The following is a 136133-nucleotide window of genomic DNA, read 5'->3' on the forward strand; positions in this document are numbered from 1 at the left end:
GGGATTGCTATAGTCAAGGTTGGTTCCTGGGGCTTGCCCGGGCTGGCCTCGCAGAAACCACGGCTGTGGCCTACACTGGGGTGCCCGGGCCACCATCCCCGGCTCCCGCCCCTGACTCCAGCTTCCTGCTAAACACACCTGGAGAGGCAGCAGTGAGGACCCAAATACCTGGGTCCCTGCCACCCACCTGGGAGACCTGGATGGAGTGCCCAGCTCCCAGCTTCAGCCTGGTCCAACCCTCTCTGCCTATTAAATAAGTAAGTAGACAAACTTTTTTTTTTTTTTTGGAAAATGAAGTGCTCCTGTGAGAAGCACCCCCAGAGCTGTGTGAAGCCATCTTTAGAGCAGGCATCGCTCCCAGGGCCTGGCAACCCTGTCTCCTCTGCTTGCAGCCCTCTGTGGCACCAAGAGGTGAGGAGGCTGGTGTGTGGCTCAGCTGCCCCCTGGTGGTCATCCTGGGACACAGCAGGTGCTGGAGCTGTGAGGCGGAGCCCAGCAGGGCAGGGTGTGGGCACCGGAGTGACAAGGGAAGCCTCCTCGACATGGTGCCTAATTTATTTATTTATCTTTTAAAATATTTATTTATTATAAAGGCAGAGTTACAGAGAGGCAGAGAGAGAGAGGTCTTCTATCTGCTGGTTCACTCCCCAGATGGCCACAACAGCTGGAGTTTTGCTGAGGCGGTGCTGATCTGAAGCCAGGAGCCAGGGGCCAGGAGCTTCTTCCAGGTCTCCCACGTGGGTGCAGGAGCCCAAGGACTTGGGCCAACTTCTACTGCTTTCCCAGGCCATAGCAGAGAGCTGGACCGGAAGTGGAGAAGCCAGGACTCGAAACAGAGCCCGTATGGGATGCTGGCACTGTAGCTTTACCTGCTATACCACAGCGCTGGCACCTCCCATGCCTAATTCAAACACCATTAGTAGGGACGGGCTGGCTAAGACTCTTGTGTCCCATATTGGAGTAGGAGGATCCAGTTCCCAGCTCTGACTCCTGACCGCAGCTTCCTGCTAAAGCAGACCCAGTGACAGTTCAAGTCCACGCACGTGGGAGACCTCATGTACTCCCAGCTTTGGGCTTGCTTAGCCCCAGCTGTTGTGTGCATTTGCGGAATGAACCAGCAGATGGGACTCTCTGTCTTTCAGATAGATACATAATTAAAAAAAAAATCACAACTGCTAAGACTAAAGAAAGCGAAGGAGGCGTGAGACAGCGTCCGAGTTCTATGGTGCTCGTCCACGCAGAGTCCAAGTTCTATGGCGCTCGTCCATGTCAGAGCTCGAGTTCTATGGTGCTTATCCGTGTCTACGTCCCATCCATCACTCTGGAACCCACCACCCCACTTGGCACAGAGTTTGGGGTCTGCTGACACTGTGTGAGCTCTCTCCTGTCACTCCGGTCTTGGTTAAGGCTGCCTGAAGCTACGGGCACCATTGCCGCTGCTGACCAGCGCCTGGCAGGAAGGGGCACTGCCTAACGTATGGTGTGTGTTGCGGGGACCCTTGATCAGCTCAGAGCCATGCGCTCCTCTTCCTGTTTTTTTTTTTTTCATTCCAAATGGATATTTAATGTTTTTAATGCTTTCTCTGTATCTAATGAGATGATCATAAGGTTTCATCATTTAATTTATTGCTCCAATATCTACTAGGAAAAACCATCGCAAAGCACAGTGGCTGAAAACCACAATAACACTTATTTGCAAATCCATCTGCAAGTGGAGTGGGAGCGGGTGGGGAGAGCAGAGCTCTGCTGCTCGGCTCAGAGCCAGGGCGCAGGGACGCCCGGAAGTCTCGCTCCTCATCCGCTCACTCACACGCGAGAGGGTTACCGCTGCTGGCTGGGAGCGGGGACATCTGTCGGCCTCCCCATGTGGTGGTGGCTTCCTCACAGCATGCCGGCTGAGTTCCCATGGGCAAGGGTCCCGAGAGAATCAGGCAGGAGCCGCTGATGGCCTCGCCCTTTTACCACATTCCACTCACCAGTTCATATACGGGGCTACTGAGGTTTGTCCTGGAAAACAGACTCTATTGCTTTTTAAAATATTGATTTAATTTATTTATTTGAAAGGCAGGGAGAGAGACAGAGGGAGAGAGAGAGAGAAAGTTTCTATCCACCGATTCATTCCCCAACTGGCTGCAATGGCCAGAGCTGAGCCAGGACAAAGCCAGGAGCTAGGAGCTCCATCCAGGTCTCCCATGTGGGTGAGAGGCCCAAGTACTTGGACCATCATCTGCTGCCTTCCCAGATGCGTTAGCAAGAATCTGGATCAGATGTGGAGCAGCTGAGACTCACACCAGCGCTCCTCTATAGGATGCCGGCACTGCAAGCAGCAGCTTAACCTGCTGCACCACACCGGCCTTTTTTTTTTTTTTATTGCTTTTGCAAGTCATATTGCATTTCTTTAAAATTTTATCTTGGAGATGGCGCTGTGGTGTAGTGGGCTAAGCTGTCCCTGCAGTGCCGGCATCCCATATGGACGCTGGTTCGAGTCCCAGCTGCTCCTCTTCTGATCCAGCTCTCGGCTATGGCCTGGGAAAGCAGTAGAAGATGGCCCAAGTGCTTGGGTCCCTGCACCCATGGGGGAGGCCTGGAAGAAGCTCCTGGCTCCTGGCTTTGGATTGGTGCAGCTCTGGCTGTTGCGGCCAACTGGGGAGTGAACCAGCTGATGGAAGACCTCTCTTTCTCTCTCTCTCTCTCTGACTTTCAAATAAATAAATAAACCTTAAAAAAAAAAAAAAAGAAAATCAACACCAGGAAAGAAAGATTTTCAGCAAATTCTGCTTCCTTGTGCCTGTGACCCACACCCTGTGGTAAGAGATCCAGAAAGGGGGGCCGGTGCTGGGGCTAAGCCACTGCCTGCGATGCTGCGATGAGCACTGGTTCCAGTCCCGGCTGCTCCACTTCCGATCCAGCTCCCTGCTAATGTGTCTGGGAAGGCAGTGGATGATGGCCCAGTGCTTGGGCCCCTGCACCCATGGGGGAGGCCTGGATTGAGCTCCAGGCTCCTGGCTTTGGCCTGGCCCAGTCCTGGCCATAGTGGCCATCTGGGGAGTGAACCAGCAGATGGAAGATTCTCTTTCTTCCCCTCTCTGTAACTGTGCCTTTCAAATAAATAAACCTTAAAAAAACAAAAACCCAGAATGACTTCCTGGGAGCGGACAAGAGAAATGACCTGGGGAGGAAATACAGAGAGTGGCTCCGGAAGTCCCCCCACCCCACCTACGGCTGGAGCTTGCATGCCTCCCCCCTCCCCCACAGCCTCTGCCAAGTGACGTCACACTGGGAGCTTGAGACTCCGGGGAGCTCCACCCTTCAGAGCCAGCACAGCCAGGCAGCAGCCACAGCTAACAGCAGCAGGGCTGGCAGGGGCTGGATCCAAGTGCAGAGCCGGGAGAAAGCGAACATGAGTCCCTCTCCTTTGTCAAGTTTATTTTATTAAAATATACAGGACTGAAGATTGGTGGGTGCTGAGAACAGGGACCACCCTGCAGGCCGTGCCCCGCCATGCAGGCATGCGGCCAGTCCGCGCCCTGGGCAGGAGGCAGACCTCTCCTGGTGGACTGAGGGGCGGGGCGTGGTGGTAACCCTCTCCCGTGGCCTGGGCCCCTTGGGAGTATGTGGTGACACCAGATGGGAGGGCCAGGCTGGGGCAGGGGTGGGGGGCAGAGAGGAGATCCCTGAGCCAGGGAAAGCCGAAACCCTCCTGGAAGGAGAGAGAGGGGGGACCCCCATAAGACTGGAGATGGGGTTCAGCCAACCTGCGTGAGGGCTCCGGGGGGCCCCACAGCCTCTGTCATCCCACCTTGCCTCCCGAGGCCCTGCCCACCCTGGGGCCAGCCTCCCAGGGGCGCCCAGGGCCGGGCCTGCGCAGAGACGGGGCAGCAGCGGATGGAATGTGTGTGTGGGAATGTTCCTCGCAGGGGCCCAGGCTGCTGGGCACAGGGCTCTTCCCGGAGCTGTCTCCTGGAGGGATCTCTGGACCTGCTGCCCAGCCGGGGCCCTGCAGCCCTGTCTGCTGGCTCTGGCTTTGGGCATCGGCGGCCTCCATCCCCCCAGGGCAGAGCCCAGCTGAGCAGAGCCCCCCGGTTTGTGCTTTTGAATGTTGGGGAACAGGCCGGGCTAGAGCTGGGCATTGAACCCCCGTGGCTCTGAGGCACACAGTGGACCTCCGAGCGTCCTCCCCAGGGCCTCCCGTGATGGGGCTGCGGGGCTCCCGGTCCCGGGCCACCAGGAGGGCCTTGCTCTGGAAAGCAGAGCGGCCCTGGCTCTCCTCGTGGGCCGTGGCCGGAGCTGCCGTGGCGCTTGTGCTTTTAGTCCTGGGTGGGTGCCCACGCAGCTACAGGATGGGGCTCGGCCACGCTGCTGGGCCAAGGGAGGCCGATGGGGCTGCAGGCCAACAGGGAGAGGGAGGCGCTGGCCCGGGCCCCCCTCGCACTCGCCCCGGGGTTCCTAGGCTGCCAGTCCCTGAGCCGTGTTACCTCCTCCTAAGAGGACCTTAGGGAGAACAGTGTGGTGCTGGAGGCGGGAGGGTGGCCCCAGCCCCTGCCAGGATTGGGGCGGGAGAAGACGTCTGCCCACTGGAGGTGGCCGAGAGCCCCCTCCGATGCAACACTGAAAGACCCAATCGCCCCGCTGCAGAGGGCGCCCCCTCCCCCAGTAGCCTGGGATGCAGCGAGAACGCAGCCCAGGGCTCCCGCAACGCCCAAGCTCTTGGGTAGAGCACAGAAGGTTCTGCCCCATCTCCACTTCTTCCCTGGCCGGAGTCCTCCCAACCCCAGCTGGCCCTGCCGGCTCCTGCACTTAGGGGCCCTGGGAGTACAGGCTGGGGACAGGCCAGAGCAGCCTGGTGCTTGGCCCCTGCGTGGGACAGGAGGGGAGGAGTGAGGGGGCGCACCAGGAAGGGCCCACTCCCAAGGGGTGCTTGAGCTACTTCCTGCTAGCATCCAGCGCTAGGCCAGCAGCCTGCCACTCTGCCCTGCACAGCCCGGTGGTACCCTGGCCCTGCCAACCCCGGGGGTGGGGGGTGGGGCAGCCAGGGCGGTGCGGCTTTTGTCTTCTGGGCCTGGCTCCCAGCCAGACTCAGCCCTCCCCAGCCTCAGGTCCCCTCTGCCAGCCTGCAGCAACAGGGTGGTGTGTGTGTGTTTGTGTGTGTGTGTGTATGTATGTGTAGCAAACCGCTCACTTTTTGCAAATCTATTAGAAAAAGTTTCTCTTGGAGGCTGCTCCGGGCAGGACGGAGGCTCCGCTTAGGGCTAAGTGGCAGTGGCCACCAGGGTCCTCCCGAGCCCTAGATGACATTCTCGAACAGCTGCATGGAGCTCATAATGTTCTCATCCTGCGTGGAGAGAGGGGAGGAGAGGCCCCGTCAGACGCAGGCTGGACAGGGACGGCGAGTGGCACCCCCCACCCAGGCCCCAGATGGAGGAGCTGAGAGGAGGCCGGCAGCAGTGTTAGGGGCTCTAGGGACCTTCCCCCCAGCATGTCCTTGTCCTATCACCCCCTGTGGCCCCACATCTGTCCCAACCACACCCCTGCCCCCAGAGTCCCCACTGCCACCTACCTTTTGACAGGTCTCCAGAAACTCATCCATGGTCACCACTCCATCGTGATTCCGGTCCATTTTCTGCAACCCAAGCCACGCCCAAGGTGAGACTGCCCGCCAGGGACACCCCTGACTCCAGCCTGAGGACACGGCAGTGGGTGGGTGAGCGTCCCCCACCCTGGATGCAGGCTGCACAGAGTGGCCTCCGCAGCCCCCACCCCCGCCCCACAGCTGACCTGTCCAGCATGGCCCAGGCCAGTCCCACTCCCCACTGCCGTGACGATCCACTCGTGTTCACACCTCCCAGAGTCTGTCCCCATGACCACCTGGCCCCTGGCCTCCCTGACAGGCAGCTAGGGCAGACAGAGCAACTGAGGCACAGGGTGGCCACAGGTCTGGAGGGGCCCCGGCGAGCAGGAGCTGCAGCCTTCAGTACCTTCACCTGCTGTGGGCACAAGGGTGACCCCAAAGCTGCCGCCCACGCACAGCTGCCCTGGTGGGGCTGGGAAAGCTCCAGGCCAGTGCCCGGAGGGGGAGGGCTGCCAGCTGTCCAGACCTGCTGACAAGCCCGTAACTGCTCCGAGAGGAGGTGCAGCAGAGTGGGTGGGGCCTGATTTTTTAAAAATTTTGTTTGAAAGGCAGACACACACACACACACACACACACACACACACACACACACCTTCTGTCTATTGGTTTATTCCCCAAATGCCTGCAACAGCCAGGGCTGGGCCAGGAGTCCTGAACTCAGCCCAGGCAGGGACCCAACTCTGTGAGCATTCACTGCTGCCTCCCAGGGCTCGCGTTAACAGGAAGTTGGGGCTGGAAGCAAGGCTGGCCCTCCGACGTGGGACGCAGGCGGCCCAGGCAGCATGCTAACTGTTGCACCAAATGGCCACGCCGGGCCCAGGTTCTAGTTTGCTCCTCCTGGGAGCCTGAGCTAGCCCTCTTCCTGGGGTGTGGCGAGGCTCAGAGAGCGAGGAGGTGGCTTACCCAGGGCCGCTGCAGGAGCAGGAGCCTCTCTGCTCTGCCTGGCTCCTGGCTCCAGCGCAGGGCTGGGACTCACTCACCTGGAAGAAGCGCTCCACGTGTTCCCGAGGTGCATCTTCCCGCAGCACGGGGTAGGTGTGGCGGCCCATCATGTCGTAGATGGACTTCATGATGGCCAGCATCTCCTGGGAGAGCAGGCAGTGTGAGCCCCGCACCCCTGCATGGTCATCTGGGGGTTACACCAAAGGGTGGGGGGGGGCTCCTCTGGGTGGTGGTGAGCGCCACAGCAGCTGGGGTGGGGGCCAGCTCATTCCTTCTCTGGTCCACCCAGCGCGAGCTTGGGCCCCTCCGAGAAAGAAGCTGGGGATAAATTTTTTTTTTTTAAATGTGCTAATCCTCAAAATTGGAAGCCATGGCTACTAGTTCAGATGCACACAGAAAGTGTGGACCAAACAGAACCTGCGTGCGGGCCTCCTTATCCTCAGAGGTGACACTGCCGGCTTGGGGTGGCAGGGGCTGAGGCCAGCGTCCTCTCCACTGTGTCTTCCCCAGGCCCCTTCTAGAAAGAGCCGGGTGGCCACGTGTGGTGAGGGCACACACAAAGCCATGCCCTCAGCACAGAGGAAGCCCCAGTGGCTGCTGTGCCCCAGGGTGGGCAGCCAGGAGAGCCAGGTGGGAGCAGGGCGGGAAGGGGCAGAGGGGCGCAGGCCCTCCCAGCTGCCCGCTACCTCTTTGGTGATGTAGCCGTCTTTGTTGATGTCGTAGAGGTTGAAGGCCCACTTGAGCTTCTCGTGGACTGTCCCCCGCAGCAGGATGGAGAGCCCGACCACAAAGTCCTGGGGAGGACAGGGAGGGTGAGGAGGTGGCAGTGGCCCGCCCAGCTGCCTGGGGGGGCTTCCAAGGAAAAGTAGCCCTGTAACTGCAGATGGAGGCCACTCAGGCCCCCACGACACAAGGGTGCACCTGCTGTGTGTTCGTGTGCTTGTATGTGGGTGGGTGCTCGCGTGTGTGTGTGTGTGTGTGTGTGTGTGTGTGGCGGAAACAGTTTGGTAGCTGATACTGATCTCAGATACATGGTGTCTTGGACATGGGCTGGGAGAGAAGACCCGGGGGTTGCTCTTTAAGAAGGGGGCTCTGTTTTGAGCTTACCAGGAATCTGCACATCAAAGATGCTTACAGACGTCCAGCTTAAAAGTTTTTTAAAAATTTCCTTCTTTTCTTTTTAAAATTTTTATTTAGTTACTTGAAGGCAGAGTTATAGAGAGAGAAGAGGGAGAGAGAGAGAGAGAGCGACGTCTTCCACCTGCTGGTTCACTTTCCCAAATGGCTGCAACAGCCAGGGCTGGACCAGGCTGAAGCCAGAAGCCAGGAGCTCCATCTGGGTCTCTCACAAGGGTGGCCGAGGCCCGATGACCTGAGTCATCCTCCATTGCCTTCCCAGGTGCACGCACCGTCAGCAAGCTGGATTGGAAGTGGAGCAGCTGGGACTTGAACAAGCGCTCCAACATGAGATGCCGGCGTCACAAACATTGGCTTCACCCCCAGCGCCACAATACCGGCCCCTTAAAAAGTTTTGAACCAACGGAGCTCGGCTCTTGAGCCATGACACCCTGGGGTGCTGCCATCACCTATGGGTGTGACAGATACTGCACATAGCTAATGTGACCAGGCATGACCGTCCACATGATTTCCTTGTGCAAACTTCAGCTGTTGGCTGTAACAGCAGGTGGAAGCAAATCTTTCTCCCCCACCTTCTGGACGGTCTAAAGTTTAAGTCTTCCCTGCTCCTGAGGTCCTCTTGGCCTACTCCGAAAGAAAGGTGGCAGGAAAGGGCTGTGGGTGGAGGCTGACTGACTGTAGGGGGACAGGGCCAGGCACCAGGCTAAGTCCCCACTCAGAGACAGCCATGTGCTGCCGAGCGACATTTCCGACAATCAAATACTGCAAATACCACAGCAGTCTATACAGTTATAAAGGAGCTGGAAAAGTCCTACTGCCCAGTGACTCTGTAGCTGCTGTAACATTGTAGCGTGATGCACTACTATGTGCTGTGGTGACACTGGTGCAAGGCACCCTCCTGGCATTTGGGACAGTGGTTAAGACGCCACTTGAGACACCCACATGCCATCACAGAGTGCCTGGGTTCAAGGCTTGGTCCCTCTTCCTATTCTAGCCACCTCTAAATGCATGCACTGAGAGGCAGCAGGTGACAGCCCAGGTATTTGGGTCCCTGCCACCCATGCAGAAGACTGAGAGTCCCAAAGCTCCTGGCTTTGGCCTTGGCCTAACCCTGGCTGTTATGGGCATTTGGAAAGTGAATCAGCAAATGGAAGATCTATGTCTGCCTTTCCAAAATAAAGTGTAGCACGTACAATAACGTGCAGTACATAACACTTGATACCGGTAAGAAACGTGCATGGTTCTGGTTTGTGGGTTTGCTGCTCTTTTCTTTTCGTCACGATTTTAGGGAGGCCAGCGGCAGCCTCAGACGTCGCCTGCTTGTAGCATCTCTTGGTTGCATCCAGAGGCCGCATCAAGTGTCTGACCTGCACTACCCAGGCTCGCGCAGGGGCCCTCCCTGGGGTTCCCACCACGACGAAACTGCCTCGGAGCACACCCCTGCCACTTGGGGGGTGCATGGCTGTATTAGGTCTTCTGGATCTGCAGAAATTTGTACTGTGAGAAAGATGGAAAACAGAGAAGAGAAATCTGGAAGAAACCAAAATTATTCAAGGAGGAAAACTTTGACAAAAATGATTAAACGATTCAATTCAGAGATTACAAATGTTGCCTCTCTGAAAGAAGAGGATCCTAATTGAAAAATAAAAATTAAGAAAGAGCTCCTAGGGATTAAAAATAAGAACATAGAGACTGGGGCTGTGGCACACCAGGTAAAGCTGCCACCTGCAACACCACCATCCCATATGGATACCAGTTCGAGTCCCAACTGCTCCACTTCCAATCCAGCTGCCTGCTAATGCAAGTGGGAAAAGCAGCAGAAGATGGCCTAAGTCCGTGGGAGACGGGAAAAAGCTCTTGGCTTCTGGCTTTGGCCTGGGCCAGCCCTGGCTGTTGCAGCCATCTGTGGAGTGAACCAGTGGATGGAAGCCTTCCCTCTCTCTGTGTCTTTCCCTCTCTGTGTGTACCCTTTTAAAAAAATGGTTGCTGGATCCAGGTTGGAGACCTGGTATACTTATGGCCCCATGGGTGGTCTCTAGGTGCCAGGGGCATCGTCCTCAAGGTGGTTTGCATAAGCAGAGTGTGTTTCCTGCTTCTCTCTCTTTCTTGGTTCTCCGTGTGATCTGCCGATCTCATCAGACACCAGACTCATTGGGCTACCCGATCTTGGACTGTGAACCTCCAAAACTTTAAACTGAAATAAACCTTCTTCCAGGTAGCTTCTTTCAGATATTTTAGTGAAAGTAAGGACAATCTCGGGAGAATGAGTTGAATCTTCCAGAAAGAGAAAGGAAAGGGTAGAAAAGAACGGGAAGATAGTAGTGAAAAGAGGAGAGTGAGAGGTCCACTCCAGAGAGGCCATCGCCGGACATCAGGAGTTCCGGGGAGAGCTGGAGCAAAGGGAGGAACGTGTGTCAAAGAAATCGTGAACGGAGACCACTGGCACAATGCAACTTAGCCTGCAGAGGGGGTCCTGGGGGAACTTCAGAGGGCTGGTGCTCAGAGGATCCTGCAAGTGTCCAGAGAGAAAAGTAAAGCAAGATAGGGGGGAAAAAAAAAAGCAAGTCCTACACACAAGACCCTAACTGCAGACAGGGCTCCACGCCAGTGCGGGCAGGCAGCTGATGGAACGGCACCACCACGGTCCGGAAGGAGATCAACTCCACATGGGCCTTCTCATCCATGCCCCACACAAGTGAGGACAGAAAAGACACTTCCAGACACCCAAGGCTCAAAAGGTTCCTCCCACATACTCCTCCCCAGGAAGCTGCTGGAGGCCACCCCTGCAGAGAGAGAGAAAAGGAGAAAAAGGCAGATGATTCTAGAACTTGGAGACACCACCCAGGAGAGAGGGAAGAGGGCAAGGAGGGTCCTGGGACCTGCTGGAGGATGGAGCAGGGGAGGCCAGGCAGGAGGTGCGGACCACTGGTGGGAAGGCCTGGGTTTGAATAAATGCTGAGGGCACAGAAAACCAGGCAAGTGGAAGGTCAGGGCCATGGTTTACTGCAGGGAAAAGGAAAGTGTGTGCAGGAGCAGAAAACAAATCAGTTTATTGCAAGGCTCAACTAGGGATAACGTTCACATCATCAGAGCAAAGCAAGTCCCTATCCAATCCAGTTCCTGAACAGACGTCTCTGCTTACACAGTCCGCCCGCTGAAAATGCATGTGATCCACCTCATCCACCCAGCATTGACCTGAGCAGTCCAGTGCACGCAGGGCACGGGCTGTGTCCCCTCCTGATCCCACGGCTGACTCAGGGCTGCAGCTGCGTCTGCCCACATCGCGAGAGGAACCAGCCGCACAGTGCTAGCCTGGGTTAAGGTCAAACTCAAAACTCGAAGCACAGTTTCTACTGACTGTGTGTTGCTTTTGCACCATCATAAAGTCGAACATCCATTAGTTGGAAGCACTGGGGGTCAGAGATGGCCACAGCCTACTGCGAGGCCAGGGAAGGGGACAGGTGTGTTGGGGAGAGGCCCCAGCCCTCCTCATTCACAGCAGAGGGCCAGTACCCCAAGTCTAAGACCAGGCAGCCAGGAGGAGCTGACGCGGAGCTGCACATGGGTGCAGGGGCCCAGCAGACAGGGACCCAAACCCCGGCAGCGGGCTGAACCTGGACAAGTGACCCACTGCTGTTTTTCCAAAGCACACCCTGTAAAACCATTGGATCCTTGAAGCAATGTGTGAGGAAGTGCAGGAAGGAAAATCTAGACTTTCTTTTTTAATAAAGGAGGAATAATGTCGCATTTCCTGTAAGCCCAAATTTGGGGACTGACAATCACTGGAGTCTGGGTATGGCTGACACAGCAGTGAAGACCCAAGGTGGTCCCCGCATGCAGCTCTTTCCCTCTTCCCTGTGGTGGGAGAGGCGTCCCCAGCAGGAGGCTGAAGCGTGGAGTCCTGCTCTGGGCCCACAGGTGTGGGGTGGACCAAGGGTGTCCCCACCCCGACCTGTCTTCACAGATGGCCTCTTCAGCTGACACAGGCCTGGCAGGTGGCTGGATTCTGCCATGTGCAGGCCTTCATGTTCAGCTCCGGAGCCTGCTGCTAGCACCCAAGAAATATCGCCAGTGTCCCTTAGTGTGTGTGCTGGGGGTGGGCGGAGAGATGGAGTGCCAACGCTAGGAGACAGTAGATGGGACTGTCCACTGTGAGGCCCCTGACCAGTCCTCGTTTGTAAAGGGAACACACAGAAGACCCATGTCCAAGTGCATGCTTGTTCCAAACTTCCGTGTCACACAGCATGGCTTCCTCTGCGCCCATTACCGGCCCTAACTCCTTGCTTTTGACTCCAAGGTGCAGGAAGCCCTACATACCTCCAGCCCCCCTGCTCTGTGGCTGTCCCTGTGACAGTGCTTGGGGAGGGTCTGGGGTGGCCTTAGTGGCACAGCAGACTCCACTTTCTAGGCTGAGACCCCCCGAAGGTGCACTTGAACGGTGCCCAGCAGGTGGAGTGGGAACTGAGGGTGTTGAGTCGTGAGGTTACAGGTTGGTCCTCTGGTAGCTGCACTTGGCCAACAGCACATGGGGGAGGGGGAAGTAGAGGGGGAGGGCAGGCAGTGGCGAGGTGGCCACACCCTCCAGACATGTGCCCTGCTGTCACTTTCCAAAAGAGCACCTTGACCGGTGTCACTTCCAACCCAGGCTGCCTGATTCTATCCTGGGTATTGAAAAGGCACCCACAGTCTACAGGCTCCTTCAGAAGGCGCTGTGACCACTCGGAAGATGAATGAGCTGATGCGCTGTGTCAAGGTGCATCTGGGTGTGGCTTCGCCCTGTCCAGAGCCGGGGAAGCCGACACCAGGCTCCCTCCCATGGGCGGATCTCAGAGGAGCCACGAGGACAGGGGCAGGAGCCAGATCCTGGCACGCGACTGGTGTGGGAACGTAGCTGGCTAGGGGAAGAGCCGAGGTCTGACAGCTGCCTGATGGTTCCGGCCAAACCGCTGTTGACAGCTCCTCAATGACCCGGGACCGGTGGGGACCAGCAGGGACCAGTGATTGACAGCCCCAGGCTGTCCACGTTTTGACAGTCACAGCCGACCCACTGCAGGACAGCAGTGGCTGGCCCATGTAACAGCCTGCCCTGGCCCGTGACAAATCTTCTGTGTACCATCCAAACTTTCTTCCGTTTCTGCACACAACCCAAGCCTCCCTGTCTATGCCCCACGGAGGCCTACCTCCCACGCACCAGCAAGCCCCCAACCCTTTCCCAGTAGTGGAAACCGTAAGTTCCACAGTATTGTCAATGTGTAACTGTTGCTAACTGGAAATACCCATTGTGGCTGCAGGATGTGTGCTTCCAGGACTTTCAGGTCATCAAAATATCATTATAATAAAATTACCATAGGGGCATGCCCACTCCCATCATGCACCTTAACACCATGGCACTTCCAATATTTCCTAAAGAGGGCATGGAAATGGGCGGTGCTTGAGTCTGCCCTAAACCCCGCCCTATTTGAATATTCAATGAGCTCCACCCCAGACACCCCCTCTCCCCATGCCTCTGGAGGGTATAAAGGGAAGAGGGAAGGTCTGGCCTTTTCCTTTGTCAGGTTGTTTTTTTTTTTTTTTTTTTTTTTTTTTTTTTAAGAGGGGAGGGCTTTTCACTGCTGCAAGTTTTCCCTTGGAGAAGGTTTTCTCTTGGTTTGGCGCCTTTTCCCACTTTTTTGTTTGGCTTGGTTCTCAAGCGTGTGCTTCAGTTTGCTGCAGATAAATCCTGCTCTCCCGGGCATCTTTGTGCCTCTGTGTTCGAATTCTTCCACGTGTGGAGGGAGGATCCCGCCAGGAGCCTGGCCGGGAGCCCCCCAGCCCACAGTGGGATGCAGCGCTGCTGAGGTTGGTCTGTTCTGGAGGGCTTTTTTCTCTTTTGCGGGGAGAGGAGACAGTTATAATTGGTGGGTGTCTTATGGCTCAGACTACAGAAATAAGTGGGGTCATGGTCAGGATCCACAGGCCAACTTGACCTCGACGGTTCTGAGGCCTGGCAATGAGGAGGGTGGAGCCCCAGATCCTGTAGCCACTCCCCCATCCCCAGGGATCCTTTCTGAGCCCTGGGATTCCAGCCCATGGTGCATCAAGGATGGGGCTTTGGAGATCTGTGCCCCGCCCCCGGCTCTGTGTCCAGCTAAAGGCTTCTGCAACGGAGAAGCTCCTGCAGAGAAACACGCCTGGGTGAGACCAGCGGAGCCGGCCTCCTGTGCGGAGTGGCACACGGGAGGCCTGAGGGTGGCAGGGACGAGTGACCTTACAGAGGGCACACCGCACCCCTGCTGTGCTTGGCGGGGTGGGGGGTGGGGTCCCAAGGGCCCGAGTGCTGCAGATTGACCCCGTTTGTAATGACCCTGGGGGAGGTAGTTAGAAGGCGGGGCCTGGCGGGAGTGATGGGGCACCACCCGCGGCAGGGGTTAGCCTAGCTGCCACAGGGCCAGGCTAGGTCCTGTTATAAAGCAAGGCGCACGGCCCCTTCTGCATCGGGCAGTTTCCCTTCCTGTTTCTCTGCCTTGCTGCGCGGGAGCTGGGCAGGGTCCTTTGCAGATGCCAGCTCATGCTGGCTGCGCTTCTCAGAGAGCAGAATTGGGAGCCAGACAAACCTCTTTCCTTTGCAAACAGCCCAGTTTGGGTTACGACAACAGTGCAAAGCAGACTCTGACAGCTGCTAACTCAGCCACAGAGACCCCCACCCCCACCTCACCTGCCACCTTAGACCACAGGAACCCTTGCCCTGAGGAGCTGACGGGAGGATGGGGGGCTGCCGAGCCCTTGGGCTATCTCATTCTGAACAAGAAAAGCCGTCCCACGCAGCCCCGGCCGGACCCCGGAATCTCTTCTCCCAGGTCATCCCCACAAGCCCCAAGAGTGGTTAAGCTGAGGGGCAGAGGGGAGGCCCACGCATTCTGCACGCCCTGGATTTTTCCCAGTGGTCTGGCCCGGGGCATTTCAGATGTTACTGGAAATAGAGAAGACGTGCTTGCACAGCGGTCGGCCCGAGTGAGGTCCAGCGGAGGGGCTGCTGCGGTCGCCTGCCCCGCCAGCCCCATCCTGTGTGTCCCCATGCAGGCGGGCTCGCTCGCTCGCTGTGTAAAAATAACCCTGACCGCGAGAGCGGCGAGTTATTACCCTGTGTGTCGGGGGCTTCCTGAGCCCTGTGCTCCTGCTGCCGCCCGCCCAGCCGCCCGCCAGCCGCCCCTGGGCCCCCGCACACCAAGCTGGGGAGGTTATCGACCAGGCCTGCCTCTCCGCAAGGTTTTCCTCTCCGAAGAGGTTTCAGGTTTTCGCCTGCAGCTATTTTTAGGGGCTTGGGCTCCACAGAGGGGGCCTTTCTCAAATGCTCCTGTGTGGCCAGGGCTGCCAGTGCAGAGCCTGGGCAAGGCGCCCCCGCGCGCGGAGGCTGGGGGCGGGGCCAGAGGGGCAGGCAGCTCACTCCGGACAGTGGGGAGCACCGGGCTTCATGTCCAGTGCCCAGCTGGGATGACCCCCAAGAGCGCGCTCAGGCTGGGGGTTTTCTGGATGCTTCTGGCCTGTTTGCTGGGTGACAAGCAAAAGCTCTGGGAGGTAGCAAAATTCACTTCCCCGGCTCCCCGGGGGGCGAGGGGCAGCCATCACAGCCCACCAGGTCGCGGGGGACACGCTGGACCGTTTCCACCCACGGTCACATCTCAGCTTCCCCACGGCCTTGGAAGGGGAGCCCAGGGCAGAGAGACCACCCACAGGGCACAGGGGAAGGGTCCTTCGGCACCTACCTCAAAGCGGATGGATCCGTTCCCGTCGGCATCGAAGGCGTTGAAGAGGAAGTGTGCGTAGGTGGTGGCGTCTAGGGAGAGCCAGGAGAAGGCTGGGGTGTGCAGGCAGGGGGCCGCCTGCTGCCCCCACCCCAGGCATCCCCACTTCATAGCGGGTTAAAGTCCCCGGGCGGGGGAGCCGGGAGTTGCGGTGGCTGGGCGGTAACAGGGCCCTCTGGTGAAGGGGTTGGGGTCGGGGTGGGGGCTCTGCAGGAGTGGCAAGGGGCCTGCTCGGGACCCCGCTCTCACCTCCCTGAGGGAAGAACTGCGAGTAAATGAGCTTGAAGGTGTCTTCGTCCACCAGGCCCGTGGGACACTCCTGCAGCGGGAAGTCAGCCCCTCAGTGCCTTGGCCACGCCCAGCTCCACGGTCCAGGCTGCGGAAAGCCTGGGTCTGGGTGAGCGAGAGGCAGGCGGGGGTGGCGGGTGGCCTCACGCCAAGCTGCCCCCATACGTTCTTCCCGGTATCAGCATCGGAGACACGGAGTGAGGGTCTTCACAGCACGGACACTGCGCCCCCCACCCACCCACATCCTGCCAGCTCTCCCACGAAACCGGAGCCCCACAAAGGTCCCCGGGGTATCTGCTGTGATGTGGAGACATTTCTAGAAGGTTCTGTGAGCCAGGGACAGGGAGGGCTGGGCGGGGCGGGGAACCCAGGGGCACTCACGTTCTTGAAGCCCCTGTAGAGGGACTGCAGCTCCTTCTTGGTGAATTTGGTCTGCGCCTGCAGCTGGTCCAGCCCCTCGGGCTGGTGGCGCACCGCGGACAGCTCCAGCTCACTGTCGCTGCTGTCTGCAGGACACAGACCCAGGAGGTGAGACCTGAGGCTTTGTCCCCAGCGTGGCGCTGAGTGGGGGTGCAGAGACCCTCTCTGCATGACCAGCCATGTGCACAGGCTGGGCACTGCACACACTAAAGGCTAGGACCAAGGGGCGCGTTCACGGCCACTCTGCTGCCTTGCTGTCCACTAACAGAGGCCTCCCTTGACTGCCCGCCCCCCGTTGCCACAAGGGGAAAGGGGCCGTTCTTGTCCTAGAGAGACACAGAACAAGAGCAAACCGGAGGGAAAAAGACAGCAAGACCCAATTGGTATACCACTGCCTCCATGCAGCCCTCCCTGACTTCTAGGGTAAGAAGAATGTCCCTCTTGGCCCCTTGCTGCCCAACAAGATACGGCTCAGTTACATCGGGTGCTGGGGTTGGATACGCGTTTGGGTAGCAGTGCAGACCCGCAGGGTTGGAAGGGCAGGGACCAAACTTTCTCTTTAAAAACAACACAGCAAAATGTGAGCTACTCCAGCTCCCTCTGGGAGGAGGTGGGGTGTCAGATGACCCTTGCCTTCCTATTCATGATTTTTAAAACATATTCCCCACCTCTCCTGTAGAGTGTCTGGTGCATCCTTCAGGAGCCAGGGCAGGCCACCTGGCTGGCCGAATGCCCGCGTAATCAGAACCGCAGCCTCCCACTGACAGACAGGGAGTGTCCAGGCCCCACCCCACCCGCACGGCCACGCCCACCTCCCCTTGATTGCACTCGGGGACGCTTGCTGCCCGTGCCTCTCCCCAGCACAGCTCGGCTGGTCCTGTACCCACGGGGCCTCCAGGGTGCCGGGTACAAGCGCTGGGCGGATCCCCTCCACACTCGGCCTGTGGGCACGGCACACGGCGTCCCCACTGCGCACTCTCGCTAACAAGACGGTCTGCAGGCTGCCCAGCGGCTGGGCCGCTGCCTTGGTCCGTGCGTCTCCCGGTGTCCCGGACGACGCTGTCATACCTTCCTGCCTTTTTCGCTTCCAGCACCTCCTCCGCCATGTTCAACCTCCGCGGCTTTCAGCGTCGCGGCGAAGGCAGAAGCCACGGAGGGAAGTTCACCCCACACCTGCCCTCCCACGGGCACGCAGCCCGGACATTTGCTTTCCCTCCTTCTCTGTGCCTGTCCCTGGTTGCTGGCAACCTCTCCGCGTGGGAGGTGGCCCCAGCCCCCTCACCTATTCAAGCACGTGGCTCTAGCAATTCTCGTTGGTTTTTCCCTCCCTTCCGGAACATTCCCATCCGCCCGTTCTCAGCCGGTGACGCCCCTCCAGGTACGCATGCCATGTTTTCCCTCTGACAGCAGCAGTGGTTTTGGCGGGGTCGGGGGGAGCACTGGGGACATCTCAGGGGTGCAAGGCATGGAGTTGCACAGCAGGGACAAGCATGCGGTGGGTCAGACGGGCGCACACAGCAGTGTGGGCAGATGTCACAAAGCAGGTGCTTCCTTCAATTATAAGGTAGACTTCAGACTGGAGAGAAGGCTTAACTATATGCTATTTAGGCCGGCGCCGTGGCATAGTGGGCAAAGCTGCTGCCTGTAGTGCTGTCATCCCATATGGGTGCCAGTTCCAGTCCGGGCTGCTCTCTTCTGATTCTGCTCCCTGCTGATGTGCCTAAAAGATAGTGTCAATGGGGCCAGCACGGTGGCGTTGCGGGTAAAGCCGCTGGCTGCAGTGCTGGCATCCCATATGGGCACTGGTTTGAGTCCCGGCTGCTCCACTTCCTATCTAGCCAGCTCTCTGCTGTGGCCTGGGAAAGCAGTAGAAGATGGCCCAAGTGCTTGGGCCCCTGCCCCCATGTGGGAGACCTGGATGGAGTTCCAGGCTCCTGGCTGCAACCTGGCCCAGCCCTGGTCATTGTGGCCATTTAGAGAGTGAACCAGTAGATTTCTTTCTCTTTCTATGTCTCTCCCCCTCTATCTGTCCCTCTTTCAAAGAAATAAAGATCTTTTTAAAAATGGTACAATTAAAGGGAAAAACAGAAAAATCACTTTTACCTTTTCAAATAAATGGTACAAGTGAAAACAAAAGATTTGGCAAATGCTGTGAATTAATTTGATCCAATTAATATTTATATAGCACTATATAGTAACTGTAGAATATACATTCTTTTCTTTTTTTAATTAATTTATTTGGAAGGCAGAGTTACAGAGAGAGAGAGAGAAGGAAAGACAGAGAAATCTTCCATCCACTGGTTCACTCCCCAAATGGTTGCAACAGCCAGGGCTGGACAGATCTGAAGCCAGGAGCCAGGAGCCTCTTCTGGGTCTCCCATGTGGGTACAGGGGCCCAAGGACTTGGGCCATCTTCTACTGCTTTCCCAGGCCACAGCAGAGAGCTGATGGGACATGGAGTAGGTAGTACTTGAACGGCCGTCCATATGGGATGCTGGCATTGTAGTTGACAGCTTAACCCGCTGTGCTCCAAGCATACACTTCTTTCCAACAGCACATCCCGTGATTACCAAGATTTCCCAGACACGGGAACTTAAAATAGACTGACCATAACGGTACTAAAATTCAAAACATGATATCCAGAAAATCTCGGATACTATCGCTTCTCGTCCTTTTGGCTAAGATCAAGTGTAGAAAATCTCAAATACTTGCGAATTAGACAATATACTTCTAATCAACCCGCTGGCCAGAGAAATTTCGAGGTGAAATTTGAACTATTTTGAACTGACTGATGATGAAAACACAACACATCAACATTTGCTGGATGCAGGTAAAACTATGGAGAGAGGGAAATTTATAGCTTTGAATTTCTTTATTAGAAAAGAAGATCAGTATGAAACTAATGAGGAAAGCTTCTAGATCTAGGCTTCTCAGAATCTAGGAAAAGCAGGGCAAATTAAACTCGAAGGAACTAGAAGAAAGGACATAAAATAAGAGAAGAAACCAATGAGAAAGAAAAAAAAAACTAAACAGAAACACCAATGGGGTCATTAAGAAACTCTAGTAGCAAATGACAGGCTAGAAACCTATCTTGAGTATGTGTATCTAGCAACAGACTCACTTCCAGAACTGATAGTGAACTTCCACAACTCAATAATAAGACTAATAATTTTTTAAACAGGCAAAATACCAGGATTTTTCACAAAGAAGATATATAAATGGTCAATAAGCATAAGAAATAAGCACAATTAATCATCAAAGACATGCCTAGTGGAGTCCGGTTCTGTGGCATAGTGGGCAAAACCTACACCTGCAGTAAAGGCATCCCATATAGCGCCAGTTCGAGTCCTGGCTGCTCCACGTCCGATCCAGCTCTCTGCTATGGCCTGGGAAAGCAGTGGAAGATGGCTCAGGTGCTTGGGCCCCTGCACCCATGGGGAGACTCGGAAGAAGCTCCTGGCTCCTGGCTTCGCAACAGCCAAGCTCCAGCTGTTGCAACCACTTGGGGAGTGAACCAGCGGATGGAAGACCTCTCTCTCTGTCTCTCTCTGTCTCTCCCTCTCTCTGTCTGTAACTCTACCTCTCAAATAAATAAATAAATAAATCTTTTTTAAAAAAGACATGCAAGTGATCCAATGCAACGTGAAAAATACCCAATCATCTATCGTTTCAAAAAGACCTACGATATCAAATGTTGGTGAGGATGTGGAGCAACAGAGATTGTTATATATTACTGGTGGACACGTGAACTAGTCACGCTGCTTGGCAGTTCCTTACAGAGTGAAAACGTAAATCAACCCCGTGACTTATATGCCCAGAATAAATGGAGAGTTATGTCCACAGAATGACTTGTCTAAGAGTATGCATGTAGACTTTACTCATAATATTCCCAGGCTGGAAACCACCCAATCCAACACAAGCATACACCTGCTGAGCACTTACACAGTGAAGTGCTACCCTCTGTTAAAAGAAGAACGAACTCCTGGATATTTAACCACACAGACGCATTTCAAATACATGCCAATCAAAAATGCCAGATATACACACGGGTTTATACTAGATGATTCTACTTATGCAGCGTTCTGAACAGGCAGCACTAATGCATTGTGATAGAAAGCAGGACCCAGGAGGTGGTGGCTATGAGGGTTGTACAGTTGTCAGAGCTCACTGACCCAAATGCTGAACATCTGTGCGTTTCGTTGTATGTGAGTTATACCCCAGTAAACAAAAGGAAAGCACACGGACTAGTCTTCTGCTGTCAGTCATGGCGTGGGACGTCTCATCCCACTTGAAACAACTTGAAGGGAACTTGGGAGGCAAGTGCTTTCAGGCTTTGAGCCACGTCACACGGCCACAGCCATGGAGGACAAGGAGACGGAGCTGGGCTCCACATTCAGCCTAGAGACACTTTCCAGACCAAGGGCACAGCAAGGGGGCACGCTGGCCTGGGAGCGGCAGTCTTCCTGCTGAGCTGGCAAGGCAGACGTCATGGTGTGAGGCGGCTGGGGCAGGTGGAAGTTTCAAAGCAGGGTCCTGGAGAGGAAGTAGCTGCACAGAACATTGGCCCCAGAAGTCTTTGGGGGTTTTCCTTGGGGCTACGGCCAAGGTCTGCACTACCTACGCTCAGCGTGAGACTCCATGAGGTCCAGAGGAGCACAGCTGATAGCAGACATGGGGCCGACATGGAGACAGACACCCAGAATTCATGCGGGGATGGGGACAGTCAGAGCCCTGGCTCAGCCCAAACAGAGCATCTGCAGAGTCTAGTGGAAACCCAGACAGGCCACACTTCAGGAGGAAGGACCATGCCCTCAAGTGCACACACGCTTTAGACCTCAGGACAAACCCAAACCAAAGCTGCCCTAACAGAATCCAGAATAAATGCCAACGAAGATAAGGGACTATGCTGGTAATTTAACTTCCTGCCAAACCACCCCCCAACAGTGTTTAGACTGATAAAACCCAGATACAATATATCACTCACAGTGTCCAACACATAATAAAAAATTAAAAGACATGAGAAGAATCAGGAAAACGTGATCATAACAAAGAGATGGTAATCAGTAGAATAATTACAGTCTCATTACTAGAATTCTTATAAAAGAACTTGAAAACAACTATTGCCAGGAATTAAAGGAAAGAAAAGTGTAACCTCTGGGTATCCTAGTAGAAAAAACAAAACTATTTCTCAAAGAGCCAAGTGAAACTTGAAGGAATCAATGCCTAAAACTAAAAACTTACTTCATGAGCTGAGGAGAGGTCTTGACCTACAGAATAGGCCCAGGAACATAAAGGGTTACACACACACACACACACACATACATATAATTATATATAAAGTGAAAATATCAGAAAGTAGAGGAAAAGGAAATGATGGCAAAATATTTGAAGAAATCGCGATTAAAATTTCCCCCCAATTTGTTTAAAAACATCAATTTTCAGATCCAAGAAACTCATTGAACCGCAGGAAGAATAAATAGGGGCCGACGCTGAGGTGTAGCAGGTGAGGCCGCCATCTGCAGTGCCGCCATTCCATACGGGCACTGGTTTGAGTCCCAGCTGCTCTACCTCTGATCCAGGTCTCTGCTGTGGCCTGGGAAAGCAGTAGAAGATGGCCCAAGTGCTTGGGCCCCTGCACCCACATGGGAGACCCTGGTTCCTGGCTTCAACCCACCCAGCTCTGGCCGTTGCGGCTATGTGGGGAGTGAACCAGCAGATGGAAGACCTCTCTCTCTGTCCGTAACCCTACTTCTCAAATAAATAAATACTTTTTAAAAAGTAAATACTTTGCACAAGTCTTTGTGTATAAATTCAATGCCTCTGACAAAATGAACCAGTTTCTCAAAAATCACAAACTACTAAGATGAAAAAGAGAATCCTACTAGTCCCAACCAATATTCCTCAGGAACACAGGTGCAAAATTTCTCAACAAAATACTAGCGGATGGGATCCCTCAATGTATAAAAAGAATTGTACAGGGCCAGCACTGCAGCACAGTGAGTGAAGCCACTACCTGCATCCCATATGGGCACCGGTTCAAGACCCGGCTGCTCCACTTCCAATCCAGTTCTCTGCTAATGTGCCTGGGAAGGCAGCAGAAGATGGCCCAAGTGCTTGGACCCCTGCACCCATGTGGGACACCCAGGGGAAGCTCTGGGCTCCTGGCTTCAGCCTGGCCCAGCCCTGGCTGTTGTGGCCATCCTGGGTAGTGGGCCAGCGAATGAAGGATCTCTCTCTCTCTCTCTCTCTCTCTGTTTCAGTGTGCGTGTATGTGTGTGTCCATCTCTTTCTGTGTAACTCTTCAAATAAATAAATTAGTGTTTAAAAAGTTAAAAAATAAAAAGAATAATACACCAGATCCAGTGGGGTTTCCAGAAATGTGAGACTGATTCAGCATTTGAAAATAAATCAACATAATCTATCATACTACATATCTAAAGAAGAAAAAACACACCATCCTATCAATTGATGCAGAAAAAGCATTTGACAATATTCAGCATCCATTCACTAAAAAAAAAAAAAAAAAAAAAAGTGTCAGTAAACTAGAAATGGAAGAGCACTTCCTCAACTTGCTTAAGTGCATCTATAAAAAAGTCTACAGTTAGCACCAAACTTAGTGGTGAGGAACTGAACGTTTCTCCCTAAGAGTAGGAACAGCAAGAGTAACGGTCATCTCCAGTTCTACTCAACATCACACTGAAAGTCCTAGCTAGTGCAATGAGAGAGAGAAAACAAGAGTGTGAGCACAGATTCATCTATGTGGACATCCCAAGAAATCCACCAAAAAAAAAAAAAAAAAAAGCTGTCTGATAAGTGAGTTTGGCAAGACCACAAGAAACAAGGTCAACACACCAAAGCCAGTCACATCACTATAAACAGCAGAAGTGTGCAGTTAGAGATCAAACCCAGGCAAATGAGTCTCCTGAATTGCAGTGGTGATAAGACCAAAGAATCTCATTCCTGTTTCTAAATCTGCTTTTTAAAAAATATTTATTTATTTATTTGAAAATCAGAATTAGAGAGAGAGAGAGGGAGAGACAGAGATATACATAGAGAGATCTTCCATCCACTGGTTCACTGGGTCAGGACTGGGCCAGGCCGAAGCCAGGAGTCAGGAGCTTCTTCTGGGTCTCCCACGTGGGTGCAGGGCCCAAGGACTTGGGCCATCATTTGCTGCTTTCCAGGCCATTAGCAGAGAGCTGGATTGCAAGTGGAGCAGCCGGGACTTGAACCAGTGCCCTTATGGGATGTCGGCACTGTGGTCAGCAGCTTTACACACACGCCATGCCACAGCACCAGCCCCTGAATCTGTTTTTGAAGTTCAGGTGGAGAAAGAGCCAGGAGGGTGGAGGCTTGCTGTGCTGCCCGGAAGCCGACGGGCAGACAGAACTTTGATCAGTACCTGAGGGCTCCAAGTGCGGACTTTCCCACAAGGCACATGGGAAACATGACCAAAGTAACAGTGTGGAAAATGAAGGAATAAAAGGGGGAATAAACAAAGCAAGAAGGAGGTTTTATTTATTTTTAAAGATTTATTTATTTATCTGAAAGGCTGAGAGATGTTTTCCACCTATTGGTCACTCCCTAAATGGCTGCAACAGCTGGAGCTGGCCCAGGCCAAAGCTAGGAGCCTGAAACTCCACCCAGGTCTCCCATGTGGGTGCAGGAGCCCGAGCACTTGGGCTGTCCTTCGCTGCTTTCCCAGGTGCATTAGCAAGGAGCCGGACTGGAAGTGGAGCAGCCGGGACTTGGACCAGGGCTCCGATACAGGGTGCGGGGATCACAAGCAGTGGCTCAACGCTGGGAGTCCCAGTGCTGACGCCCAGCACAGTGAGTTTGACTCCAAATCACTTAAGGGCATTGTAAGAACAGAATTCACATGCCCATTGCATTTTTGGACACAAGTACAAAGCCCAAAACCAAATGTTAGCTAAAGGATCCAAGGGCATTTTTTCAAAGTATATAATGCTCAAGAGGGTTTTCTCTGGAAGGATAGAAGGACAGAAAGTCATGGGCGTTTCGGTGCAGAAAAGGCATGTGATACGCTCCCACATCTATTCATAAGTGAAGTACAGAAACAAAGAATCGCCTAGCGGCGCCAGCGCACTGGGTTCTAGTCCCGGTTGGGGCGCCGGATTCTGTTCCGGTTGCCCCTCTTCCAGGCCAGCTCTCTGCTGTGGCCCGGGAAGGCAGTGGAGGATGACCCAAGTGCTTGGGCCCTGCACCTGCATGGGAGACCAGGAGGAAGCACCTGGCTCCTGGCTTCAGATCGGCGCAGCTCCGGCCGTAGTGGCCATTTGGGGGCTGAACCAACGTTAGGAAGACCTTTCTCTCTCTCTCTCTCTCTCTCTCTCTCTCTCACTGTTCACTCTGCCTGTCAAAAAAAAAAAAAAAAAAAAAAAAGAATCTCAGCAAATTAGAAATCAGATGCAACTTCTCCGGTTTGATGATGTATGCTTTCAAATCACAGGCCTGTTTACAGGAAAATTTATGGAAAATGTTCGATATAAAGGCAAAAGCTCAGTCACATTTCCTTTAAGATCAAGACAAGACAATCGCCACTAATAGTGTCCTGTCAAAGCTGTAAGGAAATTTAGGAGAAGAAATAAATAATGTAAGAATGGGAAGAGGCCAGCGCTGTGGCACAGTGGGTTAAGCTGCTGCCTGTGATGCCGGTACCCAGTAACAGTCTGCCAGCTCCAGCCCCAGCTGCTCGGCTTCAAATTCCAATCCAGCTCTGCTGTGGCCTGGGAAAGCACCTGGAAGAAGCTCCTGGCTCCTGGCTTTGGATTGGTGCAGCTCCAGCCATTGCAACCATTTGGGGAGTGAACCAGTGGATGGAAAACTGTTCTCTGCCTCTCAAATAAATAAATAAATCTTTTTTAAAAAATACAATAAAAATCAATTACGACTGCTAATGAAGCTAAAAAGTATCTAGTATTAACTCAAACTCCAAGCACCCTATGGAGAAAAGAATCTGAAAAAATGAGGCACTCCACCCTAGAGAAGGCCATGTAATATCATGAAGACGCCGTCTCCTCAAAGTAATCTCTAAGTAAATTCAGGGCAATCTCAATTTAAAAAAAAAATCAAACTGGGAGTTTTTAGAACCTTGGTAAATTTACCCTGACGTATATGAGGGGGTCTTCAAAAAGTTCATGGAAAACATGTATGGAAAAAAACTGTACACAGATTTCTAAACTTCTTCACACCAAAATAAACTTATATTTTAATTCTATTTTTCCATGATATTTTTTGAAGCACCTTTAGACACGTAGGAATAAAAATCCACATAAAAACCTGGACAGAGGGGCCAGTGCCATGGTGCAGGTTAATCCTCTGCCTGCAGCGCCGGCATCCCATGTAGGCACTGGTTCTAGTCCTGGCTGCTCCTCTTCTGATCCAGCTCTCTGCTGTGGCCTGGGAAGGCAGTAGAAGATGGCCCAAGTCCTTAGGCCCCTGCACCCGCGTGGGAGACCAGAAAGAAGATCTTGGCTTCTGGCGTTGGATTGGCGCAGCTCTGACTGTTGCAGCCATTTTGGGGGTGTGAACCAGTAGATGGAAAATCTCTCTCTCTCTCTCTCTCTGTAATTCTGACTTTCAAATAAATAAATAAATCTCTTTTTTTTAATTCATGTGTTCGAGGAGGAGAGAGACAGAGAAAGGTAGAGAAAGCACACATCTGCTGGTTCACTGCCCAGCTGCCTGCAACAGATGGGGCTGGGTCAGGGCTGAATCTGGGAACTGGTTCTACAGTCCAGGTTGCTCACACGAGTGGCAGGGACCCAGTGAATTGAGCCAGGAGCTGGTGCTGTGGCGTAGCGGGTTAAAGCCCTGGCCTGCAGCACCAGCATCTCATATGGGTGCCGGTTCTAGTCCAGGCTGTTCCACTCCCAATCCAACTCTCTGCTATGGCCTGGGAAAGCAGTAGAGGATAGCCCAAGTCCTTGGGCCCCTGCACCATGTGGGAGATCCCAAAGAACCTCCTGGCTCCTGGCTTTGGCTTGGCGCAGCTGCAGCCATTGTGGCCATCTGGGGAGTGAACCCAGCGTATGTAAGACCTCTCTCTCTGTCTCTACCTCTCTCTGTAACTCTTTCAAATAAATAAAATAAATCTTAAAAAGAAAAAAAAAAAAAACACCAATGACTTGAGCCATCACCACTGCCTCCCAGGGTCTCGGTGGCCAGAAGCTGGAGTCAGAAGCCAGAGCCGGACATCAAACCCTGGCACTCCAACATGGTACGTAAGTATCTTTTAAAAAAAGATTCATTTATTTATTTGAAAGTCAGAGTTACAAAGAGCGAGAAGGAGAGGGAGAGAGAGACAGAGAGACAGAGAGAGAGAGAGAAAAGTCTTCTATCCACTGATTCACTCCCCAGATGGTTGCAATGGCCAGAGCTGCACCGATCTGAAGCCAGGAGCCAGGAGCTTCTTCCAGGTCTCCCATGCGGGTGCAGGGGGCCTAGCACCTGGACCATCTTCCACTGCTTTCCCAGGCCATAGCAGAGAGCTGGATCAGAAGTGGAGCAGCCTGGACTAGAACTGGCACCCATATGGGATGCCGGTACTGCAGGCGGCAGCTTTACCCATTACGCCACAACACTGGCCCTACATGAGCTTGTTAACTGCTAAGCTAAACACCTGCTCCCTAAAAATACAAGTCAAGGTGCAAACCGGTACAACCACCGTGGAAACCATTCTCATGTTTCGTACTGATGATGCACAAGTTGTACAAAATTAACACTTTGGAAGTATCACTGGCCCTAGGATCCAGCCACCCTCTCCGAGGCGCACATGCTAAACCCAGGTTCTCAGGAGACTTGTACAAGAGCCGTCACTGGAGCACCCTCTGCAGTAGCAACAGCTTGCATCCATCAAATACCCACTGACAACCGAGCAGACAAATGCACGGTGGGGTATGCACCTGACGAAATGCCACACAGCAGTGAAGATGGGTTCACTGTTAGAACACACAGCTAGATGGATGGGTTTGAGAAACACACTGCTGAACAAAAAAGCCAGTCCTAGGAAGCCAGTATGGCTCCATTTTTTTTTTTTTTTTTTGACAGGAAGAGTGGACGGTGAGAGAGAGAGACAGAGAGAAAGGTCTTCCTTTTGCCATTGGTTCACCCTCCAATGGCCGCCGCAGCCGGCGCGCTGCGGCCGGCACACCGTGCTGATCCGAAGGCAGGAGCCAGGTACTTCTCCTGGTCTCCCATGGGGTGCAGGGCCCAAGTACTTGGGCCATCCTCCACTGCACTCCCTGGTCACAGCAGAGAGCTGGCCTGGAAGAGGGGCAACCGGGACAGAATCCGGCGCCCTGACCGGGACTAGAACCCGGTGTGCCGGCGCCGCAAGGTGGAGGATTAGCCTAGTGAGCCACGGCGCCGGCCTATGGCTCCATTTTTTAATACATTTTATAGCCATAGTAACTTGACAATGTGTTTGTCTAGATAGGTAGGTTCACTGGTGTTCACTATATTATTTTTTATAACTTATGAGATATATAAAATATATATTTGCATTTATTAGCAGCTAATTGAAGTGTTTAAAGAGAAACAGAGAGACAGAAGTGGGAGGGGCTGGATTAAACATTGGATGCTTAGAAAACAGGAAGAGGCATCAGGGCCAAGAGAAATAGCCAAAGGATATGAACAGTCTAGGGAAGAGCAGGCCAACAAGCTAATAAGTGCAGATGGAGGTGTGGGGATCACTCGTGTGAAAAGTGCACATGAGGAGACTGAGAGCAAGTATTCCACCTGTGAGATGTGAAGCCTGGTGCTGAAGCCTTGGCCGGAGAGGTGGGCTCACCTGTCCCCCGAGCTCCACACACACCTGTCCACTTGTCATCTGCCCATGGCTGCCTGGGAAGTGTCCACGAGGACATGTCCAGACTGAGCTGCTGGGCTTCCCTCACTGAGCTGCCCACTCCCCGCCTCCTGCCCTGAGTTGATGGCAACTCCGTCCTGCTGGGTGCTTGGGCCAATGTCCCGGGCAGCTGCCTCCCTCCCCACCGCTCACCTCCACCTCCTTCTCCTACCTCCACTGCCCCATCCAGACCCAAGATACCTCTCCTCGCCAGTCTCTCTGCCTCTGCCTTGGTGCCTGCCAGCCCTTCCCTTCAAGTAGTGCCTGTATGGTTTGAATGAGACTGGGTCTGTAGAGGGTAATTAAGATGAGATGGAGGGGCCGGCATCGTGGCAGTGGGTTAAGCCTCCGCCTGTGATGCAGGCATCCCGTAAGGGCACCGGTTCATGTCCCGGCTGCTCCACTTCTGATACAGCTCCCTGTTAATTTGCCTGGGAAAGCAGTGGAAGATGGTCTGAGTGCTTGAGTCCCTGCACCTACACAGGAGACTCGGATGAAGCTCCTGGCTCCTGGCTTTGGCCTGGCCCAGCCCATGCCCTTGTGGCCACTTGGGGAGTGAACCAACATTACATCAGAGCATCTACAGGAACTTCGACTATTTACTGATGATTGGGATGCAGGCTCTGTAAATTCTGATGTCAACTTGTAGAGGAACGCTCAGGGCAAAACTGTGATGTCATCATGTGGCAATCATCTTGCTGGGCTTGGCTCTCTTCCCACTTCTCCAGGGGCTACTTCTGGGCAATTCTTGCCCTATCAAAACATTCACTGATAACTGAGGGTCAGCCATGATGATTTTTAAAAAAATATTTATTTATTTGGAAGGCAGAGTTATAGAGAGGCAGAGGCAGAGACAGAGAGAAAGGTCTTCTATTCGCTGGTTCACTCCCCAGATGGCCACAACAGCTGTATCTGTGCCCATTCAAAGCCAGGAGCCAGGACCTTCTTCCAGGTCTCCCACATGAGTGCAGAGGCCCAAGGAGTTGGGCCATCTTCTACTGCTTTCTCAGGTCATAGCAGAGAGCTGGATGGGAAGTGGAGCAGCTGGGACTCGAACCAGTGCCCATATGGGATGCCGGTGCTGTAGGCAGTAGCTTTTACCTGCTATACCACAGCACCGGCCTAGCAATGAAGATTTAATCCCTTCTCCAACAAGCATTTTGCTAAAGAAATGAAAGGTTAATATTCTTGATTAAAAAAAAAACTATTTGAGAGACAGAGACAGAAAGAGATCTTCCATCCACTGGCTTCTCCTCTAATGCCCACAACATCTGGGGATGGGCCACACCAAAGTCAGGAGTCCAGAAATCGATCTGGGCCTCCCATGTGAGTGACGGGGACCCAAGTACTTGAGCCATCACCTGCTGCCTCCAAGAGCCCCTATCTGGCATGTTCACATCCCATAATGTAGTGCCTGGTTCGAGTCCTGGCTACTCCACTTTCAACCCAGCTTCCTGCTAATGTGCATCCTGGGAACACATGCAGCAGACCACAGAAAGCTGGAATTGGGAGTGGAGCCAGGAGCTTCTTCTGGGTCTCTCATGTGAGTGCAGGGTCCCAAGGACATGGGCCATCTTCTGTTGCTTTCCCAGGTGTATTAGCAGGGAGCCGGATCAGAAGCAGAGCAAGCTGGGACTCCAACTGTGCCCATATGGGATGCCAGCCTCACAGGCAGCAGCTTTACCTGCTATGCCACAGCTCTAGCCCTTGAAAAAATATTTTAAAGGAAGTCTCCGTGGGATGGGCCTGTGGCACAGCAAGCGAAGCTGCTGCCTGCAGTGCTGGGATCCCCTGTTAGAACGCTGGTTCAAGCCCTGGCTGCTTTGCTTGCGATCCAGCTCCTTACAAATGCACCTGGGAAAGAAGCAGAAGATGTACAAGTACCTGGGCCCCAGCCATCACATGGGAGACTCAAATGGAGCTCCAGGCTCCTGGCTTTGGCCTGGCCCAGTCCCAGCTGTTGTGGTCATTTGGGGAGCGAACCAGTGGATAGAAGACCTTTCTCTTTCTCTCCTCCAAATAACTTAATAAATGCCCCCCCCCCCAAAGTCTCCAGCCTCTGCCAGATGTCCACTGTGGAAGGGGAAGGTGAGAGGAGGGGGCACTGGACAGAAGAATCACCTCCACTAGTCTAGACTTGGGCTATCAGAGCCGAGATGAGAGAAGCAGCAGCCAAAGCCAAGCCCTGGGAGGCCGATGTGGAAAGCACAGCCTGGCACTCAGGCAATGCCAACCCCGCAAACAGAAGCGTAGCCCAGTGCACTCTGCTCTGCCTCCCCTTAGGCGCCCATAGGATGGGAGCTCCTCTTCTGACTTTCGCCAAGTGGTTCTGGCTCCCCCCAGAGCTGCAAAATGAACAGTTGGAAACAACCTGTTTCTCTTATCTCACCGATAAGGAAAGCAAGGCTCAAGGAGGTTAAGGCGCCACAGTGGTCCAGGAAGCTAAGGGCCAGGCCACACTAGAACAGCGAGGAGCATGGGGTCATAAGCCCAGTGGGGTCTGGACATCAGGGGCCAGTGTCTGCCCAGCTGGCACAAGCTTCATGCCCTCTCTGGGCCTCTGAACCCATTTCTGACCATGAAAGCTCTCACAGCCCCACCCATGGGGGACCTGGTGTCCACGCCTCTGTCTCTCTGGGGGTCAGGACTGGCAGACCCGACTCCCTTGTGGTCTGGATGATGGTTCACTCATTTTTTATTTTTTTGACAGGCAAAGTTAGACAGTGAGAGAGACAGAGAGAAAGGTCTTCCTTCCGTTGGTTCACCCCCGAAATGGTCGCCACGGCCAGTGCACTGCGCCAATCCAAAGCCAGGAGCCAGGTGCTTCCTCTTGGTCTCCCATGGGGTGCAGGGCCCAAGCACCTGGGCCATCCTCCACTGCACTCCCGGGCCACAGCAGAGAGCCGGACTGGAAGAGGAGCAACCGGGACTAGAACCTGGAGTGGCAGCGCCGCAGGCGGTGCCAGCGGTTCACTCATTGGGCTTCATTCATCCATTAGAGGGTGCCTCCCATCCCAGCAAGACTTGGATCCCACCCAAGGCAGGGGACACACATTCAAAATCTGCCTGTGATCCTTGGGAGGACCCCAGGCATGGGATAAAGTGCTAGGGTTAGAAGGCAGATGCCTGGGATCAAAGGAAAGAAATCACAGAGGGGCCTGTGCCGTGGTGGGTTAAGCCACTGCTTGCAATGCCAGTATCTCATATGGGAGCACCCGGTCAAGTCCCGGCTACTTCATTTCTTCTTCTTCTTCTTCTTCTTCTTCTTCTTCTTCTTCTTCTTCTTCTTCTTCTTCTTCTTCTTCTTCTTCTTCTTCTTCTTCTTCTTCTTCTTCTTCTTCTTCTTCTTCTTCTTCTTCTTCTTCTTCTTCTTCTTCTTCTTCTTCTTCTTCTTCTTCTTCTTCTTCTTCTTCTTCTTCTTCTTCTTCTTCTTCTTCTTCTTCTTCTTCTTCTTCTTCTTCTTCTTCTTCTTCTTCTTCTTCTTCTTCTTCTTCTTCTTCTTCTTCTTCTTCTTCTTCTTCTTCTTCTTCTTCTTCTTCTTCTTCTTCTTCTTCTTCTTCTTCTTCTTCTTCTTCTTCTTCTTCTTCTTCTTCTTCTTCTTCTTCTTCTTCTTCTTCTTCTTCTTCTTCTTCTTCTTCTTCTTCTTCTTCTTCTTCTTCTTCTTCTTCTTCTTCTTCTTCTTCTTCTTCTTCTTCTTCTTCTTCTTCTTCTTCTTCTTCTTCTTCTTCTTCTTCTTCTTCTTCTTCTTCTTCTTCTTCTTCTTCTTCTTCTTCTTCTTCTTCTTCTTCTTCTTCTTCTTCTTCTTCTTCTTCTTCTTCTTCTTCTTCTTCTTCTTCTTCTTCTTCTTCTTCTTCTTCTTCTTCTTCTTCTTCTTCTTCTTCTTCTTCTTCTTCTTCTTCTTCTTCTTCTTCTTCTTCTTCTTCTTCTTCTTCTTCTTCTTCTTCTTCTTCTTTTGACAGATAGAGTTAGACAGTGAGAGAGAGAGACAGAGAGAAAGGTCTTCCCTCGTTGGTTCACCCCCTAAATGGCTGCTACAGCTGGCGCTGCGCCAGTCGAAGCCAGGAGCCAGGTGCTTCTGCCTGGTCTCCCATGCAGGTGCAGGGGCCCAAGCACCTGGGCCATCCTCCACTGCCCTCCTGGGCCACAGCAGAGAGCTGGACTGGAAGAGGAGCAATCGGGACTAGAACCCAGTGCCCATATGGGATGCTGGTGCCACAGGCGGAGGATTAACCAAGTGAGCCATGGCGCCGCCCCCTGCTCCACTTCTGATCCAGCGCCTTGCTGATGCACCTGGGAAAGCAGCTGAAGATGACCCAAATACCCGGATCCCTGCCACCTGGATGGATTTCCAGGCTCCAGGTTTTGGCTTGGCCCAGTCACAAGCATAGTAGTCATTTGCAATGGGAGTGAACCAGCAGATAGAAGATCTCTCTCATTCTCTGTCATTGGGTCTTGCAAATAAATAAATGAATAAACAAATAAATATGTTTTAAAAATCACAGAGGCTACAACTTGGCAGATGACACTCCCTCTTCATCTGTGGACATGGGGCATCATTCAGGGTCGCGGGCTGCATGCACTCCATGTGCCCCTACTGGACAGACGTGGTCAGCAGGCACCTGCAGGGGGCTGACATCTGCCTGCAGGTCAGGGCCTTGGCAGCCCCCGGCCAGTCTGTAACTGGCGACAGGATGGTGGACCTGGAGGCGGGAGAGGGAGGCTGGTGGTGCCACAGAGAGGCCGGGAGGGGCTGCTAAGTCAAGTGGTGGGTCTGGTCCTCAGGGGACGTGGAGCCTCCGATGCTTAGAAGCCACAGGCGCCGTGCCCACAGCCTCCGGCAGGGACACCCCGACGCTGGGCGCGGAGCCTGCCTCCCCTCAGCCTCCAGGCCGTGGGCTCTGGGGCTCGTCTGAGCTGCTCTTGCTGTCCAACTTGTCAATGCCAGAGGCCCCACCTGGATCCTGGTCTCTTCTCCATCTCCCACTGCCTCGGGGCTCCCCCTAGTCTCACGGGGCTTCACCCCAACAGTTACCAAGAGCTCGCCAATGGCTCTACACAGCTCACCCTGCTCCTGGCAACATCTGGATTTGTTCACAGACACCGTACTCGGCACGACAGTGGCTCCCCACATGGGTCCAACTCTTCATCCCTGGAAGCTGTAGGGTCCCGTGGGGATTACGATTGCGAATGGGCCAGGTGTTGCAGCACAGCGGGTTAAGCCACCACCTAGGACAGCTGGGTACCTAGGTTTGAGGTCCAGCTTTGCTTCCAATTCTGGGTCCCTGCTAATGTTCATCCTGGGAGGCAGAAGGTGATGGCTCAAGTACTTGGGGCCCTGCCACCCACGTTAGGGACCTGGATCAAGTTCCAGGCTGCCAGCTTTGGTCTCGGCAGAACCTGGCCATTGTGGCCATTTGGAGAGTGAGCTAGTGGATAGGGGCTGTCTGTCTGTCTGTCTCTGCCTCTCATTATGCCTGCAGCCTCAGTATCCCACATGGGTGCCAGTTTGAGTCCCAGCTGCTCCACTTCCAGTTCAGCTCCCTGCTAATGTGCCTGGGAAAACAGTAGAAGAGACCTGGGAGACCCAGAAGAAGCTCCTGGCTCCTGGCTTTGGATTGGCTCAGCTCCAGCTATTGTGGCCATTTGGGGAGTGGATCGGTGGATGGAAGACCTCTCTCTCTCTCTCTCTCTCTCTCTCTCTCTGTGTGTGTGTGTGTTGTGTGTCCCTCTCTGTCTGTAACTCTGCCTCTCAAATAAATAAATTGATTTAAGAAAGAGAATAAACTTGTCTTGTCTTAGCTTCATGCATGACATTTGTAGTAATTTGTCACAGCAGCCACAGAAAACGAATGCATCCCCAGCCCAGCAGGTCTGGATGGAACTTCTGACTTCCCCCACAAACCTGTGCCCCCCGACTTCTCAGCTCAGCACCTTCCAGCTGACCGGCTGCCTCCCCTGGGCCCTCACAGTCCACGGCAAAGCCCTCAGTGCCAGCCTTGGAAATACACAAGGGGACGTCAAAAAGCTCACGGGAAAATGGGATGGAAGTTTATTTTGGTGCCTAGAAACACTTTGAAATCCATGCATAGTTCTATTACGAGAGGCATTTTCCATGAACTTTTCAAAGACCCCTTGTTTGTAAGGTCAAAAATTTTTGCACCAAAATAAATTTTTTTCATTTCCTTTCAGAACTAGGTAGAAGGCATAAGTTCCTCGTATGACACACGGCCTGGCGGGGGGTGGGACACAGTTCCCAAAGACTTCACGTATTTTCTGGGCAAACAGAAGAGAGGGCTCCAGGGCTCTGACCAGTCAGTAATGACCAAGAGGAGGCTGTCAACTACCCGGATGTGATCAGCCCATGTGCTTTCTGAAGTACCAGCAGGCAGAACCCACTTCTCCCCTCCCCCGAGTGTCCCCCTCTCCGGGACGGCTGCAGGTGCCTTCAGCAAGACCCCGTGCCTCCTCTGCCGCCTCCCACTCCCCACTACGCACAAGCTGGTGGAGCCCTGTGGAGATCCCGGTCCACCTCACTCCTCTGCTCAGAACCTTCCAGGGGCTCCGGATTCCTCTGCGAGTGACAGCCAATGTCCTCACAGAGGCTGGGCCTAGACAGGGCAGTGGTCTAGGGCTTGTGTGTGTCCCGGTCATGCCTGGAGCTGGTTAACAGCCAGGTGGCTGACCCCATGGCCAGAGTTTCCGACCCTGTAGGTTTGGGGCACAGGCAATCTGCACATTTCTAACAAGCTCCTTTGTGATGCTGACCTGCTGGTCCTCAAAACCCATCCGGGAAACCAGTCCTCAAGGCCTTACAAAGACAGTCTCCCCACAAGCTCCTAGGAGTCGCAGTGTCAGGCCGGCATTGTGGCACAGTCGCTTGTGATGCCAGCATCCCATATCAGGGTGCCAGCTCCAGTCCCAGCTGTTCTGCTTCCGATCCAGCCCCCTGCATGAGGGAGACCAGGATGGAGTTCCTGGCTCCTGGCTTCTGCCAGGCCCAGCCCCTGGCTGTTGCCGCCATTTGGGGAGTGAACCAGTGGATGAAGACTTTTCTGTCTCCCTCCATGTCCTTGCTCTGCCTTTCAAATAAGTAAATAAAAATTAAAAATTAAAAAGAAAAACTCCATGTTTGGATTTTACCCACAGACTCAGGGTTCAAGGTCTGGGGGTGGGTGGGGCACCCTCCAATGACGAGAACATGGCCTGGTGAGGACTCACAGCCCCCACAACCCAGCAGGTGGCCACCTCCCTGGCTGCAGCTCTTCACTCATTCTGCCCAGCCACCCGTAGCCCTGCCCACCGCCCACCCCCACCTCTCAGCTTCTGTACTTGACTGCTCTTACCCTGTCCCATCTGGGTCAGCGGCTCTCACAGGACCTGGCCCCAGGCTCAGCAAGGGCCGGGGCAGGACAGGCGGGAGGCAGCTCCAGTTCTCCCTCCGTGCAAGCAAGCTCCCCTCTCGAACTCCACAAACCCGTCCTGGGCTGCAGGCACACTGCTCCAGACCCTGGCGGCGGCGGGCGGGCGGGGCGCGGTACCACAGTGAACCCGAAAAAGTCCCTGCCCCTGGGTGGCTGGCATCTGGCAGCAGCTGGTCGCAGTCTGAGAATGCAACCAAGACATCCAGTGCTTTAGCAGAGACGGAGCTGTGGGGAAAAACTCAAGTTGGGGGCCATGGTGGCACAGAGAGTTAGGCCCCCACCAACGACACAAGCATTCCATAGCAGAGCACTTGTTTGAGTCCCGGAGGCTCCACTTCTCATCCAGCTCCTTGCTAGTGCACCTGGGAGGCAGCAGAAGATGGCCCAAGTACCCGGGCTCCTGCCACCCATGGGAGAGAACTGGGTGGAGTTCCAGGCTCCTGGCTTCAGCCTGGCCCAGCCCCAGCCATTGTAGCCACTTGAGGAGTGAACAAATAGATGGCAGGTCTGTCTCTCTGTGCCTCTCAAATAAATAAATCTTTAAAAAGAAAACTCATAGCTGGTGCTATGGCACAGTTGGTTATAGCCATGGCCTGCAGTGCCAGCATCCTGTATGGCCACTAGTTCGAGTCCTGGCTGCTCCACTTCTGATCCAGCTCCCTGCTAATGCACCTGGGAAAGCAAGGAGGATGGCCCAAGAGCTTGGGCCCCTGCACCCCACATGGGAGACCTGGATGAAGCTCTTGCTCCTGTCTTGAGCCTGGCCCAGCCTGGTCACTGCAGCCACTTGGGGAGTGAACCAGCAGATGGAAGATCTCTGTCTCTCCTTCTCTCTCTCTGTAACTCAGCCACTGAAATAAATAAGTAAATACAAAAAACAAACAAACAAACAAAAAAACAAAAAAACCTGCCGCCTGCAATACCAACATCCCATATGAAAAAAGAGAAGAAAACTCGAGTGAGCAGGGTGAGTATGGATGATGAAGACCTTGCTGGGGCATAGCACCTGCCACCACGGCTCAGTGGGGAGCCTCAGAGGGAGCCTTGGAGCTTTGGGGAACACAACCCCCCTGGAGAATCGTGTTTCAGGATTGCAGGCAAAACTACACTCAGTCATGCCTAGGATTTCAGGGTCTCCATAGAGACTCCATTGTCAAACGCTGAATGTCACAAGCCACTCAGAGAAGCCAGGGTCCTGGGATGCAGACCCCGCCCCCTGGCCCAGCTGCCGGGGATCCAGGTCCCAAAGCCACGGTGGCATCCCTCTGAGAGCCCCCTGGGCTGTCCCTCTGGCACCAGGCTCTTGTGCCTTTGCCATACAAGGCAAGCAGACACCCAGCGGCTCCTTCCCCCACAATACCCCATGGGGCACAGGGACGGAGACATCCTGGCTAAACAGACAGGCTGAGCCCCACCTCCACCACCTGCAGTCAGAGGGGCTGGCCTTGGCCTGAGCCCTGGCGGTCAGTGCGCCCCGGCTTGGCCTCTTCGTGTGTGGAGTAAGGGCTGGGGGTCCTGCTCGTGGAAAGTGAGATGGTGACCCCTCCCATAGAGTCTAGCAGAGACAGACGGGCAGGGGCCCCGGGCAGGCAGGTAGGCCTCCTGACTTCCGCATCTCCTCCGAGAAGGCTGCATCTCTAGAACCCAGATCCATTAGTCCCTAACAATGCCCAGGGGATCCGAGCTCTGGTCTCTCCCAGATGAGAACTCTGTGAGCACAGCGCCTCTTGCACCCGCAACAGCACGGAAGATGCTCATCTGAGCACCTCTGAGACACCATGGCCCAGCCAACAGGCACTTCAGGCCCTCAGAGGGCCCCACTCCCCACCAACACCAGCATCCAGAACCTATAGCTTCCCACGCTGACCCAAGCAGGAGCAGGGGGTGGGGCTGGGGGCGGGGCTGTGTGTTATGTTTTCAACTATGGTGTGGTTGTGTTGTCAGGAGTAGCTGTTGGTGACAGCCATCAGCAACGGCTTGCATAGTCTACACATGCATTACCCACTAAGAATGGTGCTGGGGCAATTCAAGAGCCCCGCGGATTGGCTCAAGTCAGCCATGGCCCTAGGGCAGGAGTGACCCTTAGCCCCACTTATGGAGGGTGACCCTGAGACTCAGAACAGTTAAGGGAGCTTTACAGGCCGTTTGGGAGGGTACCAGGATCCCAGGTCAGACGTGGCTGGCTCGGAGGCTCTATGCCCACCCCTAACTGTGTCAAGAGTCTTGAACTCCAAGGGGCACAAATAGGCACAAATATCAGAAACGAAGAACTGTCTGTTGTCTTGGGCACTCTCCACCTTGTAAGGAAATCCTTTTTTAGAAATCACAAAGGGGGCTGGCACTGTGGCACAGTTGGTTAATCCTCCCCCTGCGGTGCCAGCATCCCATATGGACGACGATTTGAGTCCCAGCTGTTCCACTTCCCTTCCAGCCTCTCTGCTAATGGCCTGTGAAAGCAGTGGAAGATGACCTAAGTCTTTGGGCCCCTGCACTTGTACGGGAGACCCAAAAGAAGCTCCTGGCTCAGCTCTGGCTGTTGCAGCCATTTGGGGAGTGAACCAGCGGATGGAAGACCTTTCTCTCTGTCTCTCCCTGTCTGTCTGTAACTCTAACTCTCAAATAAATAGATAAATAAAAGCTTTAAGAAAAATTACAAGGCAAACCCCAGGCTGCCCCACACCTGTGAGTTCGGCTCAGTTAGGAAGGTTTCTCAGCCCTGGCCAGTGCTCTGGACCCTGGTGGTCCCAGGAGGGCCCAGGAAAGCAAAGAAGAGCAACGGACAGGTCATGGCTGCCCTGGCACCAACAACCTGCTTCGCCCACTCTAGGCTCCAGACAGGGGAAGGATGAGCAGGGGTAGGAGGCAAAGGCCCTGCAGGAGGCGCAGGCCTTGGATCACAGCAGTGTGGAGCGCTGGTCCCTTCCCGCCCCACCCCAGTCCCAGGCACCTGTCATGGATTCCCCACTGCAGTCCAGTGGAGGCCCAGCTGGGGCAATTTTGCTCCCCCACGTGAAATGGAACGCTTGGGGTGACAGCCCCGGGAAGCACCATAAGCAAGGGTGCTCTCTCTGGGCCTCACAAACACACTTAGAAAAAAAGCTGTACAGGAACCCGGTGGGGCAGGTGGCCATGGACTTCAGGTGACAGCCGGCAGGAGTGCTAGAGGCAGAATGAGGGAGGGCTATCTTTCTGGCCCTGTACCCCTTCCCGCCCCCCGCAGCCCTGCACACGCTGGTGCCCGGGGTGCCGCTGGACTCTCCTTCTCCCCTCCCTAGGCCCTTGAGTTTCAGTCCCAAGAACTGAAGCCTGGCAAGATCAGCACAGTGCAGGCAGGCAGGATGCCCAAGCAACCTGAGAGAGGGCAGCAGAGGTGCCCAGAGTCAGGCCCCTTCTCCACAGTGCAGAGGCACAGGGGGGCACAGGAGGGAGGGGAAGTGACATCCCTGGCAGTCCAGGGCCCCTTCAGAAGCAAGTGTGCCACGGAGGGGCCCCTCCTCCTAACCTGCCCAGAAGCGGCAGGATGGGACCAACCGGCTGGGAAGCAGCGACAAGGGCACCGGCCAGGAGTCCCAGGAGCCCTTCCGGCTCTGGTTTAAGAGGTCGTCTGTGTGCTCAGTTAATATTTTATTCCATTGGAAATGTGGTGACCGAGGATTTGGTTACGGAGCCCACAGGCCAGAACCTTCTCTGCAGAGGGGAAGTAGATATGGGATGAGGGTCGAAGGGGGAGGCACCAGCACTCTGCATGGGCTCAAATCACTCCCAGCCACCGCGCACCCTGGGCTCAGGGTCCCTCCGATCATCGGTCATCATCACACTGCACCATCTCCTATGAGCCTGCGGCCCAAGCCCCCTGTACTCACCAGGGACTCCCGGGCCTATGATGGCCAGGGACGCCGCTCAAGGTGTTACCGAACACCTCGCTCCCAGCCACCCCGAGAGCCAGCTCCGTCCCCTCTACCCCCTAAGACCCCAGCTAAGAGCTCCAGAGCAGGGCAGTGCGGCGTGAGCCCCCGGGGCCGCACCTCGCCAGACCCCGCGGACCGGGTCGAGCTGCTCCCTCCCCGCAGATCGCCAGCCCTCGGCGGAGGGCAGGTGGCCCCGCATTACCTTCCATGGACATGGGCTCCAGGATACCGAACTGCTTGAGCACGGCGATGAACAGCAGCACGACCACGGCCATGGCACACAACTCCATGCCCTGGATGCCCATGGCTACCCGGCTGCCTGGGGCCGGGGCGCGCCCCTCGCCCGATCGCAGGCTGCCACGAGAGGCGGCGGGGCCGGTGGAGCCCGCCCGGCCTCTGGGGGAGGCGGTGGCTCACATGCCCCCGGCAGGCGGGGCTGCGGGTGCTGGCGGAGCCGGGACCCCGCGGTGGGCGGCGGCGGCGGCGGTGGCGGCGAGCAGGACAGTCACGGAGGCCGGACGCGGCTCGGGGGCCAAGCGCGGGCGCAACTTTCCGAGTCAGCCGGCAAACTTCGCCGTGCAGCAGTGGCGGCGGGGGGCGCAGCTCGGGCTGCCAGCGTGGGCCAGCGGCGCCTCCATGCCCTCGCGCCCGCGCCGCGCCTTTGTCACCCCTTCTGCCCCGAGGGCGCGGGGGCGCGGGGGCACGGCGGCGGCGGCGGCGGCGGCAGGGGTCCCAGGCGCTCCCGGCAGCCCCAGCCTCCATCGTGGTTGCCCGCGCGCTCATTGGCCTAGGCTCAGCGACCACTCGGGGAGGCGTCCCCTGCGCGCCCCCCTCCCCCGCGCCTGCCGGGGAAGGGGCGGAGGGAGCGGCCCCGCCCCGCACGGTCTGGCCCGGGACGGAGCCTGGCGCTCCGCCACCGCTCCCCACGCAGCCCCTGGGAGGCCGCGCGCTCGGTGGTGTTGCCGAACTGCCCTGGCACGGTAGGGACCGAGTGTGGGGAGAGGGCTGGGGGCTCGGGGTCGGGGAGAGGGCGGGAGGCGCGGCTGCGCTCCCCGCGGGGAGTCGGGGCTCCACCCTCCCGCGCTAGGAAGCCGAGCCCGGCCGCCGCCCGCTGCGCAGACTTGGCTGCGGAGCTCCGGGGAGTCCTCGCCCCAGGATTTCCCGCGACCCTCTGTTCCCGGTCAGAGATTAAACTTGTCTTTCTGGCCTGGCCCCACCCCTTGCCAGTGGTGAAGTTGGTAACCCAAGTTCTCCAGTTCTGACAGGCTGCGTGCGCTCGAGGCTCTGGGAGGCCGTGCAGGCTTCGGCATTAGGGTCTACGGGACGGAGTTCTAGCGCTGACTTTGCTGCGTGACCTTGCTGGAGTCACGGACCTCCGCGAAGAAGGTTCGACGCCTGCCTTTCCGGCCGTGCGGACGAGTTGCGCGGCTGCAGAGTGCCCGGCGCGGGCAGGCCAAGGGCGTGCTAATTAGCCTGCGGGCGGCTGTCTTCCTGCCCGGGGCTCTGGGCAGAGGAAGGGAAGCCACTGAAAGGAAGGCGAGTGGAGGGGTGGAGCAGGGGGAGGAGGAGGAGGAGAGGAACGAGGAGTGGCAGGGCGGAGTCCGGGATCCTCCCAGCCGCCGAGCTCTGGGGAGCGGAGAGCGGGCACCCAGCCTCTGCCGCCCTCCTGTGGGCGCCTCGCCCTGCGGAGTCCCTGCCCCGCAGGGATTCCGAGCGCGGGAAGCGTGCGCTGCTGCGCGCCCCAGCCCCGCCCAGCCTTAGGGAAGGCGGAATCCAGCCGCGCCCCGCGTTTGGACCCAGGGCCTGAACAGATCGCAGCGGAGCCTCTGCTCCCGGCTCTGCTATTCATTCACCAAATGCCGAGCATATATTTCGTGCAGGTCGCAGAGCTGGAGGCCGGCTGGGGCGGGGAACCGCAGCTTGGGGCTGCCGCGCGCTCGCAGGTGCGTGCCAAGCTTTGGGGTTTGCATTTGATCCTTAAGGCCCGTCGCTCCTCCCCGCCACGCCGTGGCCGTTCCTCCTCTCCCGTTTTACAGATGGGGAGACGGATCCCATAGGACGAATTACGCAAGGGGGCACAGACGCAAGCCAAGCCTCTGGACGCCGGGACGCCCAACTATTTCCAACCTCAGTATTTCACACGACTGGTTAAAGGTCTAACTTGTGGGTGATGTTTGTCAAGAACAAGCGCACAGCTTTTAATCCCAGTTCATTGGGCTGCGGTGAGTCTCCGCTGACGGTAGTCAGGCCGGAGAAAATGCTGTTAGAAAAATGGAGAAAACTCGGCCGGCGCCGCGGCTCACTAGGCTAATCCTCCGCCTGCGGCACCGACACCCCGGGTTCTTGTCCCGGTCGCTCCTCTCCCAGTCCAGCTCTCTGCTATGGCCCAGAAGTGCTCTGAAGGATGGCCCAGGTTCTTGGGCCTTGCACCCGCATGGGAGACCAGGCTTCAGGTTGGCGCGCGCTGGCCATAGCAGCTATTTGGGGGTGAACCAACGGAAGGAAGACCTTTCTCTCTGTCTCTCTCACTGTCTAACTCTGCCTGTCAAAAAAAAAAAAAAGAAAAAAAGAAAAAAAAAAAGAAAATGGAGAAAACTCAGATGGCTCATCTACTTTACCACACTTCACAGCTGAGCAAGTCTACCTGTGGCCCAAGTAGTTACGGCAAAACCTAAATCTGTGGCCTGATTGAGAGCCACTGGTGCACGGCCTCTCCAAGCCTCGGTTTTCTCATCCATGGAATGGGGGTGATAAGCAGACCTCTCAGAATTGACTGAGACAAGGGTTGGCCCCCTGGCAGGGGTTTTGATGGTCCCTGGTGATATCCTCAGGGCTGGGTGTACATGCCTGTTCAAGGCGACCAGCCCCAGCGAGCAGAGGAAGCTGGTGGTGTTCCGAGGCCGGCCCCCACCCTGGCTCCCCGCCTCAGTTTCCCCTGCTCCTCCCACGCATCTTCCCAGTTCCCAGTGAAAGCTTTAATGACATAAACATTGAGCTATAAACAAGACATCGATCCCCTGGCTATGCGGTGTAAAATATTAACGATGCCTAAGTGGATGCCAGGCCTGAGAGCAGAACGTCCAATTGGTATTAGCAGCCTGGGCCGTGGGCCTAATGCATGGGAAGCTGACTCCCTGCTTGCTCACCAGCCTGGGACCTGTTAGCTCTGGGGCCTGTCCAGGTCCACTGAGGCTGGGCTGTTGGCCCTGCCACACTCCCTTCCTTGGGACCTGGACGAGGAAGCCAGCACACAAGCCCCCAGGCTCTACTTCTCTATAAAGTGCCAGACCAGCCCCCTCTGGCTCCCCTCCCTGACAACCCCCATGCTGCTGGCCCTTGGTGCCTAGGGGGAAGGGACAGGCCTGGGGGTGGGGCACATACAGAGTACTTCAAAAAGTGCATGGAGGGAGACCAGGAAAAGCACCTGGCTCCTGGCTCCTGCCATCGGATCAGCGCGGTGCGCCGGCCGCAGCGCGCTGGCCGCGGCGGCCATTGGAGGGTGAACCAACGGCAAAAAGGAAGACCTTTCTCTCTGTCTCTCTCTCTCACTGTCCACTCTGCCTGTCAAAAAAAAAAAAAAAAAAAGTGCATGGAAAGTGGAATTTTAAAGTGAGTTTATTTTGGTTTGATTATAATTGAAATCTGTGCATTTAGGGTAGTCTTCAAAAAGTTCATGGAAAATGCATATGATATAAAAAGTACCCATGGATTTCAATACTTTTTGCACCACAACAAATGTATCTTTTAGTTTCATTTTTTTTTTGGGGGGGGGAGGCAACGCGGCACAGCAGGGTTGAGCTTGTGATGTTGGCACTGTTTTGAGTCCCAGCGGCTCCGCTTCGGATACAGCTCCCTGCTAATGCACCTGGGAAAGCAGCGGCCCACCTGGGAAGACCTCAGCATGTCTGGGAAGCTCATCGGTGCCCCATCTGTCCCCATCTAGTTTAGAAAGTATTCTGGGGCAGTGGGTTAAAACCCCAGCCTGCAGTGCCAGCATCCCCTATGGGTGCCAGTTTGAGTCCCGGCTGTTCCACTTCTGATCCATTTCCCTGCTCATGCACTTGGGAAAGCAATGGAGGATGGCCCAAGTCCTTGGGCCCCTGCACCCACGTGGGAGACCCAGAAGAAGCTCCTTGCTCCTGGCTTCAGATCAGGTCGGCTCCAGCTTTTGCAGCCATTTGGGGAGTGAACCAGCGGATGACAGACCTTTCTGTCTCTACCTCTGCCTATAACTCTGTCTTTCAAATAAATAAAATCTTTAAAAAAAATGTATTCCGAGGAAACAGCTTGGAGGTGGGGGTACCCCTTAGGTCATGGACCTTGCTTGTCTGGAATATTGAAGCTGCCTCCAGGAAGTCAACCCAGATGCCACCAGCCCTGCTCACCCACCTCCTCTGAACCCCCAGGGCCCCTGCCACCTGCCTTTTGGTGACTGTCCTGTCTTCTCCAATGTGGCCCTTGCCCTTCTCATCACAGCTACACTGTCAGTTCCCAGGGCCTGGGACCCTGTGGCTTTGACCAATATTCTAACACTCGATCTTAGTCAAAAGGCCAAGAAGTGATATTTGACCAATATTCTTTGTATACCCGCCCCGTGCCCCACCGAGTCTCCTGCTCCTGTGCCCCGACCCCTACCCCAGCACTGCACAAGGTCTTCTGGCTCCTGAGTGGGGGGAGGCTCAGGCGGGACACAGGCTGGTGGAGGAAGCTGATGGTGCAGCCCCATCTCTCCTGGGGGAGGGGGGTGGGGAGAGCAGGCCTCCTTTTGTTCTAGTGTGTTCTGCCAGGAAAAGCAGACATGAGAGTGCCCAGGAGTGGGACTCCACATTCCAAAGAAATGCCTGCTAAGCTGACCTCCATGCTCCCCCAGACCTGGCCATCCTCCAGGCTCCTGGTCTCAGCTGCCCAAGCTACATCCTGGGCCCTCACTCTAGAATCCACCTGTCCATACCACGCCAAGCTCCCGTGTGATGCTCCCCCGTCGCCGGCTCTACCGTCGCGGGCCACCCGCACCAGCGTCCCTCTCCCCTGGCATCGATCCCACCTCGCATCGCCACCTTCACGGTCCTTCAAGGAAGGACCTTTCAAGGAAGATCAGGCCCCGTGTAAAGCCTCCCACAGTGGTTGGTGAGGGACCTCACGGTTTAGACACCTGCGTCCCACATAGGACTGTCTGGGTTCCATCCCCGGCTCTAGCTCCTGACTTGGCCTTCCCGCCAGTGGAGGCCCTGGGAGGCAGTGGTGATGGCTGCAGTGGCTGGGTTCCGGCCACCTGTCTAGGACAAAGGCCACCTGCCACCAGGTGGGAACAGTGAGCCTGAGACTTCGGTCAGCTTAGGAGAAAACAGCAGAAGTAGAAAGACTGAGTTAGCAGTGCTGAGCTCCTGGATTCCGCTGCGCCTGATGCCATATGCGAGTCTCCATCTCTCAGTTATTTCTGCCAGCAAATCCCCCTTTGTTGCTTAAGCCGTGTGAGCTGAGTTGCCATCCCTTGCAACCAAGAGGCTCCTCATTAATGTGTTGCCTGCTTAGCCCTTGCTGCAGATCCAGCATTGCCACACGATTCGTTCATTCATTCCCCACAGCTCCCAGTCAGATCGGGACTCCGGGAAAGGTAGAGGTTACAAGTTAAAGCGCGAGTGCTCATGCCTTGCTTTAAGAGCACACGGCTGATGAACCAGAGTCAGAATTCGCACCCAGTACTCCAGCCCCAGGGCCTGTGAGTCCAATTCAACACTGCCCTGCACCTCTAGACCTGTGTGTTCTGCCCCTCCCTCTGCCTTACTCACAGTGCCCTGGTCTCCCTTGCAACTGCCTGGACGAAGCAGTATTGCCTCACCTCGGGGCCTCTGCAGGTGCTGTCCCCGGAGCCGCACACACTCCTCCTCCCCCCACCCCCGGCCTCCTCCTCCCCCTCCTCCTCCTCCACACAGCTTTGGGCCTCAGCTTCCACGTCACTTCTGTAGAGACCCCATCCTGTCCCTCTTGGCGGTCATCACAGGTGAACTTAGACATGCACCTGTGCGTCCTGTGCTTGGCTGTGCGCCTCCTGAGGGGTGGGTACTACTCGCCTGTACAACGATTCATGCTGCCTCCTCCCGGTTACTTCACAGAGGCTACCCTGGTGTCACCAGCCAGAGCATGGGGCAGGGAGTCCAGCGGCGCCCAGGGCAGGGGCCCCACTTCTAACTCTGGTCTGTTCGTGTACTTGGCCTTGGCACACCGCCTCTCTGAGCCTTCTTCTCCTTCTTGTAAACTGGAGTCAACGCAGCGACATCACCTGCCTGTCACCCGGTGGGCTCTGGGTGGATGTGAAAGCGTCCCCAGCCGCACACAGGATTCCCCTCGCAGGCAGAGCCTGCCCCCTCAGCGCTGGGACCCCCAGGAAGTGACGCTCAGGGGGTCTGGCTCTCAGCCTCAGGGCATTGCCCAGCTTTGCAATCAGACCTCCCACGAACACGTCCACCCAGCCTCTGCTCCAACCCAACTTCCCATGAATGCTACAGGTAGCAGAAAACCCCCATTCCTTTGGCGTAAGCCATAAGGAAATGTCCCACGTCACACACACGCAGTCTGGCAGGAGAGTGGCTCCTGAAGCAGTCAGCTTGGGTGCAGGTACCTTCGCTGCAGCCACAGAGCATGTACCTTATCCACAGCCTGTTCCTGCAGTAAAATCAAATACATGAGTAAAAAGTCTTAGCTAGGCCTGTGGCTGCCGAGGGAGGACTGCTCTTCCTTGTGCTAGTGGGAGTGATGGTGGGGCTTGGGGGAAGGGAGTCTGAGCAGCAGGTGCATCTCCCACTCATTCCAGCTTCCCCTTGCCCACTGCTGGGACCCAGGCATGCTGCTGAGCAGCCGCAGCCATGCAGGTCACGCTGGGGCCTTGGGTGGAGGGAGGAGGGAGCCACAGGTGCAAAGGCCCTGCCCCCGTGAGGCTGCCTGGGACAGACCCCTCCCCATCACCCATCTCAGACACCCACCGGAGCTACTAGGGAAATAAAATTTTTATATCCTCAGGAAAGAGGTGAGATCAGAGGAGAACTATCTTGTTTGAAGACAAGAGATACCAGTTATTGAAAGCCTCTTCACTGTCTTAGAAAAGCAAATGGCTTTTTTGGACAGAACAGAAGTGAATGTTGCAGAAAGCGTTTTTTTAAAGATCCCTCAAGATTTCCCAGGCAAACACTGAATCAAACGTGGCCTTGAAGTGCTGGGTAGCATCAGGAAGCCGAGAGACAGAGCAGCTGGGGCCGGCGCTGTGGTGTAGTGGGTAAAACCACCTCCTGCAGTGCTGTTGCGGCCAACTGGGGAGTGAACCAGCGGATAGAAGACCATTCTCTCTCTCTCTCTCTCTCTCTCTCTCTCTCTCTCTCTGCTTCTCCTTCTCTCAGTGTGTAACTCTGACTTTCAAATCAATCAATAAATTTTAAAAAAGGCTTTGGTTAATCCGGACTGGAAGTGCCTCTGGGACCTCCCAACTTGCACCAGCAGGAGATGGAGGCCGCCTGCAGCCCCCAGGGAGCATGCGCTTCCCAACACCTGCTTCCGGGGCCACACAGGTGAAGACGGCTCTCGGGAAGACAGCCGACAGGCGAGGTCTCCCGAGTGCAAAACAGATTTCATTCCATTGCCAGGGATTCCAAGGACCCTCACTCACTGCCCCAAGACCACATGTTCCTGGGTTCAGAGCAGGAGAGTTACTTTAGTGCCTTTGGGTCTGGTGTAATGTCACACATGATCCAAATCCATCCTGAGAACTGTGAGAGTTCATGAAGAAAAGGGATCTCAAAAGGTTACCAGCCGGCGCCGCGGCTCACTAGGCTAATCCTCCGTCTAGCGGCGCCGGCACACGGGGTTCTAGTCCCGGTCGGGGCGCCGGATTCTGTCCCGGTTGCCCCTCTTCCAGGCCAGCCCTCTGCTGTGGCCAGGGAGTGCAGTGGAGGATGGCCCAGGTGCTTGGGCCCTGCACCCCATGGGGAGACCAGGAAAAGCACCTGGCTCCTGGCTCCTGCCATCGGATCAGCGCGGTGCGCCGGCCGCGGCGGCCATTGGAGGGTGAACCAATGGCAAAAGGAAGACCTTTCTCTCTGTCTCTCTCTCTCTCTCACTATCCACTCTGCCTGTCAAAAAAAAAAAAAAAAAAAAAAAAAAGGTTACCAGAGGCCGGCGCCGCAGCTCACTAGGCTAATCCTCCGCCTTGCGGCGCCGGCACACCGGGTTCTAGTCCCGGTCGGGGTACCAGATTCTGTCCCGGTTGCCCCTCTTCCAGGCCAGCTCTCTGCTGTAGCCAGGGAGTGCAGTGGAAGATGGCCCAAGTGCTTGGACCCTGCACCCCATGGGAGACCAGGAGAGGCACCTGGCTCCTGCCTTTGGATCAGCGCGGTGTGCGGTGTGCTGGCCACAGTGCGCTGCCGCGGCGGCCATTGGAGGGTGAACCAACAGCAAAGGAAGACCTTTCTCTCTGTCTCTCTCTCTCACTGTCCACTTTGCCTGTCAAAGAAAAAAAATAAAAAATAAAATAAAAAAAGAAAGAAAAAAAAAGGTTACCAGAGGGAGCTGGCGCTGTGGCGCAGTGGGTTAAACATCCACCTGCAGCGCCAGCATCCCACATGGGTGCTGGTTTGAGTCCCGCTTGCTCTACTTCCTGCCCAGCTCTCTGCTATGGCCTGGGAAAGCAGTAGAAGATGGCCCAAGTCCTTGGGCCCCTGCACTTACATGGGAGACCTGGAAGAAGCTCCTGGCTCCTAACTTCAGATCAGCCCAGCTCTGGCTGTTGCAGCCATTTGGAGAGTGAACCAGTGAATAAAAGACCTCTCTCTCTCTCTCAGTAACTCTGCCTCTTAAGTAAATAAATAAATAAATAAATATTTTTTTAAAAAAACGTTACTGAATATAATTCATTCCTAAGTTCGGATACAAGGGGTTCTGATAGCAATGGTATTTGCCTTTGCCATCTCTGACCTATGCCTGATACCTGAATTTCAGAATACTTTTGCACCAAAATAAACTTATCTTTTTTTTTGACAGGCAGAGTGGACAGTGAGAGAGAGAGACAGAGAGAAAGGTCTTCCTTTACTGTTGGTTCACCCTCCAATGGCCGCCGCAGCAGGTGCCCTGCGGCCGGCGCACTGCGCTGATCCGAAGGCAGGAGCCAGGTGCTTCTCCCGGTCTCCCATGGGGTGCAGGGCCCAAGCACTTGGGCCATCCTCCTCTGCACTTCCTGGCCACATCAGAGAGCTGGCCTGGAAGGGGGGCAACCGGGACAGAATCTGGCGCCCCAACCGGGACTAGAACCCGGTGTGCCAGCACCACAAGGCGGAGGATTAGCCTATTGAGCCACAGCACCGGCCAATAAACTTTTTTAATTCAACTTCCCGCAAACATTTTGAAGTACCCTCGCGTGTGGAAGATGGATATGCACAGATGTGTGCTGGTGGGCAGTGAGAGAGACTACCACATGGCCATGAAAATCCCTTGCCCCCTTCCTCTGTGTGAGGGGTAGAAGTGTCCCTGGGCAGGTGTAGCCTGGAGGCCCCGCTTCCAACCCTCCGTGGCGTGGGAATGTGAGCAGGCGCAGTGTGTGCTCCCTCTGGGAGGAGCCCTATGGCATGATGCTGTGCCACATGGCCTCAACCTTCTGTTCCCACAGCAGGAGGATGAGCCACATCTGAAATAGGAGCTGGAAAGAGAGGAGGAAAGGGACAGATAGACACAGCAACCATGCCTGCACCTTACTCACTCAGGGCGTATGGGCACGAAGCCCCAAAAGCTCCTTCCTGCACCCAGTGATGTGCAAGTTAAGCCACTGCCTGAGAAGCCTGTGTCCCATATCAGAGTGTTGGTTCAAGTCCCAGCCAATGCTCCTGGGAGGTGCTGGATGATGGTCCAGGGACTTGCGTCTCGGCCACCGACATGGGAGATGCACATGGAGTCCTCGGCTCCAGGCTTCAGCCTGGTCCAGGCCTATTAGGGCATTCGAGAGTGAATGCGCAGATGGAAGTTCTCTCTCTCTCTCTCTCTTTCTGACTATGCCTTTCAAACAAACAAACAAATATATCAAGTAAAGAGTGTCAGCTCCCTCTGAGGCTGGGCCTTTAAAACCCTTCTGTCTGTCCCATCGCCTCTACTAGTGGGCTTCTCCTCGGCTGTGTTTGCTGGCAGGTGGCCTTGGTGAGCAGCCCATGGAGGGGCCAGCCTCCCGAAAATATCCTCCAAATTTGCGAATGCTTGTGGTCATTGCTGAGCCGGGTCCCTGCGAGGAGTTTTACAAGGATTACCCCACTTCATCCTCACATCTAGCCTGACGGTGAGGGATCTGGCAAAGACTCCTGGTGGCACCGACTGAAGGTCTCCTTATCCCTTCTTTGGGCAACAATGTGTTCTGCTATAAAACTACATTTCCCAGCTTCCTTTGTGCCTAGCGATGGCCACATGATGTAGACTGGGCCAATGGGATGTAGACAGGAGTCACCAGATAGGACTTCTAGGGAACCACGCCTACGGGAGTGGGGCACTCACTTGGCCTTTTCACGCCTTTTCTCTGTTTGTCTCTTCTGCTCTATGGGGCTGTGACCGCTGGACCTGAGACGTCAGAGAAGGACACAGGTGCCTGGTCTCTGATGACTCGAGCTGCCAAGCTACCCCTAACAATCGTCCAGCTCTGGATTCCTCACGCCTTGAGAACGCTAAGCCTCTGTCTCCTGTGGGTCATCATTCCTTAGGTTTTCTGTTCTGTGACGCTCACGTTGATCTCCAGTGCATCCGAAGGTAGACAAACAGGTTTAAGATAGGTGCCCAAGTGCCCCTGGCTAATAAGAGGAAGAGCTGGGCTTTGAATTTACTCTAAAGGCAGTGCTGTAGAGAGATGGACCTGGGGTTCCTGACTCCCTGTCCACCTCCTGCCCTGGCCATGATGGCTCCTTGGGGCCTCTGCCTTGCCTGCTGTCTACCTGTTCCTTGCTGGTTGCCAGTCTTGGGAAACTTCCAGGGGTTCAGTCCCCAACTGAAGGGCTCAGCTGTTTGTCCTGCTGTCCCCCTTACTGCCTCTGGTTGCCCCACACTGTGGCTCAAGAGCTGGGTTTGGGTATTCTTGGCCTCCATTCTCATCATCACCCCCTGTCCTCTGTAGCCTGCTTCTCAGAGATGTCTAGAGGCAGGGAAGCCCTTGGCAAAGACAAAGAAGTGCTGGGGTGAAAGACCGGGGTGGCCTGGGCTAAGACAGAGGCCGAACCGGAGAGGAGAGAACATCCTTAGAGAAATCGATGAAGCCAGCAGAGCCTGAACCTCTCAGTCAGCCTGGGAGAAGAAGCTGTAGCTTTCAAGACTCTGCTGAATCAGTGATTTCCTCGTACCTTATATTTATAACAAAACTGTAAGCAGATTGAGATCCTTTTTAAATGGCCGTGTCGTGTGGTGTGCACAGCGCAGGCTTGGCAAGTCAGCCTGCCTGGGTTCCAGTGTTGGTTTTTCCACTTGTGATTTAGGTGACGTTGGCCAAGTCACTTCACCCCGGCATGACTCAAGTTTCTGCAGCTACAGCTACGAAAGGGGACTGAATAGAGCAGGTGTCAGAGTGAGAAGGTGCAACAAACAAGCGTTCTTCAAAAAGTTCCTGTGACATGTGTTTATGAAAAGAAATGCATGGACTTCAAAAGTGTCTGCATCAACAAATGTAATTCCATTTTCCACTGAACTTTTTTAAGATGGCCCTTGTGTGTGTAAAACAATTCAGAAAAACACTGTGGCCCCATTTGAGGTCCTCAGTAAGGCTGTATCCTCTGTTGTTACTACAGAGAAAAGATGCATTGTTTATCCTTGGGACACACTCGGAGACCAAGCAGGGATATGGATGAGTTTGGATAAATTTGTACTTTGAATCATACAAGCATCCTTCCCTCTTTCACCTACCCTGAATTCTAGGGGGGAGAAAGTTCCAACCATGATTGGGTAGCTGGCGTCAGACTTCTGTCACTCTTATAAAACAATGATGAAACCTAGACAAAATACGGGAAGCAGGCATATGAGGGCACAAGACAGCGATTAACACAGGGCACTGATCTTTGGGTCAAGGGAGGAAGCGCACCTTGCATTCATGTCTTCTTTATCCCTACACATATCTTCCAAAATGCTGGGCTTCAAACTGGTGGCCACATTGGATGAAGGAGACAGAGATCAGAATTCAGGACCTGTAAGGTGGCTGTGATTTGAAGGGACAGGGGTCTGGAAAGAAGAGAGTCGCCAAGAAGGAGAACCCCAAATGTCCTTTGGGTTCTTGGTCAATTCCTAGGCTGTGCCTGAGCAGAGACACATTCTGGAAGGGCTTGGCAGAAATAGTTCCTGGGGGGCTGAGAGCAGAGCAAGACTTAGGAGGACACACAGCTGTGGGGAGAAATGAAGGGTCCTGCTCAGCTAGAACGGAGGACACTGGAGAACAGCCTGGGCTCGCTCGCTCTCTCTCTCGTTCTCTCTCTCTCTGCCTCTCCTTCTCTCTGTGTAACTCTGACTTTCAAACAAATAAATAAATCTTAAAAGAGAGAGAGAGAGAGAGAGAGAGAGAGAGAGAGAAGACTACACTCTGTGAACAAGCAAACACTGCACTAGACCTACCCTTGCAATGGCAACAGGTGAACTTCCACAGGATGAGTGTGATTTGCTGGAAATTACAACTCCTGCCAACTCAACTTCTGTAGGAGATAAGCTAAACCAGAGCACAATTTCCAGAATGTAATTTAAAGAAGTGTTAGACATGAGAAAAAGGGAAAAGTGGCTGATTGTGAAGCCAAAGGACAGAGAATGCAGCATGACTCAGGTGTTGGAGTTGCAGATAAGGACTTCAAAATAACAACGATCAACATGTTTGTTTTTTAAGTATGTGTGTGTGTGCATGTACGTATGTATTTGAGAAGGAGAGAGAGAGAGTTTTCATCTGCTGGTTCATTCCCCAAATGTCCACAACAGCTGGGGCTGGGACAGGAGGAAGCTGGGAGCTGGGAGCTCCATCTAGGTCTCCCATGAGGGTGGCAGGAACCCAACCACTCGAGCCCTCACCTGCTGCCTCCAGCTAGAATCAAGAATGGACCAGGACTTGAACCCAGGCACCCTGAGACGAGATGCAGGTGTTCCAAGTGACAGCTTGACTTCTAGGCCAGAGACCCATCTGCTTTTATTTATTTATTTGAAAGGCAGAGTTAGAGAAGGAGAGACTGAGACAGAGACAGAAGAAAAAAAGAGTGTGTTCACTCCCTGAATGGCCACAATGACTAGAGCTGGGCTAGGCCAAAGCCAGGGGCCAGGAGTTTTACCTGGGCCTCCTACATGGGTACAGGGGCCCAAGCACTTGGGCCATCTTCCACGGCTTCCCCAGGCACATTAGCAGGGAGCTGGGTAAGAAGTGGAGTAGCCAATGCTACTCCAGTGGCTATATGAGTAGCCAATGCCTACTCAAACCAATGCCTATATGGGATGCCAGTGTTGCATACCATGGCCTAATGTGCTGTGCCACAATACTGGCCCTCCCTACTATGTTATTAAAAATATATAAAAAGAAATGGTGAAAAGATGGAGTGTATGTTTTAAGAAAGAATTTGGAGCCTGTGTCAGTTAAGGGTTGATCAGGGAAGCAGAACTGCTATGCATGGTATGGGATCTGGGCTTTATCATGAGAATGAGACCTATCCTAGTCTAAGAGGAGACAGAGCTGGAGAGAGTCTACTGAAGGCTGTTCCTCTGCGTGTGCCTAAGGTTGTCGTAGGTCAACAGGACTAAAGGACAGGAGAAAAGCATGGACATAAAGAACAAGGAGGAAAGCAAACTGGAACTCAAAATGACAAACTGGAATCCATACCTGTCTCTTATTGCGTCCAACTCTGTCAACACAGGCGCCCTGCAGAAGAAGCTGACGCACCTGCCACAGGGCTGCTCGTGTGCCTGACCCATATGCAGAAAGAAATGGCAAGCAGCACAGACGTGTGAACACAGCAGATGGCAGTAAAGGAGGAACAGAGGGACAAAAGTGGCAGGAGACACCTAGAAAGCAAGGAGCCAAGTGGCAGACACGGATCCAGCCACATCAATAACCACCGTCAACATCGTGGGAGTGGCAGGGGGCATTTGGTGTGGCAGTGTAGATGCCTCATGGGACTCCATGCCCCATACCAGAGTGCCCCTACTTCACTTTTTTTTAAAGATTTATTTTATTTATTATTTGAAATACAGAGTTACAGAGATAGAGAGAGGTCTTCCATCCGCTGGTTCACTCCCCAGATGGCTACAAGGGCCAGAGCTAAGCCGATCTAAAGTCAGGAGCCAGGAACCTCTTCCGGGTCTCCCACGTGGGTGCAGGGGCCCAAGGACTTGGGCCATCCTCCATGCCTTCCCAGGCCACAGCAGAGAGCTGGATCGGAAGAGGAGCAGCCAGGACTAGAACTGGCACCCATATGGGATGCGGGCGCCTCAGGCCAGGGCTTTAACCCACTGTGCCACAGCACTGCCCCCCCCCCCCACTTCACTTTCCTGCTAATGTGCAGCCTGAGAGGCAGCAGCTGATGACCCAAGTACTTGGCTTCCTGCCACTCGAGTGGGAAATCTGACCTGAGTTCCAGGCTCCTGGCCTCAGCTTGGCCCAGCCCCAGCTGTGGTGGGCATTTGGGCATTGCCTCTGTTTCTGTCTCTCTGTCTTTCAAATTAAATTAATTAATTAAAAACAATGTGAATAGAAGGAAAAAACAACAGAAGAGAATGTAAGGAAGATGTGGGATAAAGTAAAAAAAAAATCTAACAAATGTGCACTTGGAGTCCCAGAAAAAAGAAGAAAGAGAAAAGGACAGAATTAGAACCAGAAAAAATATTTGAAGAAATTCTGGTTAAAAAAACACTAATCTGTAGAACAATTACACAATTTGAAGAAATTTCCAAAACTGATGAAAGATCAAACAGGTTCAGTAGGATGAACAAATCCCAGGCAGGATAATACAAAGAAAACTGAGTTCGTCACAGCAAAGTCCAGAAGTGAAGAGAAAGCTTGAAGCTGCCCAGAGGAAAGTGCCATTTCCCTCATGGAAACAGCAATCAAGGGATGACAGACTTTGCAACAAAACCACAGAGGCTAGAATGCAATTGATCAACATTGTCTCAAGAGCCCAAAGAGAAATGACTGACAACCTAGAATTTTATACCCAGCAAAAATGTGACAAGGATAACTTGTAGCATTCTGAGTTCACAGAAGCCAAGGGTTTATCATCAGTAGAACCCATTCCCCAGGAAACACAACGCAAGGGACATTTGCCACGTGCAAAGCAGGTCCAGGAAATGAGTCTTCATCGACCACGGGAGTTGGAATCATGGCCAGGGAGCCTTCACCACCTCGGGCTGGAATCAAGACCAGTGGCTTCTGGAAGGAACAGACCTTCTCCACCCTCAGCTAAGTGGCCCTGGCTCCCATGGGAGGCATGAGAGGAACCAAGCTACTTGGCCATGTGGCCACGCTCCCAGGTGTCACTGTGGTAGCTGGCCCCTCGGTGCCCACTATGGGAAAACAGCCCTGTAACTGCCCAGCGACCATCTGAGACCTCCCCTCTGCCCTGGTCAGGAGGAGGGGCTCTCTCTCCATGTCTCCCTCCCCATGCAAGGCACACCCAAATCCTTTCTTTTTTTTTTTTTTTTTTTTTTTTTTTTTTGACAGGCAGAGTGGACAGTGAGAGAGACAGAGACAGAGAGAAAGGTCTTCCTTTTGTCGTTGGTTCACCCTCCAATGGCTGCCGCGGCCAGCGCGCTGCGGCTGGTGCACCGCGCTGATCCGATGGCAGGAGCCAGGTACTTAACCTGGTCTCCCATGGGGTGCAGGGCCCAAGGACTTTGGGCCATCCTCCACTGCACTCCCTGGCCACAGCAGAGAGCTGGCCTGGAAGAGGGGCAACCAGGACAGAATCTGGCGCCCCGACCAGGACTAGAATCCGGTGTGCCAGCGCCACAAAGCGGAGGATTAGCCTAGTGAGCCGCGGCGCCGGCCCCAAATCCTTTTATCATCCCCGGGACTTCCAAGGCTCTAAGTGAAAGGACGGTGGAGGGAGGGACCCTGGAGAGCCCCCTTGCTGCTCCCTGGTCCGCTGTGATGGGAGAGTCCCGCTCCCTCTCTCACCCAGAGGATGTCTCACCTCTTCTCATGTCCTTCTCACCCCCACCCAGGTCCGGTCCAGAGAAGCTAACCAGCTCCGGAGCCACAGGCCTGAGCAGAGCCCGCTGCATCCCATTGGGCAACTTCCCTACAGACCCTCAGTTTGGGCCACACCCATCACGTCGGCTGGTGGGTTTCTCCGGGGACTTTTGTGACTTCCCCGCCTCTCTGTGCAAGAGGACTGCGTAGGGATGAGTCGGGACACCCAAGGCTGTGTCTCTAAACTGTGCCGCTTCTCAACTCTTGACAATCAGGTTCCTCATCTCCAAAGCTGGCGAAGCCCCCAGCCTGCACCTTGCCCAGACCTGTGGGGGGTGCTCCAGACCCCTGTTGGCCGGGGTCGTGCTGCCCTGCCCCTGCTGCTCATGGGCGGGAAGCAGCCCCGCGGCTCGCCCTGCTTGCTCCCGTCTGCCTGGCCCTCGCCCCAGTCCCACGCAGCCATCCATCCTGACCGTGATGCAAAGTGCTCTCAAGTCACATCCTAGTTGCTGATCTGGGAAGATACCTGGGCAGCATTTCTGTTTGAACGCAAGCCGAGGGCCCACGGGTGGCTTGGGGAATTTCCATTGGGGACGCCTGGTGCCAGCACCTCAGCTGCTGGCTCGGGGGGGGGGGGGGGGCGTGTTTGCCGCAGACGCCTGCATCCCTGGGACGGAGATGAGTGACTCGGACTCTCAGGCAGGAAACAGCAGGGGAGAAGCTAGGGCCGAGCACTGGGAGTTGGAAGCCTTGGACCGGCTGGTGGCGGTGGGGGCTGGGGGGCTCAGCCTCTCCCTCTGGGCTCCGACAGTGAGGAGATTGGGGAATGATGGTGATGGTGATGACGATGATGATGGCAGCTCCAGCTGGTGAGTGCTCACCGTGTACCAGGCATGCCTAGGCCCTCACACATCCGGTATCGCGGAATCCTCAGCCGCCCCTGCAAGGCAGGCACTCCCCACACTCCTGTTCACAGCTGCGTCTCGCAGAAGCCCCGGACTACACCCATCACCCTCCTTCACAGAGGGCCGGCCACGTGGGCGTTAGCCAGACCCACGTGGGAAAGATGGGAGAGGCCGGATTACGGCGCTGGATGAAGTCCAAGCTCCTACACTAATTCATTCAACAAACAAACAAAAAGCGTCGACTGCACGCGGCAGACATGACCCCCAGCCTCCAGGAGCGCCAGGCGTCCAGGGGGAGACAGACAAACAGCCAGAACCGCGTGTGGCAAAGACCGGGACGGGAGAAACAGGCCAGAAGCACTGCCGCCCTGGAGGAGGGTTCCTGTTCTTTTCCCCGGTGAGGGCTGAAGGTGGAGAGGAGCAAGCGCTGGGTCCCAGCACACCAGGCGGACAGAGGACGCTGTGAGAGCCGAGAGGTCGGCCGTGGCCCATGGGGGCAGGCAGGGGGGCAGCGCCGGGCAGGCGCCAGGCCAGGAGGCCAGAGCTTTCTTCCTAGCATTGGTTGGCTTCCTAACAACTCTCCCCAACCCCTCACTGCTCAACCCCCACCCAGATGGAGGGGCAGGACAGGCTGCCCCGCTTCCCTCCATTATACACACTGCACTCCCATTATACAGATGAGACAAAAGAGGCCCAGTCCGAGCTGCGAAGTCACACAGTGGCTTGGCCAGGGCTCCTTCCTCAGCCTTCGTCTCACCCTAACCCGAAATCTAAGAACACACGTGGCAGCACATGGCCGGTCGTGCTCAGCAGCAGGAGGGGCGGGGCCTTGGTGGCCGCGCAGGTGCAAGGACTGCATGTCTTACGGTGACCCTGTGGAAACAGCCCATGCTCTGGAGTCGGCCAGGCCCAGAGCAGATGCCCCTCCTGCCTTGCGGAAGTCCCCTCTCCTTCCTCCCCCTGGTTTTCCATCTATGGCGGGCAGCTTCCTTACAGCTTTTGGGGACTATGCCATGCCATGGCACCCACGTTCGGTCTGGTACTGAGTCTCCTCCTCTCTGTTCTGTCACCTGCTTCCTGGACCTCCTCCTCCTCCTGCTTCTTCTTCTTTTTAAAGATTTATTTATTTATTAGAAAGGCAGAGTTACATAGAGGCAGAAGGAGAGGGAGAGAGAGAGAGAGAGGAGGTCTTCCATCCACTGGTTCACTCCCCAGATGGCCACAATGGCTGGAGCTGCACCGATCCGAAGCCAGGAGCCAGGAGCTTCTTCCAGGTCTCCCACATGGGTGCAGGGGCCCAGGGACTTGGGCTGTCTTCTGCTGTTTTCCCAAGCACATTAGCAGGGAGCTGGATCGGAAGTGGAGCAGCCAGGACTTGAACCAGCACCCATATGGGATGTTGGCACTGCAGGTGGCAGCTTTACCCACTATGCCACAGTGCCAGTCCCCTGGACCTTCTTTCAGATGAAAGTTTAGAGTGCTAAAGTCTTCTCAGTGACTCCCAAATTCTTGCTCCTATTTCATCTCCGTCTTCTCGTATAGAACCTGATAGAAGTTCTAGGCCACTTAGCCAGGCAGGTGACCGCTTCTGTAACTCGGGCCATGCCTAAAATGTTCTGCATTTCAACACTTCCCGTTTCACTGCCAAGATCGTTGACGCTTGTATGCATATAATATAAGGTCCTCTCGTGTGTCTGAGAATGCTAATTATACCATTCCAGCCTGTACTTGACCTTGTTAGTCCAGAAACTTTACCTGTGCGGCTCCTCCCTCTGTGCCTCCCCTTCTGTTGGCTCAGAGGCTGGGAGAGGGCTCCTGTAATGGGACTTCCCAGGCAAACAGACCGATGGACCCTTAAACCACACCGCAGGAAGGGGGTGGGGCTCAAGCTGGACACGGCTCTTCCTGTTCCCTGCTCTCTGCACGCCAGCTCCACTCTGCCCAGAGGGTTTCTTCCACAAGGCTGGAGGCTTGGCTGCTGGAGGTCCCAGGCTCCTCCGCCCCAGACTCTCACGGTCCAAAGATCTGGGGAGGGGTGTGTCCTTGGACTCATGGCTAAGACGGCCTCGTCCCGTGTCACAGTGCTTGAGTTCAGGGCGCGCCTCCAGTTCCTGGCTCCAGCTGCCTGGCAAGGCAGACCCTGGGAGACGGCAGTGACGGCTCAGGGAGCTGAATCCCTGCCACCCGGCTCCCAGCTCCAGTCACATAGGCATTTGAGGAATTAACCGGCAGATGGGCACTCGCTCTCCCTTTCTGTCTGCATCATAGATCGATTGATTGACCGATTGATAGATAGATAGACAGACAGATAGATAGATGACCTTGGAAGGGATCACTTTGGTCCAGCCGGGTCAGGTGCTCACCTTGGACAATGGGTATTCCCGTTACCTTTGGCTTGGCTGGATCATGTGAAAAGCTGGGAACCCTCGTGGCTACCAATGGTTAGAACAAGATGAGGTCATGTTTTGGGATACGGAGAAGGGGCCGGCACTATGGCTTAAGGGTAAAGCCGCCACCTGCAGTGCCAGTATCCCATACAGGTGCTGGTTCAAGTCCTGGCTGCTCCACTTCCAATCCAGCTCTCTGCTATGGCCTGGGAAAGCAGTAGAAGATGGCCCAAGTCCTTGGGCCCCTGCACCCACGTGGGAGACCTGGAAGAGGCTCCTGGCTTCAAATGGGAGCAGCTCCAGCCATTGTGGCCAATTGGGCAGTGAACCAGTGGATGGAAGACCTCTCTCTCCCTCTCCTTCTCCCTCCATGTAATGTTTTAAAATAAATAAATAAATCTTTTTTTATTTTTTTTTATTTTGGACAGGCAGAGTGGACAGTGAGAGAGAGACAGAGAGAAAGGTCTTCCTTTGCTGTTGGTTCACCCTCCAATGGCCACTGTGGCCGGCGCGCTGCTGCCGGTGCACCGCGCTGATCCGAAGCCGGGAGCCAGGTGCCTCTCCTGGTCTCCCATGTGGGTGCAGGGCCCAAGGACTTGGGCCATCCTCCACTGCACTCCTGGGCCACAGCAGAGAGCTGGCCTGGAAGAGGGGCAACCAGGACAGAATCCGGTGCCCCGACCAGGACTAGAACCTGGTGTGCTGGTGCCGCAGGCAGAGGATTAGCCTAGTGAGCTGTGGCGCTGGCCCAAATAAATAAATAAATCTTTTTAAAAAAGGAATACGGAGAAGTGTTTTTCTGGGTATAATAAACCGTAGATGCCTTATGCAGGTGTCAAGGGCTAGACAGTGGAGCTGGGTCCCTGCAGGGGAACCGGGGGCTTTGAACATAGGTTACCTGGCAGGGTGCTGACACTGCCCGGCTCCTGCCTTCAGACCCTGTCTGTGTGCCACTCACTCCCAGAGCTGGCCTCCGGCCTCAGGCTCACCTGCGGCCTGCCTGCCTCCCTGGGCCCACCTGGATGTCCTCAGGTGTCTCAGACGTCACGGCTGCCCCAGGCTCCCACCCCCGCCCCCAGGCCAGACACTCCTCTCCTTCCCACCACCATAAGTCACCGTTCCACTCTCCCTGCTGCTCAGAACTCAAACCCGGACCGGGCCCAGTGTCCTGACCCCACAGGATGTACACTACATCCTGTCATCATCACCAAATCCTTTCAATCCCAAACCACCTGCTTCTTCCACCTCGCTCAACTCCACCCTGCCCCAGCCTGTGGAGCCTTCACCCCTAAGGCTTATTCTCATCCAGTGGCATCAGGGGCGTCCAGCGCCCAGCCGGTTCCCCACCTCTAGGCTTTGGCCCCTGCAGACCCTCTACACAGCTAGCTCAGCCTTCAGCCCTCCTCTCCCTGTCAGCTCTTCATTCAATTGCCACGGTCCTTCAAGCCCCTCCCCCAGGCATCCCAGTCCTGGCTGGGCCTTGAGGGAGAGGAAGTGGGGCTCAGAACCTGTGCTCTGGTAACCAACCCCTGGTCGCCCTGTGCAGTACCGCAGGCTCCCTGTCATATGGAGATGGCCTTCAGAGGGCGCTCTTGAGAGCCGCTGGCCGGGAGATCTCAGTTCCAGGAGTGCCTGTGGACACTCTGATTTCACCAGCACCCTTGAGGCCACGCAAGCGTGGGCTCCAACAGAGGTCTGTCAGGGACCTAGGCAGGAGCAGCCTCCCCTTGTCACCCTCAGATGCCCCTATCCCTTGGGGGCTGTGGCCAGCCCCGTGACCCCCTCACTCCGGGCGCCCTCCCCTGCTACAAGCAGCTTGGAGGCAGCCATGGCTGCGGCCAGAGGTGAGGGAGGCGGGAGCTCCCGCAGGTCCCCAGTGTTTGGTTGCAGCGGCCGCAGGCAGGACAGAGGGCCGGGGTCTGCAGCAGACACGGGCCGAGGAGCCCCCGGCAGGGGAGGCAGGGAGCAGTGGGGCGGGGACCAAGGCCCTGAGTTGGCATTTTCAGGTTTGCATCTGGAGACAATTAGGCGCTGAATTATTAAAGAGGCCGCGGGGAAGAAGCTGTTTTTAAGAAGCCATGAGTAAGCAGGGTGGCTCACGGCGGCGCGGGATCGAAGGCGATCAATCACCGGCGCGGCTGCCAAGATTCGCTCAGCTCAGCTGTGAACCTGTACACCCAGCCGGCCCCTCCCTGGGCCCCGCCTCCCCCAGCTCCCCGGCAGCACAGACCCCACTAGGACGCGGGCAGCTGGGCCCCTCGGCTTCCCTGGCACTCAGGAGGCATCTGTGAAATGGGCGGATCACGTCAACCTGGCACCTGTGAGCACACCCAGGACGGAGCCCAGGGTGGTCGACACGCAGCCGGTCGCGTCCTTTTGGCCCCATGAGGCCAGAGCGGGAGACAGATGCCCGGGCTCTGGTTTCTACCCAAGACCCTTGGCTCAGTGAAAATACAGGATCTACTGAAGTCTCAGAAGTGGGGTGCCCTCAAGAGGCACCCCAGATGTGCAAGATGGGTGGGGTGCAGGGTGTCTCGGAGGCTCAGCCCTGAGCTGGGAGCCATGTCTTTTACCAGGCGCTCACTGAGCGCAAAGTCCTCCTGGGCTCAGTGTGGTGTCTTAGTTAATCCTTCTTCCACCCTCACTCCCCATATTGGGGAAACAGAAGCTCAGAGAGGTGGAGGGATTTGCCCAGGGTCACACAGCTGGGTGGAGCAGAACCCGGCCCCTCCAACCCTTTTGGGGCTACAGTGAGACCTGTGTATCCTCTGCCCTCCCACCTCTGCAACCCCTCTCTTCCCTCCAGGGATCCCTTACAGCTGCCCCTGGCCTCCAGCCAGCAGCCCCCGTGCCCACAGGGCATGTCCAAGGGCTGGCAGAGGCTGGAGCTGAAGGGGAGCCTCAACTCTGGGTGTTGCAAAGTGTGAGCCACAGCACGCAGACCCCAGGATCAAAGGGTGACACAGGAGGGACCGGCGCTGTGGCATGGCGGGTAAAGCCACCACCTGCAGTGCCGGCATCCCATATGGGCACCAGTTCAAGTCCCAGCTGCTCCACTTCTGATCCAGCTCTCTGCTATGGCCTGGGAAAGCAGTAGAAGATGGCCCAAGTGCTTGGGCTCCTATACCCGCGTGAGAGACCCGGAAGAAGCTCCTGGTTCCTGGCTTTGGATTGGTGCTGCTCCAGCTGTTGCAGCCATTCTGGGGAGTGAACCAGTGGATGGAAGACCTCTTTCTCCCTCTCTCTCTGCCCCTGCCTCTCTGTAACTCTGCCTTTCAAATAAATAAAATAAATACTTAAAAAAAAAGGGTGGCACAGGCTGGGCTGCTGACAAGGTCAGGGGCAGATCCCCAAGGACTCTGATTACAGACTGAGAATATGGCTGCAAGGACAGCAGCTGGTCCCTCCCCAAGCACAGGGGCACATGGAGCCCAGAGGACATGAAGATGGTGAACACGGACACACACATGCACGTGCACGCACACACATACACACATGTGCACACACATACACACATGTGCACACACGCGTGCCTACATGCTCACGTGCACATGCATGCACACGCGTGCATGCATACATACACACACACACACATGCGCACAGAGCTAGGCCGGCACACAGTGGCTTCCATCCCCCACCCTCCACAGCTCCCTCCACCGCTGCTTTGTGAGATCAGTGCTTGGAAATAGCTCAGCCACCCACAGCACTCCCCACACCCTCCTCTGAGCCCTGGCACAGGCCCCAGCCTCTGGGTCTGGGCCCCTCCTCTCTCCCACCCCAAGAGGCTCAGAGGGCTGGATAGAACTGTGAAAGAGCACTGTGCCACGAGTCCCCAGACCCGTACGACCTCAGACAGCTCCTGTTCTCTTTCCAGGCCTCAGTTTCCCTGTTCGTGCCCGGAGAACTCGAGACACAGGCCTGAGGGGTTGGGAGTGGGGTCTGCCATCATGTTTGTCCATTGTCCTGAACTTGGGGGGAGGGCGCTGAGTGAGTCTGAGACACTTGTGGTGGGGGGGAGGCACAGGGATAAAGGGCGCCCAGGGTCAGCCCAGCACAGCCAGCTGCAGGTGCCCAGACACCCAGCACAGGCCTGGCCCTGACAGCCCGACCACAGCAGGTGCCCACGTTCAGGGTGAGTGTGTGGGGCTTGGGAGGGGCCTGCACGATGTTCTGGGGGAGAGGATGGTGGCTCCTCACGAGGGCCCTGCCCATGGTCACTGCTCCCAGTGAGCCAGACCCCAGGCCCCCTGCCCAGGCTTCCTCTCACTGCCCTCCTGTGCCGAGGTTTCGCTGCCTTTCACCCCTGCCGGTCGGCGCTGGAGCCAACACCCCCAGCCCTTGCCCCCACCCACCCCTCGCTCCTTTCCCTCCCACCCTGGTTGGCTCCCTCTCTAGTCTCTGTCACTGCTGCCCTGGGCCCAGCACCCTGCTCACTGTGCAGCCTAAAGCCTTAGCTCATCCTCCTCCATGAGGGTCAGTCCTTGGCCCCCCGGGGGCCCCACCCTTGTGGCTGGGCCTTGCTCTGAAGGGAGGCAGGGGAGACGGGCCCCCCACACCGCAGCCTGGCCGGGACACCCCTCCTCGTCCTCAGCCTCTGCCCGCCGCCCAGCCAGCACAGATCCGCCCTTCAGCCCCCCAGGCCAGCCTCAGCTGGGCAGGGGTCTGCAGCCGTGCTGCTCAGGCTCTCATAGGCCCCTCACGTCCCCCTCCCCAAAGGGAAATGACCATAAAGCTGTCACTTTCTGTTTCTACCAGAAGGGCATAAAAAACATTTTTATAAGAAAATTCAGCTACTTGCAATCTTTATTATTTCAAGAGAGGATGAAGAGCTGACCCTTTGAAAAGGAAGGCATTTCAGGGCCCTTGTGGTATAGTGGCAAAAGCCCCAGCCTGCAGCGCCAGCATCCTGTATGGGCGCTGGTTCGAGTCCCGGCTGCTCCACTTCCCATCCAGCTCCCTGCTAATGTGCCTGGGAAAGCAGTGGAAGATGGCGCAAGTGCTTGGGCTCCTGTACCCATGTGGGAGACCTGGATGAAGCTCCTGGCTCCTAGCTTCAGTCTGGCTGGGAGTGAACCATCAGATGGAAGTTCTCTCTCTTTCCCTCTCTCTCTGTAACTCTCAAATAAGTAAATCTTAAAAAAAAAAAGAAAATGAAAACATTTCAATTGCTGACAAAGCCTGTTGGTTGTCCATCTTTTCTCATTTCATCTCAGAAACCGCTAAGCACTGGGAGTCAGGACAAACGCCAGTGGCCAGGCGGGTGCCGTCCCACGTCAGCAAGTCCGTGTGGAGATGGCGAGGTGGCCCTGTCTCTCTGACACCTGGTCCACCTTCCTGAGGTCTCAGGGGAGATGCGGGAAGGGGTCGCTGCCACTCACTGTCACTCCAAGCCATGGGGATCCCTGGTGACCCAGCAGGGACTTCTTGGACAGCTAGGGAGGGGAAGTCTGCTATGCCTGACTCAGGGGTCCAGGCCAAGATGTGTCCTGGAAGAGGGATGAAAGCCCAAGAATTCCAGACCCGCGTGTCCTCAAGGGGTGGGTTGGGGACAGGGTGGAAGATGCTGAACCTGTGACTTTAGAGAGATCCAGGGCAGAGGACCCGCTGGTGCCTGCTGCCCCCTGGTGGGGAGATGGGGGAGTGCATGCCTGGGGCTCCTTTGGCAGGGAGGGAGGCCTGGAGGGCTTGGGAGCGCTGTCCCAAGAGTCCAGCCTCTGCCCAGAGTTCCCAGAGGACAAGAAGACATGATCCCCGTGGTTGCAAGGACAGCCTCCCCCCGCCCCGTACACACATACAATGCTGGGGGAGGGGCCTGGTGCCAGGAAGGTGGCCGTGGGCCCAGGGCCCCCAGAGCTGGGGCTGGCGACTCCGGCACATCCTCCCACAGGCTTCACCTGCGCCCCCCACCCTCAAGCAGTACCCAGCACACCCTTCCCATTGGCCCTCCTGCTGGACAACAAGATATACCTCAGCCCGAGAAACTGGGAATCTGTGTGTGGTCGGACGAGGGGAGAGATGCTGGCCTCGGTAGCAGGCCACGGGGTGTGGAGACCAAAAGCCTTGCCCTTTGATAACCATGTCAGTGGGTTCCAGCAGGCAGCCTAGGGGAGTCTTCCCCGCCCTGCACCAGGGCTATGGGGTCCAGCGCCACAGTGCTGAGAACCTCCTGGGAGGAGCCCAGCACTTACACAACCAGAGAGCAGTTCCCCAGAAGAGGGAGGAGGGAGAGAACCAGAGGGCCCATACCCACATCGTACAAACCCCAGTGCAAAGCAAACTGGGTGCTCGGTGCGTTCCCCCGACACCTGCCTGCTCTACCGGGTGTGTTCGCCCCGTGAAACTGCTGCGTTGCCTACCACTTACTCCAGGTCTCGTATCTGGATTCTCTCCCTGGGGAAAGCAAGATTCTCCCATCAGCCATCTCTGCTAACACTCCCATCCTCTCCAGTCCAGCAGCAGCAGCAGGGGCGTGGCCTGCAGCAGCAGGGGCGGGGCCCACAGCATCGAGGTCCTTGACCCTGAAAATCACCCCCTCCAGACTTCATTTCATAGACAAGGACACTGAGACCCAGGAAGGGGAAGCCGGTTCCTGTCGGTGCCGGCTCTGCCACTATGGCTAGCAGGGGTCCCATTGCTCGGGCCCTTAATAGATGCTGGTAGACTCCTCGAGATCACCCTCTGTTGCGCCCATCTGACAGATGGGGAGACTGAGGCTTAGAGAGACCAGAAGCAATTTTCTCTGCACAGAGCTGTGGCAGGGATGAGACTCTGTTAAAAAATTGTGGAGATAAAGCCTCAGAGCACTGGTGCCCTTGGGGGTCCCTCCAAGGCATTGGCCAGCACGCCTGTCGGGGTGGGGGTGGGGGTGGGGTCTGGCTCTCCATGGGAGCAGAAGTGAGTGGCAGTGTCCATTCAAGCCCGCCCAGCCAGTAAGGCGCAGTGACTTCCCCTCGGGCAGGCTCCATGGATGTGGACCCTCTCGGCTGCCCCTCAAGTCTGAAAAACTGCGCGGTCACAGCGCCCCCTGCTGGCACCCTCTCGCCAAGCCCCCGCGTTTCTTTGTCTTTTGACGCAGCTCTGCCACGCTGCTGTCCCCTCACTCAGGAGCTCAGCAGAGCCTGGACACACACTCCGGTCCATTTGTGGGAGGCTGATGGGAGGGCACAATGATGCTCTCGCCATTCCAGCCAGATGTGCCCAGCCTCGGGGGCCATCTGCGGCGTCGGCGGCTGCCTCGGTGGGTGACCAGCCCCTCCCTGCCTCCGCCCCACACCTGCCTTGTCTCTAGGGTCCCGGGCCTGGGCACCTGTTCTCCGATGGGGGGGCTGCCGAGGGCACAGAGAGCTCCTCATGTTTGCAGCCCCCATGTCTCCTCCCTGACTGTGAGATGTGACTTTTCCTGTCGGGTTTGGACAGAGGTCCCAAGAGCCAAGGAACAGTGCAGGAAACGCAAGACCAGCCACGCGGGTCCCACACTGGGGCTGGCAAAGGGACTCTTCCGAGGGCAGATGAGGGGAAGGTGGGCGAGGGGAAGTGGAAGAAGAGAAAGCCCCTCGGTGGCTGGGGGGGGGGGCTTCACTCCCCATTGCTGTCCAATTGAGGGGCTTCTCAGAAGCTGGTGGTGAACTTGAACTTGTCCTCTGGGACAGGGAGGGTGTGCCTCCCACTTGTAGGGGTCTGCGGTAATCTATGGCCCCTGGCTGGAGGCAGCCAGGCTGAGAGTGAATGGGCACAGCCCTGTCGCTCCCCCTCTTCGTGGAGGAACGACACTAAACCCTGCCTAGGCTTCCTATCCAAGTCACGGCACCATTATGTCGCTCCCCCTCTTCATGGAGGAATGACACTAAACCCTGCCTAGGTTTCCTATCCGAGTCACGGCACCATTATGTCGCTCCCCCTCTTCACGGAGGAACGACACAAGACCCTGCGCTGTTCTTTTGTCTGCTCGGCCCTCCCCGGGTTTGCTGCTGGTTCTTCCCGGGTTGGCTACCGTCCCTTCCACCTCCGTGGAAGGGTGGTTCCCCCTGCCACTTTCCCCACTTCCGCGGGGGAGCGGCACACCGCCGGCCGGCTCTCTCGGGGGCTGCACAGGTGTTCCTTCAGATAGATGTTCCTGGTGCATGTTGTCTCTCTCCTCCTTTATAGTCCTCTTCCACCAATCCCAACTCTGCTACCCACACGCCGAGTACGCTGCTCTCCTCCAATCAGGAGCAGGTCCTGCTGTTTATTGGTTGAACTGGAGGCAGCCGTGTAGAAGCTGTTTCCTCCTCTCCCAGCGCCATATTGTGGGAGAGCAGATGCATAGAATAAGTCTTAATTCGAGTAACAGTCTTGTCCGAGTTGCTCCCCACACAGCCCCACCCCACGACCGTCACGGAGACAGATGGGGTGATTCTGCAGGACCCCTGTGGACCCTGAGCAGGACAGCAGGGGCTCCACCTGCAGAGCCCCGGTCTCCCCTGTAAAAGGCCACCTGGAGAGAGGAAGGCTGGGCACCCGGGAGTCGGTGCTAACAGGCATCACGGAAGAAGGCCTTGGCCTTGGCCGTGGGAACTACATGACGAATGTGTGGGGAGAAACTAGGGTACCGCCTGCTGCCCCCTGCCCCTCACGCCCGTCTGGCCGAGGCACACAGGGAGGGAGTCCTGGTGTGAGGGAGGATCAGACAGGACCCCTGAGTGCCTGCAAACACTTGCAGCGTGGGCTGCATGAAATTTCATCGGAGGGCAGGCAGAGCCGTCGCCTGGCGTGGGGGATGGGCCCAGAGGCAGTGGCGAGCACCGTGGGGCTCACACCCAGCCTGTTCTCGGCGCCCCCCTTAGATTCTCCCAGACAGCTCCTCCCCACCTTGCTGGCAGTCCCAGAATCAGCACCACTCAGACCTGGAAGGAGCTTAGGGGAGACCAGCAAGCCTAAGCCTTGGGGTTTCCGAGCAGGCCCAGGAGACCCACAGACCTGCTCTTCCCTCCTCCCCTCTTCTCCTTCTAACCATCCTGGCCTCACAGTCAGCTTTGTCCCAGTCTCCCTAAGGGAGAGACCGACGGAGGCAGACGGGTGCAGAGGGAGCGAGCCCGCACGAGGATTAGGTGGGTAGAAAGGGGGAGATGTGCCCGGAGCTGGCCAGCAGTAAGGAGTCCTGTTAGCTGCAGTGCCATGGTGACAGCCAGCTGTCGCGGCCACGCTGGGCAGCAGGTGCTGCTCTGTGCACCTCCATCGGACGGCCGAGAACCCAAGAGCAAGGGCAGCCGCAGAGATGCTCCAGGTCAACAGCAAGGACAGCAAGACGGCCCAGCTGGAGGAGCCATTGGCAGAGTTGTGCATCCCTCTGCCACTGGACCTGGCCCCCGGTCTCTCCCTGCACTGAGAGGCCCTGGGACGGCCATCTACACGGACCCAGCCGCTGGCGGCATCAGGAGCAGCCGTAGGAGTCCCCTGTGGTTTAAAAAACTGGAAGGCCTGGCAGCCCTGCGTCCCCACGCAGAGCCACACGCACTTGCCCGGCTGGCCTAGACTCAGCTCCCTCTGCAAACCCTGGGCACCGCAGGACAGTCTTCTCATCCCTAGAGACTCGGGGTTGCTCTCCCGTGTTTAAACCTCTCTCATCCTACTGATTAGGAGATGATTGATTCTAGGCTTAATCTTATGTTTTTATTCTTCTTAAACTGTATTCATTCATCTGACAGGTGTTTAATGTTCCTGGCTCCATGCTGGTGCTCAGGGCAGGGCAGGGAACAAGATGGGGGTTGGGTGGGGACACGGACCCCCTGCCTCCAGAGAGGGGACGAAGGTCTGGCCCTTCCAGCCTGGCCCCCCAGCAGTGTTGGCTCCCAGCATCTCTGAGCGCCTGAAGCAGTGTGAGCCGCTTGTAGCTTTCGTCTTGGGACTGACGTGTCACGTGGCTAATACTGCGTCTCTATTAGCGATCTCGGGATTTCTTGGGGCGACTTCCCTTCCCACCCCTCCAATAACAGGAGGGGACAAAGATCCCGCAAGCCCTCCCCCTGCCTTCCAGGCTGCTGACGGCACCCCTTCCAGGGGTCCTGCCCAGGAACGCCAGAGCTCCCAGCAGAGCGGCCCTCCCCTGTGCCCGCCTCGGGGCTTGGTGCTGCCAGCTCCTGCCAGGTGGAGGAGGCGGGGCAGCAGGGGGTGGGAGAGGAGCTGGTTCAGTGTGGAGGCTCCTTCCCAGGCTGCGCCCCAGAGCCCCCTCCCCCCGTCTCTGCCAGGCTCCCCCGGTTGGTTTGTACAGATTTGGAAAGGCAGCTACCGACTGAGCCCTGTCCATGTGTGGGTCTTGGCTCACCCCGGCTTGTTGTCATTAATGTTCATTCCAGACACCAGGTCTGTCCGCCATGGACGGAGCTGAGGGGCCCCGTGAGGGGGTAGGGGAAGGGGCAGGGGAGGCTGTGCATGCAGGGTGGGGAGGGCTGGCTCACTCTCGCTCTCTCTCTCTCTCTCTCTCTCTCTCGCCCTGGCTGTACCTAGGTCTGCACACTGCCGCAGAGAAGCCTGCCCCCCCCCCCAGGCCCCTGGGCTTGGTGTGCCCTGGCTGGCCACTGCCACCCGCAGGCCACCGTGGGTGGGGGCCCTTCCCAAGCCTGTTGCCAGCCTCCCAGCACTGTCCCAGCCCCCCCACCCCTGATGAGGCAGGCATAGTCCCCGGCCCGGAGCAGCCCTTCCCACACCCCATTCCCCGGTCCCACAAAGCAGCCCTCACCTCGAGCCAGGTTCCCGGAGATGAAGCGGAAGAAGAAGCTGAGGCCGCTGCCCAGGTGCCTCCTGCAGCCGTGCTGGCACTCCTGCAGCCCGGGGCCGGGGGGCTCGCCCCGCCCCGCCATCCTCACCCCCCCCCCCAGTGCCTTGCTCTTTCTAGAACGTTCCCTCCTGTCTGCCTTGGTCCTTCCTCTCTGGCCCTGCCCTGCCCTCCCCTGTTCTGTCCTGACCCCTGCTCTCTGGGCTTTTCCAGGGCCTTTCCTGCCCCTCGGCCTTCACACCAGAGGCCCCCCCCCCAGTGGCCAGAGCGCCTCCCTTGCACCCGACTCCTCCGCCTCCAGGACCCGGCGGCTGCCTGGGCTGGGAGTGGTCAGGCCGGGGGTGGGCACTGCTCCTGCGCGCCCGGTGCCCGTGGAAGAGGTGCCACTGGCGTGATTCTCGACTTGGGGTGTGATCTCACTGCAGCGCGCCCCACCCCGCCCCAGGGTTTCTCTGCTCTCACTCACTCCCCTGCCTTTGAGGCCGGGGGTGGGTGTGGCCCTGGGCTTTGGCTGCCTCTTGACCTCTGACCTCTACCCCCTGGCCATCCCCAGGCCCTGCTACCCCTCTCTAGCATGGAGAGTGGGGAGGTGGGAAGGGAGACAAGGGGAAGCCAGGGTGGCCCAGGGGCAGGAGCTGCTGGCCACCCGCAGAACCTACAGAACCCAGACTCTGCTGGAGGCGGAAATGCACCGTCCGAGAAAGCTCCCCGCCCCCACCATCCTGCAGTCAGGGTGGCTCGGCTCTGGTCCATGACACACACGCACAAACCTTCCAGAGATTTCTGTGAGTGTTGCTTTGCTAACATAGGCACCACTACTCCCCTCCTCCCCTTCCACCCCATCTCTCTTTCCTCTTGCCTGGAACAAGGCCAAGACGGCCGGAGCCAAAGCAACCACCTCGAAACCTCGAGGGAAAGGTCAAAAGAACCAAAGACTTCGACCCTGACGTCCCCAAGCTGCCAAGCCAGTGCCGGCCAGCCACAGCCTGGCCCAGACTTCTCATACAGGAGACAATCACGCCTCTGTCTTGCTTAAGCCACCGTTACCTGGAATTTCTGTTAAACGCAAGTGCAGACAAGGCAAAAGGTCCTCCACCCCGCCCCCCAAGAATGAGAGAGGCACCTTGCACCTCGTGCTCGGCGTTTGGCAGGCCTTCCTGGGCAGCACAGCTAAGCAGCTCGGGAGCGGCCTCCTTTGCGGAACACCTGCCCCTCCCCAGCCAGAAACCAAGCAGAGCCGTGGCAGCGGCCCCTCACCCAGCCCCCCGCGCCCACTCACAGGGGTTTTGCCTCTCATCTCCACTGCTCTGGGCTCCCTTAGGGGAGACCCCAGAGATGAGCTGCCCACACTACTCCCAGCAAGGGGTCAGCCAGGGCATTGGCCAGGGGCGCGATTGGGCTGCGCAGCGAAGGCCTGGCGGCCCTGCAGCCGTGGACAGGGAGCCCCGCGTCTCAGATCCTGGATTTCTCCAAGGGGGCTCGGGCGAGGGTTTGGATGGCTCCCCTGAGGCCATTGTGGTTCTGAACCAAAGACAGCCCGAGTGTCACACCCCAATCCCCAGACAGGAAGGGTTCAGTCGCCCTCTTCTGGAATCCGGGCTGACCCCATGACTGGTTTTGGCCAACAGAGTGCCATGGGAGGCATCCTGTGCTATTGTTAGGGTCCAGACCCCAGAGCCCTAACAGCTACCACCCCTATCCCTTGGAAGCCAGCCATCAGGGGAAGGCTCTGAGTCCCTGGGAACACCACACTGGGAGGAGGCCCAAGCAGCTGTGCAGAGAGACCAGTGCTGGGACAGCTGATGCTGCTTCTGCCAGCCCCACCCCGCCCCGCCACCTGCTCAGATGGGGCCAGTGAATTCTCACCGTTGATCCAAGCCCAGCGAGAACCATCTGGGTGAGGCCTGCCCACCACCCGTGGGGTTGAGAGAAAGAAAATCATGGCTCCTCGAGACACGATTTTTGGGGGGTATTTTGTTAGATAGTATCAGGTTACCCAAATATTCCCTTCTACTTGGAGGTCACATTTGGCACACTTCTCCCCAGGGAAATCCTCTTCACGAATTCTCTCTCCAGGTGCCAGCTGTTCAGCTTGCTTGCTTGCTAGATTATTCATTTATTTGAAAGGCAGAGTTACAGAGAGAGAGAGAGAATGATTTTCCATCCGCTGGTTCACTCCCCAAATGGCCACAACAGTCAGGGTTGGGCCAGGCTGAAGTCAGGAGCCGGGAGCTTCATCCAGGTCTCCCATGTGGGTGGCAGGGCCCAAGCACTTGGGCCACCTTCCGCTGCTTTTCTCAGGCCATTAACAGGGAGCTTGGTTGGAAGTGGAGCAGCCGGGACACGAATCAGCGTACACGTGGTATACTGGTGTCACTGGCGGTGGCTTGACCCGCTATGCCACAGGGCTGGCCCTCAGCTGTTCAGTTTTCTATACTCCTGGTAAGGGTGAGGGCTTCAAGAGCCATGTAACCAACGTTCACGTAAATCCTTGAAAGTCTGAGTCTGGCCTGACAATTCCCTTGGAAACATGACGTTGGTTGTATCCTGGTATCTCCAGCACATCACAATTCTGTTAGTGCAATCAGCCCTCAGGGGCCTCAAGGGGTTGGTGCCAGGACCCCACAGCTCCAGTCCCTTATGTAAAATGGTGTACGGGGTGGCCATTTGGCCCAGCTGTTGGGATGCCCTCACCCCATTCTGGAGAGCCTGGGTTCCAGGTCTGGTTCCTTCCTGCTAATGCAGGCTCTGGAAAGCAGCAGAGCTGAGTTCCTGTCACCCACGTGGAGAAACCTGGATTGAGCTTCTGGCTCCCAGCTTTGGCCCAAGCCCAGCCCCGGCTGTTGCAGGCATTCGGAGAGTAAACCAGCAGATGGGAGCTCTTTCTGTCTGCTTCTCTGTTTCTGTCTGCCGCTCAAGTACATTTTTTAAAAATTTTTTTATTTATTTGACAGGTAGAGATATAGATAGTGTGAGAGAGAGAGAGGCAGAGAGAAAGGTCTTCCTTCCGATGGTTCACCCCCCAAATGGCCGCTACAGCCAGCGTGCTGTGCCGATCCGAAGCCAGGAGCCAGGTGCTTCCTCCTGGTCTCCCATGGGGTGCAGGGCCCAAGCACTTGGGCCATCCTCCACTGCCCTCCTGGGCCACAGCAGAAAGCTGGACTGGAAGAGGAGCAACCGGGACTAGAACCTGGCGCCCATATGGGATGCCAGTGCTGCAGGCAAAGGATTAACCAAGTGAGCCACAGCGCTGGTCCCAGTACATTTTTTTTTTTTAAAAAGCATAGTATTTTTGTCTAACCTATTCAATCCTCCCATATACCTGAAATCATCTCTAGATGACTTGTAATGCCTGAATCAATATAAATCCTACACACAGAGCTGTAATACTTTAGAGGAAAATAGCAAGAAAAAGGTCTGCCTGGTGGGTACAGGTGCAAATTTTTTTCGAATAGTTTTGATCCCCAGCTGGTTGAATCCATGGGTGCAGAACTTGCCTGTATGCCCTCATGTATCCTTGGGTGTTAGAGACAAGTTCATTCCCCGCCGTGTCCCCACCCCTTTGCCACGGCTTCCATCAGGTGCGCTGGTGACATGAGTTCCCAGGAGGCTCAGGGAAGAATGCATAGCCCCAGCGGCGGGGTCCTGGGCTTCCACTTTGGGGAAGGGGTGGGAATAGGTCCCTTGAGTGAGGAATGGCGACTCTGCGTCACACAGAACACACAGCTGCTGTCCCAGTGTCCCTGCCGGAACAGCCAGGAGGCGAGGCACTCCCCACATGGCAGGGGCAACCCTGGCTTTGTCACACCCAGGCCTTCTTCTTCACTTGTCCCCAGGTTCTGTAAACTCCCCAGAGCCCAGAGCCACTGCGTCTCTACTTAGACCGGCCAGCCAGGACTATGTGGTCAGCAGCCAAGACCCCAGGTTACTTGGGGGTGACATTACTCCAGTTTGACAGTTGGAGAAACTTATGTCTCACAGTCCCAGTGGGGAGGCGGACTGGAGAAACAGGTGGGTCGGATCAAGGCTTTAGCCCTGCCCCTGTACAGGCGTCCAGCCGGGGGGCCTGAGATGCTAGGCACGAGGTACAGCTTAGAGTCTCAACTTCCGGGTCACTTAGGAGGGTCTCCCAAGCTTCTAGTCTGAGGAGGGGGCTTCTGCTGAGTGGGGGGGAGACCACACCACCTCCCCACCTCCTGGGCCCACCCATCCTGCTGTCCACCTCCTGATTCCATGCTGGGGTCTTCACAGTCTAGCACACACCCCAGCTGGCCCAGCCCTCACCCTGCCATGTCAAGCCTTGCCAAGTTTCCATCTGGCTCACGAAGACTGCTGGGCCTTGGCTTCCGCCTCTAGCTGGCCCAGACGTCTGTCTCTCTGGCCCCGCACCTGCTGGATGGAAAAATCCTAACAACAAGGTGCAGTGTATGGGCTGCCCAGCTGTCACAGCTCCCGGCGGGCACTCAGGGTGCTGCATTGGGCTTGCTGGGCACAGGGACAGAGCTGCACTCAAGGGCGCCCATTGTCTTCTGCACCACAGCCTCCGGAGGCTCTGAGCCGCCTCCCTGTGCACGGGTAGCATTTCCTGCTCACACAAACCTTGGAGAGGCCACCCTGCCTCCTCGAGGGACACCCATGGGACTGGCTGGACAGAGACAGGGCCTGGCAGCAAGGCCGAGGGAGACGGGGGCCTCACTCTGGGCTCCTCAGATGATGAGGCCCCGGGGCTCCCTCAGCGCCTGTGGAAGGCACAGGCCAGGGGTCTCACTGTCCCATCCTGCATGTCTCCCAGTGCCTGCACGGAGTCTGCTGACCCTGCCCACCCCAGAGCCTGTCATCGTAGTCCTGGCCCCGTCTTCTCCCATGTTACTGCATGCCTTTGACGAGTCATTTAGCAAACACGCACTGACCACCTGGCGTGGGACCCATTGTGGCGAGGCCTCACCATCCAGCAAGCCACCCGGAGCCGGCAGTGCGCGTTGGGTGGACGCCAGCCCTTTGAGGCAGCTGTGAACACACCAAGCCTGCTCCAGGCTCACTTTCCCGTCAGCCCCAGCATGGCGGCTGCTGTCTTAGGTGTGCAGCAAGCCACGGGACAGAGGTACACCACAGCCCTGGCCTGAGCCACTGCTCTCTGCCCGACAGGGAGACACAGAGCACCTGCAGGACCTATGGGAGGAGCAGGGGCAGGGGGTGTCTCTTCTAGACTCCCCTCGAATACTTGCCACCGCCAGAAAGGCCCAGGAAGACAGGCGGTGAGGGGATCCGCCCCGCGGTCCACCTGCGCTCTGGGCTCCCCCGCTGATAACGGACACGGAACGGCCAGCACTGCCACGGGGCCCCCTCCCAGCTGAGTTGTTTGCCTGTGCGCTCAATGGCCTCCTTACATTTCTGCCACCCGCAATGCCTGTGCCCTGCGAAGTCAGACGCATGGGGGACCCCACAGGTGTATCCACAGCTGCTAGTGCTTCCGTGGGAAAGTGAGGGGCAGAGGCAGAGCAGGGGAACTGGTTCAGGATAGGAACGCCCAGGGTTGGGGCTGGCAGGTAAAGGACAGGAACCCAGTGGCAGCAGCCGAGGCCCCTGGGCCACTGGGGGTGACCACCAGCTCCTGGGCCCACTGCGCGCCCTGGCCACTCAGGCAGTGTCCTCCAGGCATGACGCCTTGGTGGGCTGGGGCCCTGACTACCCATTCTCCAGTTGGGGAGACTGTGATTCCCCGGGAGTCCCACAGCCAGGCAGTGTCCAAAGCAAAAACATCAGATGCAGTGGTCAAGGTCAAGTTTGCACCTTAAGGTCCAAGAGGCAGATTCTCAGCAGCAGTCATCAGCCCCTACCTGAGCTGCCTGCCCACTGCTTCCTGTGGTGTGTTCAAGAAATCTACCTCCAGGGCCAGCCCTGTGGTGCAATGGGTTAAAGCTGCCAAGAGCAGGCGTGGGGCAGCCATTTCTGCCAGTCCCTCCACGAACACCCTCAGGTGCCAGTACTGACCCCAGGAGGGGATGGCGGCAGGGCCTCCTGGTCCCCAGGCTCCTGCCCACGTCACATCCATCTTCAGGTGTGCCTTGGGCGGGGAGGTCTTGGCCCCTCTTAGTACAGAGGACTTCAAAAAAGGATGCATGAGATGCCCAAGGTCACCCTGCAGCCTGGCGCTGGCCTCCCAGTTACCCCCTCCCCAGAACACCCCAGTGTGGTCTCTGCAAGGAGCACCAGGAGCTGCGTGGTCTGCAGGAGCTCAGGGAGTGGGAGGAGGGGTGTGAGCAGACGGAGACCCATCTCTTAACAAAGGTAAAGGTGGGGTGGCCTGGGCTGGGGCCTCTGAGCCCTCGGAATAGACCTCCCCTCCCCTCAACACACACATACACCCCGCAGCCCTCACCTGAACCCTGCGGGGCCGCACTGGACAGGATCCACTTGACCAAGCAGCACCGCATCAGGGCCTGGCGCGTGAGCCGCGGCCTCTGCCACTTCACGCCTTCCTTCTTGCGCAGCGGCCTGCGTCCAGGGTCACCCAGGAGGCTGCCGTCTGACGTCTTCATGGCCTCCTGCAGCGGGAACAGGCAGAGCCACCCTGACACCCTGCGTGAGGCCAGCCTTAACCCACCAGAGGTGTGTGGGGGGGCTCACCTTCCAGGAGTGCTGGCCAGGAGCCTTAGTCCTGGCTGGGGGAGTCCCCAGGGCTTGGCAGCCCTGAGGGACCTCCTGTTGTCCCTTGCACAGGTCATCCCTGCTGAGCCTCGGTGGGTTTCTCCTGTTCTGCACCCAACTCTGGCTTATGACGGGGCCCTTGGAAGGGGGTGAGGGTCAGAGGTGAGCAGGACTTGCTCACTGACCCCCCCACTCCGCCCCATCCTGGAACGGGACACCTTGTCTGAGTGGATTGGTTGTTACTAGCGACCGTCCACTTCCTCAGTTGATTGAAGCCCAGAGAGGGAGTGGACAAGTACAGACTCACACAGCAGAGCTGGGCTTCCTCCCCACACCCTGTGCCCCTGCCCTGACTGTTCCCAGCCTCAGGAAACCTGCGGATGAATGAAAGGCTGGGTGCCCCCCCCCCGCAGGAGGGGCACAGTGATTGAAGCCACAGCTGTAAGGACTGATGGGAGAAATCGGGGGGGGGGGAGTGAGCCCTGAAGGGGGGTTGATAGGAGATGGGATCTTGGGCCAGGGTGGATCAGGAGAGGAGAGTCTGGGGTTACAGCAGTGGCCCCAGAGCAGTGAGCTTTGTTCTCCTATAACAGGGTTTGGAGCACCCACTCCTGGCTCCCAAGCAGCCCACCAACCTCCATTCCTTAGCTGGTGCCAGGGTTGCCCCTTGCCGGCCTGAGGGAGGGTGATGGCATGTGTGGGCTGTGTGGGCCCTGGTGACCCCTAGGAGCCTCCACTGAGTCTGGTTTCTCGCCTCTGGGTCATGCCCCCTGCTCAGGCGGCCGTGGAACAGGTACAGACCAATGGATTGGTCCCAGCCCGTTAGCAGCCCCCAAGCTCATTCTGTGCATGGCGCAGAGTTCCAGCTGAGGGAGGGGCCTGCACTCCCATAGGTGCGCCCTTCTGAATGGTTGGGTTGGCTGGCCAACAATGAGGGCCGCTGCAGACACAGCCCCGCCCCCCACCGCCCCCAGGGCAGCCAGGGCCGCCCTGCCTCCATCAGGCCGTCAGGTGCAAGGGCCAGAGACTGACCCATGTGGATTCCATCAGAGCAGGAATGATCAGCACGGAGTCCGGATCAGTACCACCTCCCGGGCAGGATGGGGAGCCAGGCTCAGGAGGCAGAGCAGAGAATGGACAGACAGAACAGGCCCTTGTGGGTCCCTCGTCACTGCTGAGTGACACTGGTCCCGATCCCAGGGGCACTGGGCCTGGGACCCCCACCGGCCCCATGACCCTGCTGGTCCCCTGAAATCTGGAAGCTGCTCTGTAGCGTCAATGGCTTCAGGTTCAAAGCTAAAGCCCTGGCCACACACCTGCTCCCTGGCAGCTGGAGGAAAGCGCCTGGCCTAGGGGCTCTGTCGTCATGCACCGTGGGGGAGTTCCTGCCTGCAGATTGGCAGAAACCCTGCAAATGTCCCCCAAGAGTGGGGCTGCTGCACCCTGCAGCCGCTCGTTGCGGGGCAGAACCCTGCGGGTGCTTCACGGGCTCATGGCCCTACAGAGCCCCTTCCTATCTGGGGTGGAACAGTCTCTTGGTCAGTGCCCCAGCTGGGTCCCTGCTGTCACCTTCCTCCCCAACACACTCCCTCAGCACCACCCCCACAATCCTCCTCTTCTCCAAGGCTTCCCCCAGCGATGAGGGGTCACTGGTGCCCAGAGCAACTGCAAGGGGAGGGACAGAAAGGGGGCAGAGCTGGGGGTGGGCAGGATGCCAGGGAGGTTGAGGGAAACACCCCCCCACACGCTGTACCCATGCACACATACACACGTGTACATGCACACACACGCACACGTCCCGCCCAGGCTGGGTCAGAGATGCCTTCTCCATTATTAAAGATCCTATTCTGGAGAGAAAGGGCCTGGATGAATAAAACCTTTATTTTGGGCAAGGAGTGGGGAGGTGAGTGGCGGGCAGCTGGGGCTTCGGGCTCTGCTCCTTGGGAGAGCGGACAGCTCAAAAGGAGCCCCTGAAACAGGCCCGGGAGCCCCTGACAGGTGCTGCTTGTCAGGAGCCCACCCCTCCTCTGGTTGCAGGAGTTGGCTATGTGGGCGCCACGGTTTCAGGCTGGTGTGGGAGCAACCCTGCAGGCGAGACCCCAGGTTCTTCCTGCCAGAGGGCCCGTCTGCCTGGGAGGGCTGGGAGCTGCTGGAGGGCCTGTGCATTTGGGGCCGCAAGCCCTCAACCCCAGAAGGCGGCCATGTCACAGGTGATGGAACCGTGTCCCTGAGGAGTCTGGGGGCCACACACGCACATGGTCTTCTGAGTAGAACGTGCAGGAGGTCTGAGTTCTGGGCTTTGCGGCTGGGGCAGCCCTGGACCCTGGCATGGAAGAGAAGTCAGAGGATGGGTGGGAGGGGGCGTCTCCACACCCCATAACCATGCCAACGCTCTTCCAAAAGCAACTGTTGTCCTGAGGCCTCATGGGCAACAGGGTTTTGGTGTGTACTTTCTCCCTGGTGGAGAAGCAGGGTGGAAGCCCTGGGCCGGGTGCCTCTACCTGGGTGAGGGTCCAGGATCCCACCTGTGACAGCCTCCCTGTGAGGGGTAGGCCTGGGTGCTGACGAGGTGGCCAGGGGAGGCCACTGCAGCTGAGCTGGGCCAGGCAGGGCCCTCCCAAGGGCCCATCAGACCGTGGGGAAGGCGGGGTGGGGAGGTGGGGCGGTGGCCGGCCGGCCGGTCACGCTCATGAATAATTGACAGTTGTCTGTCTGGGAGAGGGTCTGACTGAGCTGTCAGGCAGTGTTAAATAGCACCCGCACCGAGGGGAAGGAGCCGATGGAGGCGGCCGCATCAGAGGGGCCTGGGTGCTGAGTGACCCAGTGGAGACCCAGCCCACTCTCGCCCTCCCTGCCCCCACCAAGCCACACGCCCTGGCTGGTGCCCACAGCACTCCCGGGTAGTCGCTGCTCCCCCTGGACCGGGGTGGGGAAACTTCTCCCCACCGAGGGCCATGTGGAGATTTATAACATCATTCCCTGGCCATGCAAAATGATCAACTTAACAATGAGCCAGCTGTAGATGGACTGAATTTCGAGTCCCGTCTGTGGATGACCTGGCAGGGCCGGACCCGTTGAGTTTGCAAGGTTCCATGGCCTGGGAGTTTCCCTACCCTGTTCGCTCCGGGCGGTGGGGGGAAGGGGTCATGGGGGGGCAGTTCCCGAGAGCCCTTTCCTCCTCCAAGGCCCCCTCCCCTGCTTGCGTCTCAGCACCCACTGTTCCTCTGTCCCTGAGCCTGGCACCCAAGATACCCTCACTTCCAGACTCGGCAGGACACGAGCAAACCATGCAGTTAGAAAGCAGGTAAAAGACACGCGCAGACCTGTTACCAACCAGGTGGCAAACAGGCACATGAAAAAACACTCAACCCATCAGCCACCAGGGTGTGCGAACAAGACCCGCGGAGAGATGCTGCGACTTTTCTATCCGTCCAGCAACAACACCGAAGTGGGATCCCCGTCCTTGTCAGTGGGAATGCAAAACGCTGCAGCCACTCACGAGAACAGCTTGGGAGCTCCCTACAAAACGAAACACGCGACTGCACACTACTGGGCAACAGCACTCGTGGGCATTTAGCCCAGAGAAGCGAAAAGTTACATTTGCACAACAGCTTGGTGGAAAGGGTGCCTAGCCCCAGCTGGAAACACCCCCGGGGCCCTTCTCCGGGTGACTGGTTAAGCAAACTGCCACGGAATTCCAAGCAATTAAAGGAAACAAACAACTGACACTCACAACCTGCGAGGCTCTCCAGAGAATTCTGCAGTCCCCAAAGGCCACACGCCCTGTGACTCAGTTTATAGAACCTTCAAGAAGGACAGCATTTCAGAAGTGGGGAACGGATCACAGGGCCAGGGATGAAGGGGGGAGGGAGGTGTGGTTATGAAAGAACAGGGGGCAGGGTTTTGGCCCAGCAGTTAAACCGTCGGCTAGGACGCCACATTTCACTCTGGCTCCTGACTCCCGCTTCCTACTGGTACAGACACTGGGGTGGCAGCAACTATGGCTGACGTAGTTGGCTCCTTGGATTGAGTTCTTGGCACCTGCCTCCAGCCCCCGGCCCAGAGCCATTGCTGACATTTGGGGTGTGAGCCAGTGGATGGCACCTCTTTCACTTTCTGTCTTTCACGCACACAAACGCCTAAAAATTTTTTTTAGGGAACTGTGCTGTGGTGTAGCGGGTAAAACCTCTGCCTGTGGAGCCGGCATCCCATATGGGCGCCATTTTGAGTCCTGGCTGCTCCACGTCCAATCCAGCTCTCTGCTGTGGCCTGGGAAAGCAGTAGAAGATGGCCCAAGTGCTTGGGCCCCTGCACCTGCGTGGGAAGAATCTGGAAGAAGCTCCTGGCTCCTGGCTTCTGATTGGCCCGCTCCCCCCCCCCCCCACAGCCTTTTAGGGAGTGAACCAGCAGATGAAAGACCTCTCTCTCTCTCTCTCTCTGCCTCTGCCTCTTTGTAACTCTGCCTTTCAAATAAATAAATAAATATTTAAAAAAAAATCTACACACACACACATACAAGGCCCTGCTCTCTCTGTTTTACCTGAGAACTTCCTGCCTCCGGTCTCTGATGCTGGCTTCATTTTAATGGACGACATCCCCTGTTGGGGTGGCCAGGGTTAGGGGCAGAGACCAGTGAAGCCAGAAGAGCTGGGCTCTGGGGTCACACCTGGCGGAGTGGACATTCTGGGCCATGTCCCCAGGATGGCCCTAGACTGGCCCTGGGGACCTCCGGCCTCCTCCGAATTCACAGGTTCCCCATGCTATGAGCCGCCCCTCACTCACCAGGAGGAGCCCCCAGGAGGTCAGCATCAGGGTGTCCTCGGGCCTTGGGCCTGAGGTCACTGGCCCCAGGGAGACAGTGTTAGAAGTCATTGAGACTGCGGCTGCCCCCAGCACCGCTTTAGCTCCCCATGACCCTGTGCTCTTGTAATGGAGAGGGCGGGGCCTACGCTCAGAGCCCTGGGCTGGGACAGTGGGGGATGGGAATCCAACACTGCTGTTTTGTTTCAGGACTCTGTTGTGGTTACAGTTAATAACCCCCCTTTACAAACTGGCTTTGAGAGTCCCCTTTGTGGGGGCGGGGTGTGCTGTGGCATAGTGGGTAAAGCAGCCGCCTGAGGCGCCGGTGCCCTATATGGGCACCTGTTCATCCTGGCTGCTTCTCTTCCAATCCAGCTCTCTACTATGGCCTGGGAGAGCAGTGGAAGATGGCCCAGGTCCTTGGACCCTTACACCCAAGTGGGAGACCGGGAAGAAGCTCCTGGCTTCGAATCGGCGCAGCTCCAGCCAGTGTGGCCATTTGGGAAGTTAACCAGAAGATGGAAGACCTCTCTCTCTCTCTCTCTCTGCCTCTGCCTCTCTGTAGCTCTACCTTTCAAATAAATAAATAAATCTTTATTTTAAAAAAAGATTTCTCTTTCAATGAATTGATGAAAATGCAAAATGTGAGCTAATTTAAAGAAAATGTTAAAACCAGTAGCACGGGTTGATGCACATAAAGCAAAACAAAAACAAAAACAAAAACAAAACGCCGGTGAAGGTGGAGCACTCACAGGCCAGGAAGCTGGCGCTTCTCTCCCGAGGCACCTGCTCCACCCAGCCTGAACGGTCACTCCCACCTGCGGCTGCTGAGCCCGTGACCTGAGACTACTCCAAGCTGAGCTGTCCGTGTGAAAACACACTGGGCCTCACCACCTCTGCTTACTAGAATGTCAAATAGCGGTTTCAGGTAAGAATGACATCGGACTAAATAAATTTGTTAAAACATAATTTCGCTTTGCTTTCTGTTTTCTTTGAGCATTGTAAATGATGTCAGGGCCCCCTTGGCATTTCCTTGTTCTAGATGGCTCTCCCCTTGCTGGCTGGCTGGGTTTGGCTGGCCTCCTGCTGCTTGGGCACACAGTGCCCCCAGCGGCTCTGTCCCCCAACCCAGATCCCCAGCCAGAGGTCAGTCAGAGGGGTTTTAGAAAGGAGGTCAGGGGCCGGTGCTGTGGTGTAGCCCAGTAAAGACACCACCTGCAGCCGGCGCCGCGGCTCACTAGGCTAATCCTCCGCCTTGCGGCGCCGGCACACCGGGTTCTAGTCCCGGTTGGGGCGCCGGATTCTGTCCCGGTTGCCCCTCTTCCAGGCCAGCTCTCTGCTGTGGCCAGGGAGTGCAGTGGAGGATGGCCCAGGTACTTGGGCCCTGCACCCCATGGGAGACCAGGAGAAGCACCTGGCTCCTGCCATCGGATCAGCGCGGTGCGCCGGCTGCAGCGGCGGCCATTGGAGGGTGAACCAACGGCAAAAGGAAGACCTTTCTCTCTGTCTCTCTCACTCACTGTCCACTCTGCCTGTCAAAAAAAAAAAAAAAAAAGACACCACCTGCAGTTCTGGCAACCCATATGGGCACCATTCCTGTCCCGGCTGCTCCACTTCCAGTCCAGCTCTCTGCTGTGGCCTGGGAAAGCAGCAGCAGATGGCCCAAGTGCTTGGGCCCCTGTATCCACGTGGGAGACCCGGAGGAGCCTCCTGGCTCTTGGCTTTGGATCGGTGCAGCTCCGACCGTTGCAGCCAACTGGGGAGTGAACCAGCGAGTGGAAGACCTCATTCTCTCTCCTGTGTAACTCTGACTTTCAAATAAATAAATAAATCTTTAAAAAGAAGAAAGGAGGTGAGATGGCGTGTGGAGGATGAGCTGGGGACAAGAAGACAGGAAGCCGCCAAGGGGAGGGGTGGAGGGGAGAATGCGCAGCAGAGGTGCCTGGCAAACCTGTGCTGAAGCTCAGGTTTGTGCCTGCCCAGGCGGAAATGCACTGCTCCCGTCTCCTGAATGTGCTCAGACGTTGTGAATGGAGAACGCGGCAAACGGCTTCCTAAGAGCCGCTGAGGTGCCCTGGCCGCTGGCACGGGGACACAGCTGGCCAGGGAATGGGCTGGGGAGGTCTCAGGCAGCCAAGGACAGTGGGGGGGAGGCCTGTGGTGGATCAGACAGGGACTTTGCAACACTGCACGAAGTCCTTGACCTCTCAGAACCTTGCGTTCCTCGTCGGCACAATGGCCATAACAGTGTTCGCTCGCAAAGTCGGGGGGAAGGTGTTGGGAGCTGGTGGGCACAGAGCTCCGGGGAGATGATCCCTGTTCATCCCCCCCTGGTCCTGAGCAAAGACCTGCCTGGCGCAGGAGCCGGGCCCAAGGTCACAGCCCAGCAACGTCTGGCAGGGAGAGCCCCTCGCGATGGCCAGCTGGTGACAGCTCGGGATCACCTGGGAGATTTCCCACAATCCGCCTCCCTGGGGGCTCGATTCTGAGGTGTAGGTGCTCAGCCCACCGGACAGAAGACCCTGGGCCTTGTCTGTAGGGGAAGGCGTGCCCAGGTTCTCAACCCCTTCCCTTCTAGGGAGAGCCGGGGACACCCACAGCTGCTGGGACGCGAGTCTGTCCCCCGAGTCCCATGATGCAGCGCGGGCTGGCTCACCCAGCACCCACGTGCCGTCGCTCTATTTCCAACACTTGGGACAGATGGCAGGAAGCGGTGGTGGGCGTTGTGTCGTGCGGGCCCCAGGGTTTCAGATGGGGAGGCTTTTGGGGGCCTGGATTCTCCACTTACCTCTGATGTGGAGAAGACAGACGTGGGCCAGGGAGCAAAGCTTGTGGGGGGAACCCTGCAGATCCCAGCACACACACACACACACACACACACACACATGCCAGGGGCCAGGTAAAGTGGGCCAACATAGGATCTCATTTGTCTAGGAGACCTCCAGGGGAATAAGAAAACTGTGGCACAGAGGAGCCAGGTAACTTGTCTGAGGACACACAGCTGATGTAGGGAAGGGGCTGGGGCCGATCCCAGATCTGCATGATGCAGAGCCAAGGCCAACAGCTGACAAGGTGCTGCTGTGACACCTCCCCAGGGCACTCCCCTTCCTGACCAGGGTGTACACCAGGAGCTGCAATGGGCCAGAGGGGTGTGTGTGTGTGTGTGTGTGTGTGTGTGTATGTGTGTGTTGGGGGGCGGGAAACAGGGCAGAGAGCTGCATTGTTGCACTTTGAGGGGTGGCCTCCACCTTGACCCATGCCCTCACCTCCACTGTACCACCCCGCACTGGTCAGCACAAGGCCCTAAACCTAGGTGGTGACCTAGCAGAGGCTGTACACAGGCCCTGGAGGAGAAACTGAGACCGAGAGCGGGGCCAGACCCTGTTCAGATCAAGTTGATGGGGGGGAAGCATAGTGGGGCTCCAACTTGGCTGTCTGGGGCGTGGAGTGACTATCCTGAGAGAGGGTCTCACAGTAGGACATGGCACCAACGTCAAGGGTGCTTGGCTCTCACTCCTCAGCTACCCTGGAGGCCTGCCTGCTGCCAGTGCTGGAGATGAGGCTGGCAAGGCAGCTGCTTTTCCTGGCTGAGCACGGCTGCTGGAGGGGGCAGCTGGAATGACATATGAGGCAGCAGATCCCAGGGGGGAGGCTGGGCCAACCGAGGTGCGGGACAGGGCCCCTCTCGGCTGGCCTCCTGCTTCAGCTCGGATCAGCTCACCCCCAGCCCACCATGGGTGCCTGCAGGTCTCTGTGGTTCTCCCCATCACGTGGCTGCCCTGTGACATGCTAGGACGTGGGCTGATCCCAGCTGACAGATGCACCTGTTCAAGGGAAACATCACTCAGCTGGGGCCAGGGATCTGGGGGGCAGGGACAGCACAGTGACTCATTCCTCCTGCTCCGTCTCCTCCTGCTGCGGCCTGGAGCACCAGGAAAGACAGACGCACCAGCCTCTCTCCTCTCCTCTTTCTTTGCCTGTGAAACCAAGGGTACCCTTCTCCCTCCTACACGCCAATCTGGGGCCCTGCAGTTACTCCTGGGGATCCCCAGAGAGGCCTGGGGCTGAGCTGGAGGCAGCAGGTGGGCTCTAAGCTCCAGCACCTGAGTCAGTAAAGCCACTCCTCCTTTCGTGAAGATTTTGCAGAGAAAGACAACCTGGATTTAAAACCCTGGGGTCCTTTCCTCCATACCCTGTCTGCAGCCCAGAAGGGGGAGGTAGCTGGCTCAAGGTCATTGCTGATGCAGGGGGCAGGCCACGGGGGTAGGGTCTGACTTGGGTGCACTCACTAGTAGGGTTGAAGGGTGCAGCAGCACAAGGCCCATGGACCTGGTTAAGACAGTCCCTTCTCCGGGGCCGACGCTGTGGCATAGTGAGTTAAGCCCTGGCCTGCAATGTTGGCATCCCATGTGATGCCGGTTTCAGTCCTGGCTGCTCCACTTCGCATCCAGCTCCCTGCTAATGGGCCTGGGAAAGCAGCAGAGGACGGCCCAAGTCCTTGGGCCCCTGCACCCATGTGGGAGACCTGGAAAAACTCCTGGCTCCTGGCTTCAGCCTGGCCCGACTGAGGCCGATGTGACCATTTGGGGAGTGAACCAGTGGATGGAAGACCTCTCTCTGTCTCTTCATCTCTCCTTCTCTCTCTCTCTCTACTCTGATTTTCAAATAAATAAAATAAATCTTTAAAAAAATATATATTCCTTTATCCCACTGTGCTCTTCTTTCATGACCCCTACTTGACCTTGAAATAAGACAACAGGGTTCAAATCCCAGCTACAAGAGCTTGTGGTTTATAATCTATAAGCCTCAGGGTTGGCGCTGTGGCATGGGGGGTAAAGCTGCTGCCTGCAGCGCCAGCATCCCATATGGGTGCCGGTTTGAGTCCTGGCTGTTCCTCTTCTGATCCAGCTCCCTGCTATGGCCTGGGAAAGCAGTGGAAGATGGTCTAAGTGCTTGGGCTCCTGCAGCAGCATGGTAGACCCAAAAGAAGCTCCTGGCTCCTGACTTTGGATCAGCACAGCTCTGGCTGTTGCAGCCATCTGGGGAGTGAACCAGAGAATGGAAGACCTCTCTCGGTCTCTGCCTCTGTCTCTCTGTAACTCTTTCAAACAAATAAAAATAAATCTTAAAAAAAGAAAAAAAATGTATGTAATCTATAAGCCTCTTTCTTCATATATAAAGTGGGGACAACATCAAGTGGGTTGCATGAAGGTCCCAGGACATGATGGCCGGCAGGGATGATGGCACTGGTGGGCTCCAGCCCCTGGGCCTTGGCCTTGTCCCGGACTCCACCCAGAGAGCAGAACCACTTCCCTCTCCACTCCAGGCTCCCAGTCACTCTGGAAATGAAGGTCCAGTTAGGATCCATTGGCCCCAAGCGCCCTGCGGGAAGGCTGGAAGTGGGGCTGAAGTTCCCAGCGCATCTGCTGAGCTGTGAAGACCTTGCATCCCTAAAGTCCCCTGGGACAGCAGAGAGCCAGGGGTTCCTTTGTCTCTGGTCACCTAAGAGCTCATGGGATTCAAGCGCGTGGAGGCCTGGAGCTCGGGCCAGCTGACTCCCTGACCCCCTGTTTGGGTCTCAGTGTCTAAATGGGAGTGGCAGTGCCTGCCCCCCAGGGACAATTGAGGGTTAGCAAATGACCGGGGCGTGTGGAGGGGAGGCTGAGGGGACATAGGGTGTTACTAGGGGGGCCGGCGCTGTGGCGTAGAAGGCTAAGCCTCCACCTGCAGTGCCAGCATCTCACATGGGCTCCAATTCGAGTCCCAGCTGCTCCACTTTTGATCCAGCTCCCTGCTAATGCACCTAGGAAAGCAGTAGAAGATGGCCCGGGTACTGGGACCCCAGCCGCCCATGTGGGAGACCCCGAAGAAGCTCTTGGCTCCTGGCTTCAGCCTGGCCCAGCTCTGGTTGTTGTGGGGAATGAACCAGCAGATGGAAGACCTCTCTCTCTCTCTCTCTCTGCCTTTTGAATACATAAGTAAATATTTTTTTGAAAAAAAAAATAGGGTGTTCATGGGGGGCAGGCCCGGACCATGACGGTGAGCTGACCAAATAACTGTCTGCGTGATCGCTATGCCTGCTGCCAGGAGGCAGGAAGGTTACGTCCACAGGCTCCCGCTGGCTGAGTGGTGGCTTCCCCTAGAACCTCTGTCCCTGCCAGGCCAGTCACAGGAAGGATAAGGATAGCTAGGTCCTGGCAAGCATAAGGATAGCTAGGTCCACCGGGACCGAGGAAATGGTCAGGGAGGGCGGCTGGGGTCACAACGGCCAAGGGGAGACCAGATGCACCTATGAGGCTCCGGCCCTTCACCCTGCCCATCTGGGAGGGGCAGGGGGTCTAGTCCCCAGAGTGACCTCCTGCAGTTAGGGCCAGCAGAGGAGGGGTCTGGGAGGGAGGATTGGCGTCTGCTGGTGGACAGAGCTGGGTGTGCTGGTCTACATGCAGCCTAAGTACAGAAATCACCATCTCTGTGAGCAGACAGGTGTAAGGCAGGGCTGCCCTTGGCCAGTGCACGTGGACTGACCGTGCAGGATGCGTTCAGGCCAATGCCCGTGGATGCCCATGGCCTGTGCTGCGTGTGCTGTGTGTGTGCAGGGACAAAGTGAGCCCGGGACAAGGCACTGAGGTTCTCTGCTTCTACCCTGGCTGCCCTCGCATTCCCGGGGATGACCCTGTGAGATGCAGCCCAATGTCCACCATTTCTTACTCTCGACACCCTGACCTTATTTGGCTCCTTTGGCCCTTCGTTCTTTCTCCCTGCTGCTGGCAGATGCTGGCTGGAGCTCCAGCAGCCATGTTGGGCTTTAAGAAGAACTCAAGGCTGGAGGCCAATGAGACAGAGAGAGCTTGAGTCCCAGTTAGCCAGGGCCTCCCCTGGGACGGCTCCATGGGAGAGAAACACTGCCGGCTTTGTCCCCACCCCTGGGAATTGGGCCGCTTCTTCCAGTCCCGGACAGCAGGCCAGACTTTCCGAGGGTTAACTCCATGCTGGCCAGGAGGGGCTCAGCTGCTGTCCTTCCCCTCAGCCCTCCTCCCTGACTTCTACTCCCCCCTTCTCCCTCCCACGGCCACCGACCACCGTGTCTTTAACTCCGTGCCAGGCACTTCCTCCGCATCCTGTCTGACCTCTCAACAGCCCTGCGGAGAGGGGACCATTAACAAGTGTCCTTGTTAGGGCTCTCCCAGGCCTCTTAGAAGAAGGAGGCCTTCGTCAACTACTTGGAGGATTCATGAAAAGATGCATTCACAGACCAGCCACTGAGCAGAAGACACCTGCTCCCCAGTACTGCCCCCTCCTCCAGCCCTAGGCGGGGTGGGGCTCAGACTCAGGGTCAGCTGCCCCGGCACCTATGCCAGGACCTAACTGCGCAGGACCTGCCTCCAGGCTGGCCTCCGAGCCTCTCCTCTGCCTGGCTTGTCTTCCACAAACACCTAAAGCCTCTTGCATCCAAAAGCGACTGGCTCCCGGCCAGGACATCCCAACACTCACTTTCCCCAGAGCAGCCTTATACGGGCAGCAGGAAACGGGGTCAAAGGAAGCAGGACGAGCCTCCCTGGTCCAGAGCAATTTCTGGAAGGTTTTGTTCCCGGCCGGCAGGCGAGCCCCCAGCCCCACCAGCACCTACCTGGGCCCGCTGCATCCTGGGTGCTAGAGGAAACTGTTGCCGGCCGCTCCGCTTCGCAGCCCAGGCGAGTGGGACTGCCCAGCCCGGCTGGCAGCTGCTTCATGTTTGCCTGGACCCAGACGTAATTGTCACCGCGGCTGCTCACCCGCCCCCTGCCCACCCCTCTCCCTCCCTCCCTGCCTGCCTGCTTCCACCGCTCCACCCCTTCTGCTGGGTGCCTCTCTCTCTCTCACGCGCACACGCACACGCACACACTCTCTCTCTCTCTCACGTCTCTCTTGCATATTTTTGTTCCCCTCTCCCAGGCTCGCTCTCTGCCTGGTGCCCAGTCTTGGCCTGTCAGCCTGTCCCCCTCTCCTGCCCTGTCGCAGGGTCTCTCTGCCTCCCCTGCTATGTGCCTCTTTCTCTTACATGCACTCTCTGCTCCTCTCTGTTCTCAGTTTCGGGGAAGGGTGGGGGTTAGGGGGTGCAGGAGCTGGGGCCAGAGCGAAGGGAGCTCCAGGAGTGGCCACCCAGATCGAGGGGGCAATAGGAGCCCCTCTCCTCCCTGCCACCCTGCCCCTCTCTGCCTGACTCCCCCCCCCAAACACTGGCAAGCCTCTGATGACCTTGGCCTGAAGCGCCCCAGGACGGCTAGGAGCTGTCCCAGGGGAAGTGCCTGCCCCTCGATCTGCAGCGTCCTCCCTTGGGGACTACACCCAAGGTGCTGGTCTGCAACCGACTAGGACAGAGGGAAAGCCACTGGTGTCATATCACTGGTGACACCCAGAGCTGCTGCCCCCTCTCTCATCTATCTTGCCAGGCCCTACTTACCTTGCTTAGACCCCTCAACAGGCCTGGCAGTATGATCTCCTTATACTCCCTAAGTGTCACCATCCCTGCCTGGGTCTGAGCCTGGGACCACATTCAGGGTGGCCGTGGGGTCCCGCCTGATCTCCCAAGCAATGGAGAGGGTGGGGATGAGGTCCCTGAGGCACTCCTGGCAGAGGGGAGCATCTGTTCAGCCCCCAGGGAAGCCACCCAGGAGCCAGGTGCCTGGACCCTATGCCAAGTTTCCCTTTTTGGAGCCTGGAGGAGCCAGCCGGTGCAAGTGGTTCCCATGGAAACGGAGCCCTGAGACAACCCCCTCCTTTGCCACGTGCAGGAGAGCACTTGCTCGCTCCCGTGTGCGCGCTCTCCCTCTCTTCCCTCTCTCTCTCTCTCTCTCTCTCTAGAGCCCAGCTGAGTGGCCCCAACTTTTAGACCTCCAAGGTGGAAGACCACAGCCCAGAGCCCTAGACATACTGAGGCTCTGGGCACTGTTCCCAAGAGGAGGTGGCAGACCAGGTGCCAGGTCCCAGCAGGCATCAGGGCAGGCGGGCTTGCACGCTGGGTGAAGGGCTTGGCAGATCTGGACCCTAAGCCCACGGCACACCCTGGAAGTGGGGGTGGGCGAGCTCCTGCACCACGTCAGATCAGGCCCAGCTTCCCGGGCACCCCACTGCCTGTCACCCCAGGCCTGCTCCTGTGGCTCTGAGCCTGCATCCACCCACTTCCACAAGCAGGGGCATACTGAACGTTTTGAGCTCAGTAAAGTTAAAGATTTGCCCAGGTCACAAGGTGTGGTCCTTCCATCCCCACGTGAGCACTGGGGGTAGGACCCTCCATGCCCATATTTCACACATCATCTTGGAAACTTGCTGGTTTTGCCCTGCCAGGAACAGGCCTGGCTTCACTTACAGTAACAGGACCAGAGATGCTCACCCCTTGGGCAGCAACCAAGGCACTGTGCGGCACCCTTGAAGGTCCAGGACCACTGCTCTCCCCTGCTAGGCCACCACCCACCCTCAGGCCTTGGGAACCACGGGTTGAGGCTGTCTGGCCAGCAGGTGCCCCTCAGAAAACACAGACGCAGGCCTGAGTGTCCTGATCCAATCCTCCCACCTCCCCGTGCCCCTTTCCTCTCTGGGTGTCCTCAGGGGCCTTCCCATGGCCCTGAACTTCCAGCTGGGTCCCTCCCAGGGCCTGGGGGAAAGAGCAGGAGGGGACAGCAGAGGCCGGCAGTGGTCTGGGCACCGGGACATCAGCAAACACCCCCAAGAGAGAGGCTTGGAGTTTCTGAGGGTTCTCTGGCCAGGTGGCAGACCCAGAAGAGGTAAGGCAGCCTGCGGGAGGCCCTCAGTGTTTCAGCTGCCCTCTTCCCCTCGGGGCCAGGTGGGAGGGAGGCCAGGAGCCCGGCAGGCTGGGCTGCCTTCTGTGCCATCCATGTGGGGCTCTCGCACCACACCCACACGTCTTGGGGTCTCGGGACCCTCCTTGCCTGCTGCTCTTGGTCATCACCTCCCTGCTCCAGGCTCAAGTTCAAATCTCTCCTCCCTAGGGCCCCCAGCCACTCCCCCTTTCTTTTCCTTAGAGGAAGAGGGAGAGAGAGACAGAGAGAGGGAGGAAGAGTCTCTCTTGGGACTTGGGCCTCTCGCCGGGGAGTAAGGCCTCCTGGGAGGGGAGCTGCCCTCACCCACCGTGTAGCCCCCTCTTTACAGGAGCTCCTTAAGTCCTGTTTCCCCCTCCAAAGCCTTCCTCAGGATGCCACGGGACTCGGGGGTGTCACACAGCTGTGGCATTGGAAGCCACCTGAAGCAGCTCCACTTGGCTCTTCCTGGCTCCCTGGCAGGCCGAGTGTGCAGCTTCCCCCAGAGCCTGCGCCGCAGAGGTCCGGGCTGGAGTATGGTCACCTCAGCCCATCTGCCCGGGGGCTGGGCTGCTCCGCCCCCCGGTGTGTGACGAATGACAGGAAGTGCTTGGTGGCAAGGACTTGGTCCACAGCCTGTGCTGCATGGCCCAGACCACAAGCCCTGAGTGCAGTCCTTGGCCTCTAGGCCTGGAGAGACAGGGCTCTGGGAGGGTGGGGGAGACAGGGCTTCAAGCTGTTCCCAGGCCTGAAATGTCACCAGCATCCGGTGGCCCTGTGGGGGAACACTGCCCTTTCTGCTCAGTCCACGTCCGGTCTCTGTGTCTCAGTTTGTTAACCATAGGTAAATAACAATGTGACCTCTTACACAACTCACACAAAGTGCTTGGTACACTTCCTGGTTCGTACTCACAGCCCGGTAAACAGATGCTAACTCACAGGCTGGGCCCCAGGTGGCCTGGCCCGCCTCTGGCCTCGGCCACCTGGGTCCTCAGATGCCCTGGCCCAGGGAGCATTTCGCTGGCAGAATCCATCACGGGGCCTTTCTGGGTGGCCAGGCTGGAGCATCTGGCAGAAGTCCCAGGGCCCCCAATCTGTCATCCCTCCTGTCACAGGCACAGCAAGGACACTTGGAGCAAATCTCCTTGGCGACAGGGACTCTGTCCCACGCACCCACAGGGCCTGGGGCCTGGCAGCACATCCCGAGAAAGCGTCCAGGGCCGTGACCAGGGCACCTGAATCCAAAGTCTGCCTGGGTTTTTACCTTATGAGACCCTGAACCATCCGAGGCACTGCCTGGGGCAGCATCTACTCCCCCAAGGGATGAGAATCCACCCCCTCCCCAGACGAGGACAGATGCGACTGTGACCAGGGCTTTGTTTCATGGATGAAGTAGCATTAGCATTTTAGGATCCCAGTGATTTAAAACCACGGAAGTAGGTAATCTCTGTCTCTCTGCGGCTATTTCTGTCTCTTTGCCAATGGCCGAATGCCGGCCCCCTCTCCAGGTGACCCCTGTCTACAGTGATGCTCCCCCTGGACAAAGCTCTCGTGCTAAACCAGTGTCCAGCTGGTTAGGCCCAAGTCTCCAGACACCAAGTTCAGAGCAACAGCCACTCCCCAGTTCATAGGGGGAATGTTAGCACCATTACGGCTGATAACGGTTGGCTGGGTAATTTGGACCAGATTCCCAGCTGAGGATAACTACACACGTTGTATTTGATGTGTATATGCTATGTAGCATACACTGAGTAATGTAAATACACGCAGGTGCACACTAAACGTGGAACACCAACCACGGGGCAGGCTCACGGGGCTGAGACCAGGGAAAAGGAAACCTGGAGGTCCTGCATTTGGCATCTGGAGCTACTTTCTCCCTGGGTGATCTGCTGAGTCCAGAAAGTCCAGCAGGGACCCTGAGAAGAATTTTCACAACTCCTGGGACCAATCCCCAGGCCCACCCAGAAGAGGGAATGCCTGGAAAATCTTTCTTACTTTGGGTTGGGACCTCGGAAGTTGTCATCCAGGAATACGAATCAGATGCAAGCAGGTCAGCCGTCCAAGGGGGCTCCTGCCTTGCAGGTGGACTGAAGGGGTCCTGCTCTGCTGGTTCCCAACCTGTCAGGGTCCCAGCCTCTTGCAGGGGTTACCTTCACACTGGGCCTCAAATTACTCCCCGCAGGTTTTCAGGTACAACCTGTGGTACTCAGTCAAAAACTGTTGCATGAAGAAACAAGACAAAAACTCACAAAAACCAAGAGAGACAACAGACACTAGAAACAGACAGTGTAGGAGCAAAACTGAACTTTAAAATAACTCTGCTTAATATGCTCAAATATACATAAAAGACAAGACAGGCAATTTGGCAGGCAACTGGGAATGATACTTTAATTATTTCTATTTCACTTGCTTTCATCTCATCAATTGCATTTTAAAAAAAATACAGGGTGCTAATTCCCCTGTCCAGGTCAACAGATGAATAACATGGGGTGAAAAACAAAACAACAAAACAAAACAAAACAAAAACAAACAACTCAGGGAAAAGCCAAAAAGATGTAACTGCTAAGTTCAAGGTTGCTTGTTTGAGAATGAGCCTGCAATAGTGACAATACTGTGTAGGCACCGTCCTAATTTCTAGTAGAAATTTGTTGCTGATTTACCAAATGCAATTAAACATGATCTTTGAGGGCTTTCTGCCTGTGACAGGGTCCCATCTGCCTCTCCCCGCGGGCCTGCCCAGTTCCCAGTTGTACCCCTGGCGCAGAGCTGTCGTGACACAAAACAGCAGCTCCCAGCCAGGGAGCATTCTGCACCAGGGCCCTGCCGAGGGCTTTCTACACATTGTCACATGGAATTTCCACCACCCTAGGAAGAGGCTGGGACTACTTGCCCCATATACCTACTGGGAACCTATGAAACGCGTTCATGGTACCCCAGCAAATAAGCATCCGCCCAGGCTGCAAACCCAGGTGTGCTGCTCCTCAGGGTGTGCTCCCAGGGAGGCCCCACTCCCCAGGGGCTGGCTGCTGCAATGATCCCTGGACGCCTGCAGCCAGGAGGCCTCAGGGTTCTCCTCTCCATGAATGCTTGCTAAGCACCTACTGTGTACAGGGCCCCAGTGTGGGAGGCCTATTCTAAGGACCCAGACCCAAGGCTTAGGGAGGCGCAAACTTTCAACACACCTGAGGTCCCTCCACTTCCTCTTCTCTCCCCTTCCTCTTCCTCATTTCTGGAACTTGGGGTCCAACAGGCAGGGACAACACAGGAATAGGAGGGGGTAAGCCCGGGCCACGTGCACAGAAAGGAAGGGGAAGTGCAAAATCCTGGGATGTCTGGGTGGGGCCGTGGAAAAGGCTAGCTCCTGGGAGCCAAGGGGGAGCCACCTACCCACTATGGCCCAGGTGCCAGATCCCTGTCTGTTAGCTCAGGGTGCAGGAGGGGAGGCTCAGCCATCAGACAGGCACCCCCACCACCACCACTGGGGGCAACAAATCCAGGCCCTGGGGTAGTGGAAGGCTTGGGGGCCATCGGAGCCCACTACCAGTCCATGGTGCCCCTGCCTGCTTGGGGGCTTCACCTGATTAGTGTGGTTGGGCAGGAGGCGTCTCTGGGAAGCAGGGTGGGGGAGGGGCGAGGAGGAAATGACTTCCCTGGCCAGCAAAGGGCTGGGGAGGCTGGCGGAGAAGGTGCAAGGAGCCTGGAGTGAAAGGGTGGGGGGCAGATGGGGATGTCCTAGGTGGCCTTGGACATGGCCTCTATCCCTCCCAAGGGGCCGGGGAAGAGGTTCCATTAGGTGGAGGACAGTCCCTGGTGCTGACACAGTGCAGCACGGAGGATGCGGGGTAGACCCTGGGAAGAACCAGCCGGCTCTGTGGCTCAACAGAAGTTAGGCGTGACTGTGACGATGATGAAGGCGGTCATGCGCAGAAAGGAATGGGAAGGAACAGGCAAGAGGGAGCCAGGCAGGCTGCAGGTCAGGCCCGGCTCTGGGCCACGAGCTACCACAGTCCTCTGGTCCAGGCGGGTCAGCGGCGGAGCCCGGGCAGCCCTGGGAATCACCTTGCCCTGTCGTGGGTTGGGAAGGAAACAGGTGAGGTGGGGGGCAGGGCTCAAGCCTGTCAGTCCCCTGCTGGGAGGGCCACCCCTGGAACCCAGACGCCACCGATCTCTGAACCTTCCTGCCCTCCTGGGCCCTGGCAATCCCAGATCCCAGCGCCTCCCTCCCCAGGACGGAGGAATCCAGGGGATGGGGAAACTCACCCAGGGGGTCCTACAGCTTCAGGGAGGTGACCCGGGGGATGTGGAAGAGCTGCGTCTCCTCGGAGCTGCTGGAGCTGTGGCAGCCCCGAGGGAGAGTGAGAGCCCCAGCACAGCCCTGTGGGTCCCACCCCAGGGGACAGGAAGAGTCCCAAGAAGTGATGCTGTCACGGGGACTGTATTGCAGTGAGAAGGATGAGGGGCAGACACATGGAAGAACTTCCTGGGCCTGCAGCTGCTCAGATTGTGTGGCTCTTCAGGGCCAGGCCACCACACCCCAGGCTAGAAAGGGTATAGCAGGGGCCGCAGAAAGACTTCTTCCCTGGTCCCTGGTGCCCCCGCAGGGTCCTGGCAGCCCTCACCTGAGGCGTTTCCGGATAGGACGGAAGTATTTGGAGGTCTTGACAGCGAAGATGATGCTGGGGATGAGGAAGAAGGTGCACCAGCCCAGGCAGAACCAGAAGGCATTCTGGAACAGGTGCGCAAGGTCAGCTTACCTGGCGGGGCCACTTGGCATCCCAGCCTCCCCCACTGCCTCAGCGAGGGGCAGGAGCAGCAGTCGGCAGAGCTGAGGGCAAGGGCTGCCCCTCCCGTGGGGACTCGATGTCCCCAAGCCCTGCTGGGCTGGGGCACTCACCCAGGGGTCAGCCATCATGTCGCACAGGATCACATGGCTGTTGTCCAGGGCTGCAGAGAGGGGCTGGCAGGTGGCGATGTGCTGCGTCACCTGCGCTAACAACACAGGGCAGGTGCATGGGGACACCCCGACCCATGCAGTCAGAGAGGGAGGCTTCCAGGGACTGGAGAGTCCCCAGGACACAGCTGAGGGGCCACCACGCCCTTGTTCACAGACGCACAGGTGCAGCTGCAGAGATGGGGACACTGGGCAGGCTCCCCACTCAGCTCTTGCCCTTGGCATCCACTCACCAGCCTGTGGGAAGGCCCTACTGTGTGCCTGGCTCTGGGCTCAAGGCCAGGATCTCACGGGAGAGGGGACATATGTGTTGTCACAGGCTCACCCAAGCACACACAGACATGCTCATGGAGGAGCCAGGCTCCCTGCCGGCCTCGTGTGGGTGTGCAGACAGAGGCTGTGGGTAGCAAGATCCACAGGAGGAGGTGGGCCTGGGGGGCGGCTGTGGACAAGCTGGGCACAGAGGCTGGCCCAAGGAAGGGCATGGGGACATGGTGCGGATGGCATGTTCTATAAACGGCCACTTCGGCTCCCACTCAGGCCTCAGAGCAGAACAGAGAGGGGGCAGGCAGAGCCCGGTCGCCTGGCAGGGTGCAGACGCCAGGTTTGGGAGGCTGGGTTCAAACCTGAGGACCCATACCTTCCCCAGGGGGCGCCAGGGAGCAGTGGGAGGAGAGCAGAGCAAGGCGAGCTGCTGCGGTACCAGTTTCTGCAAGCACGTGGGCCCCCACTCACCTCCTCTTTCACCCAGGCCAGGTACTGGGAGAAGTAGCCCATCTCCCGGGCCAGGAAGCATTCACTCACCTACAGGGAAGACAGGCCTCTGGGTGGGCGGGGGTCCCAGCAGCCCCCTCCCCTCGCCTGACACTGTTAGGACAGGACAGGAGGAGCCCGTGTGCGCTGGGTCCTGGGGCAGCCCTCTCTCCCCCACTCACATTCTTCAGGATGTGGTCGACCCGAGTAGGGAGCTCTGCTTTGAGGCGAGTGACATTGGCGAGGACTTCTGTAGTCTGCAGCTGGAGGTCGGGAGAGCCTGCACTCAGGGCCCTGCCTGTTCCCTCCCCCATTCCCTCCCTCAGTCATCTATTCATCCAATATACAGCACACCACGTCGCCAAGCCCTGAGGACACAGAGAGCCCAAGTGGCGGTCCTCAAGGGCCTGCCCACCCACTCACTCCCATCTTCTCCCATCCCCACCCTCAACTCCGGTGGGGCAAGCACAGCAGGTGTGCTCCCCAGCCGGCTGGAGTCCAGCTTCCTCCCTCTGCTGCCCTCCTGCCCCACCCCCACGGCTACCTGAAGCTCCAGGGCAGAGGATTCCAGGACCCTCATACTTTGGTTGAGCTTGGCCTGCAGAGAAGAGACGAGGGATGGATGGGGAGAAAGGGAGTGGTCCCAGCGTCTCTCTCCTCTCTCCTGCCTCCTCCTCACCTCCTTCTCCCCCAGGCCCAGGCTCCCTTACCATGAGGTTCTGCTGGGTGATGACCCTCTCCTGGTAGAGGTTCCTGAGCCCTTGGGCCTCCTCCTGCAGCTGCTGCCCCAGCACAGGATTGCCCTGGGGGGAGACACAGGTGAGCACCGCCCCCGTTGAGGGGCAGGACTGGTTTGGCCAAGGGATTCTTGACCTAGCCCTTGAACTGGACATGCTGAGGCTGGCGGGGAAGTTCTGGGCTCAGAGGCAGCAAACCAAGGCCTCCTTAAGCTCCAGGACCTGACCTTGATCAAGGTCAAGTTCTCAGTCTGCCCCTTGCTTGCTAGGTGCCCTGAGGATCGCTCTCTGCTCTTTCCACCACTCGGGGGTGCCGTGAGGTCCGCGAGATGTCTTGAAGAGAGGTCTGGAGACTCTGAATGTTTAGGAACAAGCAACGCTGCTCTTCCCAGGCGAGCAAATGTCAGGGAGTCTGATGCATTGTGGGTCCTCACTGCACCTGGCTCAGAAGATCTCATGGCAGGCGGGGGGTGGGGGGTGGGGGGTGGCGCATGGCCACTTGCCCAGCTGTGTGACGTCAGGCTGCGACAGCGGTCACGGCCACGCGAGCATCACAGGACACGGTTCTCGCCACAAACACAAGGTGATGGATTTCCACAGGCCACGGCAGTACCCTCCCCAGCTCTGGCCGAATGAAGTTGTGCCGGCCACAGAGCGCTACACTGAGTTACATTTCGAGTCTGGGTGGTTGGCTCTCCCTTTGGTCCATGCTGTGGGCGTGCATTAACGTTTCTCTGGGCTTCCCCAGCCAGAGCACAGCAGCTCCGCCAGGGGTGGGGTTCCTCTCTGCCCCTGCAGAGGGCCCCAAGGACTGAGCGGCGATGTGGTCGCAAACTCGGTGCCGGGCTTTGGCTTTGGCCAAAGCTACCTGGAGGAAGTGCCGTTCCTCCTGCAGGCTCTGTGACCAGGCCCTGCCCCTTCTCAGCAGCTCCAGTAAAATCCCCAGGGCACCCCACTGAGCAGAGCTGTAGGGCTCAAGAGTGCTGGGCTGCGGCTGGCCCCCTCTGCTCAGACTAAACCGCCTCTTTCCCTCACCCTCCAGCCTCGTCCTGGTTCTTTAGATTTGGAGCTGAGGACGGGGACCCAGCTTTCGGTGACAAGGCCAGTGACTTCCTCAGCTATGAGATGGGCAGTCCACTCTGCAGATGAAGAAGCCAAGGCCCAGAGATGCCAAATGACTCACCTGAGGCCACACAGCCAATCAGAGGCAGAGCTTATGTCACAAGTGGATCTGCAAAACCCTCAAGCCCAGCTGGCCCTGGAGCCAAAGGAGGCTTCCTGTCTCTGAGTCCAGGAGGGATTTAGGAGCCTCAGACCTCCCTGGAGAGCATCCTCAACCCCCTGTCTCTACCCTCACCCCCTCCCAGTCCAAGCACTCTCCACCGCCCCAGTCCCACCTCCCAGGCCTCCCTGGCCTGGTCTCTGCCCCCTTCTCACTTGGGCCTGGGCCAGTCCCTCCAGCTGCTGGGCCAGCTGCTCCACATCGGCCTTCACCACGGGCTTCTGGATCTAGGGGCAGATGGCAGAGGATGGCTCTAGGTTCCCCCAGTGCCCACCCACCCCACGGCCCCAGCCTCTGAATTCCTAGTCTTGCTAAGCACTCTCTGCACCTGCTAAGTCTATTTGAACGCATCCATCACTCACCTGTGAAATCTTTCAGACATTTTCCAACAGGATAGAAAAAAGCACAACAGGAAAATGAGATGCCCTTCGTTATACTCAAGGAAGAGGCTACCTCCCCGCAGTGTTCCCGCAGCAGTGGGTTCAGGACCATGAACAGCGACCCACTGGTTTGGGGGTGGAGCAGTCACACTGCAAGGCCTGGGTGGTGGCACAGGCATAAGCCAGGGGCACAGGCTCCTGGGACACTCCCTCCAGAGGCCCCAGAAGCTGTGAAAGAAGTCAGAGGATGGGGACCCGGTCTCTCCCCAGCTCCTCTGTGGGGCCTCTGTTTGTCATGACCCTGCGGAGGGCACCTAGGGTACCCACTGCACACCTGCACGAGCAAGTCACGGTAGGTGATGTTCTCGATGCCACTGCTCCTCAGGGCCTCCAGGTCGCGGTGGGCAGCTGGGGTCAGCAGATCCAGGTTCTGCACATCCATTTTGAGACTCTGCACCTCCCACTGCAGCTTGTGGGTGAACTGGGAGGGGGGAAGGGGAGGGCACATGAGCAGGTGCTAGGCTGGCACTCCAGACAGCTCCCCCTGCCCTGGGCACACCCAGCTTGCTCCTCCTGCCCATGCTGGAGACACAGCCTACTGCCAGACGTCCCCTGGCCACCTGCTAGCAATCAGCTATTCTGCCCGCTTCACCATATCACCTGTGTTAAGGTCTCCACAGCACCTGTTGCTCTGAAACCACCTTTACAGCCATTAACTCCCTGACAGTGGGGCCTTGTCTGCCTATTCTGTCCCAAACCCTCAGTGTCTACAGCAGAGACCCCGCGTGGTAGACGAAGACAAATCTGTGGGCTGTGTGAACGGACGGATGGACACAACTGTGTTTCCAGGAAAGACCCCTGGCATTTTCCAATGATCCCTGGAGGAGACTGAGGGGTCCTGAAATCCAGCCCCAGTGTTAACAGGTGACAAACCGAGGTCAGAGGGGGGCGTTTACCAGCCAGTGGTCACACAGCAAGTTAGAGGATGCAACCTAATCCTGCTCACTCCTCCCTGCCCCTAGGCTGCCTTCCCTAGCGGGAGGAAAAGGCCTAACCCGCTCAGGGCAGCATTTCAGGCATCGCTGACAACAGGGATGGGAGAGGTACTCTGTGAAGCCCATCTTGTCCCAGTCACCTGCCACAATCACATGACTACTATCGCCTTTAAGGACAAATATTCTTTTTTTATTTTTAAATATTGTGTTTGGAAGTCAGAGAGAGAGAGAGAGAATCTCCAATCCGCTGGTTCACTGCCCAAATGGCTGCATCAGCTGGGGCTGGAGCATGCTGAGGCCAGGAGCTAGGAGCTTCATCCAGGTCTCCCACATGGGTGCCCCAGGGAGTTGGGGCATTTTCTGCTGTTTCCCAGGTACATTAGCAGGGAGCTGGAACAGAAGCAGAGGGGCTGGCGCTGCGGTACAGCGGGGTTAAAGACCCTGGCATCTGCAGTGCCTGCAACCCATATTACTGTCAGTTCGAGTCCTGGCTGCTCCACTTCAGGCCAGCTCTCTGTAATGGCCTGGAAAAACATTGGAAGATGGACCAAATGCTTGGGCCCCTGCACCCACATGGGAGACCCAGAAGAAGCTCCTGGCTCCTGGCTTCCGATCAGCTCAGTTCTGTCCATTGTGACCATTTGGGGGGAATGAACTAGAGTATGGAAGATCTCTATTTTTCTTTTTTATTTATTTATTTATTTTTAAATTTTTTTGACAGGCAAAGTGGACAGTGAGAGAGACAGACAGAGAGAAAGGTCTTCCTTTTTCCGTTGGTTCACCCCTCAATGGCCGCTGTGGCCAGCGTGCTGTGGCCAGCGCGCTGCGCTGATCCGAAGCCAGGAGCCAGGTGCTTCTCCTGGTCTCCCACATTCTCCACTGCACTCCCGGGTCACAGCAGAGAGCTGGCCTGGAAGAGGGGCAACCGGGACAGAATCCGACGCCCCGACTGGGACTAGAACCCAGTGTGCCAGTACCGCAGGTGGAGGATTAGCCTATTGAGCTGTGGCGGCACCGGCCAAGATCTCTATTTTTCTTTCTCTACCTCTCTCTGTAACTCTTTTGAATAAATAAAATAAATATTTTTAAAAAGATTTATTAAAAAAAGTGGAGCAACTGGGACTTGAACTGGCACCCATACGGGATCTAGCATTGCAGGCAGTAGCTTAACCTACTATGCCACAATGTCAGCCTGACATATAATTTTTTTTCCAATTAAAAAAAATGTTTGGGGCCAGTGCTGTGGCACAGCAGGTTAAAGCCCTGGCCTGAAGTGCTGGCATCCCATATGGGTGCCGGTTCTAGTCCCGGCTGCTCCTCTTCCGATCCAGCTCTCTGCTATGGCCTGGGAAAGCAGTGGAAGATGCCCAAGTCCTTGGGTCCCTGAAGCAGCATGGTAGACCCAGAAAAAGCTCCTGGCTCTTGGCTCCTGGCTTTGGATCAGCTCAGCTCCATCCATTGCTGCCATTTGGGGAGTGAACCAGCGGATGGGAGACCTCTCCTTCTGTTTCCCTCTCTGTGTGTCTGTAACTCTACCTCTCAAATAAATAATCTTTTTTATTTTTATTATTTTTTTTTTGACAGGCAGAGTGGATAGTGAGAGAGAGAGAGAGACAGAGAGAAAGGTCTTCCTTTGCCGTTAGTTCACCCTCCAATGGCCGCCGCAGCTGGCGCGTTGCGGCCGGCGCACCACGCTGATCCGAAGCCAGGAGCCAGGTGCTTCTCCTGGTCTCCCATGGGGTGCAGGACCCAAGCACTTGGGCCATCCTCCACTGCACTCCCGGGCCACAGCAGAGAGCTGGCCTGGAAGAGGGGCAACCAGAACAGAATCCAGCACCCCGACCAGGACTAGAACCCGGTGTGCCGGCGCCGCTAGGCGGAGGATTAGCCTGTTGAGCCGCAGCGCCGGCCTCAAATAAATAATCTTTGAAAAGAAAGATAGAAAGGAAGGGAGGGAGGGAGAAAGGAAGGAAGGGAGGGAGGGAGGGGGGAGGGAAGGAGGAAAAAAGCAAACCCCAGCCCCAGCAGCTGCTGGTGCCCCAAGCCCTTCCCCTGTCAGCAGCCAGCTCCTCTGGTTCTCAAGCATGCACATCACAGTCTTAATAAACCTTTGCTGCCTTTAAAAAACAACACAAAGGTCAGATCTGATACGTTGCCAGCCAGTTTCCAAAGACTGTCCAGCCCACAGAATCCTCAAATCCTGTCTGTCCAGATTGCTCTGTGAGCTGGACCCTTCCCCTCCCAGGGCCAGGGCTGAGACCCTCCCACCTGGGAGCTATGACATCCAGCCAGCGGGGGGCCTGGGGGGGGCCCTCTGCCCAGGGCCCACGCTACAGCCCTCCCCTGCCAGCCTTCATCCACCGGGCAGTGTCTGCCCTGGCGCCGGTATATTGCCCTGACTGTGGACCTGCCGTCTGGCTATAGATGTTGATGGAGTGAGCTAATGGGATAAGCAGGCGGCCCCAGGTTATAGTTTAAGGCATGGGGTTGAACTCGACCACATGGCTGTGCTCCCAGTAGATGATGGATCCAAGAGGAGTTGGGTTTCTTGGGACCACTCAGAATCAGGAGTTAGGGGCCAATGCTCTGGCGGGGTGGGAGGTGAAGCTCACACCTTCGATGCTGACAACCCATATCAGAACAATGGTTGGAGTTCAGGCGCTCCACTTCTCATTCAGCTCCCTGTTAATGCACCTGGGAAGGCAACAGAGGACCCAAGTTCTTGGGCCCCTGCCACCCACGTGGGAGACCCAGATGGAGCTCTGGCTCCTGGCTTTGGCCTGACTGGCCCCAGCTGTTGCAGCCATTTGGGGAATGAACCAACAGATGGAAGATCTCTCTCTGCCTCTCTCGCTCTGTACCTCTGCCTTTCAATTAAATAAATTAATTAAAAAAAAGAAAAAGACTCAGGAGTTATGATGCTCTGTGAAGAGGGGATGCAGGCGGGGTGGGGGGAGGCTGTAGATGTCCTGGAAGTGCTCAGGAACGGCTCCCCCCCCGGGGGGGGGGCCTGCAGGTCAAGCCCCGCCCCTCAGGTATGCAGTAAATGGGGGGAGGGGTGCCTTACAGATCCTGGACACCTCTAGCAGAACCATGCTCTCGCGAAGTAACCTGTCCTCTGCTTTGTTCTAGAACTGTCTCTTGCCAGTGGGGACAGGGGCCTCCCCTTCTACCCACCGTGTCCCAGGAAAGCCCAGGGATGGCAGGAAGAGGCTTGCGAGTCAGGAAGTCAGGCTGGGGACAGGGTCCCTGCCGCCGCCACCTGCTGACCCTGAGCCCTCCAGGCTTCATCCCTGACACTCTCCTCACAGCCCCGCAATGGAGCGTCCCAACCAGTGTGTGTCCTTGGTCGGGACACACGCACGCCCTCGCCCTCCTGCTGCAGCCTCAGCTGCGTTCGCTTGTCCAGGAGCACAGCGCTCGGAGCTGGCCGCGGCCTCCAGGTTCTCACACGCCTTGAACCTTCCCCAGGCTCTAGCCCTGACTGTGCACCTGCAGCCTCCGCCCCGAGAGCATCAACAGTTGCTCCTACGGGGACCAAAGGAGGGGGGAGTCTGCAGGAGGGGGCCCAGAACCTTCCAGAACTTTCTCTTACCTGGCTGATGTCCAGGTGCTGCTCCAGGTTGAAGGAGTCATTGAGCTGCAGAACCTTCCAGAGTGCAGCCCCTTCTTTGCACTGCCTGGGAGGGGACAACGGGCATCAAGAGTGAGTGACATGCATGGCACCCTGATGGGACACCCCCTCTGTCCCTTCCCCCAGACCCCTCCTGGCACGCACGCCCCTCTGCAGCCCAGGCTATGCACTCACTGATAGGCCAGGAGGACGCTGATGTTCTTCTGCAGGCCAAGGAGATGGGACAAGTTCATGGACGGGGGCAGGTTCCCCGGCGTGTCTACAAACTGGCCACGGGCAGGGAGAGCTGCAGCACAGCGAGGGCTGGGGGCAAGGCCACCCCAGCCCCCCAGCACCTGGCGCTGGTGCAGCAGAGACCGGGCGGGGACACCCCAGGACTCCAGCTCAGGCATGGCCTCTTGCTCTGGTTACCCCGGGGGCCCTAAATTCTTCCGGGGACTCCGCCCATGAGCTTCCAGAGCAGCTCAGCTCACCCACTAGACAGCACAGTGGACACGGGGCTAAGGAGAAGAGAAGGGCTCAGGTCTGGGTGCACCCCCCAGGGGTCCCCATCCAGGGTCTCGGGCAGCTTTCCGGGACTCACAGGTCCCCTCATTCCCTGGCTCCCACCCCATCCACTGGTGGTTTCCGCCTTTTTCCCTGGCCCTCTCTCCCCCTCCCTGCTGGCCCCCCATCACTGGCCCCTCTGGCTCCCCCTTCCTCCGAGCCCTGGTTCTGCCTCACCTCCCCCAACCTGCACGCCGGCCCACCTCAAACAACTCTCCGCTCTCCCAGCTCCGGCACACCAGAGTCTCCACGTTGCCGCCCACCAGGAAGGTGGCAAAGACCAGGAGGATGAGGGGCGCAGCAAAGAGGAAGCTGAAGCCCACGCCACTGGGAAAGGTGAGAGGCGTGTCACGTGTCACGTGAGAGGGGACACCAGCTCCTCCCCCACACCCTCCTGGGCCAGCAGGACCAGCGAGATGGCCCCAGGGCCTTCCTGAACAGTAGGTTGGAGTCAGAGCTCTGGCCCAGCCCCCTCACATCCTCAGCCCGTGCCACCCTATCACTGAGGGCTGCTGGCTCTGACAGCTGGGGAGCGGTGAGGGTGAAGCGGTTGGGCAGCTGCTTTGTTGCTTTGTTGTTCTTTATTGGAGAGGCAGAGACACACAGAGGGACAGATAGACAGACAGACAGAGTTCCCATATGCTGCTCTGCTCCCCCAGATGCATACAATGGCTGGGGCTCACACCTGCGTGGGCAGCAGGGACCCAAGCCCTGGAGCCATGGCCGGCTACCTTGCAGGGTACGCATTAGGAGGAAGCCGGAATCGGGAGTGGAGGGGACTTGAACCCAGGCACTCTGATACAGGATGCCTGGCATCTTAACCACTAGTCAAATGCCCACCCCCGGGACATTCATTTGAAGACTAGTCAGGACTGCCAGCCTCTGGGGGCAGGGCCCAGGGAAGTGACCTGCTCAGAGCCCAGCCCTCCAAGCGGTCCCCGGCCTGAGTAGTCATGATCCGCCAGCAGGGGCAGCACCCTAGCAAGTCTGAGTAATAAAGACCCTTAGATCAGGTGCCACGGATTTGTGCGGCTTCTTGTTGAATGTGCAGCCTGCACAACTGTATATGGCAGCCCTGGCCCTAAAGTTGTTGTTGGTAAACAAACCCTATTTCAGGTGTTGCCGCCTTTTGGTGGTGGTAGCTGCCTGGGAGGTGGGTTAAGAAGGATTCTGAGGCTTTTGCCTGGGGTCAGTGAGAAAGTGCCCACTGGGTACCAGGGTTGTCACCAGCACAGGTAGGTAAGTGCTTCTTATTTGGCCATTCCTGTGCTAGCCCACCCCCCTCATCCAGTGAGGCTGCTGAGGCCCAGATGGCTTAGCAAGCTGCCCAGGGTCACCCAGGGAGCAGGTGCCAGGCCTGATCCCAGGACGTGGCTCCTGCAGCCCCGCCAGGAGCCGTCCACAGGAGCGAGGGGAATCCAGCTGGCCCGTACCTCCCACTGCCCCAGTCCTGTCTTACGCCATGAGGAAGCGGGCTCCGGCCTCGCCCCTGGCTTCCAAGTGGCTGGGGTCCTCCCGGGCAGACAGCCCCCAGATGCCCAGGTTGAGGCCCAGCAGGTTACAGATCACCACAAGCAGGATGGTGGAGCACAGCACGCAGCCCAGGAGCCACCTGCCAGACAGGGGGTGGGGTCACGGAGACGGGAGGCGGCTGGGCCAGTGGGGGGCCCCTAGCCCCAAGGCTGGGGCTTTAGAAGTGTAGGTGTGCACCCTTCCTGAGGGTCCCGGGGTCACACAGCCGGGCGTAGAGATGGAGACCCGAGGAGTCAGCAATCCCAGCTTCTAAGAAGGCCAAGGCTTGGTACAGCCAGGGGCTGAAGGGGCCTGAAAATAAGGCTCAGAGGAGGCGGGCGCCCAGCACACCCTCGCCCAAGCACCTGTACGTCTCGTATCTCTGCACCTCCTGCAGGTATGGACGGCTGCTCCGTTCCAGCTCCTCGAGGGCCTGGCTCCAGCGGGAGGCTGCCTTTAAGCCTGGGAACCCTTCGGCCAGGGTCCTCAGCCCTTTGGACTCCTGGGCCACCACCTCCTTCAGTTCTGCCCAAAGCAGTGGGGGGGAAGGGGGCTTGAGGAATGGGGAGGGCACCCAGGGGCTGGGCAGGAGAAACATCTGATACCCCGCTGGGATTCTACTCTCTAGGGGCCCAGCCAAGGAGGACAACCTTCCCCCCCTCCCCCTCCCCGCCCCACTGCCTGATTGGAGCTCTTTGGTGGGGGTGCAGTGGGGATGGCGCCCCGGGTAGGGCCTCACCTCTGATCGTGCTGGCCATCTGCATGGCAGCCAGGAGCGGGAGGGCATTGAAGGTATTGTTGTCCTGCAGGAACCAAGAGGGTTCGTGCGCCCACCCTCCATCCCAGCACCCCAAAGTCATCAGGCCCAGTAGGAAGCTTCCCTTGTTCTCTTGGCTACTGCCTCCTCCCATCCCCACCTAGGCCCAGTCTGACCTGACTCCCCTGATTGCTCCGCGCAGACCCCCTTAATCCTCCCCAGCCCCTATCCTACATCACCGCCCTCAACTCCGCCTTGCCCTCACGCCCTCGCGTCTCCCACACTTCCCGCACACGACCACCAGCCCCATCTCCAGCAGGCAGATCCTTCCCCCACCCCCCTCCGGCCTCTGGAGCCTCCTGCTCCAGCTACCCAGCACAGCTGACTCACCCTTATTCCCACTCAAGGCCCTGGGTCACAGGCGCTGACTCACACGGCACCCTCCCCATGGCCCACCCCCAACCCCCAGCCTGCAGGACGCTGGCTCCCTTGCCACCACCAGCCTCCCCTCCCTTGAGGGTCTCAGCTCTTCCTCCTGAGCTCCAGGCCCACCTGCCCTGGTAAGCAAGGGCACCTCCAGCCCAGGATGTGGTTAGGTGAGGCCCCACTGGGCTCCCACCCCAAAAAGGGAACCGTGAGATCCTTCACTTGTTGGGGAGGAGGTGGGCAGCCTGGGTGGGCGCTCACCTCCTCGATCATGCTGGAGAAATTGGCCTCCGGGACGCCCTGCAGCTGTCTTACGACAGCATCCACGGAATGCACCTGCCAAGGGGGAGGGGATGACGTCATCACCTAGAATAGCCTGAGAAGGCTCCTGGGGGAGGGTGGGGAGGAGGGGGCAGATGTCCTCTTGTGTGCAATGGGGACCACCGTGGCCGTGACTGCTCCGGGCAACAGGAGAACAGGGAGTTAATGTGTGTGAAGCTCAGGAGCCACAGCCAGGTTGGCTGCCGTGGAGAACGAATGGGGAGAGCAACACCAGGATCATGCAGGTGCCCAGGGATTCCTGGGCCAGCGGACAGGGCGGCCCTTCTTAGCGCCCTCGAGGCCTCTGTCCTGGGCCCGCACCTGAGTGAAGTCAGCGCTGAGCTCCAGGGCTCGGGCCCAGCTCAGGGCCCCGGAGCAGTCGCCCTGGCACCCGGGCTGCTGCAGCAGGGTGAGCAGACGTTCCCGGCGCTCGCGGACAGCCGGCTCCAGGTGCTCCTGCCGCACCTGCAGCTCCGCCACGGTGGCGTTCAGGGCTCGGAGGTGGTCCACGAAGACCTGCAGGGCTGAGAGAGAGGGCCACACCTGGCCTGAGCAATGGCCACAGCTCCCGGCATCCTCAGAGCCTGTGCGGGAAACAGAGCTATCCCTTCCCCCAGCCAAAGGGACCTGTAGTCCTAACCTCCACCGCTTCAACGGAAACTGCCCCAGGGCATCTTGAGCCAGGAAGTGGGCAGGGTTGGGGATCTTGGGATATTGCATGCCATGGAAAAGTCCTGGGTGGGGCTGAAGCGGCCCAAGAAATCCAGGGCTGGGTGAGGCTGGGCTGGCCCTGGAGGACACCTGCTGGGCCCCTCCCCCACAGAGCGCTGGTCCGTCTCACCTTGGCCCAGGCTGTGCAGTGAGGCCAGGGCCAAGTACACCGTGCTGCTGAGCCGGCTATGGATCACGTTCCCGATGACCAATCCGACACCTGGAGAGCACAGGGTGTCTGCAGCTGGGCGCCCTGTAGCCCAGGGGCCCTTCCTGCCCATCCACCCTGCCCCCCTGCCGCAGAGGGAAGGGCCTCCCAGGCCTGGGGGCGGGGTGCGCGGTGGCCCTGTGTCGACCAGGCTGCCAGGCAGCTGTGACCCTCACCATCCAGATCCTTCAGGACTCGCTCCTGAGGCAGAGAGAACTGCTGTGCCACGGCCTGCAGCTCCTAGGACACACGGCGTGAGTCACTCTCCAGGCCACCAGCAGCCCCTGGGAACCCCAGGTCGCCTTGAGCGCAGGGATGCACCACATCGACTCTCCAGCAGGGGGCAGCAGGGTGCACAGAGGAAAGGGCTTCCTTTCCGATTTGCCGGCTCTGGGCCGTGGAGGACCCACTCTGCCCCATCCTGCCTGGGCCTGGTGCTCACCTGGGGCACATTGGAGACCAGGCCCCGAAGGCTGCGCAGCGTCTCCGGCACGGCCTCCACACTGGGGCCTGTGTGCTCATGCGTGCGCTGGTTGGTGACAAAGGCACAGACCAGTCCGACCCTGGGAGGAAGGGGAGGAGGAACATGGGGGCTTGCTGGGTGCCGGGGGAAGGGGCCACTGCCCAGCCTCCCGCCTGGCCTGGGCAGCCCCTCACAGCAGCACGAGGGTGGTCAGCAGCAGGAAGGCCATGAGGGTGCCGCGCTCACAGGCCAGGGCTTTGTGCTCAGTCTTCACTCGGCCCCCGCAGCGCCGGCGGCAGCGGAACCACCCGAAGCACAGCCCGGTGGTGGGGACGGCCAGGAGGTAGAGGCCGGCGATCACAGCACACACCACGTAGCCTGCCTGGTACCGCACCACCTGCACGAGGGCAGCAAGGCGTCAGGGCCCGCCTGGACCCGCAGCCCCCAGCCCTGGCTCCTGCCTGACTGCAGAGGGAGGCCACCACGCCCGCGGTGCACGGTGTCCTCACCAACACCCATCATCTCCCCAGGGAGGAAGCTGAAGTGCAGGGGGCTTCAAGCTCACTACAAATCCTGCTGCCGCTACTGGGCAGAGCTGTGATTTGAACCCAGAACTGGTGGAAGAGGGAGGGCAATGCTGGAGACCCCTCACCCAGCAGCCCCCCCCCCCACGCAGAGCTGAGCTGGTGAGCTTTTCTCCTGCTCCCCCTCCCCCGCACCCCTTCCCCCGCCCACTGCCTCCCCTGGGTTCTCACCTCGTCCACTTTCACCGATGATGGGTCATTCAGCAGGGTCTTTACCAACTCTAGTGGAAAGAGCCAAGCTGAGGGTTTGGGGACAGCCATTGGTGCGCCCCTGTATCCAACCCCTCCTCACCGCCAGGCCAAGGGGAGCCCCGGGGCTCCTTCCACCACGACACCTCAGGAGAAGGCGGGACCCTTCCCTGGACCCCACAGCCTGGGAAAAGGCGGGGTGGGGGGGACGGGGCACAGGCTGGGAGGGTGCTGCAGCCCCTCTGGCTGTCCTGGTCTGCGCCAGGCTAATATAAGGTGCTTCTAACGCAACCTCCTGCCCTTGATGGTCGGAGAAGGAGGCTCAGGAGGAGAGGGGGTTTGTCCATGGACGGTCACATGGAAGGTTCCAGAATCCTCTCCAGATGCTGCCCTTCCCCACCCGAGAAGGAAGAGGGTGGTGGGGGAATGCTGGGGTCCCTGCCCTCCGAGCGCCTGCTGACGGGGTGGGCACACCCCGCGGTCGACAGGGGATAGAGGAAGGCTGCCCAGGAACCCCGCCCTGGTCGGGGGACGCACGCGCTCACCTGAAGGGAATGGGTTGAGCTGCACCGCGGAGAGGAAGCGGCGCACGGTGCCGTAGAGGTGATCCAGGGTCCCCGGCGCCCGCACGCGAGGGGCCAGCCAGCGGGTCCTGGCCACTGGGGTGAATGTCAGGCGCTCCGCTTGGCCGAGGAACTCGCAGTCGGCGGCCGCCGTCCCCGACAGGCTCAGGACTAGTCCCAGCCCCAGGCCCAGCAGGGGCGCCGTGAGGCCCGGCGCGCGCGGCATGGGGTCGGTCGGGTGGGCAGCTGGGCAGGCTCAGGCGGCGGCAGAGGGTGCAGGCGAGCACGGGGCAGGACGTGCATCCATCCCCAGCCTGCCTCTCTCTGTCCCCTCGGCTCTTTTCTCAAAACCGGTCCAACAGGTTTGGGCTCCCCATCTACCCCGTCGCCTGCCGCCCGCCCAGAGCGCAGGAAGGGCAGGGGCGGAGGCCTGGGCTGGGGGGGGCAGGGCCATAGGGGACCGCTCTTGGCTGTCCATGGGGGAGCCTTGCTCGCTCTCCCACCCCCAGCACCTCCCAGGCAAGTTCCCAGCTGGTCCAGGAGGCATAACCGTGGCTGTGGTTTATCCAGAGCTGTCCAAGTTCAAATATTCTATTCCATGCCCAGCCCCTGCAGAATCAGTTGGTGGGCTGCAAGGGGTCCTAACACCAGGTACACAGACCCAGGAACCAGGCTAAGTCTCCCCACTTCCTCTGGGGCCTACCATGTCCCCAGGGGTCATACCTGGTGCCCACTGCCAGGCCAGTGGAGAGCAGCGGACCCTGATGGGCACAGCTTTGGGAGGTGACCCCAACAGAGGCGTGCCCTTTGATCCAGCCATGCCTCCCTCCTGCTGAAAGAACTAATCAAGAATACGCCCAGAGATGTGCCTACACAGGCCCCTGGTTTGTAAACGTCTATATGCCCAGTGCCCAGAAAGTCACCTGGATCTAAGCAGGTGGAAGAGAGAGAGTGCTGGATGGGTGATGCTGGGAGGCAAAATCAGTCCCCAAGGCTAGCCCCAGGGAGATGGTGAAAGGAGCAGCTCACAGGACACACTGGGCAGTCACCAACGATCCTCATGATGCATTGCTCAGCACTGGTAGGGTAGAAGATTCCAGAGTGGGCCACAGAGGCAGGTGCAATGCAGACGCCATCTGTGGGCGTCCGCTCATGGAAAATGCATATTATGAAAAATCATGCATGGATTTAAAAAAATGTTTCACACCAAAATAAATTTAGCTTTTAATTCCATTTTCCCATTTCACTTTTGAAGTATGCACATGCGTCCTAAGTTTTGTGCACTAAGCATGCGTTCTGGTGTTCACAGTAGTAAGAGAAGCTTGTGTTTCCGTGTCTGCCTCCCTACCGCCCCCTGGCCAGGTCTGTGGTTCCTGGGGCCCCTAAGCTGAGCCCAGGGCAGTAGGCCAGTATGGGGCTGTGGGCTTTGGGCTGCTCATGATAATAGACTTCAGGGTTGAGGGTTTGGCACAGCAGTTACTGCTTGGTAAGCATCCCATTTGGGATGCCGGCACCCTGTATTGGAGTGCCTGGAATCCTGTCCTGGCTCCACTCTGATTCCAGCTTCCTGCTAATGTGCACCCTGGGAAGCTGTGGGTAATGCCCTAAATATGTGGGCTCCTGCCACGCACATGGGAGACCTGGACTGAGTTCTGGGTTCCTGGCTTTGGCCAGGCCCAGCCCTAGCTATTACAGGCATTTGGGAAATGGACCAGTGGGTGGAAGATTCTCTCTCTCTCTCCTCTCTCCTCTCTCTCCCCCTGCCTTTCAAATGAAAATGAAAGCAAATCAATTAATTAAAAATAAAAGAGATTTGAGTCCAGGCTGATTTTCAGAGCAGCTCCTCCCTTCCCATTGATGCCTCCCCACTTTCCTCTGAGCCCAAGGACGCATTTGCACAGTCCAGTGACTAAGGAGGAACGGGCTCTCCTCAACCGGTGATTCAGAGATGAGGATCAGGGCTGCCCTGAGGGACAGGAGCGTCCCGGATCGCAGTCCGGGGGGGGAGCGGGCTTTGGCCCCAGGGAGGAGCCCGGGCCAGCCAGTCCCCGCCCCCCAGCCCAGCTGCAGTACTTGGAGCGAGGCCCCTGCCTACTGTGCCTGTGAATGCGGGCGACCCCCCTCCCCCCTCACAGCCTTCCGGCCTGTCTCACCTGAGCAGGCATCTGTGTCAGGCTTCTGACCCCACGGGCCGTCCCTCCGTGGTCTGCCTGATCCTCCTCCTCTCTTCCTCCTCTCAGTGGGGGTTGTTAGAAAGAATTACTCCCAGGCTTAAACATCCACCTGCAGCGCCAGTATCCCATATGGGCGCTGGTTCGAGTCCCAGCTGCTCTTCTTCCGACCCAGCTCTCTGAGGATGGCCTGGGAAAGCAGTAGAAGATGGCCCAAGTCCTTGGCCCCCTGCACCCGCGTGGGAGACCTGGAGGAAGCTCCTGGCTCCTGGCTTCGGATCGGCACAGCTCCGGCCATTGCGATCATTTGGGGAGTGAACCAGCAGATGGAAGACATCTTTCTGCCTCTTCCTCTCTCTGTCTGTGACTCTGTCTCCAAGTAAATAAATAAATCTTGAAAAGAGAGAAAGAAAAAAGAAAGAAATTCCTCCCCTAGTGACCACTTTCGAACTGGCCAGGTCGTGGAAACCGCCCTTTCCCACCTGTTATCACCCCCTGAGGGGCGATCAAGAAGCTGACTTCTGGCACTTTTGTGTTTGCTGACTTGGTGCGCTCACCACTCACGGGGTGGGAGAATGTAGGTCCCAGCTCCCCAGGGAGGACCAACAGCCCTTGGGGACTTGGGAAATAAGCAGGTATTCCACTACCCACACCCTCTCTCTCCTCTCAATTATTGTAATTAAGCCAGTCCGTGGCAGCTGCTATTGTTTTCATAAACATTTACAATAAAAACACTGTCCTTTGAAGGTAAAATTTTCCCCAAGAATAAACAAAATGCTTCGAGCTTCTTCCTCAGCCAGGAGGGGTGGGAGAGTTGCTGAGGATAGCAAATCTACCCATTTGACAGGTGGAAAAGTTGAGGCCCAGAAGAAGAAACATGCCTTAGTCAGTGGCCACGCCCAGGTCTCCTTCCACAGTGGGCTCCAGATGGAACAATCTACCATCAGACTGGCGGGTCACTAGCAGCCCCACCCAGCAGAGCAGATGGAAACCAAGCGGCGGCCCTGGCACTATAGCTGGACTATAGCAAGGGAGCCTGCCACTTGGGTCCATGGAAGAATCTGGAGAGGGAGAGTTGATTGCAGAGGGGCAGGAACACTTAGGGGGCCCAGGGGGCCTCAGGAGGGCTCTGAGCCCAGAATAAGAAACTGATCAGGGGCGCACTGCTCTAGCAGGGGAGGCTCCTCCCACCATGGCTGCCCTGCCCTCCCAGGCGGCACACCACCAGGCCACACTCTAAACTCTGGCAGGAAGAGATGGGGCTCCCACCAAAGGCAGCGTCTCTCAGTCCACCACGGACAGTCACCCGCCATGGCACCTTCACGTCGGACAAGCATGGCAGCTGCGCCCGGGCTTGCGGCAGGCGGTGCGTGTGCCAGAGCAGGCCTGGGAACAGGAAGTGGCGTCCAAAGGTGCTCGTCACAGTCATGGAAGCAGAACCCTTTTGTGGGACTATTTTGGAGGGTTTCCACCACCTGGCTGGGCTTCTCTCGTCCCGCCTTCCTGCCTCCGGCCACCTCGGCCACCTCGTGAGTGCTTCTCCCTGGTTTCACACACTCCAATGGCCTCAGGCACCAGCCTGAGGACGGCAGTGTGGGTCCCCTGGTCTCTCTCCCCAGCCCCTGGGCCGCTGGAGCTCTCCTCCATTCACCTGCTGCTTCCGGGACTGCTCGCGCTCATTGCCACAGGCACCGCCATCCCTTCTTGACCTCTGCCCTCTACTTTCACCCACTTTCTGCCCACGCGTTCAGGCCAGCCTCAACAGTTATCTCCTCGAGGCCCCCGGGCTGCAGGAGGGGGACCTCTCAGGGGCCCCTGACTGTGGAAATCTGCTCCTGTTCGCCAGTCTGTGCCCCCACACAGACATCACCATCCACCTCTCCCAGCCCTGAGCACAGAGCCCAGCATACAGCGTGTTCTCCATGGTTGCTTTCTCTGACCTTGGGGAAGCAGATTCCAATCTATACCGGAACGGCCGAACGTCATAGCCTAGACCAGGCTGCCTTAAAAGAGCCCAGAACATGCACGTTAGCCTGTGTTTGGGCAAAATCATCCAACACAGAGCCTATTCTGTGAGGAAGTGTTGACTATCATGGGATTTACCGAGTACTGTCCTGGAAAGGGAACGCAGGCTGGTTGGCTGGATGGCTACGCTTTCTCACCATCGTCACGTTGAAAACTCACCTGGTTGAGCTGTTTGTGAGTCAGGATCAGGATGGAGAGGGCAGGGGTACAGGCAGGGGGAGCTCAGTGCAGATCGATCGTCCAGGAGGCCTTGCTGTAGGGGACCTGGAGCTGACCAGAAGGCCGGTCCTTGCAAGCCACACCCCCTGGGGAGGCTCTGCACCCACTACATGAACAGGTTTGTCCTCTTGGATCGGAGTCACCGTGGCCTCTAGACTTGCTGGTCTCCGTGTCAGGTGGGATGACAGCATCTTTCCCCCGAGGCAGATCTCAGAGCTACCTGGGCTGCAAGTGCCTCTGCTTCCCCAGTAATCAGAGCCCCCCTCTGCCCCCTCGCTCCAAGGTCAAGGGCTTGTGTAAAGATCAGGGCCGAGTGACAGCTGACTCTGACGTGGGCTCCCTCCACTCCCTGTGGCACAACAGCCATGGCCCCTCCGGAGAAGACAGAGACGGAGTCTGGGGTGCAGAACCTCAAGGCACGGAGGGCTGCGTGTTGTCCAGCCACATCACAGGAGCCTGCGAGCACCTGACTCAGGGAGGCAATGGACATGCAGGGGGAGGGGCTGCCGGTCCCCTGGCCCATCCCCTGCTGCTGTGACAGAACACCCAAACACTGGAGAATCTCTCAAGAACACAGGTTTCTCTGGCTCACAGTTCTAGAGGGTCCCGGGCAGCTAGGCTGGCTCTGGCCAGGGCCTCGTGGCAGATGGTGTCACAGTGGCAGGAGAGTGTGTGGAGATCACGCGGAGACAGGAAGTCAGAGCCCCAGGAGGGCTCAGTCTTGCTCTTTTATAATCACTTGCTCTCTAGAGAACCAACTCATTCTGCGAGAGCAGCGAGAATTCCTCTGGGGACAGTGCCCCCAAAGACCTAACCGTCTCCCCCCAGGCCCCACATCTTGAAGTCCCAGCAGCTCTGTGCATCCCCACCCTTGGGGCCAGGCATTCAGCACAGCCAAGCTACATCCAACCCACAGCACGCCCCTGCCCCTGTCTCTTCCACTTACCATCAGTGCAAGGAAAGATTGCTAATGTCTCCTCTTGGGAGCTTCCAGGAGGCCATGATCCCCTTTTGGGGGCTATGACAGCTCCGTCTCTGACTCTCAGGAGCTCAGTCCAAGCCCCTGAGTCTCCTCCTGGGCCTGTCCACACCAATGGTCTTAAAGGGGCAGAACTTATATTGTAGCAGGAAAGTGTGGCCCCGCTCTGTGTCCCTGGAGACAGCTCTGGGAGGACATAAGACGGAGGAGCCAAGGCTCAAAGGCGCAAGGCCCTGGTAGCAGAGTGAGGAGTGGAAAGAATCCCGGCTGACTGGAAAGAGGGGTTCCAATCCAAGCAGGGAGTGGAGGCGGGACAAGAGCAGCGGCCAGTGCACCGGTTGCCAGCTGCTTGTGGAAACCAAAAGACCTAAGGGATTAGCTGACCACAGGTCAGACACCTAAGGTGCTTTGCTGGGCTACATGCTGCGAGCGGTCAAAGGCCATGGGCTTGTCATTGTCCAGCACGCTCAGCCCTGCCCTATCACTGTGGCTCCCTCCAGGGACAGAGGCTGTAGGACAGGGCTGAGCTCCAGGCAGGGCTGGGAAGGCTTCCTGTGCTGAGCACAGGAGCCATCTTAAGGGCCAGAAGCGGGGACAGGAAGGACAAGGAAAAGATGGCATTGGCTTCCGCTTTTCCACACAGGAAGGTGTCAAGAGACCTGACCCCACCAGTTCCTAAAAAAAAAAACAAAAACAAACAAACAAAAAAAAACAAAAAACAAAAAACAAAAAACAAAAAAACAGGGCTTTCAACAACAGCTAACTTAGATAGTCCTGCACCTATTTGGACAGGTCCTCACTGAGGACTTAAAGGGCCTATCTCTTGAGGGGGGTGCACAATAATCTAAAATGTCGATGTAAATAATTTGTGGGGCTGGCGCTGTGGCTCACTTGGTTAATCCTCCGCCTGCGGCACCAGCATCCGATATGGGTGCCAGGTTCTAGTCCTGGTTGCTCCTCTTCCAGTCCAGCTCCCTGCTGTGGCCCAGGAAGGTGGTGGAGGATGCCCTAGGTGCTTGGGCCCTGCACCCGCGTGGGAAACCAGGAGGGGGCACCTGGCTCCTGGTTTCAGATTGGTGCAGTGCGCCAGCCGCGGCTGCATTTGGGGGGTGAACCAATGGAAGGAAGATCTTTCTCTTTGTCTCTTTCTCTCACTGTCTAACTCAACCTGTCAAATAAATTTTTAAAAAATCTTTAAAAAATGTAAATAATTTGTTAGCCTGTTTCTTTCCCAGCCTGAGACTCTAGTCTTGTATACTAGCTTAACTTCCTAGCAAAACTAGCTACTAGATATCCAGAGGGAAAAAAAGCATTGCTAGTCCATTAAAGTGTTAATTATTTAACCCTTATCCTCACCCCTGGGGAGAGAAAACCAGCCCTAGAGAGGATATGGGCCATGCAGCAAACTTCTACTTCTGCAAACGTCAGGCAGTCCCAGCTTTTCTCTATCAGGTTACAGGTTCCTAAACACAGGGAAATAGCACAGTTCTGTTCTTTTTTTTTTAAATTAATTAATTAATTAATTTATTTATTTTTTGACAGAGTGGATAGTGAGAGAGAGAGACAAACAGAAAGGTCTTCCTTTGCTGTTGGTTCACCCTCCAATGGCTGCCACGGCTGGCGCGCTGATCCGAAGGCAGGAGCCAGGTACTTATCCTGGTCTCCCATGGGGTGCAGGACCCAAGCACTTGGGCCATCCTCCACTGCACTCCCTGGCCACAGCAGAGAGCTGGCCTGGAAGAGGGGCAACCGGGACAGAATCCGGTGCCCCAACCGGGACTAGAACCCGGTGTGCCGGCGCCGCTAGGTGGAGGATTAGCCTATTGAACCACGGCGCCGGCCAGCACAGTTCTTAAACCAGGCTCTCAACAGGCAGCCTCCTTTGGGAGAAAGAGCAAACCACAGCCTTTGCTCAGCTAAAGGATGCTATGACTAAAGCCCCTGTGCTAGGACTGCCAAACCCAGAGAGACCCTCCCAGCTGCACATCACTGGGAGGCAGGGAATCGCCTTAGGAGTGCTAACTCAGGATCTGGGACCTGTTAAACGACCTGTGGGCTACTTTTCTCAAACCTTAGACATGGTTGCACAAGGATGGCCTCTCTGCCTAAGGATGATAGTGGCAGCTGCCTTGCTGACAGAGGAGGCATCTAGAATTACAGTGGGGCAAGACATCACCCTTTATACCCCACATCAAATAAATTCTCTATTAGAGCAAGAGGGCTCTCACTGGCTCGCAGATAGTAGAATACTAAAATATCAGGTCCTCCTTCTAGAAAACCCTCAGGTAAAAATAAGGCATTGCTCCATTTTAAATCCAGCTACATTAATGCCAGTTCCAGGGGAAAGTGGTCCCCTCCACTCCTGCACTGAGACTGTAGACTTGATCTATGCCAGCAGAAGGGACCCAAAAGACAGCCCCCTGACTAACGCAGATGAAGTTTGGTTCAGAGACGGAAGCAGCTTCGTCAGGGATGGAACCCGCTTCTCAGGGTGTGCGATCGTCACGGCACAGCACGTTACTGAAGCTCGTGCTCTGCCCCAGGAACTTCTGCTCAGTTAGCAGAACTGATCGCCCTAACCAGAGCTCTAGAACCAGGTAAGGACAAGAAAACAATAACTCCCGGGGTCTCAACCTCCACCTTTAATTAAACCTATGCAGCAAAAGGGAACTTACCGCTGGGAAGGCTGGCAAATAGATTTTACTCTGTCAAGGCTGTAAGTACCTGCTTGTACTTATAGACGCCTTTACTGGGCGCTCTCTCAGGTTCTGTCTGGAGAAGTGCCCATCCGTTCTTACGGATGTCCCTTCCCTAATAAACTTTGCTATTTTACTTCCCACTACTCTCTGTCTCATGCCTGAATTCTTTCTTGCACGAAGACAAGAACCCTGCCATTCACCGCTACCAGTTGGAGCCATAGTTGTGAACTATGCAAGGCTGTGGAGCAGCACCCTGCCAGGGCAGGCAGCAACAGCATGCAGGAGGATAGCAAGGCGGCGCTTCAGGCTGCAGGAGACGGGCAGGGGAGACTCTGCAGCAGGAAACAGCACACTGGTGGCTGCGGGTGAAGCTTGCCAGTGGGGCGGGGCCCTGTAAAGCAGAAGCCAACAGAACGGTGCTTTCTAAACCCACAGAACAATGGAACAAGGCCAGAAACCACACGGGACTTGTACCAGGCCATGCAGAGGGTGAGCAGTGAGGTCCAAATGCAGAACACGGAGGTATGATGCCCCCGAGGGCAGGGGCAGCACAACAGTGCCCTCCCACCATGCAGTGCAGAGGGTCGATGGCTGCCGGAAGAAGCTCGGAGCCGAGCTTTGTGAATGCAGAACCGTGTAGTTCCGATCCTCCTGAATCCAGGGGCCACTGCCTCGGTGATGGCCAGAGGCAGAGGCCATGGGACCCTCTGCTGAGTTCTGTAACCAGCCAAACTGTCACTGAAGTGCATCAGGGTGACAATTTTGTATTTTAAAATTTTTTTATACTTTTTTTTTTGACAGGCAGAGTTAGACAGTGAGAGAGAGAGAGAGACAGAGAGAAAGGTCTTCCTTCCGTTGGTTCACCCCCTAAATGGCTGCTATGGCCAGTGCTGTGCCGATCCGAAGCCAGGAGCCAGGTGTTTCCTCCTAGTCTCCCATGCGGGTGCAGGGCCCAAGCACTTGGGCCATCCTCCACTGCCTTCCCACAGTGGCCACAGCAGAGAGCTGGATCAGAAGTGGAGCAGCTGGGTCTCGAACCGGCACCCATATGGGATACCAGCGCTTCAGGTCAGGGTGTTAACCTGCTGAGCCACAGCACCGGCCCCAAGGGTGACAATTTTAGACTAAGGTGTCCAAGCATTTATACCCAAAGGACCTGAGACATTCATATAGATTGTTTCCTTTCTCTGGAACTCGGTAGAGAATATGCTCCCCTAAAATGACGGCACGAGCCAAGAACGAGACAAACAGCAATTGGGGAAACAATGGCGCCATCCCACAAGACAGGCAAAGAGAAGGCTCAGAGTGACAGCTGCTCAAACGACCTGGAGTCTCCCCAGGCCAGATTAGAGAAGAAGAGGGGTGTGTGTGTGTGTGTGTGTGTGTGCACGTGCGCGCATGCGTGTATGGGAGGGACTGGGGGGACGGTTTCTAGGATGAGGGCAAACCCTGCTATGGTTTGGCTGTGGTTTGTCCCCCAAGGGTTCACGTTGGAAATTTAGTCCCAGGGGGCCGGTGTTGGGAGGTGGTGCACCACCTTGAAGAGGCAGGTCCAGCGGGAGCACGGGACACTGCAGCACCACCATCGGAAGGTATGGAGGCAGCTCTCCCGGCCCCCTGAACTCTCCCAGAAAAGCAAGTTGTTAGAAGAATGAGCCTTAGCCCGCTTCACCCTGGATTCCTGCTTCAGATGCAAGCTCTACTCCCCACAGGCATTCCCGCCACAGGAACACTGTTGCCCCCGCCCCCGCCCCCCGCCCCGTCCCACCTCCGCCATTAGGATGCCTGTGGGTTTTGAATGTAGCCTCCAACTGTGAGCTAAATAAACTTATTATTTATTTATTTATTTATTTTATTTTTGAAAGGCAGAGCAACAGTGAGAAAGAGAGAGATCTTCTATCCCCAGTTCACTTCCCAAATCCCTCAACAGCTAGGGCTGGGCCAGGCGGAAGCCATGAGCCAGGAACTCCATCCGGGTCTCCCATTTCGGTGGCAAGGACTTGAACCGTGACCTGCTGCCTTTCTTGGTGGGCGTTAGCAGGAAGTCAGACCAGAGCTCAAGGCACAGGAGTGCGGGCCTGGTGCTGTGCTGTGGGGCGCAGGCCTCCCAAGCCCTGCACCACAAGGCTTGCCCCTATCTCTTTGCTTTTGATAAAGTTTCCCTGCCTCAGAGATTTTGTTATAGCAACAAAAACCAGACAGATACAATGCCCGGTGGAGTATTTGGAAATACAAGTATGTGCCTGGTAAACGCTGCAGGTTCTCACACCTGGGAAATTTGCTGTCTTGGAGCAAGCTTAGTGGATAAAGCCTCCGCCTGCAGCGCCGGCATCCCATAGGGGTACCGGTTCGAGTCCCAGCTGCTCCTCTTATGATTCAGCTCTCTGCTATGGCCTGGGAAAGCAGTAGAAGATGGCCCGAGTGCTTGAGCCCCTGCACCCACATGGGAGAGCCGGAAGAAGCTCCTGGCTCCTGGCTTTGAATCAGTTCGGCTCTGGCTATTGCAGCCATTTGGGGAGTGAACCAGTGGATGGAAGACCTCTCTCTGTCTCTCTCTCTCTCTGTCTGTAACTCTGCTTCTCAAATAAATGAATATATATATATATATATATATATATATATAAAGGAGATGGCAGTCATAGCACACGTAAAACAGTCAGGCCAACCCTGAACACAGACTCCACCCAGCCAAGGGCCCTGCTGGTGTAACTTTGGTGGGAGAGGCTGGGAAGGCCTGGGGTAAGAGCCCCATGTTCATCTCTCCTATTGGAAAGTTAACAAGCAAGGTCTGCGCTCAGCAAGGTAGACACAGCCACCCAAGCGTGCTACTGAGAAACACGGAGCTAATGTCAGTGTGATGGCAGGCAGCAAGGGGAGGGTGGGGTTTCGCTGACTTCAGTCTAATTCTTTTGAGACGGTCTCGGTCTTCTTTTTAGCCGCACGCACGTGTGGCTTCTGCCAGCAGTGTAGCGAGGAGAGTTAGTCATGTTTCTGTGTTCCTGTTCTCTTGTTGCCGAAACAAACCATCCTCAGCTTCGTGGTTTGGACAGCAGGGATCTGTTATCTTCTGCTTCCCAGGTCAGAAGGGGGGTGTGTGTGGCTGGGCTGGTTCCTGGCTCCGAGTCTCCCAAGGCGGAGCTCGAGGTGTGGGTCGGTTATCCGGGCTCTCCTCTGGGGGTTCTGGGGTCGGACCGACGTCCGGGCTCCGTGGGCCGGGTCCCTGCAGCTGCGTCCCTGCGGCCCCGTTGTGTTGCTGGCTGTCAAGCATGGGTGCGTCAGGACCTTCTCGCCCCTGGAAACCCTGTGATTTCTCATCTGCTGTCTTTCTCTCGCCTCTTCCACTCGCTGACTCATCTGCTTCCCCTCTGTGTCCCAGCACGCACGACTGGACACACCTGGATGCTCCGGGCTCGGTCCCGGGTTCGCCGATTTTCCCACTGCCGTGACAAGGCTGTGTGTCGACTAGAAAGACGAGGGGTTCGTTTAGCTTCTAGCTTTGGAGGTTGAGACCTCACAATCCAGCCGTTGGTGGGGGCCTCACGGCTCCTGCAGAAGGGAGAGAGCACGTGGTGAGAGAGGAAGTGGAGAGAGAGACCAGGGAGGCACAGCTCCGCTCTTTCTAACACCTGGCTCCTGGAGAGCCAGCTCCCTCCCCATGCCAGTGTCAATCCTTCCCCAGGGACAAGCCGGATCAACTCCCACTAGGCCCCGCCTTTTAAAGGCCCCACCACCTTTCAGCATGGCCACGCTGTGAATAAGCCTCCAGCACATGAACCTTAGCCAAACATTTCTCCAGCACCCTTAAGCCATGCCCAAACCGTACCAGCTCTCAAAGCCAGCTCATTAGAAGCCTCAATTATTTCTGCAAAGTCCGTCCCAGTAGGACTTTGAATAAGCAAAGGACAGAAATCTTCAAGGGACAACTTGAGGACTTTGCCTACAATGGTTTTCTTTATTATAAAGCTTCCCACTGCCATTAATTTGGTTATGACTCTCCCAGAAAGGGGTCTTCTGTGTCAGATATTGTGTATATTAGGTTCAGTTGAATATTTCAGGAAACTCAAAATAAAACTGGGGTGGCTGGCGCTGTGGCATAGCTGGTAAAGCTGCCGCCTGCACTGCCGGCATCCCATATGGGCACTGGTTCGAGACCTGGCTGCTCTTCTTCTCATCCAGCTCCCTGCTAATGCACCTTAGAAAGCAGAAGATGGTCCAAGTACTTGGGCCCCTGCACCCACATGGGAGTCCCAGAAGAAGCTCCCGGTTCCTGGCTTTGGATCCGCCCAGCTGCAGCTGTTGTGGTCATTTGGGGAGTGAACCACCGGATGGAAGACCTTTCTCTCTGTCTCTCCCTCTCACTGTCTGTAACTGTACCTCTCAAATAAATAAATAAAATCTTAAATAAAAAAATGCCACTTTTCAGGGCCAGCACTGTGGTGTAGCAGGTAAAGCCGCTGCCTACAGTTCTAGTATGGACGCAAGTTCGAGTCCCGACTGCTCCACTTGCAATCAAGCTCCCTGCTATGGCCTGGGATAGCAGCAGAAGATGGCCCAAGTCCTTGGGCCCTTGCACCCATGTGGGAGACCCTGAAGAAGCTCCTGGCTCCTGGCTTTGGATTGGCTCAGTTCCAGCCATTGCAGTCATTTGGGGAGTGAACCAGCAGATGGAAGACTTCTCTCTCTTCCTGTCTCTGCCTCTCTGTAACTCTGCCTTTTAAATAATAAATTAATCTCTGTTTTTTTTTTAAATACCACATTACATGGTACTGAAGAAAATAAAAACACGCAGCTCGTGCCCGTCCCACTCACACTGCCTAATCCGCACTTTCTCTTTCCCCTCTCGCTCACGTTTCATTCCACCAACACTCAGACGCGGCCCAGCACACGTGTAACCCTTGAAGAGCAAGGGAGCCCTGAGTCCCCACACTGGGGTCCATTCCCACCAGTGAAGCCGATGCTTGACCTGACACAGGTGAGCGACCCCTGGGACTTCCGCCTGGAGGGGTCTCCAGGTCCTCCTCACCTCCCACCCCAGGTCAGTGCCTCCACCCCAGGCCCACACCGTCCCTCTCTACCTCCTTCAAGACCGCTTCCTGTATTGGAGACCAGGGCACAGGTGAGGACCATCATGCCGGTCACGGCCTGGAATCCAGAGAGCAGGTCCTTTCCCTTCAGCCCTGGATGCCCACCAGAGGAACCCCACCAGGGTCCTTGACAGAGGTCACAGCAAGGGGAAGGCAGCTGCCACCGAGGAAGGACATCCACTGGACCTGGATGCCACTTGTCCCACTCCTCGCAACCCCATAGGCAGTCTGTCCGGGACTCCAGCTGCCTGCAAGCCCTCCCCCTGGCCGTGCTGTCCCTCATTCCCTCTGCACCGCTCCAACAAGCGACTGGTGACTTCAAGAATGCAGAATCGCTTTCCTACCGTCCTGGAGGCTGGGAAGTGCAAGTTCAAGGTGCTGGCCTCCTGGGCCTTCTTGCTGCCCTGTCATGTAGGAATGGACGCTGTGTCTCCACCTGGCAGAAGGGTGGGAGAGAGCAAATCCACCAGGAAGCCTCTTTTCTGAGCTCCTAATGCATTCCCAAGGGAGGAGGCCCCAGGACCCAAGCACCACAAAGCCCCACTCCACCCCACCCCCTCCTTAGTGCCAGCACCTTGGCCACTGAGTTCCCATGCCTGAATTTTAGAGGAAAGACGTTCGAACCAGTTAAGCCTCCCTCCTGTTTTAGATCCTGGAGCTGAAAACCCAATGAGGACATCCTCTGGGCGTTCTGTTTGGGGCTGGATGGTGAGCCCCCTCCCTGTGCACGGCCCTTTGCTGGGAGGGAACGCTTCAAGGACAGGGAGACACAGAAAGGAATGCCCTGGGTTTCAGATGGGGTCATCTCTAACAACCACAGTCTCCTCCAGGGCCTTGCTGACCTCTGAGGCTGACCCCTGTCTTGCAGATTGACCGCTGGTTTCCAGGGTTGGAATCACAAAGCCAGCTTCCCACAGGCAGGAAGGAGTCCTGCACCAGAGAGCAGAGCCTGGACAGTGGCAGCCTAGGCGCTGGTTCCCCAGGGCTGGGGCAGATAGGGCAAGTTCTCTAACCTTGCAGCCAGGGCTGAGACACCGAGACTGGCTTCAATGTCAGAGGTCCACGGAGGGCCGGCCGGGGTGATGCCCATGAACCAGTGGGACTGGAGACTGGCTGGCTGCAGCCTCGGGAGCAGACTGCCCCAGGGCGGCCAGGACTGTGCGGCTGGAATGGAGCCCCGCCTGAGAAGGGGGTGTGACAAAGTGGGGATGATGAGTGTGGGACTGAGGACGTCCACTAAATCAGAGCGGGTGGGCATCCAGAGGCCAGACACTCTCTGCATGTCAGTGTGGAGCGAGGGTGCGGCAACCAGAGGGTGGCCAGGAGCCTGGCACGGAGGGCTGGCAACGGCCTGAAGCCAGCAGGAACTGGATCAGCAGGGACCAAGGCTCGTGGCAAGTCAACACAAGTCCCGGCAGGCTGCGGGTGGCTGGGAACAGCTGCAGGAGCCCAGGACAGGGAGGAATGCAGGAGGCAGGGCCCACAAGGAGGAGGCCGGAGCTCAGCCCCAACCTGCGGCAGGATGTGGGCTCAAACCCTGGAGGCAGAACCTCCGCGGTCACCTTTGGGATTCCAGGTTCCCCTGAACCAGGGTCAGACGTGGCCTTTGTTTCCTGTGGGGGAGGGGAACAGAGGCCACTTCCTGGAGCAGCTGGAGCAGTCCCCTGCCAGGGGGGAAAGGCAGGGGACTGACTGTCCGCCCTGGAGGCCAAATGCTCAAATTCTGTCCATAACACCACGAAGAATGGCCCTGGGGCAGGCCACTGGTCGTAACATTCCTCAAATACTAACTACGTGGTCACTCTGCCTCCACAGTCAAGTTCTGTCCCAAAGGTCTTGACCCCCAGGACCCAGCCACGTTCCGTTTGCCTCTCCTGGTTGCTGGAGAGGACTCCACACCCAGCCTCCGTGGTAGCTGGCTGGGGGCCGTACGGCTAACTCTGATGCCGAGGCTGTTGTGGAAGTGATGTGGGTTACTTCCTGGCTAAAGAAGGACACAGCAGGCCGGGGCCCGTGACACCCTTCCCTAGCAGGGGCTCGGAAGCTGTGCCTAGATGCTGATGTGAGGTGGCGGGGCCTGCATCAGCCTGCATCCCTGGGTCTTGGCAGAGCTTCCAACCCAACCCCTCCCCCAGCCACACACCAATCTCAATGAAAGGTGGCAAAATATGCCACTTCCAAATATGCCACCTTGGGGCCGGCACCGCGACACAGTGATGTGATGCTGGCATCCCACATCAGCACCAGTCTGGCCCATCTGGGGAGTCAACCAGTAGATGGAAGATCTCTCTCTCTGTAACTCTGCCTTTGAAATAAATAAATAAATCTTACTCTTTTTTTTTACACTTGATCTTAGCCAAAAGGCCGAGTAGCGATTCTCTCTCTCTCTCTCTTTTTTTAAAGATTTATTTATTTGAGAGGCAGAGCCAGAGAGAGAGAGTTCTTCCATCTGCTGGTTCATTCCCCAAATGGCCGCAATGACCAGAGCTGGGCCAATGCAAAGCCAGAAGCTAGGAGCCAGGTCTCCCATGTGGATTCAGGAGCCCAAGGACTTGGGCCATCTTCTACTGCTTTCCCAGGCCACAGCAGAGAGCTGGATTGGAAGAGGAGCAGCCAGAACACAAAACGGCACCCATATGGGATGCCAGTGCTGCAGGCGGAGGTCTAACCCATTATACCACAGCGCCGGTCCCAAATAAATCTTAAAAAGAAACACAATGTCACCTTGTCACAAGTATTACCTTGAGCTAAAGATGTCTGGAAAAACAGCAGGTGCAAGTAGGAAATTCGAATCTCTCCATTTCTCCCTGACAACAGGAGGGAAAACTCTCAGGCGAAGGAGGCCCCCTCAGGGGAGCAAGGAGCACCGTTTATGGGGGTCATGGTCCAGGGGCTTCTGCAGGGCCACTGCTTGTGGGAGAAGGCGTCTCCGCCTGTGGCCTCGGCACACGGCTTATTTCCCACCATTGCCTCTTCTGTCCTAGCTAACACAAAAGCGTGTGGGTTTTTGCCAGCTCTTTGGGGCTGGATTTTGTCCCGAGGGTTCTCATGTCACATCAAACTCACATTAAGTTTGGATGCTGTTTGCCTTTTGACTATCTCTGGCCACTAATTTCTAGCCAGGACCCTCAGAGGGCAGAGAAGTCTCACCTCGGCTACACCCCGCGGCTTCAATACGGATCAGAGCGAAAACAAATCCTTGTTGGATGAAGGCTGAAATCAGGAGTTCGGCTGTCCCCAAAGCAGAACCCAGGCCACCTCAACAGACCACAGGTTAGGGGCAGGCACTCTCAAGGCCTCCTCGCACGCTGGCCACACTTCACACAATCTGCCATCAGCTGCTATCTCCAGAGTCATCTGCCGCAGGGCTCTGCCCCCAGCCAGACACGGTCCCTCCTGTGTCCACCTCTCTGCCCTTGAACATGCTGTTCCCTGAGCCCAGGGCGCCTTCGCGACTCTCCATTAGCTAAGCCTCCGACTGCACTGTCAGCCTGAGGCCGCGGCTGGCGGAGGCCTGTCGGCTGTCCACCATCTCCACGAGGCCAAGTCCCTGGAGGAGCACTGAGTAGGCACCACAGGATGCGGCTCAGAGCAGGTTTCCAGGGTGAAGGCCTGGCTTGGGACAGGACAACCTGGAGGGCACATCTCCAGGCAAGGGGGCTCAGGAGTTGCAGCCAGAAGGAAGGGGGGGGGTGTGGTCCCTAGAGACTCCCACAGCCCCTTCCCCAGGGCACCTTCTAGGAGGGGCCCCTTCCTCGCCTCTGACAGGTGGGGGTCACCACCACCTCTCACCTCAGGTTTTGACCTACCACTGCCTTCCTGAAGCCAGCCCTGGCTCGTTTTTATGATAACACCTTTATACCCTGGCACCTAGGGAACTGGACGGTGGGCTGGTGTGGCAGCTACTGGTCCCATCTGGGCTCAGGCTAGGGGCTGAAGGAGCAGGTAGCAGCGATGTCAGCAAGGGGCAGTCCACCCGGAGCCGAGCAAATGTGTGTATGGAGAAGGGAAAGAAATAGTTAAGTTGTGTGTGTGTGTGTGTGTGTGTGTGTGTGTGTGTAGGCTACCATGAAGAGCTATGGCGTCCTTATAAGAAACCCCGGAGAAAGGCGTGATTCCAGACAATAAAACCAGAGGCCCAGAATGTGACTCAATCTCAGCCCTCAGGAAAGCGTGTCTTTCAGAAACAATTAGCCTAGCAGGAAACGGGACGTCCCACAAAATGAGGCTAACGAGAATTAGAGGGCTAGAAATAATTTCAGGTGTGTTTTGCCAAGAACTCGACAGGCCACTCATTCCACAAACCTGCGCCTGGCACCCACTGCGCTGCAGGCACCGATGGATGCTTACGACTCCGCAGGGGCGTGGAAGGGGCCAGGGCGCACACATGTGCTAAGTGATGACAAGGAAATGCAATTGCTTTCCCGTTGTTTTCTCCCAACAGACAGAGCTTCTCCTTGTGGGCAGATAGGCTGGCAGCCCTAGCTCAGACGTTCTGCAAACACACGGGATGTGCTAAGAAGAACATCAAACTCTGGATCCACCCAGGAGCTCTGAAGGAATGGAAAGGTGTGCCAGAATACATATTCTATTGTTTGGCTCAGCCAACTAGGCTAGGGATGTGCCAGGAGCACCCTGGAATCCCAGGTGCCCCGGAGTCCCACTGCCAAGGGCAAGCAGATAATCATGACCGTGGCCAAGGCCATGGCCCACTAGCCCTGGGATGTCACGGAGCCCGTGTTATCTGGGAGACTGAAAGGCAAGAATGACGCCAGGTAGACAGCGCCTGCCGCGGGGTCTGTGCCCAGCAGATGCTAAGGAGTCTCAGCCCAGAAGGGAAAAGTCAGGCAGGGGTGCCTGGGCGCAGGCGGGCTGTCTGGCGGAAACCCATGCCCACTCCTCCAAGCCCTCCACCTGGGGCTGTGCTGCGCCCCAGCCCACCGCTCTTCAGGAAGATTCCATCGCAGTCTGCTACCGGGGACGCTGGCTCTGCCCGGCTTCCTACAGGGCCTTGAAGTACCTGCGTGGGGGGCACATTTGCGTCCTAGATACAGGGTTCGGACGCAGGTAACAGTCGTTTCCAGCTGATCCTGGCTGGGGAGCGGTAATGGCGCTCCGAATGACTGATGCTGACATCACGAATCCCGCTCTGCCCAGCGGCGCGGCGCAGCGCAGGGACCTCCTGGGAGCCGACTCCCGCTGGCCGCGCTGACTGATGCGCCACTGCCACCTGCTGGCGCTGTAGGGAACTACAGGGCGTTTCTCAAAAGGTGAACAGGCGCAATCCAAAGGTTCCCCAGCAAGAAACGAACTCCGTCTGAACTCCGTCTTCTCAGTTAACTCTCAGTTTTTGCCGGGCAACGAATGGTTTCCTATTTCCTTTTAAATTTCTTTTTGAACCCAAGAGGCAGAAGTCACACACACACACACACACACACACACACACACTGGTGTGTATGTTAGGAAAATTTTCTAGATTTGCCCGCATAGATCCTAGCTGGGCAGTTGTGACCAACAGAGCCACAGTCCCAGAGCCCGGGCAAACAGAACTTTGTCACCACCCTGGAAACGTTCCCTATGTCCCTTCTCTAAGCAGGGGCTCTTCTCCTTCTGCCACCGTGGATCGGGCTGTCTTTTCCGGAGCTGCAAATTCTGGGAGCAGCATAGACGTTGTCCACTGAAAACTTTTGAAATTCCACGCAGATCGGCAGCTTGTTCTTTCTGTTGCTGGGACGACACCGTGTCCGGCATTCTGTTGTGCTGCTGTTTCCAGCGTGGGCTCCTGTGGGCGGTTCGACGAGAGCCAAGCCTGAAGCCGTGCGCTGGTGACACAGGTTTTCCTTTCTCTGGGCCAATGTCCAGCAGTCAGATGGCCGGGTCACCGGGTGCCGCTGTAAGAAACTGCCAACCTCTTTCTCAAAGTGGCACCGAGATTTTTAGTTTCCTTCCGTTGTTCAGGTTGGGGAGAGCCCAGTACGACCTCAACGGCAAAGTAAGGACGGTCCACGTGCAGGGTTCACTGCAGTAGGTGCTCTCTACGGCTCGTCACGCCGTGAAATGGAAATGGTGTGTTGAATATAAGAAAGCAGCTCATGAAACCATTAGTGACCCCCAGAGGTCAAAAAACAAATAAATAAATAAATAAATAGCCCTCACTGGAAGGAACCATAGATTCTGGGAAGATAGCTGGTTCCAGATGTGGGTAGAAGAAAGAACAGAAGTGAGTGTGGAGCCCCCATTATATCAGGCCCCAGGAAAGTGCCCGAGGCAAAGGGTGGGGGAGCCGGAGGCTGGGGCTCCGCCTGCTGAGTTTCATCCATGCACGTGCCCACTAGCATGTTCACAGCGGTTATAGTCATACATTTTTAAGGTTGATTTATTTATTTGAAAGGCAGAGTTAGAGAGAGAGAGAGAGAGAGAGAGGTCTTCCATGCACTGGTTCACTCCCCAAATGGTTCCAACGGCCAGAGCTAGACCTATCTGAAGCCAGGAGCCAAGAGCTTCTTCCTTGTCTCCCACACGGGTGCAGGGGCCCAAGCTCTTAGGCCATCCTCCGCTGCTTTCTCAGATGCCCTCGCAGGGAACTGGCATGGAAGTGGAGCAGCCGGGACTCGAACCAGCACCTATATGGGATGCCAGCACCGCAGGCAGCGGCTTTTCCTGCTACGGCACAGCGCCAGCCCCTATCATCATAATTTGAGATTTCTAAAAGTTTGTGGAAGGTGGAATCAAAAGATGAGTTTGTTTCAGGGTGAAAAACTTTTAAGTCCGTGCAAACAAGGAGAGTTCAAGAAGTTCATGGAAAGAGCCTATCATGAAAACCTGCGTGGATTTCATATTTTTATACTCAAATAATTATCTTTTAATTCCATTTTCCATGAGTGTTTTGAAGTCCCCTCATATCCCCAAACTCAAAACAACTCACTTATTTATCAACTCACAATGTGTAAACAAACTTCAGTGTATTTGTGCACTGACATACTACCACACCATCCGTGACAAGAACAGCTGAGTCGGGCAAGATGGTTTACTCACGCAAAATAAGAGATGTTTTTGCAAAGTTCATAGCAAATTAATGTTATGAAAAAACTATGTGTAAGTTTCAATTTTGTTTGCACCAAAATAAACTCATCCCAGTGTCTTACAGTCTGTGCAAACAAGATGCAGTTGAAGACACTAGGAAGGGTGAGACGCCAGTTTGAAGAGAGCCCCTGTCAGAGCAGCATGAGCTCTGGTAAAACAGAAGCAAGAACAGGCACGGAACGTCCAGTGAGTCCTACAGGGAGGACAGCAAAGCCATGCATATTTATGAAAGTTTATGGGGACAAAGCCCCAAAGGAATCAACAGTTTAGGCCGGTGCCGCAGCTCACTAGGCTAATCCTCCGTCTGCGGTGCTGGCACACCAGGTTCTAGTCCCGGTTGGGGCACCGGATTCTGTCCCGGTTGCTCCTCTTCCAGGCCAGCTCTCTGCTGTGGCCTGGGATAGCAGTGGAGGATGGCCCAAGTGCTTGGCCCCTGCACCCCATGGGAGACCAGGAGAAGCACCTGGCTCCTGCCTTCGGATCGGCGCAGCATGCCGGCTGTAGCAGTCACTTGGGGGTGAATCAACGGAAGGAAGACCTTTCTCTCTGTCTCTCTCTCTCTCTCTGGAATTATTCTTGTTCACGTCCTAATTTAGGGGAATAGTGTGGACAACAGCATAAACAGTAGCCAACATGGTAGACATCTCAGCTGGTTCAGCTCAAATAATTCTGACTAAAAAATTAAAGTGGAGCAAATGTTCTCTCAACGGTGAGCAAACTGTTGAACCCAGAGCAGCCATAGCCAAGAGCAGAGCTTTCAATGGACATTCCAAACAAGCGGCTCAAGATCCTGAAAGGGGGCTGGCAATGTGGTGTAGCTGGTGAAGCCACCACCTGGGATGCTGGCCCCTCAAAATAACTTTAAAAAGAAATCCATGACTACATAGAGCTTTATTTAAAAACGGGCAGGAGGGGCTGGCGCTGTGGCGTAGTGGGTAACGCCACTGCCTGCAGTGCTGGCATCCCATATGGGTGCCGGTTTGAGTCCTGACTGCTCTACTTCCGATCCAGCTCTCTGCTATGGCCTGGGAAAGCAGTGGAGGATGGCCCAGACACTTGGGCCCCTGCACCCACATGAGAGACCCAGAGGAAGCTCCTGGCTCCTGACTTTGGATCAGCCCCGGCTCTAACGGTTGCAACCAACTGGGGAGTGAACCAGTGGAAGGAAAATCTCTTTCTCTTTCTGCTTCTCCTTCTCTCTCTGTGTAACTCTGACTTTCAAATAAATGAAGAAATCTTAAAAAAAAAAATGGCAGGAGTTGGATATGGAAAGCCCTCCTGTTTTTGTAAGAACACCAACTACTAAGTGTAGAAGGGAAAACAGAATTAGGAAAACAGCATTTTTAAGCACCAATGTAATAACTGATTCAGGCAAGGATCATCAACAGAGACCAAACACACGAGGTGAAATGTGGTTGCAAAACAAGTTATTCATGGGTTACTTATTAAGTACAGAGAGAGAGGTTATTAGTTACAAGAGTATTTGGACAACGTGTGAACAAAGCAATAAAACTTGACGCTGGGAAGGACAAATTGGTATCTTGAGCCCCTTGATGTGATTCTAGGCGAATGTTGCCGCATCTGTGCAGATTTCTTGCCAAAAATGCTTAATCTGGATCTAATCATGAGAAATGTCAGGAAATACAGATGGTCAGACATTCCTCAAAACAACTGGTCTACTGTTCTCCCAGACAGACTGCTGTTCTCTCTGTGCACGGGGAGGCAGCCTGTCGGGTTCCCCTGACCCGACAATAAACAAACAAAAACAGCTCTTCTAGATTTCTCAAACTATTAAAAAAAAAGATCAGTGGAGCCTGAAGGAGGCTAAAGAGGCAGAACATGGGCCAATGCTGTCGAACAACCGGTTAAGCTACTGCCTACAGATGCTGGCATTCTATATGGGCACTGGTTCAAGTCCTAGCTGCCCCAGGTTGTTTTTTTTTTTTTTAAGATTTATTTATTTATTTATTTGAAAAGCAGAGCTACAGAGAAGCAGAGGCAGAGAGAGAGAGAGAGAGAGAGAGAGAGAGAGAGAGGTCTTCCATCCGCTGGTTCACTCCCCAGTTGGCTGCAATGGTCAGAGCTGTGCCAATCTGAACCCAGGAGCCAGGAGCTTCTTCAGGGTTTCCCATGCAGGTGCAAGGGCCCAAGAACTTGGGCCATCTTGTAGTGCTTTCCCAGGCCACAGCAGAGAGCTGGAATGGAAATGGATCAGCCAGGTCTGGAACCAGCACCCATATGGGATGCCAGCACTGCAGGTGGTGGCTACCTGCTATGCCACAGTGCCAGCTCCTGCCCCACTTCTGATCCAGTTCCCTGCTAATACTCCTGAGAAAGCGGTGGAGAATGGCCCAAGTACTTAGGCCCCTGCCACCCACATGGGAGACCCAGATAGAGATCCAGGCTCCTGGCTTCCACCTGGCCCCTGCTGTTGAGGCCATTTGAGGAGTGAACCAGCAGCTGAAAGATTCTCTCTTCTCTCTCTCTCTCCCTCCCTCTCTCTGTAACTCTGACTTTCAAATCAATAAGCAAATCTTGTTTTTTGAAAAAAAAGAAAAAAGAAAGAAGCAAGACATGTAATGCAATGTTTTCCCAACGAGTGGGAACTGGACAGAGAAGTTGTAAATGACAGTTTGTGATAACTGTGGATAAATTAAAATGGACTGCATGATAGGTAATATTCTGGTGTCAGTGTGAGTTTTCTTGGGTTAATAATGGTATTGTAGTGGCCGTCGCCTTGGTGCAGCAGGTTAATGCCTTGGCCTAAAGCGCTGACATCCCATATGGGTGCCGGTTCTAGTCCCAGCTGCTCCACTTCTGACCCAGCTCTCTGCTGTGTCCTGGGAAAGCAGTAGAAGATGGCTCAAGTCCTTGGGCCCCTGCACCCGCGTGGGAGACCCGGAAGAGGCTCCTGGCTCCTGGCTTCAGATCAGCGCAGCTCTGGCCATTGCGGCCAGTTGGGGAGTGAACCATCAGATGAAAGACCTCTCTTTCTCTCAGCCTCTCTTCTCTCTGTGTAGCTCTGACTTTCAAACAAGCAAATAAATAAATAAATCTTTTTTAAAAGTGGTATTATAATTATGTTGGAGAATATGTGTGCTCATAAAAGATACATGCTGGTACAAGGGTACTTCAAATTTGAGGAAAATGGCAATTAAAAGGTAATTTTATTTTGGTGCAAAAACATTTTTAAATGCATGCATAACTTTTTTGGAATATGTATTTTCCAGGAACTTTTTGTGTGGATTTCAAAATTTTGTTAGCCAAAATTAATTTAGCCTTTAATCCTATTTTTCCATTAATTTGTTTGAAGTCGCTTCAGACACATTTTTCTTTTCTTTTTTTAAAATATTTATTTATTTGAAAAGCAGAGTTACAGAGAGGCAGAGGCAGAGAGAGGACTTCCATCTGCTGGTTCACTCCCCAGATGGGCACAATGGCCGGAGCTGTGTTGATCTGAAGCCAGGAGCCAGGAGCTTCCTCTGGGTCTCTCATGTGGGTGCAGGGGCCCAAGTGTCTGGGCCATCCTCCACTGCTTTCCCAGGCCATAGCAGAGAGCTGGATCGGAAGAGGAGCAGCCAGGACTTGAACTGGCACCCATTTGGGATGCCAGCACTGAAGGTGGCGGCTTTACCCACTATGCCACAGCGCTGGCCCCAGACACATTCTTCTAAGACCCATTACATCAGGCTTAGCATGCTATGGTATCATTAATTCTGTTCTAATTAGTTCAGTAAAGGAAAATAGGCATTGACAAAGATAAAGCAAATGTGGAAGAAGGGACACAGAGAAACAAGGAAAAGAAAGAAGGCCTAGAAATAAACCCTCATCTCTATGGAGAAATGACAAAGACACATACTATTCAGTGTGGTGTTGGGAAAACAGGATATTGACTTCCAAAGGAGTGAGGTTGGACCCTTACCTTCTAACATGCAAAAAATTAACTCAAAATAGATTAAAAAAACAAAATGCAAGAACAGAAACTGTAAACTTCTAGAAGAAAACACAGGGGAAGCTGTCGTGACATTGGATATGGCAGTGACTCCATGGATATGATCCCAAAAGCACAGGAAACAGAGGTAAAAATAGACCAATGGGAATATATTGAACTTTACAACTTCTGCGTCACAAAGGAAAAAAAAAATCAACAGTGTGAAAACTCAGCCATGGAATGAAAAAATATTTGCAAATCATTTATCTGGCAAGAGTTTAATATCAAGAACATATAAAGAGGGGCTGGTGCTGTGGCGTTGTGGGTAAAAGCTGCTGCCTGCAGTGCTGGCATCCCACGTGGGTGCTGGTTCAAGTCCCGGCTGCTCCATTTCCAATCCAGCTCTCTGCTATAGCCTGGGAATACAGTAAAAGATGGCCCAAGTATTTGGGCCCCTGTACCCACGTGGGAGACCTAGAAGAAGCTCCTGGCTCTGGATCGGCACAGCTCCGACTGTTGTGGCTAATTGGGGAGTGAACCAGCAGATAGAAGACCTCTCTCTCTCTCTCTCTCTCTCTCTCTCTCTCTCTCTCTCTCCTTCTCTCTCTGTGTAACTCTGACTTCCAAATAAATAAATAAATCTTTAAAAAAAAATATAAGGAACTACAACTCAATAATAACAACAATGAAAACACAAACAACCTTATTTAAAATTCAACAAAGGACTACAATAGATATTTTTCCAAAGAAGATATGCACATGGCCAGCAACCATATGAAAAGATGCTGAATATCACTGATCATTAGGGAAATGCAAATCAAAATCACCTCAACCCAGTAGGGTGGATACTAATAAAGAAGAGAACAAATATTTGTGAGGATGTAAAGATATTGGAACCCATGTGCATTGCTGGTGGGAATGTAAAATGGGCAGCTGCTATAGAGAATACTATAGAGGTTTCTCAAAAAAATGAAAAATAGAATTATTAGGATATCTGGCAACCCTGCTTCCTGGCATATATATAAAATAATGGACAACAAGATCTCAAGGAGATATTTGCACACCTATGTTCACTGCAGCATTATCTACAATAGCCAGGAGGCAGAAGGAACCTAAATGTCCATCGACAGATGAATGGATAAAGACAATGTAGTATATAACAATGCAGTATATAAATGCAGTGAATATTATTTGGCCTTTAAAAAGGAAGGAATTGCTGACACAAGCTACAACATGAGTAACCAATGAGGACTGTGCCAGGTGAAATCAACCAGTTGCAGAAGGACAAATACTGCATGATTCCACTTTTGTGAAGTATCTAACGTAGCCAAACTCTTGGAGGGCCGGCGCCGTGGTGTACTAGGCTAAGCTTCCGCCTGCAGTGCCGGCACCCCATATAGACACTGGTCCATGTCCCAGCTGCTCCTCTTCCCATCCAGCTCTCTGTTTATGGTCTGGGAAAGCAGTAGAAGATGTCTCAAGTCCTTGGGCCCCTGCACCCACGTGGGAGACCTGGAAGAAACTCCTGGCCCCTGACTTCGGATCGGTGCAGCTCCCGCTATTGCGGCCAATTGGGGAGTGAACCAGTGGATGGAAGACCTCTCTCTCTGTCTCTCCCTCTCTCTGTATGTAACTCTGCCTCTCAAATAAATGAATAAAATCTTAAAAAAAAAAAAAGAGAATACAAACAGGTAATTATTAGGAAGGAAAGGGGGGCATTACTAGAGATAAAACAAGGACCTAACAAAACATGTTTTGAAAAATTTAATGACAAAATATAAATTTTTAGAAAGATCTAACACAAACTTTCAAGATGTGGTGGAATGAGAAGGCCATGCCAAGATGGCCGCTGGCAAGTGAGCATCAGTTACTCAGGAATGGCTTTGAATCCCACCTGGCAACGGAGCCTGCCTGACAACAGGCCTTGATTGGATAGCTTCAGAAACCACATGACAACAGAGGAAACCACATGACAACAGAGCCTGACTGATGGCAGGCCGTGATTGGATGGTTTCAGAAACTGCCTGGCAACAAGAGCCTGACTGGCAACAGGCTGTGATTGGATGGCTTTGGAAACTGCCTGGCAATGGGCTGTGATTGG

The 136133-nt window shown here is 56.4% G+C and overlaps 2 protein-coding genes and 1 long non-coding RNA gene across 9 annotated transcripts; 1 reads left to right on the top strand and 2 right to left on the bottom strand.

The window, feature by feature from the left end:
• Nucleotides 1-3411: 3411 nt before the first annotated feature.
• On the bottom strand, nt 3412-89613 carry KCNIP3 (potassium voltage-gated channel interacting protein 3). 4 transcript variants are annotated; one of them, XM_089326079.1, is made up of 9 exons: nt 89476-89613; nt 88663-88771; nt 16159-16283; nt 15739-15808; nt 15451-15521; nt 7258-7365; nt 6610-6714; nt 5558-5679; nt 5176-5332 (listed from the first exon to the last, which is right to left on the bottom strand). In XM_089326079.1, exons 1-8 carry the CDS (start codon nt 89566-89568, stop codon nt 5590-5592), a joined length of 771 nt encoding a protein of 256 aa, XP_089182205.1. In that variant the 5' UTR covers nt 89569-89613; the 3' UTR covers nt 5176-5332; nt 5558-5589. The 4 variants fall into 4 exon arrangements, with proteins under 4 accessions (XP_017195493.1, XP_089182205.1, XP_089182204.1 ...); XM_089326078.1 differs by having other exon boundaries at nt 5558-5620; nt 89476-89596; XM_008253873.5 differs by lacking the exon at nt 89476-89613 and adding an exon at nt 75967-76132 and having other exon boundaries at nt 5558-5620; nt 88663-88805.
• LOC149128011 (uncharacterized) lies at nt 40267-41953 on the top strand. 2 transcript variants are annotated; one of them, XR_016229191.1, is made up of 4 exons: nt 40267-40375; nt 40652-40781; nt 41276-41338; nt 41432-41953. It is a non-coding gene; the product is annotated as an uncharacterized LOC149128011 (long non-coding RNA). The 2 variants fall into 2 exon arrangements; XR_016229192.1 differs by lacking the exon at nt 41276-41338 and having other exon boundaries at nt 41432-41942.
• A 3577-nt stretch (nt 89614-93190) lies between the features above and the next one.
• On the bottom strand, nt 93191-110194 carry PROM2 (prominin 2). 3 transcript variants are annotated; one of them, XM_008253886.5, is made up of 24 exons: nt 109824-110192; nt 109261-109310; nt 108700-108902; nt 108485-108605; nt 108219-108282; nt 107965-108054; nt 107445-107647; nt 107064-107138; nt 106359-106422; nt 105985-106144; nt 105567-105719; nt 104311-104434; nt 103736-103827; nt 103523-103607; nt 99267-99413; nt 98708-98779; nt 97244-97336; nt 97078-97131; nt 96716-96796; nt 96516-96584; nt 95724-95813; nt 95449-95555; nt 95090-95163; nt 93191-94894 (listed from the first exon to the last, which is right to left on the bottom strand). In XM_008253886.5, the coding sequence occupies exons 1-23, from the start codon at nt 110065-110067 to the stop codon at nt 95100-95102; spliced, it is 2505 nt and encodes an 834-aa protein (XP_008252108.3). In that variant the 5' UTR covers nt 110068-110192; the 3' UTR covers nt 93191-94894; nt 95090-95099. The 3 variants fall into 3 exon arrangements, with proteins under 3 accessions (XP_008252108.3, XP_017195503.3, XP_017195500.3); XM_017340014.4 differs by lacking the exon at nt 105567-105719 and having other exon boundaries at nt 109824-110194; XM_017340011.4 differs by lacking the exon at nt 95090-95163 and having other exon boundaries at nt 109824-110193.
• Nucleotides 110195-136133: the final 25939 nt, after the last annotated feature.

The sequence above is a fragment of the Oryctolagus cuniculus genome, chromosome 2 (genome assembly GCF_051225735.1).
Source record: "Oryctolagus cuniculus isolate XC-2025 breed Fujian yellow rabbit chromosome 2, ASM5122573v1, whole genome shotgun sequence".
NCBI lineage: Eukaryota > Metazoa > Chordata > Mammalia > Lagomorpha > Leporidae > Oryctolagus > Oryctolagus cuniculus.

Bases quoted from the DNA above. Each gene is read 5' to 3' on its own strand.
- KCNIP3 (XM_089326078.1), bottom strand. From the start codon at position 89,568: ATGTGGTCCCAGGCTCAGACCCAGGCAGGGATGGTGACACTTAGGGAG. The intron at 7,366-15,450 runs GTAGGTGCCGAA...TGTCCTCCCCAG, and splicing joins ACGGATCCATCCGCTTTGAG to GACTTTGTGGTCGGGCTCTC. The intron at 6,715-7,257 runs GTAGCGGGCAGC...CTGCTCTCCCAG, and splicing joins ACGGCTACATCACCAAAGAG to GAGATGCTGGCCATCATGAA.
- PROM2 (XM_008253886.5), bottom strand. From the start codon at position 110,067: ATGCCGCGCGCGCCGGGCCTCACGGCGCCCCTGCTGGGCCTGGGGCTG. The intron at 105,720-105,984 runs GTGCTTGGGCGA...CCTGTCTGGCAG, and splicing joins CAGAGATACGAGACGTACAG to GTGGCTCCTGGGCTGCGTGC. The intron at 95,556-95,723 runs GTGAGTGCCCCA...CACCTGTTCCAG, and splicing joins ACATGATGGCTGACCCCTGG to AATGCCTTCTGGTTCTGCCT.